The sequence below is a fragment of the Dunckerocampus dactyliophorus genome, chromosome 8, assembly GCF_027744805.1.
Source record: "Dunckerocampus dactyliophorus isolate RoL2022-P2 chromosome 8, RoL_Ddac_1.1, whole genome shotgun sequence".
NCBI lineage: Eukaryota > Metazoa > Chordata > Actinopteri > Syngnathiformes > Syngnathidae > Dunckerocampus > Dunckerocampus dactyliophorus.
In genome coordinates, this window is record NC_072826.1 from 9,187 (window position 1) to 153,365 (window position 144,179).

The following is a 144,179-nucleotide window of genomic DNA, read 5'->3' on the forward strand; positions in this document are numbered from 1 at the left end:
CAGCAACATGTTGAAAATAATGGAAGCAATTTTATGAATTGGTTCATTTGCAGTCCGTAACAAAATATGAACAACGTTGCTAAAAATGTACACGAATTAAAAAGTATTTTTCTGCCACTTAATTTGTCACTTTGAATAAAATTGAAGGCAGAACACTGCATCATAAAAGTAAGTCTTCAATGCAGGATTTTTTTCATGTGTTTTTTTCCCTGCAAACTGCAAACAGTGGTGCAGAACATTACATACAGAATGTAAGTGAAAAATGCAGTCATACAGAACAATGTTAATGGAAACATGAACAAAAATACAGAAAAGTATAAATATGTGAGAGGGATAACATTTGAAAAGAAATCTTTCAATGCAGGAATTTATCTTAGAAAACTGAGTATTCCATTCCAAAAAAAAGACATGCTAGAAAGTAATTAATTCACAACATTATTGTGCTGTACTGTCTGCCCTCCCTTGTATAAAGTGTACATTTAATTCTATTTACTATATTTCTACACACTATTTGTAAATATGCAAATCTAATATTCTTTTTTATTTATCTTATATTCTTTTTATTTCATTCTATTGTATACATACTGCATTGCATTTTATTTAGGACTGTTTGTCTTTTTCTTCTGCAATTGAGCTACTGTAACCAAGCAATCTCGCTTGTGGATCAATAAAGTCTGTCCAAGTCCTCCAAGTTGTGTTACAGATGAAAAGCTGCTGGTGTCGCTCACCAGCTTGTGGGGTCCCTCTGCAGCCATCTGAACATGAGCTCCAAATGGCAGTGTCGTCTGATGCCACAGAGGGATTGAGGCGGTAGAACTTGGTTGTAATAGGACTTACCGTTCTTGAGATTTTTTTTTTTTGTCCCGTTGGGACAAAGCCTTATTCACCCCATACCCCAACCCGATTCCCCTAACCCTAATTTGGACGCGTCCTCTGACATAAAATTGGTATACGGGAGGGAATTAAAAAGGTTAAAAACATGGGGGTAAAAAAAGTTTAAAGATGGATCGGAATTGACAGGGGTCAAAAGGAGGGGGTTAAAAAGGTTTAATATTTAAAAAGTTCAACAAATACATACATAGGCTAAGAATAACAAGTCATTGGGATTAAAAACAATTTTTAAAGTATAAACAAGGACATAACTAATTGATGGGTACAGTACAGACTGATAAAATATATGATGACAATGGATATGTATAGTATGAGAAGTCACAATATGAAATATAGTTAAGTTTAACAATTAACGTTGGTTGGTAAAAGGGAGTGAAAGAGGAAAGTATAAAGTTACAGTGGTTTCACTGTCATTTCAGTTGAGTTTCATGAAGAGAGAACAATATTGGTTATTGCAAAGAGTACAGCGAGTACTGGCTCATTGTTGAGTGAGTTTTGGAAGGGGAAAGATCTCGGCTATTAATTGGTTTGGTGTGATACGCCTGAAGAAGATCAATTCAGATTGCAACGTCGCGATTGAGCACACCTTTTTTGATTTGTAGTTTTTGAAGCCAGATTAGTGGTTTGTTGTTTTGTTTTTATTTGTTTTGGTTTGTTGGAATTACAAAGAAAAAAAATAAAAGCTAAAAAAAATTAGAAATCCAAAAGCCCCAAAAAAGTTACAAAAAATACAAACCTATACAAAAAATATATATTCTTTAAAAAAAACATTAGGGGCCCACTGATGGGGAATGGACGGTGGTGCGTTACGGGAGGGGGCGCTCTCGTGGCCACCAGATGCCAAATGTAAGCCCATGGACAGGCGCCAATGCAGGGATCCCCTCGGTCCCCGGCTCGGGAGGTCGGGGTTTAAATTTTCAGATCGAACCCCAAAGATTAGTAGCCTTCAGTTTGCCATAAATGGTCAATCAAAGTGTCCATATTTAATTACCCTTGATTGCATTTCGCTCGCTTCTTCTGAATCATGGCTGCTGAAAAGACGAAGAAGCTGAATTTCACCGAAACTGATGTGGAAATCTTAGTTGGAGATCCTATCCCTTAAAAACATTGTATTTGGAGTACATTTGTGGAAAATGAAAGAGTCGTTTGACACACAGGGCCCTGGCACTAACCACACAAAGGCCATGCATGGTAACTAAATATTGCCATTGATGACATACCTGACATATGCAACGAAAACCTCCTATTTTTTGTTAAACTGTCCAAAGAAAACGGAGAAAAGGAGCACTGAGGCTATATTAGCTTTGTCTTGTATTCTTAAACCCAAGAATGATTTAACTGACACCCTTTTATGATTATGGAACACATTATCATGGTTATAAAATAAAATGATGCAATATTCAAGCGCTGCAACTTTTCAGCCCCATTTTGTGTGTACGCAAGCTTTATAAGTAAGGCCCAGAAGAGTCCTGTCTGCCTTGCAGTATAAGTTACTAACAGCACATGCGTGAAGATATGACGTTAAAGGCTGGAACTTGAGTCAAGATAAGTTCTCAGCTTTTCACTTTACACTCACTGAACAAAACAGTAGTACGAGTTGATTGAACAGTTTTTTGTGTGTTTTGTCAACATTGTGCAAGTCAAAGTGCTCACTTGACTCAAAATCAAACAAGAACTCAAACAAGCCAAAAATGACACCAGCAAGAAGTCTAACTGGAAGGCTGCTTTATTGTTTGGAAATAGATTCGTGCTCAAATGAAGACATTCTTTCACTGATTCTCATGGAATTGTCTTGTGGTTTTGCAACACACTCCTCTCTCTTTACTGCATTAGTGGCAAACCAGGAAATGACATTCAAAAGTTGTCGACCTCCCTCGCCCAACCCCGCCGACCCAGAGCCCCCAGCGAGCCAGCAAAGGAAACAAACATATCTCAATCGCGCTGAAACAAAAACAGCTTCATAGGGGAGAACAGGGTGGGTTGTCGCACTTTCTACTCTCATCATCAAAACATCTTTCAATATCAAATTATATAATATTAAATTGAACTTTAAGGTGTTGATTTGAAATTTGTATCCCTCCCATTTTCCAACAAGAGGTAATTAACTGTCAAAGACACTCTGACAAAGTGTGACAACCAACCCCATCACAGGGATGGTTGTCACACACTTTGGGGTTGTCACAATGTTATTTTAATGGAAAGTTTTTTGGGATAAAAAGGCAAGACCTCAAGTTGACAAATTCCATTTTGCAAATAACAATATTGATACTTTTATACTTTAGTCCTTTTCGGTAATGTATAATGTAATGTATGTATTGTTTGAGGTAATGTATATGATTAACAGGAACACAGCATCTGTCCGCCCAGGGTGTCATTCAAGCCAGAACCGCCACTGGGTATCGCTGATACCAGCCTGAATTTTACTCAGGAAATTAGTGGTATCGCACATCACAAATTTCCATACCACAATTTGAGTGTCCTCTGATGGCAAGATAGAATGAGTGTGACACTAACCCCGTTCTCCACAACACTGCAAGATAACCCAGCATTTGGAAAAAAACATCAAAAAACAGAAGCTGTTCTGTTTGCTAGAGAGAGCACTTACTTGATTTGACTGGTATGATTCTACATTACAATGTTAGTCCAGACAATCTAATCTAAGTGGTGAGTTTCCAGTATACAAGTTCATTTGGACTTAGCACATTGCTACTATCGTGCTCTGGTTTGATTTCCTCCGATGGGTTTAGGAACTTGACGTTCTGACTTGCACTGAGAGACTAAATAGGAAGCTAAAAAAGGCACGTGCCGTTTAGAGATACTGCCCCAGAAGCAAAGACACAGAAAGCTAAGACGACCAAAACCCTAACATTTCTTTTATTATAGTGGAGGTGGCAAAACATGGCATAGTTGTCATGAGCAAACACTGACAAGTGAGGGGCGTACATGAAACCAGCTTTGCGATCAGTGCGTGTGTGTGTGTGTGTGTGTGTGCGTGCGCGCGCACGCACGCACACACAAAGAAAGACGAAACAGGCGTAGTAAAAAAGGGTATGCTGGTTAGTGCAATCCTCTCACCAAAGCAGGCTCCCATGCATTTTACACTGGCACCTTTGGGTGCCCTTTCGGGTGCCGGGTGGGTACAGAATTGTGGTTACTGAGGGTGCGTACGCACAAAGAAAGCCACATGATCACTTGGAGTAAAAGCAGACAGTTCCATCACTGACACTGTTCTAAGGTATTGCATTTCAAGATAATTTTCCCATATTTCCCCCCCTTCCTTTCAGTGAAAAAAACGTCTAGTCTAACAAGTGTGACAGGGGCGAAAGCTGGAAGCCATTCTATTTATGCTTATTTATATTTAATGTAAGACTAATAGTTTTTGACATAATCCAGTATTTACAAAAAAATACACATGCCGTTAACGTAAATGGTTTGTAGAAAGTTAATTTTTAGCTTCAGAACTTTTTTTCCTGCTTTACATGATGGAAGACTGCTTTTTTTGGTTAATACACAGTATGGACCGCAGTAAATTTTCTGCTTTATCATTCACGGTTTTATTTGATCAGCACACACATGGATATATGAGCTCTCATGCAACACGTGGACCATTGCACGGGACTTGAGAACACACGGGAAGGTTATCCATTAATAGACAGTGCCGCTAGATGAGTCCAGTTTCTTATTTGGTATTTGGATGTGCGGTGTGGAAAAGTGGAAAACACAACAACATTGGTACATTGGTGTGAAACAGTATAAACATGGGAATCACCATCACAGTGTTTCCTGTGTGTTTGACTGACATGACAAGAGCCCAGACCTCACCACACAAAAAAAATCTGTTTCTGTGATTGCTTCTAGCCCTATAATTCTAAGCGTCATATGCAGAAAGCTGAGCTCATTGCCCAGCATTAAATGCAAAGGCGGGAAAATGTGATTTCACAAATGTGCCCGTTCCATTCACTTGCATTGTGTAGTAGAGCTCAACGAGTATAATATCTCCTGAGAAAGAGGGGGATTTTTTTTTTTTTTTGCAAGCATTGCATACAATTCTAGGGTCTCTGAGAGCAAAAAATGGACACTTTGTCATAAACCCATGAAGCACAACAAGGCAGATCTCTTTGGCTTCTTCACACACCCCAATGCTCGCCTTTCTTGTTCAAGTTGACAATCTTCTTAACTGAGCCTTATAAAAATATAGAAGGAGAACACACACACACACACACACACAAAACTCATCTCAGCCCTTTCAGAAAGGAAAAGCATCACCAATCAAAAGGACATACTTCTAAAATGCCTTCTAAATAATCACACAGCTAAAAGCAAATGGAGCATTACATAGGTGCATAGAAACGTTAAATATAAGCTTCTGATATTCTGACATCACGTCCATCATCTTATAGAGCAGCAAAAAATATTCAGATTACAACTGCAAGCCACTTACAGTGGTGTTTTTTCCCCTTTTACTTCATATATACCAACACGTTCCGTTTATAGAGGCAACAATTGTAGTGTGTTGTGTGATGAGACAAGTTATTTCCGCTGGGGGATGATCAACCCTTGTATCGCACCACTGCAGTGTTAGTGTCTTGTGGACTATGAAAAGTTCATGCAAGAGTTCTGGTCAAAAACATGCCATCATGCAAATCATTTCTATGCATTGAACAAGCACAATTACCTAGTATTTGTTTTGGAAATCTTTCAGAGTAAATGTAAGTAAGCCCTTGGCCTGAGTTCATCCCCGTAATAAACAGACCCTGAACAAAGCTTGTGTTTTCAAATCAAATCAACTCTTGGCTAGAAATGATGGGAGTTACGTGGCATGGGCAAAATGCTAAATAGTGTTCCTTTGATATTGCGTTTTTGCTGCTCACATCAAAAATGTCTAGCTTTAATAAAACAAAAAACTCTTCCGTTACTCTCCATTATTTGTCTTTCACTCATCCTCAGTCATTTTGCTCTCCAACACACTTCCGTATCGAGACAGTGCAACTTGCCTCTAAGAGCATTATGTCTTAGTCCCCCCCCCCATCCATGAGTTCCTGTCACTCTGCTTGTGCGGTGCTCCTCGTCTCCTCTGCAGATCACGTAGAACGTCGAGCTGAATATGAAAGGAGTCTTCAAGCTGTCAACTTCCCTCTGAAGGCCGAAAAACAAAATCACTGAGTCTTGTCTGACTTGCAAATTAAATAATCTGTACATCCGTGCGGGTGTGAGTTCCCTTGCGCTTTGCTAGTTAAGTTATAATTTGTGGTGTTAATAGCAGTGATTATTACTTATCCCGGCCCCTCTAGCATTTGGATTCCCTGACGTCTTTTTCATTTCTTCCTTTCTCTTTCCTCCCTTTGCCCTCGTTGTCATCCTCCTTCTCCTTGTCCGGCTTGGTGACGCTGTCATACGACGGCAGGGAGGCGGTGGAGGGTGTGGCCTCCTTTTCTTGTTCCTGATTGTTCCCGCCATTCTCCACTCTGTTGTTCCCTGGGTTGCGCTTGCACACAAAGCCACGCCTCGCCAGGGAGGAGCGGTAAGCCCGTTGGATAATTCTGGCAGATACATCCTCCTGCTTGCGCCTCAGGGTGGTGGTAATTGGCTCATAGGAGACCTTGGAGGGATTGGCTGCCACAAATCGCTCCTCCATTTGCTGCCTCAACATGTCCAACTCGCCGCTGTCCCCCAGCACTCGCTTGGTGAAGGCAAATAGGATGTCCAGGCAGTGGATGCGGTCCCCGCTCACCATCGGCATGTCCATGGCGATGAGTTCAATGGTGTTGGGCTTGGGGACTCGCAGCGGGTGTTCAAGTGCATCCGCAAAGTCAGAAAGCTTGGCATAGGTGATGAACTGGGAGGCAGTGGGGTCAAACTTTTCCCAAATCTCATAGAAAGTCTCAAAGTCATCCTCGCTGAGTGGGTCCGCGCTCTCCTCCGTGGCCACACTGAAGTTCTCCAGAATGATAGCGATGTACATGTTGACTACGATGAGGAAAGAAATAATGATATACATAACGAAGAAGAAGATGCCGACAGAGGGGTTGCCGCAGTCTCCTGTGGAAGGAGTGCCGGGATTCTCCAATGTGGGGCTACAGTCCGGGGGGTAGTTGAGAATCGGCAGCAGCAGGCCGTCCCAGCCAGCCGAAGTGGTGATCATAAACAAAATGATCATGCTGTTGCCGAAGGTCTCAAAGTTGTACATGTCGTCGATTCCGGCCCCGTGCTTCACGTAGCCAAAGTTGGACATGCCGAAGATGGAAAATATAAACATGACCAGGAAAAGCAGCAGTCCAATGTTGAACAGAGCCGGGAGTGACATCATCAGGGCAAAGAGCAGAGTTCTGATGCCTTTGGCACCCTTTATGAGGCGCAGGATTCGTCCGATACGAGCCAGTCGAATCACCCTGAACAGCGTCGGGGACACAAAGTACTTCTCGATCAGGTCGGCCAGGAACATTCCTGCAGATGAAAAGATGTGAAGTCATTAAATGCAACACTTGCGTGTGATTTTCCAATGATACCTTGTCACACTATCATCTTATGAGTAGTACTCCAGTTGAAAACAACGGTTTGATGCACCATCAATTGCAATAACAATAATGTACTCTTTAAAATTTCTTCAAGGTTGTGGCAGGTCTGACAGTCTCTTTGGGTAGGGCATTTCCTAGTTGGGAGGCCTTTATTTGTACAAACACATTTTTTCTATGGCATTATATACAGTGGAACCTTGGTGAGCATATTTTTCAGTTTATGTCGAAAATGTATGCCAAAATTTTGTCTTGGTTCACATATATTTTCCGGTTAGCGTACAATATTGCACACGTCTTGCCGTGTTATCAATACACTGTGTTTGTAACACATTTTTATCACAAAATGTCAAGGTAATCATTGTGTTCGCATGGAAACCGGAACCAGAAGTCATTGTTCCTTTTGTTGATAATGGCTGCAAAATAACCCACAATGGAGCCAAAGATAGTTGCAAGTCCTCTTTAATAAAAGAGGTTGAATTCAAGAAATAACTCATAGAAAATATGAAGGTGGTGTCTATGTGGATCTCACTGTTAGAATACAGCCGTTTGTGTCAACAATCAAGTCTTCAATCACTCTCTTTATTTTTATTCACGTACCCCCATGATAATTTGCGTTCCCCAGGGGATACGCGTATCCCACTTTGGGAACCTAGGATATTCCTAGGACAGCAGTGGTGTGCAGTCAGGGCCAGCTAGGCCTTCTCTCTGCTTCCCTAACCACTACCAGAAGCACTGGCCTACATTTCAAAGTTAAATTGTAGTATATGCTCCATTAAGTTATATGAATTTATTCACAACAGTCTATTGTTAATTGGTGGATGCAGATCTAGCGGCGAGTGCAAGGAGCCTGGCTGAAGAGCCATTACCTGCCCTGAGGTGGGGTGAAGGGGCTTTGTTGGAGCCTCAACTGCTTGCCTACTTTGTGATGTGGGACGCAAAGGAGTGGTGCATTGGAAAGCCATCAAGAACTGGCTGAGGAGACAGAAAATGGCAGCTTCTGGCTGTGGCTCAAGAGGAAGCACAGGAGTTGGGGTCCAGACAACACCTTGGGCATCAGCAGGGGGTGGTAGGGAGAGACCTCTACCATCGCTCCGCCACCAGGAGATGTATTGGGGTTAAAGGAGCAAAACATTGATGACTGGTGGTCCACAGATGATGACCCGCTTAGCCCCATAGGTGTCACGCCTGCATAAAAGGCACTGGTGGAGGTGCGTCAGGCAGAAATGCCCAGCAGGCAGACCATCAGCCTGTATTATTAAGTTTAATCTGACTACTGTGAAAAGGCAGTTGCAGAAGAAAAGGCAGGGAAGACTGGAGGACAGCCAGGAGAGACTACTTGACTGCAAGTCTGCAATGGGAGTGGCAGGCTAGTTACCTTAGCCACTAGCCCCTGTAAAGGGCCACACGTAAACTCACTACAAAGAAAGTAACATAAACCGACGGCCGTAAGAAAGGCCAACACAGACGGATTTCTTGGCATTATAGTGATGTAATTTATCTCATCATGTATTGTGTAAAACTAAGACATGAATAACATCAAATGAAAAGCACAAAATGAATGCCGACCCACCATCCACAAGTTCAAGTTCCAGCCAAGTTTTTCCAGAGAGATTATTACATCGCTGTTTGACGTGTGTGGTAAAACGCAGTGCGCTAGCATGAATTAACTTCAGACAAATGTGCACATTAGCACTCAATAAGTCATCAAAACTTACCTTTATGCATTCCCACATATGAGGTGAAAAAAAATGCTAATAATACAGTAGTAGTCCATCTGTGTGGCATGAGATCAAGTTACCACACGCACAATGGACATGCGTCAAGTGAGACGGATGTAACAGAGAGAATCAGGCCACTTTTCAAAATAAAACAAAAAAAATGAAATCATGGAAATTATTTTTTCTTTCTCTGTGGCCCGGTACCAAATGACCCACGGCCCGAGGGTTGGGGGCCACTGCGCCAGGTCTCCTTTCTCCTGGAAGTGCGTGGGACATGAGGGTCAACCTTGGAAAACAGCTACAGTTCGCCAGGGAGATTTTCGGAACGTCACTCCGGCCAGACCTGGTAATGTGGTCGGAGGCTCGCAAGACAGTCCTACTGGTGGAGCTCACCGTGCCATGGGAGGAGAACTCTGTGTGGCGTGTTGCAAACGACTCTGTTGCGCTACAAGCACAACCCTGGTTTGAAACCCCTCTATGGCACATACAGTATTTACTACCATTATTATTGTTTTTTTATACTGTCTCTTATGTTGTCTGCCGAAAAAAATTCTGGTAGGCCACTGAAGGCCCAGGTACCAAATGCACTGCCTGCCACCGCTGTACAGTATTATTGAAATACATGTGAAAAGTGAAACTGGAGTTTGCACAGGGACTTATTTACCACAAAGAGGCAGCGGTCAAGTCCCACCCTTTTCCTTCATGCACAAGAATCATGCATCTGAATACTTGCCCACAATGGAGAGGATGACCACAACTACGTCAAAAATGTTCCAGCCGTTGGTGAAGTAGTAGTGACGCAGTGCAAACAGCTTCAGTAAAAACTCGCCGGTGAAGACGACAATAAAGATGAAGTTGACCCAGTAGAGCACGTCCTCGGTCTCTTTTGTCTGATCATCCGTCTCCACCATCATGGTGACCATGTTGAGGCAGATGAGGATCATGATGGAGATGTCAAACACCTGCTGCGTCACAAAGTCGAACACCATGCCCTGGATTTTGTTCTGAGAAAAAAGAAAGAAGAGAAATAGTCATTTTCATGATCAATTTAATTCTTTCCCAGTGGTCACTTTGACAGATATGTTACCTGTGGCCTGGGTATTGGCTTTTGTGGTTTCTTGGAACCCAGCTTCTTCATGGCATTGTAGTATTTCTTCTGTTCTTCGGTCATGAATATATCCTGACCTCCAAAGTAAAGGAGCAAAAACAAAGTGGTTACAATCATGATGGGGCGTTTTCTCAAGAAGGTGCACGGGTGAGGAAAGTGGAACTTATCTTTTTCTTTTGCTGATTGAAGTTATCAATGATGACACCAATGAAGAGGTTCAGGGTGAAGAATGAGCCAAAGATAATGAAGATGACAAAGTAGATGTACATGTATAAGTTGTCCTCGTACATCGGCTGATCCTCCACCTGTAATGTTGCAAAAGCAAATATGCTGTAAATATAGCCGGGGTGTGTATTTACAGAAACTGCAAAGAGGGCGGACCATTAATTGGAAGCAGGTGATAGGTGAGTTCTGAACTTTTAAAACATTACAGGTGATCCTCGGTCCACAAACCAGTTCCGTTCTTACGACTGCGATGTAAGTCAAGTTTTAGTGTACTGTAAGTTGGAACTTACCCAAATTCCACCTAAATTAATGCTTAAGTTACTAACACTGGACACAGAACACATGAAGAACATACAGTAATAAAAAGATTAAATACAACAAATAAATGAAACAGTCATAAAAAGATAACAACTCCTTACTTGGATTACTGTGGTTGTCTTCCACACTGAAAGGGGTGTTGCAAGGAAGGGAGAGAAGTTTATTGGGAGGAAGAAGTCTCAATAATGACACCACTATTACTGCCTAGTTATCACTGTCCCGTTCATAGGAACAGATCCTTTCACATATCATGGTCACAGCGTTTGAGCGGCTTGGACCACGCATGCAGCCAATGTCGATTGGGATTTATCCACTAAGGATTTTACGATGTTTAATTTTACTTTAACTTTCCTTTTCTTTGGAGCACTGCCACCAGAAGAGTCTCCCTCAAGCTTGGGAGAAAAATGAAGTTGAAGTAAAAAAAATTAACTAAAAGAACAAAAGAGATGTCCGTCAGTGTAGCGACACGCTACTATGTATTACTCCGTGTATGTAGTCTTCTGCGGCACTAGTTCTCTTTTGGTTTTTGTTCAATATTTACAGTAGAGAAGCACTCGGAGAGTGCAGACTTCCGCCAAGCGCCATAGTTCCCCCCATATCGTGATTCACACCAAAACAGTAATCCTACATTTTTTGGATCAGTTTTTATATTTTGTAGAACCTGTTGGAAACTTGTCTTGTATGGTTTTCCAAGTGCTATGACCATTTTTTGTGTTATATGCACAAAATGGTCGTATCTCGCAATATTAAAGAATCCTTTAAAAAAAATTCCTGGATCAAGACGGTGATCCGGATCACCCTCAAAATTTTATCCGTTCTTCCATATCCCATTTTCAACAATTCCTGAAAATTTCACCAAAATCCATTCAGGACATTAAGTTATTTTGAACACAAACAAAGAGACAAGCTGGCAAAAATATAACCTCCATGCTGCAGTAGTTGCTGGGGGTGTTCGTAACCATGAAACGTCGTAAAACGAGGATCACCTGTATATATAACAACTTAAAAAAAAAAAACTTTAATATGAATATATGATTTGGAGTACATTACACAGCATAGCAGCAACAGAACCAATGTTGTAATAGCAGGAAGGAGAAAACTGCTAAGACAGCATTAATGTCATGTTCCGCAGGACAGGAGTTAGTACTTCCTGTCCTGCGCTCTTATTTTGGTGCACTTCACTTCCTGCTGGGAGGAAGCTGCAGCCCTTCACCACAGTGGTATGTTGCACAGCTGGCCACAATTACAATTAGGGGTGTTTAAAAGCCCAGCGTCGTCTCATGTACGGCGCTGGTTCATTGTTCCTTTCCTCTTCGCCTGTGTTGTCACATAGATGTTCCTTCGCCCTGTCCTACCTTTGACTTTGAGTATATGTTTTGTCAGTTAAAGGGGGACGCAAAGACTCAAAACGGGGAGAAAGTTATGTCGAAAATTAATTACTGTAATTCCAGACTAATATTTCAAAGCACAAAAAAAATGATTTGTGGAAAAGGAAAGAAAAAGTTTATGCACAATATCCACACAAGTAAAGGTGTGCATGGTAAATAAATGTTGCTATTGATGACATACTTGACATATGCAACAAAAAACTTTTATTTTTCTTTCATTTTCACAAGAAAAGGGAAAAACGGAGCAGTGAGGACATATTATTGCTGTGTCTCATAAACTTAAACCCTATAGAACTGTTTAAGTGACAACCTGATATTTGTTATAATTAATATTAGTCAAAGAAATATTAGTAGTATCAAGCGTTGTGTTTTTCATACAGTGGTGTGAAAAAGTGTTTGCCCCCTTTCTGATTTCGTATTTTTTTGCATGTTTGTCACACTTAAATGTTTCAGATCGTCAAACAAATTTAAATTAAACTTTTTATTATGAACTCATTCAATCTCAGCCATTTTTCAAAAGCCGTCCCCCTCGGTATCAGCCATTTTTTATGATTTTGACTGATTTTTCAAGGCACACAGAATAGTGTGTTCTATGGCTATATAAACATGGAACCTACCAAAAGAAAGATTAGACTCACGTCTTTCATCAGAAAAAAAAGTTTGTTTCTACCTTTTCCCGTTCTTTTCCCGTTCTTTATATATTTCCCCAAAATATCCTATCGTACATTATAGCGATCTAATTTCTCTTATTTATTATGTATTGTGTAAAACTAAGACATGAATAACATCAAATGAAAAGCACAAAATGAATGCCGATCCACCAGTTCAAGTTCCAGCCAAGTTTTTCCAGAAAGATTATTACATGGCTGTTTGACGTACAAAAGGCAGTGCACTAGCATGAATTAACTTGAGACAAATGTGCACATTAGCACTCAATAAGTCATCAAAACTTACCTTTATGCATTCCCACATAGCATTTGAGACCAAATATGAGGTGAAAGAAAAATGGTAAAAATACAGTAGTAGTCTATCTGTGCGGCATGAGATAAAGTTAGTACAGCACAATGGACATGCGTCAAGTGAGATGGATTAACAGAGAGAATTCGGCCACTTTTCAAAATAAAACATGAAAAAAAATGAAATAATGGAAATTATTTTTTCTTTCTGTGCGGCCCGGTGCCAAATGACCCACGGCCCTGTGGTTTATTGGGGACCAGTGTTCTATACTGCTTTTACTCATTAGGGTCGTGGTGGTATGCTGGAGCCTATCCCAGCTGACTTCGGGTGACAGGCGGGGTACACCCTGGACTAGTCGCCAGCCAATCGCAGGGCACATATAGACAAGCAACCATTCACACTCACATTCATACCTATGGACAATTTAGAGTCGCCAATTAACCTAACATGCATGTTTTTGTGGGAGGACACCGGAGTATCTGGAGAAAACTGCACCAAACATGATCTCTTCTATTGTACAGTTGCGTCACCTCTTTGTGCATCTCGGGCAAAAAAAATGTAAAAGACGTATAAATACGTCTTTGAGATTGGGCGTTCGGGTAAAAAAAAAAAAAGTATAAATACGTCTTTGGTAGTGAATGAGATAGAGAAAAAAAATCCAAAGCTACATGGCCCTGTGTGAAAAAGTGATTGACCCCCCTGTTAAAACATCACTGAGATTAATTGAGATATATACAGTAAGTGTGGAAAAGGTTATAAAGCCATTTCTAAAACTTTGGGACTCCAGCCAACCACAGTGAGAGCCATTATCCACAAATGGCCAAAACATGAAACAGTCGTGAACCTTCCCAGGAGGGGCCGGCCAACCAAAATGACCCCAAGAACGCAGCCATGACTCATCCGAGAGACCCCACAACAACATCCAAAGAACTGCAGGCCTCACTTAACTTACAGTTAAAGTCAGTGTTCATGACTCCACCATAAGAAAGACTCTGGGCAAAAACGGCCTTAATGGCAGAGTTCCAAGACCAAAACCACTGCTGAACAAAAACAACATTAAGGCTCGTCTCAATTTTGCCAGAAAACTTCTTGATGATCCCCAAGACCTTTGGGAAAATACTCAAAAGTTGAACTTTTTGGAAGGTGTGTGTATCATTACATCTGGCATTTAAAAAAAAGAACATCATAGCAACAGTAAAATATGGTGGTGGTAGTGTGATGGTCTGCTTCAGGACATGGGAGCCTTGCTGTGATAAATGGAAGCATGAATTGTGCTGAAGGAGAATGTCCGGCCATCTGTTGGTTAGGGTTGGGAAAAGCAACTTGGGTTCTGCAGCAGGACAATGATCCAAAACACACCAGCAAGTCCACCTCTGAATGGCTGAAGACTTTGGAGTGGCCTAGTCCAAGTCCTGACCTGAATCCCATTGAGATGCTGTGGCATGACCTTAAAAAGGAGCTTCATGCTGGAAAACCCTCCAATGTGGCTGAATGCCAATTCTGAAAAAAATCCTCCACAGAGCTATAAGAGACTCATTGTAAGTTATCACAAACTCTTGATTGCAGTTGTTGCTGCTAAGGGGGACTCAACCAGTTATTAGCTTTAGAGGGGGCAATCACTTTTCCACACAGGGCCATGTAGCTCTGGATTTTTTTCTCCATTAATAATAAAAACTTTCCTTTAAAAACTGCATAAAGTGTTCAGTTGTATTGTCATTGACTAATATTTACATTTGTTTGATGGTCTGAAACATTTAAGTGTGCAAAACAATAAAAAATCAGAAAGGAGACAAACACTTTTCCACACCACTGTAGATCTTTTAGTTGGGATACTATACACTCGTGTGTAATGGTGTTTGTGATAAATGACAAATGGTGTCCATCAGTGTCATGTCAAATAACCATTTCCGCAAATGTTTTCAAGTCAATAACGGTATGATGTTTTCATGCAATTGATGGATACATTTTTATTCCACTGCATTTTTATTCCACTGCATGTTTATTTGTAACATATGATTTCACGTCACCACTTGAAAAAGTGCGTACACCAGCAACAAAGGTGGTGTACCGGTGCGCACATTCTCACGCCAGATTGTGTTTTTACAGGTGATCTACTTTGCTTGGAAAATGGCGTACGCAACTTTTCGGGCCCTTTTTGTGTGTATGCAAGCTTTATTGATGAGGCCCCTGAACTCTGTACCGCCATTACATGAAGCGCTTTGAATACTTCCAGCATTCTAAGCTACAACAGATCCTCAATATTCCATGGGAAGACTTCACTAACAACAACAAGGTTCTTCACCAGCCATCACTACCAAGTGTCAAAGCCACCATTATTCACCATCGTTTCTGCCGAGTAGGTCACATCCAGCAAAAGGAGGCCTCTCGTTTCCTGAGGATTATGCTTTACGGAGACCCCACAATTGGAACAAGAGAGAGGAGGGCCAAAATTCAGTTTCAAAGACCAGCTGAAAATACCCCAGGCTCAAACTAACATCCAGCCATCCTCATGGGAACAAATCACCAGGTATAGGAAAGCCTGGAGAACTGCTATACATAAGGGAACCAGCTTGTTCCAGCAGAGCAGACAACAAATTGAGGAAGAGAAATGCAGAAAAAGAAAGAGCATTTTCAGCACCCACAACCCCCACCAACCCTCCCATGCAAATACTGCCCACGTCCCTTCCACCACCGGCTTAGCCTCCAAATCCACATTCGGCATAAACATGAGCCAATAGTATGAGTCAAAACTAACGAAACCAATGCTTTGACACAAGCTGGGGCTGATGACCTCAGGTGGTTTTCTACAGCCACCGCTGTTACTGACGATGTTTTCTTTCCCTGGTGTTAGCGACCGTGGCAGTTTTTCCTCAATTAGAGACCACACACATCGCACAACAATAGACTCTTCAGTTAATGGAATAACGGTGTTAATTACAGCATTTATGGTACATATACTTCTGGTTGTAACACCTGTAATCCTACCTTTCTGGAATCTATGGCTGCATACATGATGTCCATCCAGCCTTTAAATGTGGCCTGCAAGGGTGAGAGAGACATATTAGGAAATACTTCCTTCTAAGGGAAAAACACACCAAGTGATCCTCACCACTTGCAAGAGTGCCAGATATCCTGCCCCCACATTATCAAAGTTGATCTTGACATTTCTCCATCTGACTTCAGTGTTGTTTTCTTCAATGAGTGCAAAACACTCAGTTTTGTTGTTGACTCGACTGGGGTGGAAGGGTGCCTCTTCCGTGTCGTTGTAGCAGTAGTAGTACTTCCCGGCAAACAGGTTCACACCCATGATGCTGAAGATGAGCCAGAAGATGAGACACACCAGCAGCACGTTCATAATAGAGGGGATGGCCCCCACCAAGGCATTCACCACGACCTAAAGAGAAGACAGAAGTTCTAACCGCACGTTGCTTGCACTGAGAAACTCACACCAAAACGTTTTAGAAGGGGTGTAACAATAATGATGGACATGAAGACAAATAAAAATCCAGGAGAAAACATTAAATTACGGTTGTAAATTCATTTCTATTTGATTGGGTGAAACATGTAATCCCCCAGCAAAACATCATTTTGTATTTGATGGAGAATCCCTTGTTGGAGGTCTTGTATTGCTTCCATTTTTACAGCGGTCCATTTTTGCTGAAGGGACAGGACTATTTTGTGTGATTCATGGGCACATAACCAGCCTCACGGGGACAGAATTCTTGCTGGATGGTAAGGTGTCGAATACTTATTTCATTCACTCATTTTTCCCTAAATTTTGTGCATTTTGTGCAAATTTTGCATTCTGTCTCTCTGTTCTGTTACAATAAACCTACCTAAATTCTGGACTGTTCTTAGTAATCTAAGGGGTGTAAACTTATAAAATCAGCAGCGAACCAAATAATTATTTCCCCCACTGTCTGTGTGTACTTGATTTAATAATCATATATACACTTAATTTAATAATAATCAACAATAATAATATAATGTACTAAACATAGCATATTCATTTGAATTATAATTAACCAATATTGAATTTATTTAATGGTGAAGTTACAATTGGGCTTCATATACAGTCAAACTTGTCTTAGCGGCCACCTGTATATAACGGCCACTGAAAAATTCCCCCGCAGAAAATTTACGTGTTATAGACCCTGCGTATAGCGGTCACCTGTCTAATGCGGCCAGCGGTCACCCATTTTGTATCCCTTGGTCAATATCTGACCGCATATAGCGGCCAAAATACCGACTCAAGCAGAAGCTTCATGCACAAAAAAGTTTTGTTTTTTAATCAATGAAGCCGTCGTGTGTAGACTTTAATTACCGAGTCGTAGGTCAGTCACAATCTTTCACAAGATCCACACAAACTGTCAGTTGTTCGACATAAAAAAAGCCGTCTTCTTTGGAGCTTGTTGCAGTGACACCGTTTATTTCCTGGTGTGAGAAAATGTTCACTGGTCAATACTGTAATGCCCCTTGTTGTGGGGAAGGAGAGACTCACGTCGCCGATGCACTTTAATCGCTTTATTAACAGGGGAGAATACTGCAGGACTTTACATCCACGCCAACATTCACACACTTCCCAACTCTCTCGACACTCACAGCTAGCACTCAGCCTAGCTCTCCTGCTCGTCACATCGCACCGTCACTTCCCGTCACTTCCTGATGAACTAAAGCTGTAATGACACTCTGCCGTATATATAGTAGCACAGCTTTGTTCTGTGGGTGGTGTAGAATAACGAGCCTAGTTGTTCTTTGCAACTTTTATCCGCAGTCCCACAGTGCCCTCTACTGGTCAACATGTAACAATATAATTATATGTATCTGCAACCACAACAAGCTTCTAATCACAGACATGTTCATATGTGCCCACACAAATTTAAAATGGCCGCCAACCTGTCTATAGCGGCCACTTTTGCCGTTTCCCTTTAGTGGCCGCTATAGACTGGTTTGACTGTATATACACTACAGTACAACAATTTATTGCAAACAAACATTAAAGTGAAATAGGCTGTTCATCAGCTGATCAAAAGTTTAAGATCATAGCTAAAAAAAATCCCTCTAAAATAGAAATAAAACGTTGAAAAAAGGAGTCACTAATGAGTAGCTGAGCAATTCTTGTTAATCAGCTGAAAAATTGAACTGTGATTGGACCCTTCAAAGCATCGCTGAAGAAGTGGGACCAAGTTGCATGTTGCTTGTTCAAAGAGAGAAAGCTTTTTTGCCTTTGCCATCAAGAGATCATGACAGTGTGAATAAGTGACAACAAATCACATTCAAGCCACATTTTTACCAATATTTTGCCTTTTAAAGGCTGTGCTCCTAAACTTTTGATCAGCTGATGAACAGCCTAGTTCTCTTTAATGCTTGTTTGCAATATATTGCTTACTCTAAACATTTGTTATCTCTGATTTCCTCTTTTGGCATTTTGAAGCTCCAACAGTGCAAAATGTACATTCTTGCCACTTTCAACATTTTTCAACTGATCTTAACATTTTGATATTAGCCATCCCTCACTACATCGTGGTTCGAACATCGCGCTCCCTTGCTCTCTCGGTTTTTAAGAAAATGTATTAATAAATGACTGTTTCGTGGTAGTTAAAAAAAATAGCGGCAGACAAGTCATATGTAGCATTGTGGTCACTAGGCGTCAGTAGTGTTGCACTGTTAAGACATTACCCTATCCCATTATATACAGTATATTTCTAAGGTTATATTTATTTTTCAATACATTTTATTTATAATATATATATTTGTGTGTGTGTGTGTGTGCGTGCGTGTGTGTATGTATATATATATATATATACAGTATATATATATATCCATCCATCCATCCATCTTCTACCACTTATCCGAGATCGGGTCGCGGGGGCAACAGCCTAAGCAGGGAGGCCCAGATTTTCCTCTCCCCGGCCACTTCGTCCAGCTCCTCCCGGCAGATCCCGAGGCGTTCCCAGGCCAGTTGGGAAACATAGTCTCTCCAACGTGTCCTGGGTCTTCCCCGAGGCCTTTTACCGGTCGAACTTGCCCTGAACACCTCCCCAGGGAGGCGTCCAGGAGGCATCCTGACCAGATGCCCAAGCCACCTCATCTGACTCCTCTCAATGCGGAGGAGCAGCGGTTCTACTCCGAGTCTCTCCCGGATGACTGTGCTTCTCACCCTATCTCTAAGGGAGAGCCCAGCCACCCTACGGAGAAAACTCATTTCGGCCGCTTGTACCCGCGATCATGTCCTTTCGGTCATTACCCAAAGCTCATGACCATAGGTGAGGGTAGGAACGTAGATCGACCAGTAAATTGAGAGCTTTGCCTTTTGGCTTAGCTCTCTCTTCACCACAACAGATTGATGTAGAGTCTGCATCACTGCAGATGCCGCACCAATTCACTTATCGATCTTGCGTTCCATCCTTCCCTCACTTGTGAATAAGACCCCAAGGTACCTAAACTCCTCCACTTGGGGCAGGATCTCATCCCCGACCTGGAGATGGCATTCCACCCTTTTCCGGGCGAGAACCATGGACTCGGACTTGGAGGTGCTGATTCTCATCCCGGCCGCTTCGCACTCGGCTGCGAACCGATCCAGTGAAAGTTGAAGTTCACGGCTTGATGAAGCCAGCAGGACCACATCATCTGCAAAAAGCAGAGACTCAATCCTGCAGCCACCAAACCGGAACCCCTCAACGCCCTGGCTGCGCCTAGAAATTCTGTCCATAAAAATAATGAACAGAATTGGTGACAAAGGGCAGCCCTGGCGGAGTCCAACCTTCACTGGAAACGGGTCCGACTTACTGCCGGCAATGCGAACCAAACTCTGACATCGGTCATACAGGGAACGAACAGCTTGAATTAGCAGGTCCGATACCCCATACTCCCGGAGTACTCCCCACAAAATTCCTCGAGGAACACGGTCGAATGCCTTCTCCAAGTCCACAAAACACATGTAGACTGGTTGGGCAAACTCCCATGCACCCTCAAGGACCCTGCTGAGAGTGTAGAGCTGGTCCACAGTTCCACGACCAGGACGAAAACCACACTGCTCCTCCTGAATCCGAGATTCAACTATCCGGCGGATCCTCCTCTGCAGAACCCCTGAATAGACCTTACCAGGGAGGCTGAGGAGTGTGATTCCACGATAGTTGGAACACACCCTCCGGTCCCCCTTCTTAAAAAGGGGAACCACCACCCCGGTCTGCCAATCCAGAGGCACTGCCCCTGATGTCCACGCGATGCTGCAGAGTCGTGTCAACCAAGACATGCCTACAGCATCCATGGCCTTAAGGAACTCCGGGCGGATCTCATCCACCCCCGGGGCCCTGCCACCGAGGAGCTTTTTGACAACCTCAGCAACCTCAGCCCCAGAGATAGGAGAGCCCACCGTGGAGTCCCCAGGCTCTGCTTCCTCATAGGAAGACGTGTCGGTGGGATTGAGGAGGTCTTCGAAGTATTCTTTCCACCGATCCACAACATCCCGAGTTGAGGTCAGCAGCACACCATCCCCACCATACACGGTGTTGACTGTGAACTGCTTCCCCCTCCTGAGACGCCGAATGGTGGTCCAGAATCTCTTCGAAGCCGTCCGGAAGTCGTTCTCCATGGCTTCTCCGAACTCCTACCATGTCCGAGTTTTTGCCTCAGCGACTGCCAGAGCTGCAGACCGCTTGGCCTGCTGATACCTGTCAGCTGCTTCCGGAGTCCCATGAGCCAAAAAGGCCCGATAGGACTCCTTCTTCATCTTGACGGCATCCCTCACCACTGGTGTCCACCAGCGGGTTCTGGGATTACCGCCACGACAGGCACCAACCACCTTACGGCCACAGCTCCGATCAGCTGCCTCGGCAATAGAGGCACGGAACATGGCCCATTCAGACTCAATGTCCGCCACCTCCCTCGGAACATGGTCGAAGCTCTCCCGGAGGTGGGAGTTGAAACTCCTTCTGACAGGGGACTCTGCCAGTCGTTCCCAGCAGACCCTCACAATACGTTTGGGCCTGCCAGGTCTGACCGGCATCCTCCCCCACCATCGGAGCCAACTTACCACCAGGTGGTGATCAGTTGACAGCTCCGCCCCTCTCTTCACCCGAGTGTCCAAAACATATGGCCGCAAGTCCGATGATACGACCACAAAGTCAATCATGGAAGTGCGGCCTAGGGTGTCCTGGTGCCAAGTGCACATGTGGACACCCTGTCGCTGCCAACGTGAGCATTGAAGTCCCCCAGCAGAACAAGGGAATCGCCCGAGGGAGCACTCTCCAGTACTTCCTCTAGAGACTCCAAAAAAGGTGGGTATTCTGAACTGCTGTTTGGCGCATAAGCACAAACAACAGTCAGGACCCGTCCCCCCACTCGAAGGCGGAGGGAAACTACCCTCTCGTTCACCGGGTTAAACTCCAACATGCCGGCCACAAGCCGGGGCGCAACAAGAATTGCCACCTCTGCCCGTCGCCTCTCACTGCTGGCAACGCCAGAGTGGAACAAGGTCCAACCCCTCTCAAGAGGACTGGTTCCAGAGCCCTTGCTGTGCGTTGAGGTGAGTCCGACTTTATCTAGCCAGAACTTCTCAACCTCATGCACCAGCTCAGGCTCTTTCCCTACCAGAGAGGTGACATTCCATGTCCCTAGAGCTAGTTTCTGTAGCTGAGGATTGGACCGCCAAGGTCCCCGCCTTCGGCTGTCACCCACTGCTCACTCTGCACCCGACCCCTTTGGCCCCTCCCATGAGTGGTGAGCTCATTGGAGGGGGGACCCATGTTGTCTCTTCGGGCTGTGCCCGGCCGGGCCCCATGGGCGTAGGCCCGGCCACCAGACGCTCGCCATCGTGCCCCTCCTCCAGGATATATATATATGTGTATATTATTCAATTTTCTTTTCCTGGTATTTAGCCCACAAAATTTGAACTCCTGAGGTGAACACCACCAGTTTTGATGAATCGTACTGTTACACCCCTTTTACATGCAAATATCTCCATCAGATTGAGTTGTGTGTATCATGCTTTGCACACAACAAGCACACTAAGAGATATAATCCAGCATATCAAGAGTAGTAGTGAAGTAGAGCCTGTTTATTGGAGGAGACTAAATGCATTTTAACAGACATGGGTGCTGTGACTCCACTATTACTAGAGCATTAGGGCCACAAAAAATAAATCGACTTTTTTTCCTTGTAATACTACAAGTGTACTGTCAGGGAATGTAGGCTGTTTTCCACAAGAATATTCCTGTGTGGCTCTATCACTCCCTTGTATTCCATACAATACAAGAACACAAAAGGCACAAGTTGACACTAAGGGTTGGGCAGATATGAGAGGATGCATGCATATGAATACCCAGTGGACAGACAGGCAGAGAGCAAGGATGAGTTGGTAAGGGGGAGCATATGGAACCAGAAGTTTGTTTATCTTCCAGTGTGATGATGCCAAAGCCAAACTGCGGTAATATCATCGAACAGGATTTCTCTTTGCGGCACAGCGACAAGCAGAAGATTGCGAACCAACTGACCAATAACTATCAGAAGATGCTCCACAATGACTTAGTCACCTGGAATTAGTGTCACTTATTGCTAAGGACATGCACATCTTTGTCTTGTATGGGACGCTAATAGTATTTTGAGGTGGTCTCCGTCCATGCAAAAAGAACCTCCAATCCCCGCCCAGCCCCCAACTACCACCATCCCTAGGATGTGTTGTTGCTTAGATTGAATACACATGCAGAAGCACCAGCTGACTGGCATCTTTGATCTTACCCTCATCCCTTCAAAACGTGACAGGGCCCTGAGGGGTCGCAAGGCCCTCAGTGTCCTGAGTGACTTAATTGGGCCAAGATCGGAGAAGCCCAAGGCATTAGCTATAAGGCTGACTATAGACACCTACACAGATAGGGACAGAGGAAGAAGGGGGTGGGGGCAGAAGCAAAGGAAGAGAGGATCCACATAGTTAGAGGGGATAGGGTGAGAAGACTGGGCCCTATGCATATTGGAAAGATAGTTGAACTATCAAAACAGATACAGTGGAACCTCGCTTTTGTACACCCCAGTTCTCGTAGCATTCGGTTTTCCATGAAAATGATTGCCTCAAATACAGTATGTCTTGGTCATCGTACAGCCAATCAGTGCCCAAACAAAGCATTCACGCGTTGGTGAGAACAGAGAGCGGTCATTTTAGAGTTGGGACACCATAGACAGATCCCAGCCAGAGAATCCTTTAATCATCTTTATTATGTGCGCGTGGGTGCTTTGTCTATGTCTACTTTCAAGTACGACACTGTGATCTGCTGATGCATTCAAGCGCAATGCGTATTTCTCAGTGTTTGAAGAATGTGAAAAAGTGCCAGAACTTTGTCAAAAAAGGTGAGAAACACTACTGAACTTAAAAAGTATGAGGGTAGCATCTGTTTCAATAGGGTTAGGTTTAGGGCTGCAGGGAGAATGGTTTAATGGCTTTAGATCTAACACCATGTATACTGCTTCTCTCGCCAACCTGATGATTACTGTTTGATCCTCCAGCCTCCCGGGACCATCCCGAATTATCCTTGGTACCGAACCCCCAGTTGGGTATCATCAGGAGGTAAATGTGGTAACACCATCAATACACTTTGAGTACATTGACGGTGTCTGATACTGATTCATTGGATTTAGATGATTTCTTACGGGAAATATTTATTTTTTGTACATTTGGGTTTTCGTCTGACTTTTTGGATTAGATTAATGATCAAAACCAAGGTTCCACTGTACAAGATACACATGGACTCAACTACACAACATCTAGTTCATATACTTTGCAAACTGGCTAAGATGATTTCTATCCGTGTTCGGTTGAGTTTGGCATGTGAGTGGAGCGATGACCAGCTGGAAAGAAACTTGTGGTTGACACAGTGACAGGGAGAGAAGATAAAAAGAGTCCAACGAAGGGAAAACAATCTGAGGAGGGATGTTCTCACAGATACTAAACCAAAGTGACAGGAACATACTGACGAGTACGGTACACTTTCATCACTTAAAAAGGAGAGACAGAAGGATGTAGAGGATCAAGGACCACCTCTGAGAGTCCTGCCACAGCAACACAAGCCTTACCCTGGACCCTCAAACAGGGACCCTCACCGCCCCGCCACTGCAGCACAAAGTCACGCTTAACTTAAAGAGAGAGACACACAAATAGGCACCTGCTGTGAGAGAGAAGACAAAGTGTGAGGATCACTTCTTGGCACATGAAAGCATACCTGTCAACTCTGTTTTCCCCAAAGAACTCCTGGATTTCCCATCGCCTTCTCGTTTTAATACTTTCCCTTATGTTTCCAATATTTCAACTTTCATGAACTTTCTCCAGTACTCCCGGAGCAGCACAGCTTCTGGTCCAGTCAGCAACATTGGCATAGCACATCCTGAATCCAGTAAAGTCAGGTCTTCCAAAAAAAATCACGGCCACAAAATAACGTGGTTGCACTACAGTAAGCAGTCAGGTCTTTCCGGCTCAGCTCTCTTTTCACCACAACGGTCTGGTACAGCGACTGCATTACTGCAGATGCTGCATTGATCCGCCTGTTGACCTCACGCTCCAACCTTCCCTTACTAGTGAACAAGACCGAGAACTCCATCTGGAGCAAGATCTCGCTCCCAACCCAAAGGGTGCGATCCACCCTTTTCCAGCTGAGAACCACGGTCTCGGATTTGGAGGTCTTGTATCATGTGTGATGCCATTTGGTGGGAGGAGAGGGGGGGACATGTCTCCTGCACTTTTCAGAAGGCAGTTTTGATCCACCCACTCCTGTTTTTACAGTCCAAAAACAGTGTTATAGTATATTCAATGGAGATGGGTCAAGCACTAGGACCAAGCAGAAAATGGCTGCTCAAGCTGAAGCCTGTTTCCCTTCAGACGACCCACAACCTCATCAATCGGCTCTGCTGTTTCTTGCTAACGTGTGATTGCTGTCACTCCATGAGCGCCTAGACTTGCAAAGCAGTGTTCTTCATCAAATATTGTCCCAGTATGGTCTGTAAGGATAATCTCTCTTCTCCTCCCAGGTAACCATGTAACAATGGAGGGAATCCATGACCCCTCCAGCATTCATTAGCATTCAGTGATCTTCATCTTTAAAGATGGTTGGTTTACTGCTAGTGTTGACTCCCAAACATTCTTGAGACCATCTTTGCGGCAAACTTTTCGACGTCACCATTATCAGCTGAGCCAAACAACTGGCGGTTTTATCAGAACACACAATGTACTTACGTCCACAATGAAGAAGTCCAACCAGCACCAAGCGTTAGTGAAGTACTTGACGAAGCCATACGCCACCCACTTGAGCAACATCTCCAGGATGAAAATGTAGGTGAAAACACGATCGGCGTATTCTAGAATAATGCGGATGGTCTTCCTCTGCTCAATGTAGACATCCTCAAAGGCCTACGGAGCACCAATGAATCTGTGTCAGTATTGAATGCATTTCACATTGAATCTTTGAGGAGCGCTGTCGTATGGGCCAAAATCCAGCACTGGAGAGGAACATTATGTGTGGCTCAAAATGATATTAATATGTTTCGCTTACAGCCATTGTGTGATTTGTTGTTTTCTTTATTTTTTTAAATATGAACTTAACCCATATGAAGCCAACACTTGTAATAAAATGTTCAAATGTGCCCTTTTCAGCTTTCCAATTGACTTGAACGCAACACATTTCAGAGTCCCAGGATATGACTTTCCCAAAATGTAACAATTGAAATGCTTTAGTAGGGTGTCAAATATTACAATTCAGCTATTCTCACTGTAGTTTTTCAATGAATTCATAAAAAACAAGCTACAAAACATTTTGGAGCGGTTGCTTTGCGATATCCCAGGATATGGCTTTCCCAAAATGGCGGCATGTCGTGTACACTAGCTAAAATCCCAAAGCTCATTTAAAGCCATTTGACAATTCTAATGCTTTAATAGTGTGTCGAATATTCCAAATTCACCTCTTCTTACTATATTTCTTCAATGAATTCATAGAAAACATGGTAGGAAAATATCGCTATCTGGCTTTTAGCCTTAAAATTGCTCTAAAAAGCCTGATGTGACGTATTTGTCAAAATAGCAAAAACGCTAGTGGGACACTGAATAAATGTCGGTTTCAATGATTTTTCAATGAATACATGTTCTTTGCTTCAATTCGAAGTACATTTGGCACAAGTTGAGTTAAGGAATTGAAGTAAGGAATACATTTACCATGAAAAATGTACCGTATAAGTAACCACACAGTTCTAACATGAATTACTATTAAAAAAACAACAACAGAAATGTCCTCTGTGTGCTGTGCTTGGTCTGTGGTACAGACCCCTAATTTTGGGGAAAATACTATTGATAAACTGCTAATATTTATTTATGTATCTGTAGAAAACACTATGAGTTGCTGATATCAGCATTTTCCCCACTAACAGACCTGCCAACCACGAAAAAAAATGTATGAGCATTGCATCCTGCCTCTCATGCCCACATTGCACCCCACCAGGGTCGCTCGCCTCGCTATTTGAGAAGCACAAATGGGTCTTGGATCTTGTGGGTTCAGGAATGAAATGAGATTTAGTATTCTAATATTAGAATGAAGCCATTACTCATTTTGAATTATTTTTAGACATAACAGTTGACCACAAAAAAGGTGTTTGCAAGCTGACTATTCCTCCACTTTTTGAAATATTTAAAGGGTATTCTTGTTTGATTAATGCAATAACTGCAATATTGCTCAACATTCTGATGGGGGTCTCAGCATCCCTGTAATCCCAGATTTGCCCCGGTCCGCTCTTCAACATGTACTGTAAGTATTTTTCATTTGGCCACAGGCCTCATCGCTCCAGAAAAGCTGCAAAACTAAGATGGATTTTGTCGGATGAAAGGTTGATACATTACAGCGCTCGGTTATCCATTAGCAACAATCATGCATGGTGCAGAAGAAAAGCAGGAGATGGAACATCTCGTAAAAAGGATTCCTTTCCTTGAACATAAAGAGGGCAGAGCTTGAGGTTACCTTTATTCAATGTTCAAGTGTAGTAAACGAGTGCTATCTTACCAAGGCTCCACTGCTCAGCAAGATCATGAAGATGATGAGCGTTTCAAACCAATTATGCTCCACTATCAGATAGCAGGTCTTCCTCAGGAACCACCAGTGCTTTCCCCAGCCGTGAGTGATGGGGACATCGCAGCACTTGTATTTTGCCACACATTCTAGATGACAATGACGCAATGTGTATTATTGAAATGCACCATCAATCTCGCCCGATGGCGTTTATACTACGTACCATCTGTCCAGCAGGCATCTGGGTCAAGGTATTCCTCCACCACCTCCACGACCGCCACCTCCTCCACGTCGGGCTTAATGTCTATTGTGCTGCCCTCAGATGAACTGGTGTCATCCAGCTGGGAGAGAACACAGGTTCAGTGTCCACTCCAGCCATTTCAATAATGTGTTTCTATCAATCACTTGATTTATAACCACTCTACTGTCAGTGCTGTCGTGATGCACACGAGAGCGACAGATCCTCGCTGCACTGAATCCAAAGCTAGTAATTAAACCTACACTCTGATACATTAAAGTATATTCGCAGAGATTAATTTTTTTTCTTGAATTGCTTTTTTTCTTAATTTTTTTCCTCACAAATTGCTAGAATGACTTATGAGACTAGCAGACTAAAAGTAAAGTGTACACACAATTGTGCACTAGCAAACGTAAAGCAAATTCAATTGCAGAGAATAATACTGCACTTTGTAATATTAAATTGCCAGCATTGACAATTGCTCCTTCACTTGCTCTCGTCTCGCTTTCTCTCCAAACATCCTGACGGATTGTTGCGTTTCTGAGCGGTTGGTGGTGGTTTTGCTGTTGGACGCTCCCTGCAGTGTATCCTATCCTCCCGCTGGAAGATAAACCTGGAGTAGGTGTATACTGTATTGTAATAGTGCTTTCCAACCATAAACCAGGTCAAGTCCATCCACGCTTCTCTGCTTCTTACACTTTAGACCTCATAAAACACCACAGGTCAGGGATATTCAACTAAATCGTATCGGGCATTGTAAAACGTTCCTTACATTAAAGCCGTAAAACACGACTCTGTGAAAATATACTCATCCAGCCTGAGTCGCATACACACAACCACACAAGCGTGCTAAACTAAGCTAAACTAAGCTAAACTAAGCCCCGCTAGCTTCCATTCATGCTCTATAAGAGGAACACCAACTTCCACAGGTGTTTATCGCCATTTCGACATGTTTAGGTGGGAGGGGGCTGTTTGGTGTTTGTATCTGCCACGATTGAGCCATCCACCGGGGAAATACTTCCCCACACGAACGTTCCTTCTCATGACAACAACATTCATTCACATTATGTACATTTCCGTGAGATTCCGCGTTAACCAGTAAATTCTGTTTTTATTGGCCAATTCTGTGATTCCGTCTGCAATTCATAGGACCCTACACAATGTCAATTTAAGAAATAAAACGGGTGACTATCTAAAAAAATTAAACCAATCGGTTGTTCATTATTTAGTGAAATGTTTTATTTTTTCTTGTGAATTTATTATTGTTGTTTATTTATTATTTATGTTTTTTTCCAATTACTTGAAAACATTTTCTGTAGAATACTGTATGACTAAAACATTGGATATCTGCAGCCCTACTTTAAAGCAATTTGAAGCAAGAAAATCACGATTCACATTTTGTCCAGCCCTGCTACACAGCATGATTATGACACATCTGTACACTTTGATATAAAAATTGGTAAACCAATATGATTTTTTCACTTTGACGGGGGTCTGTCCTACTCACATCTTTGCTGTTCTCCACATCTGACTCGCTGCTGAAGTCCTCGGTGTTCAGGTTTTCAAAATCCGACTCTCCGACAGCAATCGGAACACACACAGTCAAGTTGGGATTATGAATGAAGGACATGTAGTCTTCATCAATCATGTACTTTCCAACACTGCTGCCAATTCCACTGGTGGTGCCGTTGCCGTTTTTAGCATAGTCCAGTTCCCGGTTGATGTCCACCGAGTGGTTTGCTATGCAGTTGAGCTTTTTCTCGTACATTTCATCCAGAGGTTTCTGTTCATCCTCGACAGGCTGCAGGAGAGAGTGGCAAAAATGTAGGACATTGTTAGAAATAGTTGGAGTGGGAGTCCATTTCTGCTACTATAATCTATACCAATCTATACACTTTGGCTCATATTATTTTCTTTTTTAAATATGTACCATTCCGGGGTAAAAAGGTATGCTGTAGGTATGTTCTAAAGTTCTAAAAGTCATGTGTCAAGGGTGGAAAACCTTTGTAGGTGTTGCATTGTACCCTTAAGGCAGGGGTGTCAAACCCGCACCTACCTTACACAACACTGTCAAGAGAAATTCTGCTGCTAGCCCAAAACTATATGAGAGATGAGACAGGTTCTTTGAGAATAATGAGCAGTACAATTACAGCACAGGACTAAACTTGCATGCGGGTGGCAAATCAATATGACCTGAACCGACGGCTTCTACAAAAAAAATGTCTCACTATACATGCTAGTTCATATAGGAAAGCACATATGTGAGGGAAGGTGTGATCTCCTTCCGCAAGGGACAGAGATGATGAAGGGCAGACTCGCATGCCGGGACACCCAGGTCCATTTGAATCAGGTGATAAGCATTAGAGGACTTGTTTTGGAGACAAGATGCCTCTATCCTTGAGCACATCATCATAGCAAGTCAGTGTGACATTGACTCTCCTGACATGGACTAAAATGAAAAACAAGTACTTTACTGAGATGGACTACAATCAAAAACAGGTACATTAATGTGTACGAATACGAGTAAAATAAAATGGAGCAAAGAACACAAAAAATTTTATAAGTGTAATAACAAACCACATTTTCCTGACAGTTGTCCTTTTTGAGAAGATGTGTTCACATTAGTACAAGCAAAAGACTGTACATGTAGAGCATTATAAATGTTTGTCAGGGTGGAATGTTATGCAGGTGTACCTAATGTTGTGGTTGGTGAGAAGAAATCAAAGCAATCAAGTGAATGGAAACATATTGAACTTGCATGAAATTAAGATACCTTCTTCAGCACGGTAGCAACAAAGACTCTCATGTGGGCCTTGAACCACGCGATGCCGGTCTTGATGCGGGCAACAGCGAGCTGAAGATTGTTGGGCTCACCGTCGTCATCGGTGGCAGCGAGGTTGTCTGCACTGAACGAGCTCAGCAGCAAAGCCAGGAACAAGTTCAACACCTCCAAAAAAACAACAACACAAAGGACGGTAAAACAAACAGCTAGAACAGGTTTATTTCTTTTCTAAAGTGTGACATAACGTAATTTTGTTCTTACCACCAAGTTCCCAATGACCATGACCATCATGAAGACTATGAGGCACATGCCCTGTCCCGCCACCTCCATACAGTGCCACATAGTCTCAATCCACTCCCCACACAACACCCTGAACACAATCAGGAAGGAGTGGAAGAAGTCATGCATGTGCCAGCGAGGCAGCTTGCAGTCGTCGGCAATCTTGCACACGCAGTCCTTGTAGCTTTTGCCAAACAGTTGCATGCCCACCACGGCGAAGATGAAGACGATGATAGCCAGCACCAAGGTCAGATTACCCAGAGCCCCAACCGAGTTACCAATGATCTTGATCAACATATTGAGTGTGGGCCAGGATTTGGCAAGTTTGAACACTCTCAGCTACAAGAGACAGGAGGAACAAAGTTATTCCAATGTTTTCTACATTCGGACTGATTTCCCATTTCTATCCGTACCAACACTACAGACCAGATAGTCCAATTGTGTCTGTATTAACCAGTCTCTTGATGGCTTATACAACCTCAAACTCAATAGAAGGAAAGGAAACTCTTTGTTTTTATTTGTCATTATTGGGGAGAAAACGTTGGCCAGAAGAAGGCCTGCACTTACCAATCGGAAGGACCTGAGCACCGATAAACCCTCCACATCCGCCAACCCCAGCTCCACTAAACTCAGAGTCACGATGAAACCGTCAAAACAATTCCAACCTTCCTGGAAGTAGTAGTACGGATCCATGGCTATCAGTTTGGCAAACATCTCCCCAGCAAAAATGGCTGTGAATACCTGCAGAACCCCCAGAGAAAATCCTGTTGGTTTTGCAGTACAATTGGGTTCACTGACAGTTTTGGGGATTTCCCCAGTCAAAAGCTGTGAGAATACCAGAACAACACATATGTACTCTCCTTCCGCATGTCCTGACAGAACTTTTGACTAACTTCCACATATGGTTTTTAGCATTTACACAGAAATGCCATAGTAGTTTTCAAAAGCTTCCGCTCGTATATGAGGGTGTTAAACTAGGTGCAGATCCAAAATACTGAATACAGTAGATTCCCTATTCCTATATCGCTATTGGCAGGAAGTACCTTCTGAGACCAACTGCAAATAGCACATAAACGCAAGTAATTGAGTCGCCCATCAAAATGTCTATTTTTGACACTCAAAGCCTCGATTATGCTACTGCATAGAGGCACCACCGTACTCGCTCGCTTGCTCCTTCCACTCTAAAGCCAGCTGCTAGTTGGATGTTGATGTTCTTCGCCAATTTCAAATCAATTTTTGCAACAAAAGTGACTGATGCAATCATTCCATTAGATTTAGCTCCAAAACCCTCCCGTCTCTCTTCAATTACCATTGCTCCTACGATGAAGGAAGCTAACAAGCTAAGTGCATAGAAGCACAATCCAGGTTTAAGCCCTAAAATATGCCTCACACACTTCAAACGCATTTGAAATGATAAAATGTATAAATATAGTCATCACTAATGAATGATAGTAAAAGATGATCGACACAACAGATGCTTCTTTATGCTATCACGTATTTCTAAATGTGTGTCGACTTCAGTGACTATATACAGTAATTGCTTTTTTCGAGCGAGCCTTGCAACTGGTGTGTGTGAGTGACAGGAACAACTCACTTTTTGTCATTTGTTTACATGTATACACCTCTAAACAAGTACATGTAAAGGTAAATGTAAATGTATAAATCTCTATAAGACGACCCGGTCTTTTGAGACTTGTTTTTTCTGTCTTAAATGCGGGTTAATAGTAGTATTATTGGACCTTTGTTGGAGTGTGCACTAGGGATGAGCCGGACAATCGTTAGAAACTAATATCCATTACGGACAATGCATTTTTGACAAGTATGAACAAGAAACAAGTACATTACATCATTATCCGTAATTGTGTCTTCGCTCTTCATGCTGTGTGAATGCCCAGTCACACACAGTGACCACACCTCCCTGGACCGACTCTGCGGGCTGCGGGCGGTAGCCAGAGAGGAGCTGAGCGGTGCCTCATTCACATACGGTGCAATTGGCAAGTTGAAAACGGCTCATTTGGCGTTGGTCACACTGCCTCCACTTTATTAGGTTTTCCTCAGCTCGCCTCTATTTGGGTTTGCATATAAAATTACTTGGTAAACTTGCTTCGTAACGTACACAGTGCATTTGACAAGACAGCACTGTGAAGCTTGTGTTGTGTCAGTCACTTATGGAACAACTCAATTTGGGTAGCATGACCGCTTTTTTCCTTGAAATGTATTTTTGTCTTATTCCATGAAGTCATCATAAAACAGGAGTGCTACCTACAATATAAGAATTTTGTAGTAGTCCCACATTTTACGTCAAATACTGAATCATGCAGTGAAGAGAACACCCAATGACTCATACTGCATCATCCACAACCGAGTCAATGACCTCATTTCCTGTACTGACACTGAGCTAAAAGGCTGTTGGACATCGCTCCCTCGCAGCATAGACAGGCAACAGAGAGACCATAATGGCTGCTATACATTCTGACAATCAGGCACACGTGTTGTTGAGGTAAGCAAGACACAACGGAAATTGGCGCCTGATCTGAGAGCGGGCTGCCTGGCTACATTAAAATGGAACTAAATCTTTAATGAGCCCCCATCAAAACCTTATATACTGTATGCACGTGTAGTCCTAAGTGCACATTCTAAATCACCAACTGACGTATTAGATTTGGTACCGTGGGAAAGGCAAAGTTGCAATATGGGTGCAGCCAATGAGCTTCCAGCAGGATTAAAACAAGATTCTTCTTACCAGATTGCCTACTTTGAGGACTTCCTGAAAGTGGTCCGTCATTGGATAGTGCTCCATGGCCATGAAAAGCGTGTTGAGGACGATGCAGATGGTGATGGCCAAGTCAACAAATGGGTCCATGACAATCATATAGACAATATGCTTGATCTTCAGCCACATGGGACAGCATTCCCAGATGAGGAATGTGTTGGAGAACTTATACCAACAGTGGGGGCACTTCCTCTGAGATTCCTCCAATTCTGTGGAACAATGAAGGGAAAAAAATCAAGTGTGAGCAAAAGTCAGGTAAACATGGGAGTAAACATGTCTGTGAGAGACAATGGATGTTCAAATGACAAGTACCATATGTTTCTAACTAATTCATCTCCCTGCATGCAAGTTTTATTAAACTGTACCTCTTATTATTGTCAAACAACTTTGTTTTTGTAAATGAATGCGACTTATAGTCCAGTGCGACTTATATGTTTTTTCCTCTTCATGACACTCGCGACATACTCCGGAGCGGCGTTGGGGGTCAACATTTGCAATTATCATGACATACCCTCTAACAGAGTGTTGGTGACTACGCTCATCTGACTGTTGGCGCGGTCCTTTCCTTTGAAGGAAGAATTGAGCTGATCCACAGATACCATGAGAGAGCCAGAGTGCTTCTTCTTGATCTCCACATCTGTCGTCTATACTCAGAAAAAAGACACATGTACACTCAAAAACACGCATACTTTAGATGTGTTAAGCCATAAAAGGAATACTTCCCCTATCACAACTAAAGACTGTTGCCTAATTAGTTAAAATTCATTTCAAATGCTGTATGCAGGATTAACAAGTACTTTTTTTTTTATTACGCTGGAAGTATGCTTCCAAATTAAAAAGGTACAATTTTGTAAGTCATCTGGACAAGCTAGCGCTTTTGTATTTCACCCTCCAAAGCAGCAGGGGGCAGCATACTGCCAGAAAGCTCTGCTATCCATCCTAATCAGAAAAAAACGTCATGGTATACAAGTTGTTATACTTGTATTACATCTACTACTGTCTTTAAAGTGAGAGCCATAGGGCTAATGGCGAGCTGGACTGGCTTGTTCAAGTGCCTACAAATGATACCTTTTCAGCACTGATATCAATCGAAAGTACTTGACAATTAACTACGCATAACATAATAGCCTACATGCAACAGCATGCAGGTCAGGTGAAGAGAGGAATTCAAGACATTATTGGCTGCTGCACCATGCTACATCTGGAGAGAGGCAGAAAAACAAAAAACGCAAAAAAGTAGGTTGGCTGAGAATACAACAGAGCTCTTGTCATGCTAGATAGAATGAGCAGGAATATTATCATAGAGGAAAGAATCAGGATTAATCCAGCCAGTGGAAAACTGAGGAAAATGTAATGGACTGCTGAAGGAACACAAGGACAGCAGGAAGGGAGAGAAAGTAGAAGAAAGATAGATCAGAAAAAGATCAATAGAGGCGTCGATTGAACCGACTATCATGACCTGAACGAGGAAAGACTCTAGGACTGAGGACGAAGAATGAGCATGGAGGTTTCTCCTTGCATTGATGACTGATGATGTAAGATAAGTAGGGATGGGCATTGGGCTACATTCTTATCAAATATAAGAGAATTAGAAGGTTCAATGTTTGCCTAGTTATTTCTTGAATCTATTTTTAATAGGATGGCAAAATATCTGAATTCAGTGTTTCAGTGTCATGTAGCTCGACTTGCTATAGGTGATATCATGTTGCTCCTCTTTAAACCACAAACTACAGTCAAACCTCGATTTTGGAACGCCCCAGTTTTCGCATGATACAGTTTAAATGAAAATTTTGCCTTGGTTGTCGTACACTGTCTCGGTTATCGTACAATATTGCGCGTAACAAACAAAAAAAAGATGTAGACGAATCATACTTACCAAGATTGCTTGTTTATTCAGCCATCTTCAATCACAAATCTTGTGATACTTATTAGACACAATGCTACAGCTACTTAAAACAGATTTGCAGCTGGGAGATGCTGGTTCGTTCTTCCATGCTCAGAGGACACTCTTGCTTGGACTTTTTGGACATGTAATAGTTGTCATGTCTTCTAATAGTATGTCCCCTTGTTTCCCTGCAATCCAGCCTGACTTTCTGCTTTTGTTTGTTTTATAATAGCAACTTTCCATTGTGCCTCTTTTCAGTTAAGTCTGCTACCTTCTTTGTTGCCTTTTTTGTACTTTGTGTGACTCTCGTTAAAGAGACTATAACTCGCCCTCATGCCTCTGCATGCAGGATCCAGACATACACAGCATGCAACATACTCATTTGGCAAACTCAAATGAGAATGTTCCAACAACTAGCCAATTTGCCGCATCAACAATAAGTTCCATCCTGGCCAAAAAGGAAGAAATCAAGGAAGCTAATGTTGCGAAAGGGGTAAAGGTGTTAACAAAACACAGATCAGAAATGATGGAAGATGTTGAGAAGTTGTTGTTGGTGTGGATCCCCTCCTGCAGTAAAACTATAATTACTCTCTAGAAGATGTATTTTTTGTTGAGAATTCTTAACGATCAATGAATCGATCGTCATGCCCACCCCTAAAGATAATTGATGAATTTTGGGAAAGGATGGAAGCTCATATCAGATTGCTTATGGATGCAGGTACGCAGTCGCCAACCTACAATTGATGCAACGTATGAGTCAACTTTACGACCTTATGACAGTGTTTACTGCTCGGCCCTTCTAAGTGTGCTCAGCAGTCTCTGCCTCTGTTTGTCATTATTTGACAAGCCACTAAGCTACAGTACAAAGTGTGTGTGTGCACTGCAGCCTGAGAAGGTCAATCATAAGATTTTGAATGGCAAAGTCAGCTATGTGAATCACTACGATTCTACGATATCAGGAACAGAAGAAAGAACATACATATATTCGGTACACCCCAGTTTTCATATGATTGTTTTTTTCTAAAATTTTCCCTGGGTTTACGTACCCCGTCTCGATTTTCATACAATTTTGCATGTGACAAACTCGTCTGTTTGCCCTGTACTGTACCGTTTCACGAAATCAAGTGCCCAAACAAAGCACCCAGAGGGAAGTCTGCATCAACAATAGGTTCCATCCATTTGTCAATTCTTTTGCATTGTTTTCTGCATGTAAAACAATAATTATTCTCTATAAAATGTATTTTTTGTTAATATTTTTGTGTGTCTGGAATGGACTAATCAATCCACCCATCTTCTCCCGCATATCCGGGGTCGGCTCGCAGGGGTAGCACCCTTAGACGAGAAGCCCAGACTTTCCACTGCCCGGCCACTTCGTCCAGCTCCTCCCAGCAGAGGCATTCCCAGACCAGTTGAGAGACATACTGTAGTCTCTCCAACACGACCTGAGTCTTCCCCGAGTTCTTCTACCAGTCGGACGTGCCCTGAACACCTACCCAAGGGAGGCGTCCGGGCGGCATCTTGACCAGATGCCTGAGCCACCTCATCTGGCTCCTCTCAATGCGGAGGAGTATCGGTGTTCCTCCCAGATGACAAAGAGCTTCCCACCCAATCTCTAAGAGAGAGCATGTGGAATGGATTCATTGGATTGACATTATCTTCGATGACAAAAACGGCCTCAATTTTCATACATTTTGGTTTTCGTCTGACCGTTTGGAATGACGAAAAGTTTGGTTCCACTGTATTGTTTGGCCTGTGTATTGTGTATATTTTCAACTTATTGTAGTGTGAATAGTTCATAAGCACAGATCTATATAATTAAGATACAGTAATATATTATTGCCTGACGCAGGCGTGTACGTCAGGGACTACCTTTATCAGTCAATGCGGCACAGATACTACTCTCGCTAGTTTATGCATTTGTGCAAGGAAACACCCCGACAAGGGCATTCAATCAGTTTAAGTGGCCCAGTGTGATGAAATTATAAGACAGGTTATAGATATACACAGATCAGAAGTGGGAGAAAAAGAAACTACAGAATTGAAGCGAGAAGGAGGAGCAATTGCCAAGGGTAAAGAGGTTGTGAAGAAGAAGCTGCAAAGACTGAGGCCGCCACCATCATGCCTATACTGTATAGGTGTCCCATGGACGTCCTTACACTGTCATCAGTGGCTGCCTTATCTATTTTCACCTCAGGCAGAAGCCGTCTGCCAGGCCCTGGACCGATGAGAGACACCACGCCATTGCAGTCCACTGTGCTGTTCCTCTTCCCTCCAGAGTGAGGAGCCAGCTGGTGAATGCGTGAAGAGCCTTGACTGTAGCCACTGTAGCTGTTGCGGCGGTAAGGGATGAACAGGGAACCCCGGCGGTCCTCGCTCTCCTCCACCGTACTGTGCTCGTCATCAGCAAACTCGTTTTCTGAGCCCATGTCCTTGGAGCGGCCTTTGAAGCTGAAGATGCTGCTGCGGCTGTTGTGGCGTGACATGAAGGGCGAGCCTGGGATGCTCAGGAGTGACTGGAGAGCGACAGACAAGACCCGCAGAGAGGAGTTCGTAAAGGTTATTTAAGGCTACAGTCACACTGCAAGTTTATTCCCATTTTTTTGCTCTGATTTTTTTCATGTACAAGAGTACAATCCTGATTTCTTCAAATGTGACTTCATATGTAGATATAAATCTGATATGTATCTGGCCTACTGCAGTCTGAACGGTCAGATCACATATACCCGACCTACACGTCACCAAAAGGTATGTTTCACGTGTTCAACAAAAAACCCGAATTGGGAACCATACCCTCATCTCCTCAGCCCACTCTACCAACCAAAGCTCCTCCAGCTCGGCCCCCACCATCGGTGTCCATAGCTGTTATTCCCAATGTCAGACCATTAAGTAACAAATCATTTTTAATGAATAATTTTATTTCCTTTTACAATCGTGATTTTATGTTTTAACAGACATGACTCGACAAAAACACAGCTAATGCCATCCTGATTGAGTCTCGTCCTCATTTCAACTTTGTATCTGAAACACCACAAAACCAGAGGGGTGGGGTTTGTGTGCCTTATTCAGGGACAATATTCTCACCCAAAAATTGTCATTTGGGCTTTTTTCTTCTGAGTATGCATCATTCAAAATGGTGTTAAAACATACTTCCCATATAATTTACAAACCAACACAGATTTCTTTTGACGATTTTACTGAATGGCCTTCAGTTGTGTGCACTGATTTTGACAGTTTGGTCATTACAGAGGACTTGAATGTGCATGTGGATGTAGTTAATGACTGGCATGCTAAAGAACTCACTGATGTCCTTGAAATGTTTGGTCTAACTCAGCATGTGACTGAACCTACCCAGAGCAGGGGGCACACTCGTGATTTGATCATTGCTTAAGGGTGTTGCTGTTTCAAATGTGAATGTTGTGGATGTTGCTTTGTCTGATCACTTTTGTGTTTTCTTTGACCTGTCTGTTACCCCCAAACCAGAAGGTGAGTCTGCAGTTGTTCAGGGCTCAATAATGACAGCGCAGGGGACACAGTTTATGGCCAGGATTAGGTTTGATAACACCCCGTGTTCTAACGTTGATGATCTGTTGAGCTCTTATATACATCAAGTGTTGTAGATGTTTTGGATACCTTTGCTCCTGTCAAAGTTAGAATGGTTAAAAGTAAACAAAAGGCGCCATGGAGAAAAGAAGAGTCTGCTACGGCACAGAAAGGGAGTGCCAGAGAGCCCAACGTAAATGGCGCAAGTCAAAGCTCCAGGTTCATTATGAGGTTTGCTGCGGATATCAGTGCTTTCAACCAAACCTTGCGTAGAACAAAGGAGAGTTATTTTTCTGAAATCATCACCAACTGTAGTAACAACTCTTGTGTACTGTTTGCTACAGTTAACAGATGAACCCTCCAGTTTCACGTCCCTTACAAATCATTTCTACATCTAAGTGCAATAAGTTTTCAACATTCTTTCACGACAAAGTTCAAGGTAAAAAAAAATGCAATCATTTCCACAACACAAATAAGTATTCTGCAACCAGCTAGACACCTGGAGCTGACACATTTCACACCTGTCTGATGTCTGAGTCGACCGACGTGTTGCCTTGATGAGTTAGCCCAGGGGTGTCAATCTCGTGCCATGGAGGGCCAAGACACTGCAGGTTTTCTTTCCAGCCAGTCACTAAAGCAGGTGATTTTAATGATCAACACCTTCAGTTTGAGGGAAGGAGCTCATCAATTAAATCACCTGCTGAAGAAACTGGTTGGAGAGAAAACCTGCAGCGTCTCGGCCCTCCAGGGCACGAGTTTGACACATGTGAGTTAGCCACTAGATTTCTAAAGTCTGTGCTAAGCAGATTGCTACCACATCTCACTAATCTAGTGAACATCTCACTTCAGACTGGAACATTTCCAAAGGTCCTAAAAACTGCGGTCATGAAGCCTCTGAAGAAGAGCAGTCTTGATGCCACAGTACTGATGCCACAGTACCCATATCAAACCTGCCATTCTTGAGAAAAGTCTTAGAAAAGGTTGTATACCAACAGCTTACTGACTTTCTCCTCTCCAACAATGTGTTTGATACTTCCAATCAGGCTTTAGGCCCCACCACAGCACTGAGACAGCTCTGATCAAGGTGACAAATGATATCCGTCTGAACACAGATGCAGGCAGAGTCTCAGTTCAGAGTCTTTAGTTCTGCTGGACCTGAGCGCTGCCTTTGACACAGCTGATAATGTGATCTTATTCCAGAGGTTAGAAAACTGGGTGGAACTCTCTGGTACAGCTCTAAACTGGTTCAAGTCCTATCTGGAGGACAGGAAGTACTTTGATGAAATTGGTAACTGTGTCTCAGACCAAATGGCTATCACCTGTGGGGTTCCTCAGGGGTCACTCCTGGGCCCACTATTGTTCAATTTGTACATGCTTCCTTTAGACCAGCTAATACGCAGCTGCAATGTGTCCCACCACAACTATGCAGACCACACTCAGATCTACATGTCACTGACGGCCTGTGAACACGGTCCTGCAGATTTACTTTGTCACTGCATCAAACAGATCAGTGTGTGAATGCAAAACAACTTTCTCCAGCTAAACCCAGACAAAACTGAAATCATTGCCTTTGGCAAAGACAAAGTCTTATTATCCACCTTGAGACTCTTTCTCTAAAACCTAATCATCAGGTTAGAAATCTAGGGATAATAATGGACTCACATCTGAACTTTAACAGTCACATTAAATCACTAACATCATCAGCTTTTCACCACCTAAAAAACATTTCCATAATCAAGTGTCAAAGCCAGATTTAGAGATACTACTCCATGCCTTTGTCTCCAGTAGGCTAGACTACTCTAACGGCCTGCATGGGCTTCCTGTCACTCAGAGAATAGGCTTTAAAACAGCTTTGTTTGTGTACAACTTTTTCATGGGTGGGGGTTAGGGTTAGTACAAAGTACATCTCTGACATGTTAGAGCCACATAAACCACCTCAGGCTCTGAGACTCTCAGGGAGTGGTCTCCTGTGGGTGCCCAGAGTCAGGACTCTGCTGCCAAAATCCGGAACAGTCTTTTATATAATGATTTTAGAATGATTTTATGTTTAACGGAGTGATTTTATGAAGTGATTTTACCCTTCTTTTCTGTAAACCACTTTGAATGACCTTGTGTACAAATTTTGCTCTATGAAAAAACTTGCCTTGCCTTATCGTGCATTGTGAATATAGCACATGAAGGGAAAGGTGTCGAGTGAAGTTTCATGTTTATAGGCAACAATTCTTTCACAATGAATGATTATTTTATCTACTTATGCCCAAATGATGTTGTTATGTAACATAATAAAATCAGAACTCTCACAGTAGTCAAGCACAAAATGTGAGCTCAGACTAGGGACACACAATATAGACAATATACAGTACATTTAGCTTACAATAGAGATGTTTATTATATCACTATGTAAGGCATAGGTAAGGCATGTTGATGCCTTACCGCTGAATCATAACCTAGCCATGTCCTGCAAAATCGAAAGTGACCAGCTGCAAGACCACTCTAATGACCATTGTCTAATCACATTTGAATTCCCAATAGCTAGTTATAAACCAGTAGACAAAACTGTACTTATTAGATGCTTATCAGATAACAGTGCAATTACATTTACAGATGCTACCGTCCGCATCCTCAACTCATTAAATAAAAAAATAATACTAATACGAGTCAAACACAGATTGGTGAGCTCGTAGACAGCACAACCTCCCTCCTAAGAGAAACTCGCAACTCTGTTGGCCCGTTAAAACTGAAAAAGAGGAACCCAAAGAAATCTGCCCAATAGTACAATTCCTATACCTTATGCGAGCTCAAACATAAAAAACACAAAACATAGAGAGAAAATGGAGTTCCACCCACTCATGAGAAAAGCATTCAGCCTGGAAAGAAAGCCTGGACAGTTATAGAAAGGCCAGAATGTTATGCAGTTTACTACTCATCTTCAATTGAACAACACAGAAATAGCCACAAATTCCTCTTCAGCACTATGGCAAGGTTAAGAAAGTGTGATAGCACCATCAACCCATCCATGCCTACCAATCTTAGCAGTGATGATTTCATGACATTCTTTGACACCATTATTAGACGCCAAATAAACCAACTGATGTTACACATCCCTCCAACACGCCATAGAGGAACTGGTGATGACTGACACCCACTTGAACAGTTCTTGGCCCATCAACTCTTCTAATCTAGCCACTACAGGAGTCTCAAACTCCTCAACTTGCCAATTAGATCCCATCCTTACTCACTTGCTCAACGATGCTACTCCACTAGTTAACACAGCTCTTCAAGGTAGTCAATATGTTGCTACTGACAGGCTATGCACCACAACCATTCAAAGTGGCTGTAATCGAACCGCTTCTAAAAAAAAACCGTAACCGTGATCCACATGTCTTAGCTAACTACAGGCCAAAATCCAACCTTCCATTTTTCTCCAAGATTCTGGAGAAAGCAGTTGCCAAACAGTTACACTATTTCCTTCCAAACAATCATCTACGTGAGGTCTTTCAATCAGGATTTAGGATGCACCACAGTACAGAAACAGCACTCGTAAAAATGACCAACGACCGCCTCATTGCCTCAGGGAAAGGCCTCGTTTCAGTACTAAGGTTATTAGACCTTACAGCAACATTTGACACAATTGACCACCAAGTTCTAATACAGAGATTATAGCATGGCCTTGGCATTAAAGGAACTGCATTAAAATGGATTGAGTGCTATTTGTCAGATTGCCTGCAGTTTGCATGCATTGATAATAAATCTATACACGTGAAGGTCAGTCACGGTATCCCACAGGGTTCCGTGGGATAACTTTATCAATGAAACCTAACCAACTAGTCAGCTGTCCAAGCACCAGGCGTGTCTTAGAGACATCATGAGCTGAATGACCTCAAACTTTTTACTATTGAACTCGGATAAAACTGAAATCATAGTCTTCGGTTCCCAGCACCTCAGAGACAAGATTGCAAATGAGGTAACCGGCCATGATGGTCTTGCAACCACCCCGACAGCACCATCAGGAATTTTGGTGTCATCTTTGAACCGGGTCTTTCCTTTAGTTCCCAAAGGCAAGAACTAATTAAAAAGGTCAAGGATGAAAAAAATAAAAATTAAAAAATTAAAATTAAAAATAATGCTATTTGGAAATAGCAGAAAGGATAAGTACGACCAAATAGAAATAGACTGAGTGGACATTGAAAGAGTGAAAGAATATAAATTTCTGGGGATCATAATAGATGAAAAAATGAGTTGGAAATCTCATATCAAAAATATACAACAAAAGGTGGCGAGAAATACTTCAATATTGAATAAAGCAAAATTTGTTCGTGATCAAAAATCACTCCACACTCTTTGCTGTTCTTTGGTATGACCATATCTAACTTATTGTGTGGCGATACGGGGCAATCATTATAAAAGCCATCTTCACTCACTCAATGTACTGCAAAGAAGATCGGTGAGGATAATTAATAAAGAGAACATACAAACCCTTTATTTTTAAAATCACACATTAAAATTTGCTGATTTAGTAAATTTTCAAACCGCTAAAATAATGCATAAAGTAAACAATAGCTTGTTAGCCAAAAACGTCACAGTATTTCTCTATAAGAGAGGAGAAATATGATCTTGGAGGAAAATTAAACTTAACACTTCTTTGCCAGAACAATGCTGGAAAAAAAAATTGGCGGCGGGCCACAAATGGCCCCCAAGACACAGTTTGGACATCTGGCTCTAAACCATTTTATCCACGAGCACAAAGTGTAACAAAATGTAAAAAATGTCCAAGAGAGGGAGAAATGCTAGAGAGAGGAGAATTTTGGAGAGGGAACATTAACAGCTTTCAATATGCCGTGCAGTCGTACCTCACTGCAAACTACAACCACCGTAATACTTCTGGAGGGCAGTTCAGAGTGGGCGGAGCCAGCTGGAATTGCTTACACTGTCACCCTGATGGGGTGACATATTTTAGCCTTAAACAGGGAAACTAAAACCAGTGGAATGCAACAAAATGCGTACCTTACAGCATTACACACAAGCAATAATTTTCTAGGAATGTTCTAGCTCAGACAGCACTAATTACATGTAGTCACAGACCAAGCACATTTAGCACACAATATAAACCAAATCTTCACTACACCCTTAATGAACCACACAGTCATTACCTCACTTATTTGTTCATATAACCCACAAAGAACAATAAACAACTCTGTGTCTGTCTCCTTTTCTCCGTGATGGAGCAGTAGTACCTGAAGCACTGTGCTCCCCGTGCTGTCCATGCATTGTTGCGTTCTGGTGATGATGCGTTCAAGCGCACTACATAATTCAGGCTTGACTCTGTTAGGCCAATAGGCTTTCAGACACGCCAAAACAGACGCAGTCTACATGAAGCGGCTATATTTATCTTACCTGGTTCATGATGGACGTCTTCCTGCCCAGACGGCTTCCTGGGAAACGAAGCGTGCTTCTCTTGCTGCCATCATCAGACTCGGACTTGACCACCTTCTCGCTGTCACCCTTCTCCTTCTCCTGCTCCTTCTGACGCCATTTCTTCTTGCGATTGCGACGCTCCTTGGCACTCTTGGAGCTCAGTTTGGAGACTTCAGAGGAGCTGCGGGACAGATGACCCCCTCCTTCATCCTCCAATGCAGCCTCTGATACTGTACCTGCTGATGTCACCATGGCTGCGGCCTGAGAAGAAGGAAAAATTGTGATTAGCACAAACTATGAAACTGTGTTGCAGTACAAGCCCAACCTGTGTCTCCTCCTGCTGCTTTTTCAGTTGCTCCAGCATGGCTTTGAATTCGGCCTCCTTTTGCTCCGCCTCTTCAATTGTGGCCTGGTTCTGCTCCTCGTAGGCCATGGCCACCACAGCCAGGATGAGATTGACCAGATAAAAGGAGCCCACAAAGATGACTAGCACAAAGAAGATCATGTAGGTCTTCCCCGCCGCTCGCAGCGTCTGACAAAAAACGCAAACACAGCAAAGATTTAGACCATTAGAATCAAAAGCTAAGCTTTCATTTCAATTTCAGTCCAATGTCTACCAGCATGTAGAGATTTTCCCAGAAGTCTTGGGTCATGAGACGAAAAAGGGTGAGGAAGGCCCATCCAAAGCTGTCAAAGCTGGTGTAACCATAGTTGGGGTTCCTTCCAGCTTTCATACATGTGAAACCCTCAGGGCATCGTCTGAAAGAGGCGCACAGGATTCAATTCAAGATTCAAGAGTTTTATTGTCATGTCAGGATATGGACAGCGTGACCTTTACAATGCAGGAACCCAACATATTACACATCTGGCATATTTACGCTAAATCTGTGTTGGTGACTGTTAGGAATGGAATATTTTTCCTTCTGTTTTGGATAAGTAATGGCATTGCAAGTGTTTGTACCCATTAGTGATGGGTCCGGGAACATCGAGTGTCGGAGCGCGGAGCGCGTATCACTTTAAGAAAAAGTCACGTGACCAATAGAGTTGCTGTTTCGCCTCTCTGTGAGGCGCCAACCGTGTTTATAAGGAAGAGAGTCTGACTTCTGTTATCTCAGCAATAAGAACAAATCTTTTGAAGCACAGTTTGTCCACTGAATCCAGCGTGACATGGAGACTGAAAGAAAAGAAAGATTTTGATATTATCTCAGCGAACTCACTCTTCATCCCCACATCCCCATCCCAGCCATCCTCTACCCCCCCTCTCCATAACTGATGATCAGGTGAGGAGTCAGCTGAAGAAGATCAAGGCAAGGAAGGTCCCGGGACCGGACGGCATCAGCCCTAGAATCCTCAAGGACTGTGCTGACCAGCTCTGTGGAGTTCTCAGGCACTTGTTCAATCTCAGCCTGAGCCTGGAGAAAGTCCCGGCCCTGTGGAAGACCTCCTGTGTGGTCCCGATACCAAAGACACCGCGTCCCAAGGAGCCTAACCACTTCAGGCCTGTTGCCTTGACCTCTCACCTGATGAAGACCATGGAGAGGATTATTCTGCAGCACCTACAACCCCTGGTGGGCACTCAGCTGGAGCCCCTGCAGTTTGCTTACCGGCCTGGGATCGGAGTGGACGACGCAGTGATCTACCTGCTGCACAGATCAATGCTACACCTGGAGGACAGCAGGAGCGCTGTGAGGGTCATGTTTTTTTACTTCTCCAGTGCCTTTAACACCATCCAGCCGTCACTACTCAGAGTGAAGATGGAGAGTGTGGGAGTAGACCAACACCTGACTGCATGGGTTATAGACTACCTCACCAACAGACCACAGTATGTGAGGCTCCGTCACTGTGTGTCTGACATGGTACTCTGCAGCACAGGTGCCCCTCAGGGTACGGTGCTCTCCCCTTTCCTCTTCACCCTCTACACCTCGGACTTCACACACAACTCCACACAGTGTCACATCCAGAAGTTCTCCGACGACACAGCCATCGTTAATTGTGTTTCAGAGGGGAATGATCTGGAATACAGGACGGTCATCAGGGACTTTGTCAGCTGGAGTGAGCTTAACCAGCTACAACTCAACACCAGCAAGACAAAGGAGATGATCATTAACTTCCAGAGGAAAACATCTCACTTCACAGCGGTGAACATCCAGGGAGCGGACATAGAGTTGGTAAACAGCTACAAATTCCTGGGTGTTCACCTTAACAACAAACTGGACTGGTCCATCAACACCCACGCCCTCTACAAGAAGGGCCAGAGTCGCCTCCACCTGCTGAGGAGACTGAGGTCCTTTGGTGTGTGCAGGACTCTTTTACGGACCTTTTATGACTCTGTGGTGGCCTCAGCCATCTTCTATGCTGTGGGCTGCTGGAGAGGGGGCAGCACGGACAGGGACAGGAGCAGGATCAATAGACTGATCAGGAGAGCCAGCTCTGTCCTGGACGGTCCTCTGGACTCCGTAGAGGAAGTGGGGGAGAGAAGGATGTTGGCTAAGCTGACATCCATCATGGACAACACCTCTCACCCGCTACATGACACTGTGGTTTCCCTCAGCAGCTCCTTCAGCAGCAGACTGTTACACCCACAGTGTAAGAAGGAGAGGTTCCGCAGGTCCTTCATACCGACCGCTGTCAGGCTCTACAACACCTGCACCACCTGAACCATGTTGTAGTCAATATGTATTCTTTACACTGTATTCTTTACTTGCGTATCTTGCTTGCTGCTGTAACAAGTGAATTTCCCCGCTGTGGGATAAATAAAGTATAAATACAATACAATACAAATAACCATTTGGTTTTAATACCTTATTTCATCCGGTTCCTCTGAAACAGTTCATCTCCTCTTGATTTGACAGAATTGAAAAGATTTGTTTTATTTTCTTAAGGTTAAGTGTCGTATTTGTTTTACAGAAGAAAAGCACCTCATCAATACACGCAAGTACAGTATATAAACATTTTACGGCTTCCTCACAAGTAGTTGATGTTAAACTTCATGCTTGAATTGAATTTACGGTATTATTTTGCTTTTGGTTTTACTGGTTTGAATGCCAAGGCACTGGAAAAACAATTATATAAAAAAAACCTCTTCCCTACCTTAAAGACAACACTTTCATTTTGATTTCCACGTTGTAACACGCATTCTCATAATTTATCAACTATATCACTGAAAGCTGGTTTGAACTTTTAATAAGATATCAGAGAATACAATAATTTCATATTCTTCTGTATATGTCAGTTGAGCCTCTTGACTATATTGCCTGCAATCAGGGGTGGACTGGGACAAAAGTTTGCCTACGAACTTTATGGTTCAGACTGGGCCCGCTCCAACCCCCGTTACGAACCTCCCTTTTGTTTTATAAAGACGCTCTCTATGGTTGGGATTGAACATGCACCCTCTGCCTTGCAAGGAAGTAGCATGTGCCGCCACACCATCAGAGAATGTCGACTGAATCGATGTGTCTGATGTGTCACAGCAGTGATGTAACATCCAGCAGGTGTCAGTATTGAGCAACACAGCGACACAGTATGTTCAGGTAGTGTGTCATCTACCCCTCACTAGTATTTAATACTTATTTTAAGTTGAGACTCTTAGCATTATTTCACAGCTGGGAGAATAAAAGAATCAAACATGAGCATTCTCATTTCATGATCCATTCACCTCACGTACGTGGTGTGGCATATCAAGATGCTGATTAGACAACATGGTTATTGCACAGGTGTGGTGCAACCTAAGGGGTTGGCTACAATAAAAGCCCACTCTAACATGTCTTTAACTGTATTGAGGGGGACAGTATCTGATGTGACCAATCTTTGCAAAATGGGGCTGTGCATTATCATGCTGCAACATGAGGTGATGGTCATGGATGAATGGCATAAGAGTGGGCTTTAGGATCTGCTCATAGCATTTCTGTACATTGAAAATCCTGCTCATACCATAACGCCACCCCCACCATGGGCCAGATAAATAGCCGATAAATATCCAAAATTGTAAAAAAAATAATTAAATTAGTAAATTAGAATTTATTCCCACATAAACTTACACAAAAGTACTGAAAATTGGTACCGTTAAGTACCGGTACCATTTCACAGGTACCGGGTATTGGCACCGTATGGCTTCAAATATCAAAAAGGTACTCATCCCTGCCTCTCAGTATGATGCAAATTGCTAAATTGCTAAAGACTATTATTATCTTTGTATTTTATTTTTTTTGTCCGGTGGGTGTGTGCATTCAAGTGCATTCAACAACTTACCCCGAGTCCGAACTATTTCCACATAATAGCGCGTCATCCTGACCTGGGTAAAAATAGAAGTTAGCTATGGGAAGAAAAAGAGAGAGGCCTCCATTAGTCACGGGCCAAGGACACGCTACATGTGACCTAAAAATACAGTGGAACCTCCAAAGTCGAACACAATGCGTTCCATGGTGCCGGTTGATTACCGAGTTGTAACTAATGTTCAGTGAATGAATGAGTTCCAGGCTCAAACTGCACATTTTAAATGATTTACTTGCCACACTAGGTGGCAGTAAGGGTGTACTCACACTGGGCCAATCATGACGTGCCTGAGCCCACTCCCCGCCTAAAGCCCGAAACATTTGGCTAGTGTGAGAACAATGATCCCCACCCAAATACGCTCTACTTCCACTCTTTTAGTGGCCCAAAGCACAGCACAATTACACATACAAGCATAGCCAAGTCACAGAATGACTGTAATCGCTCCTCACAGGTTCTTCATGATAACCACCACAATTCATACTATAAATAAAATATAAACACTCCAAATGATCCAATAGTACAGATCCACCGCACACTCGCTCACCTGCGACATTTATGTGCATAATAAAGACGTCTCATTGAAATTATGCAATCGCTCCTCGCATGTTCTTCACGATAAGCAACACAATTCATACTCTTAATAAAATATGAAGAATCAAAGTGATCAAAAGCCAATACCCACGGCATGCTAATCTGAACCGCCTGAAATAAGCATGCTGATGGTTTAACCTTGAAATTCTTTGACTCTTCAACTTTGGAGCTTCCACTGTTGAACATCATAAGGAAAAAAATATTCAATTCAATGTAAATACGCAGGTTTCCAGGCTACACTGCAGTCAACGTATTTCATGAAGTAAAAGGATGGCTCACTCTCATTCATGATGTATTCGTCCCAGTCGAAGCCTCGAGAGCCGTTCGGCAGGTACCGGTCGGTCACATTGATGGGCCAAAACACGCACTTTTGCCGCAGGTTCCCCATAAAGAGCTGCAGGCCGATCAGAGCGAAGACGCTGAGGCAGAAGACGGTCAGGATCATCACGTCTGAGAGCTTCTTCACAGACTGGATCAGGGCCCCCACGATGGTCTTCAGGCCTGATAACATACAACAAGCACATACACACACACACACACACACACACACACACACACACACACACACAAGTACACATGCATAAAAGCAGGCAAACTCACACATTCACACACGCACAGATGCAAATAAAACGCATGAACTCACAGCATCACATGAAGTCAAACATTCGCGGTGCTACACTCAACTGTGTGTCTAAACTTGCCGAGTATCCAAATGAGTTGTTGAACATCTTTGTCTCGAAGTGCTGCCTTCCTTTTTCTTTGTTGCGTGTTTAACATCGTGACTACCACACAGGGAGCTAAATAGCTAGCCAACAAGAGTTGTGGTTGCTCACTCTCAGCAAAACAATGCCCCCCCTAGTGTTTTGGTAGAGAATTGCAAGTGCAATTGAGCTCAGCCCTCAGCCATGATCTCATGAAACGATCTCCCGATGGCACACGGCGCTACCAAGCTAAACCCCAATTCTTTTAAAAAAACACATGGAATCATTATTTTCTCTGCTAACTAGTTACACTTATGAAGGGATCATTCTGTTACAAATTCAGTTACTTTTTTGGGAAAGTAACTAGTAAATATAATTAATTTTGAATGTCCAAAACAAAAACCATTAGCATTATTATTATTGTCTTGTTAGAAATTTGCTTTTTTGCAATTTTGTATTTTGTTATTATTTTAACTCTAAATTCTGATATATCCAGGTAAGTTTTTTTATGTATGTTACTTTTATTTACATTTAGGTTTTTGTTTTTTTTAGGGTTTGTCAATTTTAGATTTTTTTTTTCCAGGTTAAAAAAAAGCTAAGAAAAAAGAAAAGAAACTCCATCTAATATACCTAAAAAACATCTGAATATACGAAACTGAACATATCAAGAAAATTCTCAAGACTACATTGACCCAAGTCTTCTTTATGCAATGTAAAGTTCATTCAAGCCCTCCCTGCATGGCCGCCGTTGTCCGATGCATGTGGTCATGTAAAGGTCATCATATTTGAATGGCATCAAATGAACATTAAGCACCAATCAGCTTGTGTAGCCACTGAATGGCACAGCTGCAGTGTGACGCTTTAGAACATATTTAGCATCCAAAGTGGAATTCTCCCATTTCTAACCATAAATAATGTATATAATACAGAGCAATAGAAGTGTAGCCTTCAGGTGCATTGAGGGCATAATATCTCAAGTGTAGGGGTGACATGTGCCATATGGTCTTGCTTCTTCACTTTTCTCACTTACTCCCTACATATCCATCTAAGAACTGCAAAAATATGAAAAACAAATAAAACAAACATACAGTACGGACTACCTATTTTTCAAATATCCAAAAACAACAGGCCTGCCGACTACTCCATTCAGAATGTAGATGGTTGGAGCAACTCAGTTGTTTTTTTGTTTTTTTTTTTAAATTGAGAAAAATACAAGCAATATCAAAGGTGCTCACGGACCCCATGGTCCGCTTCTTGGGGACCACAGTGAACCACGACACATCATGACACCCGTGTAACTCAAGTAGTGAAAACCTTACACTTGATGATAGAGATGATATTTCCTCTTAATGTGGGCCGTATTGATATGAGGCTGGTGTATCGATACTGTCCCTTGAGAGATACGCAATCTCAATATCTTATCGCACTCCTATCTTGTTTTCTCAAAAAAAAAAGTAGTCGTTTTAGGATGTGCGCATTTGTGTACCCAGAATGTGCGATTTTATATTTACTTGAACATTATTAGACACTATATTAGCCTGTATACTATACTATAAATATTATATGAAATATTAAAATAACATTTAATAATGCAGAAGTAATAAATACATTAGAATTATGTTTTTTTAATATTTACAAGTTTTTATATTCCATTTTATTACATATTACCCTGTATAGTATCTACATAAAACAAATATGAAATATTAACATTAAAAAAACTTCAAAAATGTATACCTATGAATGAATACATAAAAATGTAGAGAATTTATCCATCTGTCCATTTTCTACAGCACTTATCCTCAATTTATATTATATATAATTTTAAATATAACAGACATTGAAATTGCATTTTAACAGAAGTTGGTTCACTTTCTGTACAGAGACGTAGCATATTCATGCATATTTATATACACAACAAAACACTCATCACAGCAGCTAAATGGGATGTTTCCATTTCAGAATCATTTTCATTTGTTTTACATGAGTGAGCAGGCATGACTATCATTGATTGATCTGGAAAAGAAAGTTGCTATCCCCACCTTCTTGATCACCTGGGCTGCACTCAATTCCAAAACTATACCCTGATGCTGATATAAAGAAAAAATAGACGACAAACAGTTTGAAAAAGCCCACACCGAATCACAGAAATACGTGAACAACCTTCTTTTCATGTCAAATAGGTCGGCCGTCATTGAAAGGATTGGAATGGCTGACTGGCCGATGGCAGATGAATTGGTGTGTCACCAGGAAACATCCCTGAATAGCTGCAGTTAAACAAATCACACCAGGGGCACAAAGCAGGAGGTGGAGACGAGGAAGAGAGGAGAGGCAAGCAAGAGCAATGAGAGGTGCCGTGCAGGTCATTTAAACGCCAAGGCTGAAGGTGCTCACTGTGTATCACCTGTCTGTAAAACCATCATTAGGACCGTTGCTCCCTCCCAAGAACCTTTCCTACCCTCAACATGCAAAGACTGCTTTTATGTTCTGCTGTTATGGATGTGTGCTTGTACAGCAAGTACATTATGTGCAAGGATGTGCTGGAAATCTCTACTTAAATAAAAAAAAAATATGCTATGATTTTTAATGATCTACCAGATAGCTCATTAATTCCCCTTGAAGCCAAACTTGTAAAAAAGCATCATGCAGCGCTGATCTGCAGTCAGATTAGGCTTGGCAGTCTTAAGGAGCAGCAGTCTTTGGAAAACATGTCCACGTCTTACCCATTGTGCGTAAAATCAACAAAGAAATCAGATTTCAGTTTGGGCTGATCAGTGGCGTAACGAGTGATTTGACACCTTCTTCCCAGTCCCTTGTTAAAAGTGTGAATGGACAGACAGATGCACGATGAGACAAACATGTGAGGTCTTCGTACCATTCTGCGATTGTTTTCTAAATTGATGAGCTGATGGTTAAGCTTTTACTTTGGTCTACCAATGCCCCAGTTTCCATTTGACAATGATTTGTGCCAAAATGTCGCCTCGGTTAATCATACAATATTGCGGCCAGGGTAGAAGAGAGCCACACCAAAAACTTCAATATCTTTTGTGATCTCGGTTTTGTTAAACCCTTTCGCAACATTAGCTTCCAAATATATTCTTCCCCCCCAGGATGGAACTCTTTGTTGATGTGACAAACAGACTAGTTGGCGTAACATTGTCAAATGAATGTGTCTTAAGGGATACCGTGTTATTGTAGGATTACAGGAGCAGCAACGACACATCAGCAGAGTAAAACTAACCTGCCTCATGACGGTCTAATGGCCAGATTTGGCATTGGGTGTGTGATCAGGCATCTTTTGTTGTTTATTACAAGCAACAATGTATGATAACCGAGACGGTGTACAAAAACCGAGGCAATAATTTGGCCAAAGTTCTTGTCGAAAACCAAATCATACGAAAACTGGGGTCTTCCAAAACCAAGGTCTGATGGCATTTTCAATGTGACTACACAGAAAAACACTACCAAACATCTTTCCAAACTTTTTTCATGCTAATTTGTCATTTATTTCAGCACCAATGACCGTATTTTCATAGCTTTTTCCCATAGTTCGTCATGTCTTATAATCAGGTGGGACTTATATATGAAAATGTAAATAGAATTGAACACGTTTTTAAATGCTCATAAATACTGACTGATATGAACCAAGGCATGAACATTGAGGTCGACAGTTGCGAGAGGGCGCTCTAAGCTAATGAAATGGATCAGGAGGTGAATGTGCTAACCGGTAACTTTTTGTAGGACTCACTGGCTTATGTTCATCTAGCCTATTCACCCTCTCAGGTATGTTCTTTATGCTACTGTGTAGAGGAATAAGTGTTAGTGTGGACACCTATTCAGCTTGTTACTATTGTGTAGTAGAATAACTTGCTTTTCCACACTAAATGTCTGCTCTTGGTCTTCAATTTTGTGAAATAAATTTCAAAATAAATGTGACGTTTAGGCCAGTGTATGTATACTTGAAAAAAATACAAGTAAAATCAGAAAAGTTTTCATGTTTTTAAAATGTTGAAAAATACATTAGTGTATCCAAAATAAAAATAAGTGCACAAAAAATGTTACGGTCAAACATAATGATTCACTCTGGTAATTCTTTTAAATAAATTATTTTCATTTTCACTTTTATATTCTATATACTCCCCATACGTGCGTGGGTTTTCTTCAGGTACTCTGGTTTCCTCCCACATTCCAAAAACATGCATGTTAGCTTCATTGGAGACTCTAAATTGTCCATAGGTATGAATGTGAGTGTTTGTCTATATGTGCCCTGCCATTGGTTGGCCACCAGTCCAGGGTGTACCCCGCCTGTCACCTGAAGTCAGCTGAGATGGGCTCCAGCATACCCCCGCGACCCTAATGAGAAGTGGCATAGAAAATGAATGGATGGATATTCTATATATTTGATACTGTTTTTTTTTACAGATTCAAATCTTATTTTTTTCCAGTTTCAATGTTTTTTTCAACTTTCATATCATTTTCAGGTTCAAACCATTTCTTTTCACTTGCAGACTTTTGGCCGGGATTTCACATTGGGGGTGGGGGTCTTCTCTACAACTGAGAGGAGTATGGAATCATGACAGACTGCTCAATGAAAAGGCTTCAGGGAACATGGGAACTAAAACACTATGTAGGCTGCATGACATTGAAATCATGAGTTCTAACGGTGAGAGTGTGTATGGTGTGTTAAAAAAAGACAGCAGGCGAATGCTATCGACCTGCGTTGAACACCATGTGACTTATATAGGTTTTTTTTTCCTCTTCATTCTGCTTTTTTTTGACTGACGCGACTTATACTCTGGAGCAACTTATCTGAAAAATATGATACAGAAAAATCCCTCACCACTTTGGGCTCTGAATTTCGTGTCTTCAGTCCATCACGTTTTTTCCAAAAGATAATAAAAAATCATGCTTTTTTTAATATGTGTTTTTTGGGGGGTTTTTTGTGAATACGACCTACTAGTCAAAAACAATATGCATATTTAAGCCAATTGTAAGTGTCTTATTGCCTAAATCAGGGGTGTCAAACTCATGCCATGGAGGGCCGAGACACTGCTGGTTTTCTTTCCAGCCAGTCACTAAAGCAGGTGATTTTAATGATCAACACCTTCAATTTGAGGGAAGGAGCTCATCAATTAAACCACCTGCTGAAGAAACTGGTTGGAGAGAAAACCTGCAGCGTCTCGGCCCTCCAGGGCACGAGTTTGACACATGTGGCCTAGATGAAGCATTTTCAAGCCTAAAAATGGCTAAATGAAGTCCAATACAAATATTACATAATACCTTCAGGTAATACAGACCTGATCAAAATCTTAAGACCAGTTGAAAAATTGCTAAAATTTGCATTTTGCACATTTGGATCGTAATGAGGTTTTAAGTAGAGCTACAATATGCAAAAACAAGAAGGGGGGTGAGACAAAAAATATTTGGAATTTGTAATTTAAACAAAAAAATAAAATTAAATAAAACTGAAATAGGCTGTTTATCAGCTGATCAAAAGTTTAAGACCACAGGCTATAAAAGCCCAAATGTGCTCCAAATGTTGATGTAATGTCATCATTCCCACTGTCATGCCCTCCTGATGGTAAAGCTAAGAAGCTTTCTCTTTTTCAACGTGTTGGGATTGAGGAGCTGCACAAGCAAGGCCTCTCGCAGCGTGCCATGGCTGCTGAGGTTGGGAGCAGGAAATCAGTCATTCTACATTTTTGGAAAGATCCTGAGCATTAAGGAACAAAAAAGTCAAGTTAGACCCAATCAAAATCACACCTGCGCTGAGCCGTAGGATGAAGACACAGGGCGGTCTTCCACCCATGTTAAGGCACTTACTGGTGCCAACTGCAGCGCAATAAACATCAGACAGCATCTGCGGGAAAAGGCTTTAAAAAACAAAATAGGAATTCAAAGACCTCGTCTCCTTCAATGCCACAAAAGTGCCTGTTTAGACTTCCTGGGAGCATCAAACATGGGACATTGAAAGGTGGAACAAAGTTTTATTCTCTGATGAGAAAAAATGGAACCTTGACGGTCCAGATGGCTTCCAACGTTACTGGCATGACAAGGAGATCCCACCTGAGATGTTTTCTACCCAGCACAGCGGAGGGGGGTCCATCATGGTCTGGGGTGCTTTTTCATTCAGTGGAACACCGGAGCTTCAGGTGGTGCAGGGCTGTCAAATGGATACAGACGTTGCAGTGGGCATCCCTCATGACTGAGGGCCCTCATCTGTGTGGTAACAGCTGGGTTTTTCAACAGAGCGACAGTCTTAAACTTTTGATCAGCTGATAAACAGCCTATTTTAGGTTTTATTTCTGTTATGTCTACTGTATTGGGTAATAGAAGTGTAAAGGTGACTATAGGGGTGTTATTCATGTCTACGGGGCTCTAATCATCTAGAAGGCGATAAACAGGTTTTCTATGCTCTTACTGCAAGAATTTTCCATTTATAAACAAGGAATCCCACTTTGCGGAAATTCATGTATCACGGTCGGATCTGGAACCAAGTAACCTCGATATATGAGGGGTTACTGTACAGGCCAAAAAGAGCAATAATAGACTGGAGGAGTAGCACATGTCCACACGCTACGCCACTGGAGCTGACAAACACATTGCAAAGAGCATCTATGCTGTTGTTTGACATTGGTATTCAAATACCCAGACTGCTAAGCCTATCAAAAATGTATTGCTACCATTTTTGATTAGTAGAAGAAATAAATGACCAAACGTTGCTCCATTCTCTTTTTCTAAATAAAGGAATGGCAGATGGAAGAAGACTAACAGCTAAGGTCAGCCTTAGTGTTTAAATGGGAGTCTCACCTGGAATGACAGAAATAGTTTTCAAAGCTCGGAGAACCCTGAACGTTCTGAGCGCCGACACATTCCCAAGGTCCACAAACTCTGTTATATATCTGTAATGAGGCAGGACGACACACAGAGCAGAACTCCATGACACACAACACACAATAACACGCACGCATGGACGTGCAGGAGCACGACACCATCACCACCATCGAAGACCAGGAGGGGACACCACAGTGAAAGAAAGAGGAGAAAGAGAGAGAGAAGCCCGATCTGACTCGCAGGAGGAGGAAGATGAATGAGGAAGAGGAGAGGATAGGCACTGGAACAAAACCACAGCTAACATCAACCCGGCGACTCGCCCTCCCGCCCACACAAACACCTGGTCTGTCTTACCTGGGATAACTGAAATTGTTTTCAAAGCCCTCAGAACCCTGAACGTACGCAGAGCTGACACATTGCCTAGGTTTACAAACTCTGTTATATACCTGCAAGGTGGATCAGACACAGGAACTCAGCAGCCGTCCCAAAGACGTTGTCACATCACATTTCAATAAGCGCCATTCATAGTGTTTACAAACTGCGGCTAGCGACCCACCAGATAGTAGAGGAGTGAGGAATGTGTGGAACCATACACTCTCTGGCCACAACAAAAGGTACACCTGAGAAAAGCAACCAGATCCAGTAGTGGAGGTTTCTTTATCACAAAATGGACAGTGGGGGAAACTTGAAATTTGAGCCCCTGCTGATTAGGTAAGTTTACCCCTTTACAAAGATATGAACAGTCTAAGATTTTTATGGTAGGTTGGCTGAAAAAAAAAAAAATATTGAAGGTTACGCCCTGGTTAGCATGCCTGGTTAGCATGGTTGTGTAAACAAGTAACCTGAAATGTTGATTTATCCCTTTTATTCGTCATTTATATGCATTTCGAATGGTTTTCCGCATGGGAAACTATAATTGTAAAAATATAAAAACATGTTTTACCATTGGAGACTTTGGCCGTAACTAAGTTAGCTAACAAAAAACTGGAGTCAACCGCCGATGACATCATAGATGGGCGACAAAGCAGACTTCTGTTTCCCGTTTCCATGTATTAGCAAGCTAACAGGCAGCTAACAACGTTTTGTGATCAAAACATATTTAGACTCACACAGTGTATTAATAACACAACAGGTCACACACCATATTTCTACTCTAAATGAAAAATGTACGCAAAATTTTCGCAGCATATGCTAACCCAGGTACCACTGAGCAATATTTTGCATTTGATTGAGGGGAAAAAAGTAGGGATGGGTACCCTATTTGTTACTTTTATAAGGACCAACCAAATTCCATCTGTACCAACACGTAAAATCAAACGTTACCATGTTTTGGCACCGAAGCACATCCTTGCAACTGTAAGGGAGCGGAAGAGCAGGCGATTTCTGGGTTGCGGTCGGCACCAGCTCAAGAACTTGGGGGCAATTCATAGCTCGGCGTCAAGTCAAGTCAAGTCCATACAAAATGCTCCATACATGCATTGCCCTTGTTCCATATGGAAATCATGTATTTCAAAAAAACGTTATGACAGAGTTCCTAAGCCAGCCCATCGTGAAGGGGAAAAAAGCTCCAGCACCAACCAACCAAAAACAGTCTGCAGTGATGCCAGGCGGATTGGTGTGTAGTCTACAGTGATGCCAGGTGCGTTGGGTGCAGCGTCTGCAGTGATGCCGCATCGGTCCATTGTGGTGAAGAGGGGGGGCTAAAAGGCAAAGTTCTCAATGGTCATGGTCTACCTAAGGTCATGAGCTTTGGGTAGTGAACGAAAGGACAAGATGGCGGGTACTAGCATTTTGTCCGTTGGGTGGGTGGGCTCCCACTTAGAGATTAGGTGAGAAGCACTTTCCTCGGTGTACAAACAGTAAAACCGCTGCTCATTTAGACGCCTCCCTGGCGAGGTGTTCAGGACACGTGGCACCAGAAGGAGGCCTCAGGAAGACCCAGGACACGTTGGAGAAAAGTCGTCAAAGTTTGTCAAAATAAATTTGTAAAACTGCGATGTTACAATTCGAACAGCTGGATGTTGTTCTGATATATTTGTTAAAGTTTATATGTTTAGAGAGAAATATGTAAACAAATGTAAACATTGTATTGCGAAACAAATGTATTCCCCCAAAATGAGTAAGATGATTCCCAGGTACTGAGCATCGGTACCATATCAGTTCAAATGTGAAAGGTACCCATCCGTAGAAATACTACATTTCATCCCAAGCATCCCAGCGAGCATTCTGACCCCCACAAATATGTGCCCAAAGTGCTCCTAACCTCAACTCATTATGTGGATAAAAGACACCTGGCACAGAAACAGTCTCTTCCATCACCATGGGCAAGACCAAAGAGCTGTCAACAAACCCTAGGGACAAGATTGTAGACCAGTACATGACTGGATCGTTCATATCGCTAAAAGAGGATGAACTTACAACAGCAGGGGATCAAATGCTTATTTGTGTATACCATAATTTAGTCCAACATATACAGAGTATGTATATGCAAAATAATTAGACAATAGAAATTGGGTGAAATCAAAATGTGCATAAAGTGTAATCATACAATAATATATCGATAAATAAACAGTAATGAACATATTGTTATATCAATACCTCCATGGCAGACAGAACTGTTGACTTTGTAAAGGCATCCTTTTTGCTGCAGGCTTACCTCATGTGTGGCCAGCAAATGTATTGATCAACATGAGCTGTGACATCACGTCACCATTCAGTAAAAACATTTTAAGGGCCAAGAGATGCGTCTACACGTGACATCAGTGAGGGTTTAAGAGCAGTGCAGAGGCTTTCAAAGTGTCAGGCATGCCTCCCCTGGGAGGCGCCAGAAGACCTCGAGCAGCTAGACAAAAATAAAGAAAAATATCTTTCATTTTTCAGTTTCAACATTGATTTGTAGCTCCTACAGTGAGTAAAAAAAATCCACAAAATATGCATTTCAGGTAGGAGGAGAAACCAAAACATTTTCCAATGTTAATTTTATATATATATATATATATATATATATATATGTGTGTGTGTGTGTGTGTGTGTGTATAAATAACTGAATGTATCAATTACTTTTAATTAAAAATATATAATTTTGTTTAATTTATTGTAATCAATTAAGAATTAATTATATTAAATGCAGCCCATTTTGAAAGAAAAAAAAATCCACAACTTTGCGGGGCCAAGAATGCCGAATGGTGAGTATGCCAAGATCAACTCTGAGGGGATGCTCACTATACCGCACTTTGAAAACCACTTTGTCACATTAAAATTGTCTCCCACTTTGACCAAGATAAAAGGCAATGTATTAAAACTAGGGGTGTAAGGGCTCATGTATTGTTAATCTTTGGGTACCAACTTCCTACATGGTAGATACACATTTACTTTACTAACAACTAGTGATGTCTGATAATATCGGTGGGCCGATATTATCAGACATCACTAGTTGCTCATCACTACAATCAAAAGCCATTGTTAAAAAATGTTGTATAGGTCTAAGGGCTCCCGTATTTTCCGTGCGCAAATGATGGCCTCATCAAACCGCGTCTGAAGTGTTTAAACAACCGTGGGTGGTAGTAACAAGCTAGCTCGCTCCTGACTAACGTTATGTCTGTGGTGTCTCCTTCAGATATCAAACTCGTGACTGTGACAAGCAAGTGACTGCAAAGTGTTGGTTATGCCAGGCAGAACCAAGACTTCTTCCTTCAATGCTTTCCAATTCCCAGGGCGAAAGCCAACAGTCGGGAACCATGGAGCGCATCGCACTGGATAACCAGCCCATTTCTATCGTGCAAGACGCCGGATTCACCAAACTTGTGGAGTTCGTCGAGCCACGCTTTGCCATGACCAACCGCAAGTATTTCTCAGATGCTTGCTTACAGTTGTACAATGTTGTTTCATTGCTGATGCTGTATCCATTATATTAATTCCACGCCAGGAGATGTGATGTTACACATATCAGTATCGTATTGGTTGATATGGAAATCGGAAAAAGCGGACATCCCTACTAACAACAAAATAATCATTCACACTGTTTAAACTGTTTCTGTTGCACTTGTCTGCATCATTGCACTTTCCTAAAAAATAAAAATAAAAAAACACAACCTTGTCAACCATTATATTATTTCATACACACCCACACCCATACACACATATCCCTAATCCATACACATACACACACACATACTGTACATACAGTCATGGAAAAAATGATTAGACCACCCTTGTTTCTTCAGTTTATTGATCCATTTGAATGGCTGGTAGAACTAAAAGGTACCTTTGTTTGGACAAATATAGCTCATAAGAGTTTAACTTAAGAGCTGATACTGTATCTAGCAGCTTCCATGCTTTTCTTGATAACAATAATCACTTAAGTTCTTACATGAATAGCTATAGCATTGTACTGCCAAAAAATGGAACACTTATGAGCTATTTTTGTTGTCATTGTTCTTTTTGTCCAAACAAAAGGTATCTTTAGTTGTATCAGGCATTCAAGGGTGGTCTAGTCATTTTTTTCCATAACTGTGATTTTTATATTAATATATATAAAAAAATATAAAATCATAGTTTGCCCCCTTCCTGATTTTTTTTTTTTTTGGCATGTTTTTTTGCATGTTTGTCACACATGTTTCAGACCATCAAACAAATGTAAATATTAGTCAGTGACAACACAACTCAACACTTATTGCAGTTTTTAAATGAAACTTTTTATTATTAAGGGCGAAAAAACATCCAAAGCTACATGGCCCTGTGTGAAAAAGCGATGGCCCCCTAAAGCTAATAACTGGCTGGGCCCCCCTTAGCAGCAACAACTGCAATCAACTTGCAATGAGTCTCTTCCAGCGCTGGGGAGGAATTTAGCAGGATTGTTGTCATTCAGCCACATTGGAGGCTTTTCCTTTTTAAGGTCATGCCACAGCATCTCAATAGGATTCAGGTCAAGACTTGGACTAGGCCACTCCAAAGTCTTCAGCCATTCAGAGGTGGACTTGCTGGTGTGTTTTGGATCATTGTCCTGCTGCAGAACCCAAGTTGCTTTCAGCTTGAGGTCACCGACAGATGGCCAGACATTCTCCTTCAGCATAATTCATGCTTCCATTTATCACAGCAAGTCTTCCGGGTCCTGAAGCAGGCCATCACACTACCACCACCACATTTTTACTGTTGCTATGATGTTCTTTTTCTGAAATGCCAGATGGGAAAAGGGTGGATTGCTCCTTCCGGGTTGGGAATGAGGTCCTGCTCGAGGTGTAGGAGTTCAAGTATCTCGGGGTCTTCTTCACAAGTGAGGGAAGGTTGGAGCATGAGGTCGATAGGCGGATCAGCGCAGCGTCTGCAGTAGTGTGGTCGCTGTACTGGACCGTCGTGGTGAAGATAGAGCTGAGCCGGAAGGCAAAGATCTCAATTTACCGATCGATCAATGTTCTCACCCTCACCTATGGTCATGAGCTTTGGGTCGTGACCGAAAGAACAAGATCGCAGACAAAATCGGCTGAAATGAGTTTCCTCCGTAGGGTGGCTGGACTCACCCTAAGAGATAGGGTGAGGAGCTCGGTCAACCGGGAGGAGCTCAGAGTAGAGCTGCTGCTCCTTCACATGGAGAGGAGCCAGTTGAGGTGGCTCGGGCATCTAGTCCGGACGCCTCCCTGGTGAGGTGTTCTGGGAATGCCCAGCCGGGAGAAGGCCCCGGGGAAGACCCAGGACATGCTGGAGGGATTATGTCTCAGAGCTGGCCTGGGAACGCCTTGGTGTCCTCCTGGTGGAGCTGGAGGTGGTGGCCGGGGGCCGAGAAGTCTGGGCTTCTCTACTGAGACTGCTGCCCTCGCGACCCGGATAAGCGGAGGAAAATGGATGGATGGATGGTAATGGGAGACACCTTAAAAAGTTCAACTTTCGAGTATTTTCACAAAGGTCTTGGGGATCATCAAGATGTTTTCTGGCAAAATTGAGATGAGCCTTAATGTTGTTTTTGTTCAGCAGTGGTTTTGGTCTTGGAAATCGTTTTTGTCCAGCGTCTTTCTTATGGTGGAGTCATGAACACTGACCTTAACTGAGACAAGTGAGGCCTACAGTTCTTTGGATGTTGTTGTGGGGTGTTTTGTGACCTCTCGGATGAGTAGTCACCCTGCTTTTGGGGTCATTTTGGTTGGCCGGCCACTCCTGGGAAGGTTGACCACTGTTACATGTTTTGAAATGGCTTTATAACCTTTTCCACAGTGATAGATCTCAATTCATCTCAATTAAGTTTTGTTTTAACAGGGGGGGGGCATCACTGTTTCACAGAAGGCCATGTAGGTTTGGATTTTCTTTCCTCCCTTAATAATAAAAACTTTAATTAAAAAACGGCATTTTGTGTTCAATTGTGTTGTTCTTGACTAATATTTAAATTTGTGTGATGATCTGAAATATTTAAGTGTGACAAACATGCCAAAAAAAAAAAAGAAATCAGGAAGTGGGCAAACACTTTTTCAAATCACTGTACATTTTTTATACATTTGACTTAATACTTACGCCATTGAAATGACCATGAAATCCAGCCAGTTCCATGGATCTCGTAGAAAAGTGAAGCCATCGATCGCGAAGCCTCTGGCCACTATTTTTGTGAGTGATTCAAACGTATAGATACCCGTGAAGGTGTACCTTGACAGGAACATGAAGAAACAGATTACCAGCATGTCAAATCAGATATATTTTTCAATGTAATATGTGTTGACTTACTCTACTTGTTTGGACCACTCTGGGGGGTCGCTAAATGTCATGAATATGCAGTTGGTCAAAATGGTGCACATGATGATCATGCTGAATAACGTGAGGCAGTGTTAAGGCACAATAGGAAGGAAATATGTATATAAATTACTCAATTCATGAATTATGACAAAACTATTTTTGTATTGAACTAACACAATGCAAAAAACATTCAGTAAAATCAATATTGTATGTCTTTTTGGAGTGCAAAACTTACCAGTCAAACTATTTTTAACTTTACTGAATATTTGCATGTCAGCCGTTTGCACACAATTGTATTTAAAAAAATTAAAACACAAAAATATGTTTTACAACAGCAATAAAAAAAATTCTGTGAAGATGGTAATGTTAATCTTTAAAAAAAAAAAGAAAAAACTGCTGCATTAAAAAAATAAACATGAAAAATATGACATCAATAAAATACAAATGAACATTTTGATCATAGGAGGAGGTAAGGTAATTACATCATCAAATCAAAATAAAACAAGAACTTTCTTTAATAACTGAAGAGTGTACGTTGATCAACTGCGCCATATGCCATTTTTTTCATATAATGCCATTTTGCTTTGTTTCTTTATAATGCCATTGTTTTTCGTTTCTTTTTGAGTTGCTGCCATGAATTGGACTGGTGAGCATGGCACTTTCATTGTGGAAACGTTTATCAAAACAAACAAATCTGTAACTGCAACATAACGAAGGTTCCGTTTGCGCTTCAATCTTGGTAGACATGATCCCGTACCAGCTCGAAACACCATCTTGTTATGGGTTACCAACTTCAGAGCTACTGGATCTGCATTGGGTGTGTGGACAATATTGGATCCCATTTGACTGATTTCATTTTTAAAACACAATGAAACAGAATGGCATTATATGTACTTTTCGAAAATAAAAACACTTTGTTTCTTTACTTGATTTGCCTTTTATTTAACCTACAAATGTGTCAGATCATTTTGCCTGACCCTATATTAAAAATAAAATTAAAAAATTAAGGAAAATATAGCTACAACACCAATGAAATAATATTCTATGAATAAATGAAGGTAATGTTGATCAACCGCAAAATGATTCAGTAATGTCAATGTTTACATGATATACTGTAGTACTTATATATATTTATTCACATTAAATTCTTATATTTAAACAACTTTTATATTATTTTTATCATTATTGTTCATATTTCCATGTTAAGTTGTTCCACATAAAACAAGCACAATCAAAAAGTTTAACATTTATTTTATCCATCCATCTTCTACCGCTTATCCGAGATCGGGTCGCGGGGGAAGCAGCCTAAACAGGGAGGCTCAGACTTCCCTCTCCCCGGCCACTTCGTCCAGCTCCTCCCGGCTGATCCCGAGGCGTTCTCAGGACAGTTGGGAGACATAGTCTCTCCAACGTGTTCTGGGTCTTCCCCGAGGCCTTCTACCAGTCGGACTTGCCCTGAACACCTCCCCAGGGAGGTGTCTGGGAGGCATCCTGACCAGATGCCCAAGCCACCTCATCTGACTCCTCTCAATGCGGAGGAGCAGCGGTTCTACTCCGAGTCTCTCCCGGATGACTGTGCTTCTCACCCTATCTCTAAGGGAGAGCCCAGCCACCCTACGGAGGTGTCTGGGAGGCATCCTGACCAGATGCCCAAGCCACCTCATCTGACTCCTCTCAATGCGGAGGAGCAGCGGTTCTACTCCGAGTCTCTCCCGGATGACTGTGCTTCTCACCCTATCTCTAAGGGAGAGCCCAGCCACCCTACGGAGAAAACTCATTTCGGCCGCTTGTATTAGCTGAATTAGCTGGTCCGATACTCCATACTCACGGAGTACCCCCCACAGAATTCCTCGAGGAACACCGTCGAATTCCTTCTCCAAGTCCACAAAACACATGTAGACTGGTTGGGCAAACTCCCATATGCACCCTCAAGGACCCTGCTGAGAGTGTAGTTGATCCATAGTTCCACGACTACGATGAAAACTACACTGCTCCTCCTGTATCCAAGATTCAACTATCCAGCGGATCCTCCTCTCCAGAACCCCTGAATAGACCTTACCAGGGAATCTGAGGAGTGATTCCACGATAGTTGGAACACACCCTCCAGGGTGGCGGCCCCCCTTTTTAAGAAGGGGGACCGCCACCCCGGTCTGCCAATCCAGAGGTGCTGCCCCCGATGTCCATGCAAGGCTGCAGAGTTGTGTCAACCAAGACACGCCTACAGCATCCAGGGCCTGAAGGAATTCCGGGCGGATCTCATCCACCACCGAGGAGATTTTTGACAACCTCAGCCCCAAAGATAGAACCCACCGTGGACTCCCCAGGCTCTGCTTCTTCATAGGAAGACGTGTGAGTGGGATTGAGGAGGTCTTCAAAGTATTCTTTCCACCGATCCACAATATCCCGAGTCGAGGTCAGCAGCACACCATCCCCACCATACACGGTGTTGACTGTACGCTGCTTCACCCCTCCTGAGACGCTGGAAGGTGGTCCAGAATCTCTTCAAAGCCATCCGGAAGTTGTTCTCCATGGCTTCCCCAAACTCCTCCCATTTCTGAGTTTTTGCCTCAGCGACTGCCAGAGCCGCAGACCACTTGGCCTGCCGGAACCTGTCAGCTGCTTCCGGAGCAAAAAAAGGCCCGATTGGACTCCATATTGACAGCATCCCTCACCACCTGTGTACACCAACGGGTTCTGGGATTACTGCCACGACAGGCATCGACCATCTTACGGCCCCAGCTCTGATCAGCTGCCTCGACAATGAAGGCACGGAACATGGCCCATTCAGACTCAATGTCCGCCACCTTCCTCGGAACATGGTCGAAGCTCTCCCTGAGGTGGGAGTTGAAACTCCTGACAGGGGACTCTGCCAGTCGTTCCCAGCAGACCCTCACAATACGTTTGGGCCTGCCAGGTCTGACCGGCATCCTCCACCACCATCGGAGCCAACTTACCACGAGGTGGTGATTGGTTGACAGCTCCGCCCCTCTCTTCACCAGAGTGTTCAAAACATATGGCCGCAAGTCTGATGATACGACCACAAAGTCAATCATCGAAGTGCGGCCTAGGTTGTCCTGTGCCAAGTGCACATGTGGACACACTTATGCTTGAACATAGTGTTTATCGACAATCTGTGATGAGCACAGAAGTCCAATAACAAAGCACCGCTCGGGTTCAGATCAGGGGGCCGTTCCTCCCAAATCACGCCTCTCCAGGTCTCACTGTCGCTGCCAATGTGTGCATTGAAGTCTCCCAGCAGAACAAGAATTATTTTATCTTTTGCACTCAAAAAATTACATTAAATATAATGTATTAAAATATTGTTGACATTAAATATTTTATCATTTGGTTTCAGACAATTTGTATGATCTAAAAGGTACTGATGTGGCCTACTTTTAGCTTTATAATATACCATTTACTAATCTATTTATAGCCAAATTGATATATTCCCAACCTGTGAATAATTTGTGTTTTTCATATTTTATTTCTATAATCAATGCCGCTAATTATGAAGAGATGCCAAAGTGATTGCCCTTGATCCTCTAAGAGTGACAAAGTCTATTCTAATAAGATAATAAAAACTGTTTGGAACTGGCTGATAAGAAAATATCAAATCTTGAATCACACATACATTGCATTAAAAAAAGCCTTTGTGTGAAAGGATATGAATGTATCAAAATCTTAATTGCTATTCGCCTGAAAAGATTAAAAGGGCTTATGATGTACAGGGAGGGCGTGGCACTGAAGCGGAAGATTGTTTTCCCCTTGTTTAGCACTATGAATGTCTGGAGGAAAAGAGAGAAGAGAAAGATGGGTTACTTGTAACAAACATATGGCACATATTACAATATTTAGCTGCAACTTAAAAAAAAAAAAAGAAGTGTTGGCTGAGTAGCTGGTGAGACTGTGTGAGTCACGGTCCTCTGCTGCATAGTGTTGCGCCTCCGAGCACACAGCAGCTTCTCACAACACACAGCAGTCATCCATTTTTTCCTAAAAGTCCCCACATTAAAGCTTTGGTTCTATCTGGTCTTTAGCCCATGCTGCTGCTGTGATACCACAGCCCCCCCCCCCCAAAAAAAGCACGCACACACACAGCACCGAGGTGCCGCTTGCATAAGTCCTGCGGTGCTTTGCTATGACAGCGGCAACAAACGGATGCATGGGAAGCTGCACTCTGCTTGTCAGATGATGCTCTTCGCTGCAGGTTTAAAGCTTTTACTGGAAGAGAACTGCAAAGGCTGTCATTGATCAGTGGCAGATCTGCTGACTCCAGGCTCTCAGCAACCACTCCCCACCCATAAACAGCAGTGGGCCAAGTGGAGCTGGGCACTGGAGTGTGTGCGTGTGCGGATGTTTTCGTGTGAGGACAGACTATGAACATTATCATCTCATTACCATACAGTACAAGAGCTTCTGATCAAAATATACTGTACATACTGTAAATACACGAATAGACCTATCAATCAATACAATGCAGTGGAACGTTTAAAGTTGCATTGTTCCCACATGAAATACCCTATGTTGCCAACCTAAAACCTTCATTAACTGTACAGGCAACATTTTAAGTACAGTAGTGCGTCCTTTCATCATAAATTCATTCCAAAAGATCAGACAAAAACCAAAACGTGTGAAAACCCAGGCAAACTTTCACATCGGAAATAATGTAAATCCAATTAATCCATTCCATACACACACACACACACACACACACCTATTTTATAGAGAATAATTCCACTTTTACACGCAGAAACCGTGAAACAATTCTAGATGAGGAATGGATGGAACTTATTGTTGATGTCGACTTCCTGCACATCCGGAAGGTTTCCCTGAGGCAGCCCAGTGGTTGGGGACTCCTCCCTGCCTTACAGCATGCTTGGGGATTTGATGCTTTTACACATCTGAAAATACTGGAAGAATGTCACTTTTATACAATTGGCTTCTTTATTTTAGAATGTAAGATTCATGTCTACATCAACACATGTAACTGATGAATGGTATCGAATCGAATTCTAATCGTATCAATCGCTCTGTTTTTAAAATATATGGTTTTTGAATGGTACAGTAACGCATGTATCTAGGTGCGTATGGAATCGTCTACCACAGAGATTTACATCCCTAATTTTTACTCTGTATTTCCCTGTTGTATCAGTGATTTTCGGTCAGGGGACTCACTTCAAAACTAATTATGATAAGATCAAATTTTTGTCAGTTGAACTGTTATAAAAGACTAGACTAGACTTCCATCTCCCCGGCTACTTCGTCCAGCTCCTCCCGGAGGATCCCGAGGCGTTCTTCGGCCAGTTGACAGTCTTTCCAACATGTCCTGGGTCAGCTCCTGTCTGGAACACCTCCCCAGGGAGGCGTCCGGGAGGCATCCTGACCAGATGCTCCTCTCAACACGGAGGAGCAGCGGTTGTACTCCCAGTTTCTCCCGGATGACAGTGCTTCTCACCTTATCTTCAAGACAGAGCCCAGCCATCCTACGGAGAAAACTCATTTCTTGTACCCGCCATCTTGTCCTTTCAATCACCACCCAAAGCTCATGGCCATAGGTGAGGGTGGGAACGTAGATGGACTGATAAAATTGAGAGCTTTGCCTTTTTGGCTCAATCCGCCTGTCCATCTCACATTCCATCCTTTCCTCACTCGTGAACAAGACACCGAGGTACTTCAACTCTTCCACTTGGGGCAGAATCTCATCCTCGACCCGGAGATGACACTCCACCCTTTTCCGGACAAGAACCATAGACTTGGAGGTGCTGACTCTCATCCCGGGCGCGATATATCCAGTGAGGGCAGACGGTCACGGCTCGATGAAGCCAGGACTACATCATCTGCAAAAAGCACAGAGCCAATCCTGCATCCAGCAAACCGGATCTCAATGCGCTGGCTGCGCCTAGAAATTCTGTCCATAAAAGTAATGAACAGAATTGGTGACAAAGGACAGCCCTGGTGGAGTCCAACCCTCACTGGAAACAAGTCCGACTTATTGCCAGAAATCCGAACCAAACTCTGAAACTGTTGCACTGACAGCAAACTGCCAGAATCAGGCAGTGCGATACCCACAATCCCACAGCACCCAAAGGATTCCCCAAGGAACACGGCCGAATGCCTTATCCAAGTCCACAAAACACATGTAGACTTGTTGGGCAAACACCCATGCACCCTCAAGGACCCTGCCAACAGTGTAGAGCTGTTCCACAGTTCCACGACTAGGATGAAAAATCCCATCCACAACAAATTGATTCGAGGTCAGCAGCACACCACCCCCAACATACACGGTGTTGATAGTGTACTGCTTCCCCCTCCTGAGAGTGTAGATGGTGGTACAGAATCCCTTGGAAGCCGTCGGGAAGTTGTTATCCATGGCTTTTCCAAACTCCCATGTCCACTGCTGGTACCTGTCAGCTGTCTCCAGAGTCCAATGGGACTCTTTATTCAGCTTGATGGCTTCCCTCACCGATCACATATACATACAGTAAATTATTACCATCGTAGGGTAAATGACATGTTTTTCTGCAGGAAAACCCCCCCCCTTTTTTTTTTTTTTTTTTAAACAAAATGTCTACATATTTGTGGTGCTGCAAAAGCTGAATGGCAAACGTGCAGGGATTCACTATAATATGTTATGTAATGTAAAACGTAAAATACCAGTGGAAAAAAAAAAATCATCCCAGAGGATTCACATTTTTTCCAGAATTGTGCAGCCCTACCGGTAACGTACTGCACAAAAACAAAAGACAAAGCAAGATGGCCAACATGACAAACTCACATGTCCAGTGGGTGACTGCTCACCTTTAACACAGCCAAAACACCCTAACACACACAAGTTGCCTTTCCCTTTTCACAATAAATTCACCACAAGATGAACAGTGAAGCACATGATGTTAAATCGTGTGGGGGGGTGTGTGCGTGTGTGTCTCCCAGAGGTCAGAGGAACAGTTTTGCTGACGAAGCGAATGCGCATGTGCATGAAAGGAGAGCAACATCCCTAAGAATGACAGCAAGCATGCTAGCGTGGAAGTACACAAAGTTGTCATGGATGAGAGTGAGCGTCAACTTCTTTAGCCAACTTTGGTTGGTTTGGGCAAGAAGTCATCAAGTGATTGTAATGAAAAACTTGTTTATTGTGTGATAAAACATTACATTTGAAAGGTTTATGCCACAGCTGCCCGATATTAGTAGCATGGACAACTACCAAAACACTTCTAGAGTGGTTAATACGCTAGTCATAATGCACTGATACTTACAGTACATGCTATGATGAAATATCATTGGTGAATTTTCAAACCTACTGTTTTACAAAACAAAAGGACACATTATGTATTGATGAAGACATCAAATTATAGTTGACTTGACAGAAACATGTCTTTTTCAAGGCCATTCAAAATATTTTTTTTGTTATGTGTGAAAATGGACCAAATAAAGTCTACGTTTCAAATCAAATTTTCAGAGATTTCAAAAATATTGTGGTCATGTGGTCTGATTGTTAGGAAATGTATGTTTCGATATTCAATATAAATACTTTTGTTCGTATGATTATTATTGTACATTTTAAAAAATTAAAAATGGTTGAAGCATCAAACCAACATCAACTTGTCATAATTTAACCCTGAACAACAAAAGTATTTGACTCATTTCATTCCATTTTCCTCCGCTTATCCGGGTCCGGGTCATGGGGGCAGCAGTCTTAGTAGGGAAGCCCAGACTTCCCGGTCCCAGACTACCTCCTCCAGCACCACCGGGAGGACACCAAGGCGTTCCCAGGCCAGCTGTGAGACATAATCCCTCCAGCGTGTCCTAGGTCTTCCCAGGGGCCTTCTCCCGGTTGGGCATGCCCAAAACACCTCACCAGGGAGGCGTCCAGGAGGCATCCGGACTAGATGCCCGAGCCACCTCAGCTGGCTCCTCTCGATGTGAAGGAGCAGCGGCTCTACTCTGAGCTCCTCCCGGTTGACCGAGCTCCTCACCCTCTCTCTTAGGGTGAGTCCCGCCACCCTACGAAGAAAACTAAATTTCAGCCGCTTGTATCCGCGATCTCGTTCTTTCGGTCACGACCCAAAGCTCGTGACCATAGGTGAGGGTGGGAACATAGATCGAACGGTAAATTGAGAGCTTTGCCTTCCAGCTCAGCTCTCTCTTCACCACGATGGTCCGGTACAGCAACCGCATTACTGCAGACGCTGCGCCGATCCGCCTATCGACCTCACGCTTCAACTTTCCCTCACTCGAAAACAAGACCCCGAGATACTTGAACTCCTCCACCTGGGGCAGGACCTCATTCCCAACCCGGAATTTTGACCTTTAAACCGTTAAATAGTTCCATTAATATTTCATTTTGTACAAACTAGTATGAATACTTATATTTAAACAATTACATGATTTTACTTATTTTGTTACTATATTTATAGTATTTATTATAATATGTATTAATTATAATTATTATTTTTTCCTTTAAAATATTAAAAACTAAACATCTAAAATGTGATATTTTCATATTTTTCCACTATTTCACTTATTGTTGTACTGTTTTTATTAACATTTATTTTACCATCTAAATTCACTTTATTCATCTATTTTTTGGGGGGCATAATGCAATATGAGGCGTACAGCGTCCCTTTTTAGATGCTAGATAAACAAAAACATTTTGTGTTTCCTTGTCAAATGAGGAAAAATTGTAGAGGAGGGGTTGTGATGCAGAAACGAAAGCCAAGGAGCTGTAAGCCAAACCTGATGGATAGATGGATGCAGGAAGGGAGGGAGGGAGTAAGCTGACACGCAGCACGAACAGCAACTGTAACTTGAGGCCTTTGTAATCAGTTGACCTATTAGAAGATTTGTAGACATGTGGGCTGTCAGAGGTTTTTGTGTGTGTTGCGCTACTTGACCTTCACAAAATAGTAACACTGCAAAGAACTTACACACTTTGCAGAATGATAACATTATGTATTGGAAAGCATTAGTGTGAGCTGGCCCGTGCTGTCATGAGGAGCTGACAGTGGTTCCTAAATCAATAAAATAAAAAATCAACATGGTGGACCAAGAATGCTTTAAATGATAAGATGGACGCTCGCAATGCTCAGACAGAAAACACATCATCCCTATAAATGATGGAAAAATGCATCACCCTAATTCTTTACCTGCAAAACCCCACCCTCGTTCATAGCCACCACCTAGCGCGCACGCACGCACCCACACACACACACACACACACACACCACATCCCTTCCTCACTCAGCCCAGTGCAGCAGGATGCTGTGTCATCAGAGACTGAGGACTCAGACAGAGCACTAAAGCCTGGCCCCTGCTCTAATTTACAACACCCTGAAAAAACAAAACACAGGAGAAGAGGTGGCGCAAGAGAGAGAGACAAAGCCTTTTTGCTGCTCATGCATGGAAGTGCAGCACTCACACCTGGACGGGGCCGTTTGGATAGAAATTGGCGGCTGAATCCGAATGAATTTTATGAAGATTGTTAGCTTGAACCTGTTGATGGTGGAATGGTTTGAATTGCTTTAGAAATGTGGAAAAATTGCCTTCTTTTCAATGAGAATTTTTGAGCTGCAAAATTCAGTGAAAAGCAGGAATTTTTGAATGTTGAAAATAGTGTGAATGTTTTGATGTAGTGTGCAGTAATAGTGGGAACCGGTTAAGAAATGTGAAAGTAGTACAAAAACATTTACCATCAACGGGCATTTGAGTTATGGAAAATGTGGAATTTGGGGACAAGCGGGAATTTGGCGGATGTTGACATTTGTTAGCCTGAATGTCCCGAATGAGTGGAATGTTTTCCTTTGGAATAGTTTTAATCTGGAAGTGGAGGAGTAGGAAGAATTCTTAAAATCCAAGGGAATATATGCTCTGGAAGATGTGGAATTTCAGGGAAAGTGGGAATTTTGTGGATGTGTGAAATTGTTCAGCTGAATGTTTTGATGCCGGAGTAGTTTGAATTTCATTTCATTCACATTTTAGTTGGAAAATGTGGAATTCCGTAAAAACTTGGAATATTTGAAATGTTGAAAATGGATACTTCGAATGTTTTGAATGAGGTGAATGTTTAGATGGGATGGTTGGAATATGTTAGCAGGAAGAATTCTACAGCTCAAAGGAAATTTACATTGCGGAAGATGTGGAATTTCATGGAAAGTGGAATTTAAAAAAAAATTTTTAGTCAGAATGTCTTGAATGAGCAGAGCGTTTACCATTTTCAAATGGGAATTTTGTGGATGCAATTGAACCTAAAACGTGACAGAATAAGTGGAATAAATGGAATTGTGGTGCAGCAGAACGCACGGGATTATCAAATACTGTGCCACTAAACATCCCAACAGCGAGCTGTGTCATTTCCAGGAAGCGATTTCGATCCAAGTCATTGGAAGTCTAAGCTGTAGAATGTTACGCTGTACGTTCATCCGTGGCTGCAGCTCGGTCTAATCACAGCAGGCATCTGAAAAGCCCAGGCAGAACACAGGAACAGCAACGCTGCATTTCTCCTCCTCGTCTTTGATGCACGAGTGCCGTGATCAGGTTTCCTGCAGCTGACCGTGACGAACACACACACACACACACACACACACACACACACACAGTACACTTGGAGCCACTCATTGACATACAGGGCGATGCTCTGCGACAGGACGACTGTCGGTCAAGTGGAGGAGATGAGCGGCGTGGAGAGGTGAGAACGCGGAGGAGGGGTGGGTGCTAACACGCATGGACACTGGCACTTGTCCCATAAAAGAAGAAAATTGATGATGCATACAATAAGTTACTGCTATTCCATCCGTATTAGCTTTTCTATACGACATTACATATTCATTCATTCATTCATTCATTCATTCATTCATTGCCACTTATTCAAGATGAGCTGAAGCCTATCCCAATCTGGTAGATGCTGGACTGGTCACCAGCCAATCAACCACTGACTCATGTTCACACCCTTCACTGTAATACTAGGGCTTTCAATGAATCACGTGAGTTTTTTTTTAACGTTATGTCGTCTAGTGTCCCCGCAGACTCTGATGCTCTATTTTTGCGTTATTCTGACCTGAACACGTCAACATCCGCACAATTCCAACACCACATACAGCATGTACATTCTCCACCTCGCAAACACGTCTCTCCGTCCTCCTTGGAACGACATCCTTATTCTTCAAGTGCATTCACCGACACTCCAAGCAAGCTTTCCTGAGGTGGACAGACTGAATTTACTGTCATTTCATATTTTCAGTGACAATTTTCTCACAAAAATGAACGGACAATTTAAGTACAGCTTGAGCTCAGCTAAATTGCTTTGTTTACAATTAGGGAGTGTGGGGTTAGGAAGGATAACGATTAGGGAGGGTGGGGTTAGGAAGAATAACGATTAGGGAGGGTGGGGTTAGGAAGGATAACGATTAGGGAGGGTGGGGTTAGGAAGGATAACGATTAGGGCGGGTACGGGTAGGAAGGATAACGATTAGGGCGGGTGGGGTTAGGAAGGATAACGATTAGGGCGGGTAGAGTTAGGACACCAGGAACACTACACAGCATCGAGTCGGGGGAGTGTGCCAACTAACTTTCTGGTTCACATAGAACGGGTCCAGGTCCTCTAGCGGTGTGGCCAGCATGCCAGCAGGAATATCACCGTAGATGAGGGGCAGGCTCTTGCCAGCCTCCAGGTCTCTGTTGGGTTTGGGCTCATTCTCATCAGATGTGTCGCGGTGACTGCTGTCCGACCGTGGCTTGGCTGGCTTCTTGTTCTTCTCTTCATTGATGCGCTTCTCGATGTTAGCGAGCGACTCTGGGGTAAACTTTTTGAAGCTGTCAGGTCCTGGGGGTGCAAGAAGGGGTGCGGCCATGTTTTCATCCTGCAGCTATTTCGTCTTTATTTTTTGTCCATAGCAGACTTCCAGCTCTGAAAGAGAGAAGTATTAACAAATGTAAGTGCATTATACAACTCAACAAATGTGGACCTTTTTTGTCTTTGTCCATCTGTTTGTCATCAGTCTACTTCCTGGGTTTTTTTTTTTTTGGGGGGGGGGGGGTACCATACTTATACATTTCTGCTCTAGCCCCTTTGCCCAAATCCTCACCAAAATGTAATAGATTCTTCATTATCCATGCGTCACCCCACTACAAAATTTGGTGGAAATTAACTTTTAAATATGTGCCTTAGGCTGGCCACAATAAAAGGCCACTCCAAAATGTGTACTTTTACTGTATTATTGCCATGTGATAAAATGGCTCATTTACGGGTAGCCTTTTATTGTGGCCAGCCTAAGGCACAACTGTGCAGTAATGGGGAAAAGGTCCATTAATGCTCTAAAATTAATAGCTGTCTAAGACCTTTGCACATTTGCTATATTTACAATATGATGTAGAAAATAAAAACATACGTCTTTGGCATGAAGGCAAGGTATTGCCTTTCCCCTCCATATGAAATTAAATTGACTACATTAACATTTTTTAAATGTTTTAAACCCACGAAAACAGGAATTCAAAAAATTAGAATACTGTGAAGAAATCACCATTTACTTCTCAGTTTTTGCAGGAAAAAAAGAAATAAATTAGGATCACATCAAATCAATCAAAATATGGTACTTTCAAAACGATATGTCAATCTTCAATACTTGGTTGGAAATCCCTTTGCCTTAATCACTGCCTCAATGCGACGTGGCATTGAAGCAATCAGCCTGTGGCATTGCCTGGGAGTTATGGAAGCCCAGATTTCCTTGATGCTTGCTGTCAGCTCTTCTTTGTTATTGGGTCTGGTGCCCCTCATTTTCCTCTTGAGAATACCCCATAGATTCTCAATGGGGTTTAGGTCCGGTGAGTTGGCTGGCCAGTCAAGCACTGTGATGGCATGGGCATCAAACCAGGTTTTGGTGCTTCTGGCGGTATGGGCAGGGGCCAGGTCCTGCTGGAAGATGAAATCTGCATCTCCATACAGATCCTCAGCAGAAGGAATCATGAAGTCCTCTAAAACATTCTGGTAGACAGTTGCAGTGACCTTGGATTTAAGAAAGCAGAGTTTACCAACACCTGCACCGGACATTGTACCCCAAATCATGACGGACTGTGGATATTTCACACTGGACCTCAGGCATCTTGGGTTCTGTTCCTCACCCATCTTCCTCCAAACCCTTGGACCTTGATTCCCAAATGAAAGGCACACTTTACTTTCATCGGAAAAGAGGACCTTGGACCACTGGCCAACAGTCCAGTCCTCCTTCTCCTTGGCCCAGTGGAGACGCTTCCTACGTTGGCTCAGGTTCAGAAGTGGCTTGACCCGAGGAACCCGACAGTTGTAGCCCATCTCCCGGATGCGTCTGAATGTGGTGATTTTTGAAGCTGTGACTCCCGCCTCATTTCACTCTTTCTGGATCTCTGCCAGATTCTTGAATCTTCCTTGTTTGATAATCCGCTGAAGCCCACGGTCATCTCTTCTTCTGCCACATTTTGCCCTTCCTCTAGACTTTCCATTGATATGCTTGGACACAGCACTCTGTGAACAACCAGCCTCCTGAGCTATGAACTTTTGTGGCTTACCCGTCCTATGGAGGGTATCAATGATGGTCTTCTGGCCAGTTGTCATGTCTGCAGTCTTCCCCATATTGAACCCAACTGAGACAATTGAACCAAACTGAAGCAATTTAATGACACCTGGGGAAGCCTGTGCAGGTGATTTGAGTTTAGTAGATGATTAGTGTGTGACACTCAGTTTAAAACATTCATGCCCTGCAAAATTTGGGCTGATTTCTTCACAGTATTCAAATTTTTTGAATTCCTGTTTTCGTGGGTTTAATGAGCTGGAAGCCCAAATTACGTAAAAGTAAACAAACACTTGAAATCGTTTAAATTGTGGGCCCTGAATCTATAATCTATGAAAGTTTAACTTTTTGAATGGAATTATGGAAATTAAACAACTTTTCCATGACATTCTAATTTTTTGGAAAGGGTCTGTATGTATGTATATATATATATATATATATATATATATATATATATACACACACACACACACACACACACACACACACACACACACACACACACACACACACACACACTATATAAATCAATGCTATATTGAATTGCAATATATGAACTAATACATTTCTATGGCAACAATTTTAATTACCACTTTTATTGGTAATTATTCAACTTTCATTTTTTAACATTTGTATTGTAACTTTGTCTTGCACTTTACATCGTGCTTGTTTTATCAAATTGTGGGATTAAATAAAATCCATTAACTAAATCCCATGATTTAACAAACATTTGGAATTTTAACAAGTACATTAAATGGGCAAAAGAAATCTGCATAATTGGCATTTGTTTTACGCCCTAAACACGCTGCTCGTGCCCAGGCAGAACTCCAATCAAGAACCAATTAATCAATTAACCAAACAAACATGGACCGCCATGTGCCTATACTGTATGTGCATAAACGATTGGCGGAATTCTTACTTTCACAACCCAAGCAAACAATTCCAGCAAGCACACGCTTTCACTTCATTCACATTCCTGACAATTCCCAAATGATGAGGCGCACGTCATCTGCGGCCGTCTAACCAAAGAAAAGTCAAGCCGTGCGCAGCGCAGGCACATCCAACCACAGCAGTAACAAGCAAGATCTTTCCGTTCCTTACCGGCTGCCTCTTCAGACTTGTAGCTCCAGATTGCACAAAGTTTGGTGGTAAAGCTCCGATTACACCAAATCACCGCACCTGTGCAGCCTTGCCTGCTCGAAAGGTGCGCTGGTGACTCACCAACTTCCTGTTCTAGTCTGACCTTCAGAAGCATATTTTCATCACCAACTTTATCAAAATAGTTTTAATAAACTATTAAATTAAACTAACGGAAATCTGCTATTTACTTACTTGAGGGCCTAAGGCTATAAATATTTTTTTTCTTTTCCCCCTCTCTCGGCTTTTTTAAAGTTATTATTTTTCTTTTGTTTTTAATGCATTTAAAATAAAGTATTTTGCTTTTTAGCTGTCTCATGAATTGATTTATTCTCGCTACCACGTTTAACTACAGTTTGACTCGACAGTGACACAGCACACATGTAGAGTCTGCCGATTGGCTTGGAAAGGCCTTTATTGGCTTGCCCCCCACCTGATACTAATCGGTGGCCGATTGATTGGAGCATCCCTAATTTCCATGCATCTTGTCACGATGAAAGTGAATCATCGTCGCCAGGATATACATGCTCGCAAGATTTTGTGCGTTTTCGAGTATCTTAAAGCCCTCAAAAAGCTGACTTTAGTTGCCGGAATAATAATAACCCTTTTATGTGGTCCAATTCATCAAGTCCCAGTCCGCTGTCTTCTCATTACTACAAAAAGTGCCTGCTTCATGGAAAAGTGCAATTTTGGGGGGAATTTTGCCCAGAATCCACAATCTTTAGGTGAGACACGAACACATGTCTTTCTCTTGTCCGTGCCTTCTAAAGATAGAAAAGTGCTAGCATGAGGCAGCTAACAGTGCAATGTAATTGGATTCACTTAGTCTGCCTGTATTCAAAGGTTTAGCGCGTTTCTATGCATGCTGTGAGTGTGTAGTAACAGGTGCATTTCTGATGACATGGAATACTTGGAGTACTTTGGGAACTTCCTTCCTGGGTGCTTTGATTTCACATAGCAACATAGAAAGGACGTCAAAAACAACAACACAGCTCCAATATGTAGCGTTACCTTTGGCTAGTGTGTGGTGAAGCTAGTCGCTAGCCGGCTAGTAGCTAGCCGCTTTGGTGTGGCGAGGTGTCACTACGCAGGTAAGGTAGTTCTTGGGCGTAACAATGTTCCATTCCATTTTCCTCCGCTTATCCGGGTCCAGGTCGCGGGGGCAGCAGTCTCAGTAGGGAAGCCCAGACTTCCCGGTCCCCGACCACCTCCTCCAGCTCCACCGGGAGGAGTCCAAGGCGTTCCCAGGCCAGCTGTGAGACATAATCCCTCCAGCGTGTCCTAGGTCTTCCCCGGGGCCTTCTCCCGGCTGGGCATGCCCGAAACACCTCACCAGGGAAGCGTCCGGGAGGCATCCGGACTAGATGCCCGAGCCACCTCATCTGGCTCCTCTCGATGTGAAGGAGCAGCGGCTCTACTCTGAGCTCCTCCTGGATAACCGAGCTCCTCACCCTGTCTCTTAGGGTGAGTCCCGCTACCCTACGAAGAAAACTCATTTCAGCCGCTTGTATCCGCGATCTCGTTCTTTCGGTCATGACCCAAAGCTCATGACCATAGGTGAGGGTGGGAACATAGATCGAACGGTAAATTGAGAGCTTTGCCTTCCGGCTCAGCTCTCTCTTCACCACGACGGTCAGGTACAGCGACCGCATTACTGCAGACGCTGCGCCGATCCGCCTATCGACCTCACGCTCCAACCTTCCCTCACTCGTGAACAAGACCCCGAGATACTTGAACTCCTCCACCTGGGGCAGGACCTCATTTCCAACCTGGAGGGAGCAATCCACCCTTTTCCGACTGAGAACCATGGCCTCGGATTTGGAGGTGCTGAGTCTCATCCCAGAAGCTTCACACTCAGATGCAAACCGTCCCAGTAAACGCTGCAGGTCACAGCCCGATGAGGCCATCAGGACCACATTGTCTGCAAATAGCAGAGATGAGATCCTAGTGCCCCCAAACTGGACTCCCTCGACACCTTGGCTGCGTCTAGAAATTCTGTCCATGAAAATTATAAACAGAATCGGTGACAAAGGGCAGCCTTGGCAGAGGCCAACGTTAACCGGAAACAGGCTTGACAGGCTTTACCCTCCAGGACCCTTGCAAGGGTGTAGAGCTGGTCCAGTGTTCCGCGACCAGGACGAAAACCACATTGCACCTCCTGTAACCGAGGTTCGATTAACGGTCGTACCCTTCTTTCCAGCACCCTGGAATAGACTTTCCCAGGGAGGCTGAGGAGTGTGATCCCCCTATAGTTGGAACACACCCTCCGGTCACCCTTCTTGAAAAGGGGGACCACCACCCCAGTCTGCCAATCCAGAGGTACTGTTCCCGACTTCCACGCAATGTTGAAGAGACGTGTCAGCCAAGACAGTCCCGCAACATCCAGAGCCTTGAGGAATTCAGGGCGAAACTCGTCCACCCCCGGAGCTTTGCCACTGGGGAGCATTTTGACTACCCCAGATACCTCAGCCACGGTGATGGAACTGTCCGCGTTCGTATCCTCAGTTTCTGCTTCCTCTATGGAAGGTATGTCAGTGGGATTGAGAAGGGCCTCAAAGTATTCCTTCCACTGCCCAACTATATCCTCAGTCGAGGTCAGCAGGCCCCCATCTCCACTGTAAACAGTGTGGACCGGGCACTGCTTCCCCTTTCTGAGGCCAGAACCTTCGAGGCCGACCGAAAGTCGTGTTCCATGGCCTCACCGAACTCCTCCCACATCCGAGTTTTTGCCTCGACCACCGCCAAAGCCGTGTGCCGCTTGGCCTGCCGGTACACGTCAGCTGCTTCAGGAGTCCCACAAGCCCACAATGATGAGCCACAAGCGTAACAATGTTCATAACAGTAATAATAACAATGTGCTTCATGTGCAGATCACATGATGGAAATGAAGCCTTGTTGGTTTGGTTTCATTTTATTTGAACATGCAAGAACATGCATGGATTGTTGGTGCTTTTAGGAGGCTTTTCAGAAGGTGGAATGGGTGCTGCCTCTTTTTATCTGTTTTTGTATGTTTGGAAGGCACAGAGAAGAGAAAGACGTGTTCATATCTCACATAAGGATTGTGGCTGATGGGCAACCTTTCCCCAAAAAGTGCACTTTTCCTTCAAGGTGACCTTGATGGTCACCACACGGTCAACCACTTTTGTCAACATCAAATTTGAGACCCGAAGGGGTCATTTCTATGAAAAATGGATCCATTTATGTTGGCATGTTGTAGTATTGTCAGCTTCATCATTAAAAAACACAGCTGCAACATACAGTGCCCTCCAGAAGTATTGGGACAGTGAGGTCAATTCTTTTATTTTGTCTGGAAACTGAAAACATTTGGCTTTGACATCAAGAAACAAAGATGACATTCCAGGTTACCAAGCATTTAACTTAGATGGTAGCACCTTTTAGTTGGCCCCGCCCGTTTTTCATGTGAGCAAAAGAATTGCAAGATGTGAGCGACAAGTGTGTCCTGTCACAGGATTTCATCAAAAAATAACACAGAATGTCTGCATCAGTGTCAGCTTGGGTAGGATAAGTTTTGTGTAAACTAGACTGCATTTAGAGGTGAAAACAACATGAAAAGCAGAGAGCTGTCTATGAGGAAAAACAAGCAATTGTGAACGTGAGAGAAGATGGAAAATGAAAGAGAAGCACTGCACAAACATCGCTCTCAGACTAACAACTTGTGTTTTCTGGAAAAAATCTTAGTTTTGGTCAAAGAAAACAAAATGTGACCAAAAAGCCACAAATTTGCAGGACGGCAAATGTCCACTGCAACTAGGGATACTCCGATCGGGGTTTTATGCTGCCGATTCCAATACCGATCACCCAGGACTGAAATTGGGCGATACCAATACAGATGACATGGATTAATTATGCATTTTTCAGTGTATTTATGATAAGCGCTATTGGCTACGTGCTATGAAACAATGTCATCAAATCATTTAGACAAAAACACGTATCACTGGTGAAGCTTCCTTCTTTAAGGAGACCTTGGACGTGAGAGGACATTGGTGGAGCTCCAGCAGGACTTCCAGGTGGCACATAGGTGGACTCCAAGCGAGAGAGCACTCGGCTGCTCATCTCGCCCAATGAATTTAATTCTTTTGGGGTTATTAGCTTAGCCTTGTGACGTTGTGGCCAGCATGAAGGCAAAAGAATACTTTAATGATATTTTACAATGATGGAACATACAACAATGCTACGACGACGCCTCACGCTAAATCATCCAAAACACAAACTGACAGCAGGTGCCAGAGAACAGAAAGGTAAAACAGGAGGAAGCCAGGGCGGAAACAAACGTAAATAATTCAAAATAAAAGGCATGGAAACCAGAAGTAAAGGCCTGAAAGAACATAAACCAAACAGTCATCGTGAAACGTACGCGTGAGTGTAGTCCAGTGTTTTGGTTGCGCTAGCTGGCGTCTGACCGATGATCACACCGTAATCCTGTGTTTGCTCTTCCAATGCCGTATTAAAGCAAAGCTTTTTAACGTGCCACCTCCGCAAGGTACAGCAGTTTTCGTGGCATGTGTTGGTAGTTAAGTTCCACACGGCAGACATGATGTTTTGTTTTGGAAAGCCTACAGGCTGTGAAGGAAAGTGGGAGGAGCACGTTAGCTAAGGCAAGACACTACACTACACCAAAGGACCGCTGCGGCCGCAGGTGATCGACGTTGAAAGGCATTTGTCGGCAATCAGAGCATCCCTAACTGTAACAAGAAGAAGAAGAAGAACAAGAAACACTTTCAGGAGGGTGCTTTAGTCACCAATACCACAAAGCTGACATGTACTTCATAGCTTCGCAAATCTTCACCCACACTGGATTGGTAGTGGCCGCCCACACCCTTCAATTTCTCTCAATGCAGCCCTCAGGACCCCCCCACCCTAAATTCAAGCACAGACACAAGGAAGGAAACAAAGAAAAAGCAGCCACTTTTCTTCAAGTAACCCAACCTCATCACAACCTCCATGTCTCCTTCCACCCATTGATCTCCTTTCAAGGTGCTTCCTAAAAGAGGGGGGGGCATGCACACTGTACTACTGTACGGGGACCACTGCTGTTTCATCACTGGAATGCAATTTGACCCCAGCCTCTTTTGATTCAAATCTCTCCCATGAATCACCAGTAAGTTCCTAAGCTAATGAGGCAGGAGTCACGTGACTTACCGACCACCAACCAAAAATGCTGACTCTCATTTTGTTTCCCAAAAGCTGCCGTGTCCTTTGTGCAGGGAAAGACGCACCCGCTGCATCCCATCACCTGACATCAAGACTGGCGTCATTCCACCCCCCCAAATTAGCTAACATCTGAATGGAGTTTGGTCCCGTTCAGTCCACAACCATCGCAGCTACGTCACACACCCCCACCACACACCCCCATCACACAGCACCATCACACAGCACCATCACACCGCACCATCACACACACCCCCATCACACAGCACCATCAGACACCCCCATCACACACCCCATCACACAGCACCATCACACAGCACCACCACACACCCCCATCACACAGCACCATCAGACACCCCCATCACACACCCCCATCACACAGCACCATCACATAGCACCATCACACACCCCCATCACACAGCACCATCACACACCCCCATCACACACCCCCATCACACAGCACCATCACACAGCACCATCACACACCCCCATCACACAGCACCATCAGACACCCCTATCACACACCCCTATCACACAGCACCATCACACAGCACCATCACACACCCCCATCACACAGCACCATCACACACACCCATCACACACCCCCATCACAGAGCACCATCACACACTCCCATCACACACCCCATCACACACACCCATCACACACCCCCATCACACACCCCCATCACACACTCCCATCACACACCCCCATCACACAGCACCATCACACACCCCATCACACAGCACCATCACACAGCACCATCACACACACCCATCATACACCCCCATCACACACCCTCATCACACACCCCCATCACACAGCACCATCACACACACCCATCACACCCCCATCACACAGCACCATCACACACACCCATCATACACACCCATCACACACCCCCATCACACAGCACCATCACACAGCACCATCATCTCCTGCAGTCATGCAACATGCAGCACTGGAGGCCGCATTTCACTTCAATAATTTGACTAAATGTCTAAGAGGAACAGTGTTAGTGCACTTCAACTCTACACTAAGTGTCTAATAGTGCACTTAAATTGTACAGTAATTTTCCAAAAACAGAAAAAGTGCTATTGTGATATTCAGTATTGTAAGGATACAAACAAAGCATCCATTCTTTTCACCCTCCCAAACTGTTTATATATAAGACATACAGTATACAGTATGTTTATGTTGCTAAAAGATGATATATGTTAGTACAGTATATAAGACATACTGTATATGTTTATGTTGCTAAAAGATGACATATGCTAGTACAGGCGTAGTTTAATTAATTTAATTTTGGTGTGAAATTCGCTCATATTAATGATCAATGAGTGGATTTTTAAAAGACATGGATATCATAAATTGAATTAGTTACTGTAGATGACAAATGAATATGGCTATATATGGCTATATAATAATTCATAATTGTTATGATTAAATATATGTGTTCTGAATGTGCTAAACTCCTGTTTCAATGCACAGAATAATGCCGCCTGCATGGACCAGCTCCGCTCGAGGACAAATAGTTGCGCTCCAAATGATATTTTATAAAAGTATTTATGTGCAAAGTTTATAAGATGGCAGTAGTTTGTAATAAGCCAACAAAACATAAATTGTAATCAGTGAAAATAAAAAAAAATCATAGCACATTTTGAAAAATAAAGGTCATTGAAACGGGAGTCAAGCAGCTGTCAGTCTTAGTCAGCATGTTGGCCTTTTTCGCTCAACAGCACCTCTGCTGGCTGCAGACGAGTACTGCGCTCACTTGATTCCATTCACTATTCATCTCCATTTACCCGAAGTGTCCACTATTACAGCCACGCCTTTTTCCATCTTGCTATGAACCAATGACTTGTTTTGCTGCAGTGACTGCTAAGAATGGAACCACGCTTCTATAATTAACTTGCTGACCAATGATGACTTCCGTCATCTTATATTATTATATTTATTTGATATGTATTCTATTTACATTTGTTATGTTTGATGGCGCTATCTAGAGGAGGAAAAGAGTGCTGCAGCTAGAGTATCTCAAGTTCATTCACTCAACATTTTACAGCAGGAAGATGTTCTAGCAAGGCGTGATGTTGCGAACTGCAGGTTTTGCAAGCACGAGCCTGTGTACTGCATGACTTCCATTGTTTTTGTGATGTCCAAGTGGATTTAAAATGCATTGAATAATTGCTAGAGGCATGTTGTAGCGCTGTGGCCATTGGTAAGCCGTGCCGATGGTCTTGTGTGATGTGTCAACGTCAATTTAAAAATGATCTACCGTACTTGCTATGGGAAAATGTCTTCAGCATCAGCGTTTCATGAAGCGTTGGTTGGGTACTCCAACTGCGCTTCATTCATGTCATGAACGTCTGCATGCACTTTTTTACCACACTGCTGTATTTTACTTAAGGAAATCCAAGCAAACAGGCGGCCCCTCAGGCAGTGTCCAGCATCCCGGATCGTATGGCTGCCAAATCCTAAGGAGGCCTCACATCACCTTGTGTGTACTGTACACGCTACATGTGCCATCATTTCATTCATTCACGCATGCATGGCACGCTGACCGCACGCCTGCTTCGGAGCATCAGCAGATTCTCCCAAGCATACGTGACAACACGAGACATTAGTCCGCCTCCCACCCACCCGCGTGCAGGTTGATGAGCACATTTGTCATCCTGTGTTGGTATGGAACGCCTGCTGCAGTGTGGGACGGTATGCTGCTATAGGATGCCAAGAAGTCAGATCCCCTCCCCAAAGTAAAGATGCACCTTGTGGGGAAAAGGGTGCAAAGAAGATGGCCTGCTTGTGGATTATTCTTATTAGGATGATAACAAGCCACAAGTTTGATGAGACTTTCTATCTGCGTATGTCTTCCTAAACAAGGCAGGCCAACACCCCAAAATAACATGCTGACTCTCGGCTTTCCCCCCCCCCACCCCGTGAAAAACATCTCATCACAACATCACAAATTTCTTTCCGCCGCGTTCTTCGACGCAGATGCGTGCAAAGATCTCGTATAGTCGGGTGTCGCGTGTCCCCACCGTGGGAGCAGCGCGCTGCGGCACTGGGACGCAGTCGGCGGGCAAAGTGGGACTGCGACCCGCGCGGCGAAGCAAACGATGACACAAAGCAGGAAGCGTCTTACTTACTTTGCCAAAGCGCCTCTAGCAAGAATCCACGCGGCGTCCGGAGGAGTGCGGATGTAGAAAAGAGTGTGGACAAACTGCGGCTGTCGCCATATTGCTGCTGCTGCTGCTGCCGCCGCCGCTGCTGCCGCTGCCGCTATCTTGGCTCCGCGAGCGCGCGGCTGCCCTGCATAATTGATGACTCGGAGCAAATTGTTAGGGAGTGTCAGCAAATGCCTGCAGTCAGAAGAACGGACAAGTGACCGCAGCGACGCCAGCAAAAACACAAATAAATGTTCGGCCTAAATAACTGGCAATTGGGAAGGGAAGCGTTCATTGCTTTTTGTCACCTCTGACGGTGAAAGTCCCAGATAAAGGCTCGCCTTCACGTGCTTCTACTTTACTCGGCACCGGATGTGGAAGGTCCCTTAGTGGGTGCCGTATAGGAGAAATGTCATAGAGTGCAACTCTGCAGTAAGACGGGGGGGGGGGAGCCGGAGCACCAGATGGCGCTCTTTTTCATTCATACAAGTCAAGTCCATTTTATATTTCATACAGAGGAGGCCTAAATAAACTTGGTGGGGGACAAGTCTCAAGTAAAGACGTTTGAGTCCAAGTCAAGTCCCAAGTCTTTCATCCCAAGTCTCAAGTAAAGATGTGCAAGTCCAAGTCAATTCTCTAGTCCAGACAAGACCCATGCAGTCAAATCCCAAGTCATCGGCTTGAAATGTTGAAGTCTGTCCAAGTCATAAGCAGTTTAGTGTTTCCAAAATAAAATACCATTTCAAGATTAAAGATTCAAGAGAGTTTTATTGTCATGTGCATGGTAAAACAGCAGTTATACCATGCAATGAAAATCTTATTCTGTTCATTCTCCCAAGAAAAGAAAGAAAACACAAGAAAGAATAAGAACATAAGAAACATACATAAATACCAATAAATTAAGCAACAAAAACAGAAGAGACATTAATACAAATAAATAATACAAATAAATAAATAAATAAAGTGCTATGAGTGTGTGCGTGTGTTGCGTGTTGCGTGTGTGAGTGCTTCGTTGAGAAGTCTGATGGCCTGTGGGTAAAAGCTGTTTGCCAGCCTTGTGGTCCTGGACTTCAAACTCCTGTAGCGTCTGCCTGACGGTAGGAGTGTGAATAATGAGTGTTGTGGATGTGTTCTGCATAGGACTCTAGTTTTATAAATGTCTTGCAGTGAGGGGAGGGCTGCCCCAACAATGTTCTGTGAGGTCTTGATCACCCGCTGGAGTGCCTTCCTGTCACGTGTTGTACAGTTACCGTACCAAACAGTGATGGAGGCTGTAAGGACACTTTCCATAGTGCATCTGTAGAAGCAACTCAGGATTGTGGTGGACATGCCAAATTTCCTCAGTCTTCTCAGGAAGTACAGTCTCCTTTGGGACTTCTTCATAATTTGTTGGGTGTTGTGAGACCAGATGAGGTCCTCGCTGATGTGTGTGCCAAGGAACTTGAAGGTTTTCACCCTCTCCACCTCAGTCTCATCAATAAACAGGGGTCTATGCGGCTCCTTTTCCCTTGTTCTTGGGTCAATGATCATCTCTTTGGTCTTATCTGTATTGAGAAGGAGATTGTTATCACGACACCAAGCTATGAGGTCCACCACCTCTCTTCTGTATGATGTTTCAACACCACCAGTGATCAGTCCGATGACTGTAGTGTCATCCGCAAATTTAATGATGCTGGTGTTATTCTGGGAGGCCACGCAATCGTAGGTGAAGAGCGTGTAGAGGAGCACACACCCCTGTGGGGTCCCAGTGCTCACAATTCTTGAGCTGGATGTGCGATTGTGGACTCTGACTGACTGGGGCCTGCCTGTGAGAAAGTTAAACACCCAGTTACAGAGGGAGGGAGACAGGCCATGTGTGAGGAGCTTGTTTGTGAGTTTGTGGGGGCTGACTGTATTAAAAGCAGAGCTATAGTCTATAAATAGCATTCTGACGTATGTGTCCTGGCCCTGTAGGTGAGAAAGGGCTGTGTGGATGGCAGTGTTGACTGCATCATCCGTGGACCGGTTCTGGCGATATGCAAACTGTAGAGGGTCCACAGTTGCCGCCGGGATGCTCTTTTTGATGTGGGTCATGACTAATCTTTCAAAGCACTTCATAACAATAGGAGTGAGTGCTATAGGGCGATAGTCATTCAAACAGGTCACGTTGCTCTTCTTGGGTACGGGCACTATGGTGGTGGACTTAAAGCAGGTCGGTACAGATGCTTGTGCAAGCGACAGGTTAAATATGTCAGCAAGCACATCAGCTAGCTCTGATGAGCAAACCCGAAGTGCACGTCCTGAGATGTTGTCTGGGCCTGCTGCTTTTCGTGGGTTTGTTTTGTTTAGAACCCTGCGCACATCAGCTGATGTCACCATGAGAGGTGAGTCCTGTGTGCTCCCCAAGTCCAGCCACCCTCTCTGCTCATCAGGAGTTTGGGAGTCAAAGCGGGCATAGAACTCGTTCAGCTCATCAGGAAGTGTGGTATGGCTGGACGTGGCTACGCTACTCCGCTGTCGATAGTCTGTGATGTGCTGGAGCCCCGCCCACATGCGCCGAGGGTCTGAGGTGGAATAGTAGCCCTCCAGCTTCTGTCTGTACTGTCTTTTGGCCTCTCATATGGACCTCCTCAGGTCATATCTGGCCTTTTTGTAGTCATCAGCGGTGCCCATAACAAATGCAGTCGAACGAGCACGTAGCTTAGCCCTTACATCACAGTTCATCCACTGTTTTTGATTAGGGTATTTTTTGTAATACTTGGTGGTGGTAACAGTCTCTATACATGAGCTAATGTAGCCAGTAACAGCAGAAGCATATTCATCCAAATCAACAGTACAATCTTCCCTCCCCGCTGCAGTTTTAAACACATCCCAGTTTGTGCAGCCAAAGCAGTCCTGAAGTACTTGATCAGTTTCTTCATTCCACACTTTAACTGCTGTACTTACAGGGGGAGCTTGTTTAAGAAGTTGTCTGTATGTTGGATAAAGGAATATAGAGATGTGGTCAGCCTTTCCAAAGTGGGGTCTTGGAACAGCCTTCAAAGCACCTTTCATGTTGCTGTAGACTTGGTCCAGGATGTTATTTTCCCTTGTGGGAAAGCGCACATGCTGGTAATATTTGGGGAGGACAGTCCTGAGGTTACAGTGGTTGAAATCGCCAGATATAATGAATACAGCGTCTGGGTGTTTGGTCTCGTGTTTATCAATGATGTCATGCAGGAGGCCTAGTGCGTTAGCGGTGTTAGCTCGTGGTGGGATGTAAACAGCAGTTAAATACACAGCGCTAAACTCATAGGCAAATAAAAAGGTCTGCATTTCACCATCAGCAGCTCAATGCCCTGCGAGCAGTGCTTTTCCATCGTCTGTACGTCTGTGCACCACCGTTTGTTTACGTAAACACAGACGCGGCCACCTCTGTGTTTACCAGACGCTAAAGTCCGATCTCCCCGGTAAGCAGCAAATGATTCCAACTGGATCGTCGAGTCCGGTATATCCTCCGTCAGCCAGGTTTCTGTGAAGGTGAGCACACAGCATTCCCTGATCTCACGATGAGCTGTAATCCTTGCTCTTAGTTCGTCCATCTTGTTTTCAAGGGAGCGGACGTTGGCTAGCAGCAGGCTTGGTAGCGGTGGCCTAGTCGCTCTAGCTTTTAGCCTAGCATGCAGGCCAGCCTGCTTGCCTCGTTTACGCCTCGGATGCTTTGCTCGCCGGGTATTCAGCACACCAGGCCCGCAGGCTGCTGCGTTCTCCCGGCGCAGAAGAAAGGCAAAGTCTGAGAGGCTAAATGAAAGTTCATGGTGGACCCTGCCTATGTTCAAAAGTGTCTCTCTGTTGTAATGTATTGCGTGAGTGTGTTGAATGTCCAAAATGAACAATAAAATAGCAAAAAATAGAAAAACACGGGAGAGTGTCACAGAGACGTCTGCCACGGAGGGCGCCATCTTTGATATCTGGAGGCTGGCGACTTCTCTGAAGTGAAATTGAGACATGCACACATCGTAAAGTAGACTTACACGGGAAGAGGCCATCTCAGGACTCGTCCATGCTGCTTTTATTCATCACAGCACATTCTTATGAGTAATATCATTACAACTCCCTGGAAGGCCATTTTATCAATCTGTATACACTGTAGCCACAAAATTAGCAGATTTTTGGTCCCAAATAATGTACTAGAAGTTTTTTTCTGGAAATATAGGCCGTTCACATCACATTCCCCCTACGCCTGTAAGCACTGATAAGTGATACAGCTAAAATGTACAGCACACGTCTTTATGCTTCACTCATGTTTCTTCACCAAGCGTTGAGATGTCACATTTTGTTTGGTGGTCCTTGAACGCACCATAGTTACACAGTGACCCATTCCACATGTTGTCACATGATCATTCGTTAGTGGTGAGTACCTATACATTGTATTCTTTAAAAGCCTTTAGTAAGTGTGGAATGGGAGGAGTTTGGAGGGGGAGGGGCGAGCCGTTTGTTAAAAAAAGACATTTTATTTTTATAGGCGTTTTGATTACTTGTCGATCTTTGACATTCGCTGGTAGAAAATACCTCCAGTGAAAAACAGGATCTACTGTAGGTCTTCATAGGGCGAGGAAGCATATTTGGTTAGTCAAAGGGGACACCAAAGAACCATGTGACATCCCCCAGCCAATCAGCAAAGATAATTCATGATCATATACTTGAGCAAGAGCAAAATGTCAGCAAAGTGTCTCTACTTGTACTCGAGTACAGTATATAAGTATTTCCTCCTTATCTCAACTACCTCAGGTGACAGTGGCGCCACCGTGTGGGTCCAATGTATTATAGGGCAAAGGGATTACGAGCAGTAATTTCAGGAGTATTCCACAGAGGATTAAATCAAATTCGCTTCTTCCTACTCCTTTTGGACACGTGGAGCTGGGAATTGAACTATGTGATGTATTCAACTGTATCTTGTATGGATTTTTCAAAATTCAAGCATTATTACCATGACCTCTAATGATGAGGTTTATCTCAACTACCTCAGGTGACAATGGCGCCACCGTGTGCTTCCAGTGTATTATTACACGTCAAAGGGATTACAAGAGGGATTACAAGGTGTAATCTTGTGGGTTTGAAGGTCCAAGATGAGGTCTTGTCTCCTGAACATTTGCAGGCTGCTTTGCGTGTGCTTGGCTTTACCCTTTCGCCTCCTGAAGGCGTTGGGTTTGCGCGCGACGTACAAGCGCTGCTTCCCGCGGCTCGCCTATACCATGACGTTTAAGTACAACGCCAAAATGCACAGCAAGAAGAAAGAGCTCTTTCGGAACGTGTGCACGTTCGCCGACAGCCACGGAACCCTTCGCTTGCTGGAGATTGGTTGTGGCGGCGGCGCCAACTTCCAGTTCTACCCGTACGGATGCACCGTGCTCTGCGCCGACCCCAACCCGCACTATGAGACGTTCCTGCAGAGGAGCATGCGCGCCAACAAGCACCTGACCTACGAGGCCTTTCTGGTGGTGCCCGCAGAGGACATGAAGGAGGTGCAGGACGAGTCTGTGGACGTGGTGGTGTGCACGTTGGTGCTGTGTTCTGTCCGGGACGTGAAGATGGTTCTGCAGGAGGTTCGACGAGTGCTGAAAACAGTGAGTGTGGTGCTGCTGCATTCAGGTGCTGCAGTAAATGGGAAACGTCACATTAGAGGTCTTTTGGTAATGACACAAGTGTGAGTACCAGCGGCACCAAGGGTCACATACCGAAATGCATAGACAGGCGCGGACTTAGAGGGGGTTTAGAGGGGGTGCCCCGTTTAGAGGCACTCACGATTTTTTTTGCCTGATTCTGATGTATGTCCATAGGGACATGCATCTGAATTATGGGCGCGTGGTGGACGCATATGCCAGAATGCAACCGAGACGCATGCTATTCCTGAACCCACTGTCAGGCTGATAATTTACATTGGACATTGAACGTGTGCTGTACATGGCTATTCAGGTGGAGGTGCAAAATAAAGGTTCTGGCATCATGACTATAGGGAAAACTGTTGTCTATTCTCAATGAAAATTAACCAGAAAAGCGATCCCCAGTGACATAAAATTATACTCAAATCCTCGGAATTTACAGCTGCTTCAAATTGGAAAATATTTCAGGAAATTGAGCTAAAATGGGTTTCTCCTAGTACCGGTAATTTTATAAATAGAATGTTTTGGCTTAAACAATATATTCCAAGGATAAAAATAGCAACAAACTCTTGAAATTAAGGACATAAAATTGGCCTCAGATATCACCAGATTGCAGGAAATGAAGTCTAATTTTTAAAATTTTTCCTGGGGGAGGGCCCCTAGACCCCCCTCGGCCACATCCCCCCTTTTCAAAAAAGCAAGACCCGTCCCTATAGATCCTACGATCCTTTGTTTTCTCATAGATTTACTTTTTTTTAAGTTATTAAAAAAAAAGTCATATCTACACAGTAATTCCTCGTTTAGGGCGGTTTATTGGTTACACGCCCACTATAAATGAATTTTCACAAAGTAGCATTCCTAAATTAGAAATAAAACATTTCTAGCATAGAAAACCTGTTTATGACTTCTAAATACGGTTTGTAACATGATTAGAGCCCTTTAGAAACGTCATAACAGCCCTATAGTCACCGTTACAGTCCTATAGAAGACATAATGAGAGAGAAGGCATAAGAAGACATTTAAGACATAAATAAGACTGTTGCTGTAAATGTGTTCTGGTGCTGGGGGAGCTGATTGGGGGAGGGGACAGGAAGTGACATCAGGGGTTAAGAGTTGAGTTTTAGCTAGGTGAGAGTTACAGCCACAAGAGTATCCTGTCCGCAGGGGTGTGAAAAGGGTTTGCCCCCTTCCTCATTTCATATTTATGTTTCCTACCATCAAACTAATTTAAATATTAGTCAATCACAACACAACACAAAATGCACCATTTTTTAAAAGGCAACCCTTCAGTAGCGGCCATTTTAGGCGATATTGACTGATCTTTCAAGTGTTCTATGGTTATATAAACATGGTATCTACCAAAAGAACGATCTAGACTCCAGTCTTTCGTCACAAAAAAGTGTTTGTACCTTTTTCTGTTCTTTAGTAAATCAGCAGTAGAACACAGGTAAGCTTCAGGAAAATATCAGTTCCCAACTAAAATAGGGAGGAAAAAAAAAAAAGATACATTTCAAGCATAACTTTCACTTTGACACAAATATTTTTTTGCTTTTGTGACAGCTCAAATATCTAAACAACATCTTGCTTGCTGCTGTAACAAGTGAATTTCCCTGCTGTGGGATAAATAAAGTACAATACAACTATACCAACATAAACAACACAAAAAGGCTTGTTTAACATCAAAATAATTTATTTACAAATAAAACACAAGTAACTATTTACAGTTTTTACATTTGGAACTGAACTATGTGTGCCTGCGTGTGCATGCCTTAAAATGTCGTAACAATGCGTAACCTTCTGCACGCAACACTCAAGCTCTTCCACTTCCTCCCTGCTGTCCAGTGTTTTTACATGTAAAAGATCCCTGCCGAGCTCTTAGCAAATGCACTTCTGCCACTTTGTGGCCGTTTTTATGGCTTAAAACTGCTTGAAAATTTATAGTCTGCACCTCTTTGTGCCTCTGGTGTAAAAAAGCGTAAAATATAAATACGTCTTTGGGATCGGGCGTTTGGGTTTATAAAACCGTATAAACGCGTCTTTGGTATTGAATGAGTTAAAGACAGCTTTGTGTTCTTATAGTATGAATTGTTCAGTTCTTTCTCTTTACATTGTGCCTTTTTGCTCTACTTTCCCCATTTTTTGCTGTTTTTAAAAATTGTATTTGTACATGTGATGCTGCAGGCCAATAAAAAATGAGCTGAGCCACATTATGCGTCCTAATCCTAGAAAAGGTTCCATCACAATGACAGGGCAGGTAGGGTTACACCATGTGTATTTTTAAATGCTAGCTCTCCCACTGTCAGACTTAAGTGATGAACTACAGGAATACTTGCACTACCTCCAGACTTGCAGACTTGTCTGACGCGCTGCATTCAAAAACAACATATGCACAAGGTTATGCCTTCCAAGAAAAGCATGTGATGAAATGATCATGCATACCTACCAGGTAGGCAGCTTAGCTGGAGAGAAGCAACACAAGCACAAAACTGTGAAGATAAACTGCTATGCATCCATCCGCTGTGTTTCCATTAGCGTGATTTCATTTTGTGCATCCCAGGGTGGAGCTTTCTTCTTTCTGGAACATGTGATGTCAAGCACCTCAGCCTGGACACACTTCCTCCAGCACACACTTGAGCCTTTGTGGTTCTACATTGGAGACGGATGCACGGTTACCAGAGCCACATGGAAAGATGTGGAGTCTGCTGGCTTTTCTCAAGTCCACATTCAACACCTCGAGGCTCCGGTGACTGCAGTGATGCGGCCTCATATTATGGGATACTGCATCAAATGATGACAGGGAAACGGTATCACAGATAGACAAACATATCGAGTGAAAATATATATTATTTACTCACAGAATCAGCAATACTTCATACATCGCTCCACATCTCCGCACCTTCCAAGATTCTGCCCCCCATTGTCTAAGTAATGACTGAGAAATGGTCACGTTTACCCTTAAAAACCTAAGCCAATATATATCCTTTTGTACAAAAATAAGGAATGAAAATTTCCTTATTGGGGACAAGGGAAACTGCTGCAGAAGTAATTAATAAGTCAAATTGTGTAAATTGTGTAAATGTTATTCAGAGACCTAAAAAACAAAACAAGGCAGTAACATTTACTTCAAAACACAAGCAAGAAATAAAACAAAAACAGGAAAGGACATTTAGAAATTGAGACTAAAAAAAGCTCACAATTCCAAACCTCCCAGTTTAAAAATATACACAACTATAAATGTTATAGCATTAGTAAATACAAAACAAATCGGTGGAAAAATGTCCTTTTTGTTGTTGTTGGGATATATAAAAGGTATATATCTGATTGTTATATCAAGCAGAGTAAAAAGATGGAGGATCTCAACCTGAAGTGTTCCCAGAACCCTGATCATATCCACCGAGCTGACACAGCTCGTCTCTGCGCTTCCAGCACGTTATCCCGTTTTCACGCAATAAAGTTCCTTTAAGGTTTTCAGCTCCTCGATCAGGGTTTTGTTTTGGTTCTCGAGCACGGCCACTCGATTCTCAAGGCATTTGACGTATTCCTTTTTCTTCCGTCGACACTCGCGGGCTGCTTCCCTGTGATGAAGCAGGAGGACAGTGGTCAGTCCAGCAATAAAGATAAAAAAAAAGAAAGCCAGTGCGGTGGAACATTCAAATGTAATGTGAGCGTTATATCCCGCCTCTTCCTGCTCTCAGACCTGCCAACCATAGACAAAAGAAATATATATTTACAAAGTTAGTTTTTAAAGTAAAAACAAATGTGGTACAGATTAGATTCTTTTTCTATATTGTGCCTTTTGCAATGTGCCACTGCTTTTCCAGCAACACAGCTTTTTGATTTGGTTCAGAAGCTTTTTATTCAACAACACAACATCAACTTATTGACTTAGGAGTTGGTGTTGGTTGAGGATGGTTCCTGGCCTTCTTTCTGGAATGGATTTGGGTGGTTATTCTACTGGGACTTGTTGATGTTGTGAATTGTGGTGTTGGTGAATTTAACTCGCTGTCAACGTTATTGTGAGTACACTTCTCTTTCTCACAGAAGCTTAGCACTATTGTTGGCATTAAGAAGATCAGGACCAGTGGAATAATACCTTTTAAATGCAGCTTGCATTGACAGACAAGGGATGCACATGCTGATGCACATGCTGAGCAGTGGTGATTGGAATTGCCGTTTCTCAATTCCACTCCACTGCTAACACTTGCTAGGAGTCAGGTAGAAAAGAGATCACTCTGATTCGCAGAGAGGTTGTCATTCCACCTACGTGCAGGTTGCCATGGCAATGCCAAAATATGTGCCAAGTACAAAAAAAGGAGTACATGTTGGCAGGTCTGTGGTTTGTGTATTGCAGCTATGCGTGCTTTGTTGTCAGTAAATGATAGTGGTTTGGCAAAGTGTAGCTACTAACGTTAGCTATCACTTAGTGTACAACCGAATATGACTGCAAAGTGTTGATGGACTCTCTGAGACTGCTGTGTGCGGACGTCCTACAAACATCTCTACGTGAATACCAGACAGCCCAGAGTGACCAATCATCTTATTTGACAATTTACACCAATTTTTATGACGTTTAAGTCCTAATTGTGAAAAACTACTGGCAACATAAACTAGCTGGTGGTGTTCTTATGTTTTTTTGGTTAAAAAAAATAAGTCATCTTGAGCCCTTTAAGTCGACGTTGACACACACAGTCGACCGCTGTTGTCGACACCAAACTAGGGGTGCTCCGATCAAGGTTTATGCTGGCCCCTGGCAAACAGGTCATTATTAAAAATATAAACTTTTGGGTGGATAGGCTTTTTTTTTTCCCTTTATTTTTGTACTATTTGCAACAAAGCTGAATTGAACCTGATGCATGTTTTTGAGTAATACCAATTCATGGGAAATATATTGTTCATTCATTTATTTTGGAGTTCAAGATAACAAAATGAACAGAATCAAATAATCCAAATAAAAACCTGTATGAAGCAGAAGTGTGTGTTGCTTAAGTTAGAAGAGAATCAACTGAGTGTACAACTTTTAACACTATTAAATACTGTCAACTATTTGTCTTTTCTTTCTGACTATTTTACACTATTTTATTTGCCAAGCACATCTCCACCAAAACCGTCTTGATGCTATTTTATGCTCATTTGTCATTATATAAAAGCTATCAATTCTGAATTGAACAGTTATAATAAAAAACTACTAAGAGTCGAAGCAAATATTCTTTGGCCCTTTGGTGAGCTACTGCAGGGGTCTCAAACTTGCAGCCCACAACTTGATATCAAAGAGTAGTGGCATTGGTGCCCACGACCTCCGGGCAAGTTCAGTGTTACTTGCAGGGCCAAGAAAACACCAATTGTGAACTAAGAGTGGTGTTATCGCATGGAGACTGAACACTACCTGCAATCAAAATGACAGCACAACACATAACAGGTAAGTAAACACACACAGGACAACTACTACTACTGTGGGGAATAGTAAACAACTATATTAACTCTAAACACATCACTTTTTACAAACCAAGTACCACAATGCATGCTGGGAGCCAGTTCCACCCCCATTTAGGGGTGACAAAACATCTTTACCTACAACTATCACGATATTAAACCCTACAATGGATTATCCATACGCTCTTGCCTTTTATCGTTTTTTACATCATTATTAAAACATAGCCGTTATAAACTTCTAGCCCCGTTCCTTCTCAGTGAGCCCAGTCACCATTTTAAACGTCAACTAGGACGAGCTCCTCGCAAGAACCCAAGAAATTGGGTGGAAACCACAGAAGAAGAAATTAAAGAAAAAGAAAAAAAAAACTATGCAGATGAAGGAAAAGGCTTCTTGAGACGTCATCTGTACTTCTGTGTAGAAGGTGTCGGACGTTTCGCTCCTCATCCGAAGAGCTTCGTCAGCAAACTAATAAGTGCTGGTAGCATAGGCCTTAAATACAGTAAGAGTGGGCGGAATTGGTGTGCCAACACCCTCCTCCTATTGGTTCGTTACACTAAGCCTGGGCGGAGCAGTGGTATAATCCTATCCTGTTATTCACACCTACGATAAAAGGGAAGTGTCGCTCCCTGAATTGGGTATGAACGACTCTGATACTGGCTTGTTAGCATCTATTGTTCTGGCTCGGCCCTGCCTTCACCTCATTTGCAAGACTAAGAGCTGTGGGTTTTGGTCTCAGTAACCTGCTGAACACAGGGTCCAAATTAAACCTCAAACCACCATTCCGATTCAATGGAATGCTGAACACAGGGTCCAAATTAAACCTCAAACCACCATTCCGATTCAATGGAATGGTGGTTTGAGGTTTAATTTGGACCCTGTGTTCAGCAGGTTACTGAGACCAAAACCCACAGCTCTTAGTCTTGCAAATGAGGTGAAGGCAGGGCCGAGCCAGAACAATAGATGCTAACAAGCCAGTATCAGAGTCGTTCATACCCAATTCAGGGAGCGACACTTCCCTTTTATCGTAGGTGTGAATAACAGGATAGGATTATACCACTGCTCCGCCCAGGCTTAGTGTAACGAACCAATAGGAGGAGGGTGTTGGCACACCAATTCCGCCCACTCTTACTGTATTTAAGGCCTATGCTACCAGCACTTATTAGTTTGCTGACGAAGCTCTTCGGATGAGGAGCGAAACGTCCGACACCTTCTACACAGAAGTACAGATGACGTCTCAAGAAGCCTTTTCCTCGATGGACAACTCCTGTACGACTGAGAGCCTACACAGACGTATGCAGATGAAGTTAAATCGAAAGATCCGGTACATTAAAAAATCTCAAGTATGGACTCACTTTGGCTTTTATAGCGTGGACGAGACAACGCTGGCTTGCAGTATGGAAGAAGTGTCTGACAAAAACAGGACACGGGCGCCATGACAGACAGCAACAGCAACCTTGTCCGTCACCACGCTCACAGAGAAAACTGCCCAGTAAGAAAAATGTCTATTTTTGTATTCAAATGCCAAATGTATTATTTGATCAAGAAACGTGAGTTTAGTTTATGTTGTTTATTGTCAAAATTGTGGCGCTGCTCAATGTTATCGGAGCATGGCCTTCCATTCCAACACAGCAACTAACAAAATGCATCCATTTGAAAACATGTTTTTAGATTGTTAGATTTGTGCATGTACAAAAGCTTTATTGTTAGATGGTAGTATAAAATATCACAAGAACAGGAATCTAAATAAAAAATAAGCACAAACACAGGAAAACCATGTCAACAAACTGCCATAGGAAAAAAAAAAATCCTTTGTTATCCACCATACTCCCTAGGTCTCTGGCCAAAGTCACAGAAATGTGCAAGCAATAGCTAGTTTCAGTTTCCATGAGGTCGACGTCAACGAGCCAGTCCGAGGGTGGTCTACATAAACGCTTTCGACTGCACAAACAGCATGCTTTGGCATCTATTTACCTGTTTTTTGCCAGCCTGATTTCCCTCTTCATTGTCGGATCATCGGGCTTGCTCTGAGAAAGGCCCAAAGACGAGGCCATCACCAGAGCTTGAGGCAGCGAGCCTGATGTTGGTGCTGTGCGGATTTGGTACGTTTGTACTTCTCCTCCTGCACCTTGGAAAAATGGAAATGTGTCTTGTGTCACAGGATAAAGAATGCTGCCAGATGTTTTACACGGTGGACAAATAAACCATTTCCTCACCCTGCACAACCACCTGGTTACTAGGTACCAATATCTGCTGGCCGTCAGGGGTCTGAGCATACTGGAGGATGGTTGTGCCCTGCTGGCCTCCAGTCGGGTTGGCCATGGCTACCTGCAGTTCCTGAATCCCATCAGGTCCTGGGTTTGTCAGCTGGATGGTTCCATTCGGAGTAACGGTAACTACAATACACACAGATCAGGAAAAGGTTTTCATACAGTCCAGTTATCTTCTGTACATGCAGGAGAGGTACACACTGTACTGGCCAGTGGTGGTCTGGTAAATAGGTGCAGGTATAGTCACACCCGTCACTCCTGAGGTGGTGGAGCTGTCCTTCCCCTCAGTGTGTGATATTCCCTCAGATGAAAGCTCATTGAGGATTTTTCTGAAGAGGAATCAAGAAAGACGACGACAACGATGATGTCCTCTATCTCATGTTGTACATGTGAGCTTTTTGCTTTTCTTACCTGTATGATGGTCGTCTGGCCAGTAGCTCTCTGGTTTTCTGCGGTGTAGCTCCACTGTCTGAAGAATCATGTGAATCGTCGCTATCTGAACCCTTGACCAGAAAAATGACGACTGTCGTCAGCTGAGGAATCATATAGGGAAGGGGTTCTCAACCCACCATCATCGTGCAATGACAAGCCACGACGCACACTGTGGACATTTTTTAACGTAAACTTGTCAGATATCTACAGCGCCTGACAAAAGTCTTGTCACTTATTCAAGCTGTAGCAACAATAAACAAGAACTTGACTTGTAGTTTGCAGAAATAGCTTATATGAAAGGCAAAAGCCACTAGATTATGCATATTATAACAAAATAAAGTCTTGTATCATTCATTGAGTTTTATCATTTAATTAGGATAGAAAGGTCAGATTGTGCTTGGACAAATGTCTTCAGCAAGGACTCCAATAACTTGATACAATCATCTGGAATCTGGAATGGCAAAGAAAGCATCTTGCACCACTCCAAGACTTAATGGAGATTCTTTGGTTTCATCTTCCAGGCCTCCTACTTCATCTAACCCCAAACATGCTCAATCATGTTCATGTCTGGTGTTTGGGTGGGCCAATCCTGGATCATGTACACCAGGGGTCTCAAACTCAATTTCACTGGGGGCCTGCGGAGGTAGAGTATGGGTGAGGCTGGGCCGCATCAAGTATTGGGAGTAGGGCTGGGAATTTCAGGGTACCTCACGATACGATACAATTCACAATACATCCATGTGATAACACCACTGTTAGTTCAGTTTTGGTGTTTACTTGCCCCTGGAAGTATGCAAGTAACACTCAGCTTGCCTGGATGTTGCAGGCTGCAGTTACACTACTCTTGATGTCCAGTCTCGTGCCGTAAGATACGATTTGGTGGGCCGCAAATGGCCTGCGGGCCGCGAGTTCGAGACCCCGATCTAGACCTTCTTCACTATCAGGAACTTTGATGTGGAGGCTGAAGTATGAGAAGGAGCACCATCTTGAAGAAAATTAGAGTTTTTTAAAATTTATCGTGTGGTTAATCAATTAATTGATTATCGTGACAGGCCCATCATATGATTCAACACCCCTTTTATATCAGGGGTGTTGAATCATAGCATTTAAACATGGACCTGGATGACAAGCCAAACAAGATGAAGCCAGTCCACTTGCGCTGATTCAAGGACCACAATTTCTTCTGAACACCACCCCTCCCTCTGCCTGGGACAATACACCCAATTGGCCATCATACTGTACCTGGTAGTCGTCATTCCCCACACATCACGACATGAACTTTGTTCTCTAGCAGATACTAGCTATCTAGCTGGATGTCCTTCCCATCCCACTCAAGCTTGGCCAAGTCGCCCATTAACACGGCACGCACCTCATGACGGCATAGCAAGCCAATAGCACAGGTGAGAAATGCGTTCAGGGACATGGGGTCATTACAGAATTTTTTTTGCAAAGACCCCACGACCCACTGAAACCGGCTCCGACCCACCACTGGAGAATCACTGATAGACTATTTTAAAAAGTGTACAAGTATAGGCCTCACGTTTCAGCGAGCATGTTTATGAGGGAATATTCTCAAAGGACAGTAAATTTGGATATACGATACAGTAGTCAAGTGTACAGCCTGTATAATGGTATAAATGTACTATCCAGTGAAAATGAGTGCGCACACAGCCATTGTTGTCTAAATACAGTGGTATGAAAAAGTATCTGAACCTTTTGGAATTTCTCACATTTCTGTGACGGAAGATCAATGTGATCTGATCTTTGTCAAAATCACACAGATGAAAAAACAGTGTCTGCTTTAACTAAAACCACCCAAACATTTATAGGTTTCCATATTTTAATGAGGATAGCATGCAAACAATGACAGAAGGGGGAGGAATAAGTAACTGAACCCTCTGCCTCAGGAGACTTAAAGAGCAATTGAAACCAATTTTTACCAAACAATTCAAGTCAGGTGTGTGCCCAATCACTGATGAGTGGCTTAAAGCTGCCTTGCCCACTATAAAACACACAGAATTGGTAAGAATTGTCTTGATGCGAAGCATTGTCTGATGTGCACCATGGTTCGCTCAAAAGAGCTGTCTGACCTGCGATCAAGAATTGTTGATTTGTATAAAGCTGGGAAAGGATACAAAACCATCTCTAAAAGTCTGGATGTTCATCAATCGACAGTCAGAGAAGTTGTCTACAAATGGAGAGTTTGGCACTGTTGCTTCTCTCCCAAGGAGTGGCCATCCACCAAAGATGACGCCAAGAGTTCAGCGCAGAATACTCAGAGAGGTAAAAAAGAACCCTAGAGTGTCTGCTAAAGACTTACAGAAGTCACTGGCACAGTCCAATATCTCTGTGCACACATCAACTATATGTAAAACAATGGCCAAGAATGGTGTTCATGGGAGGACTCCACGGAGGAAGCCACTGCTGTCTAAAAAAAACATTGTTGCTCGTTTAATGTTCGCAAAAAGGCACTTGGACACTCCACAGACATTTTGGCAAAATATTTTGTGGATTGATGAAACCAAAGTTGAATTGTTTGGGAGGAACACACAATGTCATGTGTGGAGGAAAAATGGAACAGCTCACTAACATCAACACCTCATCCCCACCGTGAAGCATGGTGGAGGGTGCATCATGGTTTGGGGCTGTTTTGCTGCCTCAGGGCCTGGACAGCTTGCAATCATTAATGGAAAAATGAATTCAAAAGTTCATCAGGATGTTTTACAGGAAAACCTGAGGGCGTCTGTCAGATAGTTTAAGCTAAAAAAAGGATGCATGCTGAAACAAGACAATGATCCTAAACACAGAAGTAAATCAACTTCAGAATGGTTTCAGAAGAACAAAATACACGTTCTGGAGTGGCCAAGTCAAAATCCAGACTTGAACCCCATTGAGATGCTGTGGCATGACCTCAAGACAGCGATTCATGCCAGACATCCCATGAATCTAACTGAACTACAGCAGTTTTGTAGAGAAGAATGGGCCAAGGTTAGTCCTGATCGATGTGCCAGACTGATCTGCAGCTACAGGAAGCGGCTGGTTGAAGTTATTGCTGCCAAAGGGGGGGCCACAAAATATTAAATGTGATGGTTCAGTTACTTATTCCTCCTCCTTCTGTCTTTGTTTGCATGCTATCCTCATCAAAATATGAAAACCTATAAATGTTTGGGTGCTTTTAGTTAAAGCAGACACTTTTTTGATCTGTGTGATTTTGACAAAGATCAGATCACATTTGATGGTGATTTTATGAAGAAATGTGAGAAATTCCAAAAGGTTCAGATACTTTTTCATACCACTGTAGCTGGCAACACAAGTTTCACCTACAGCAAACATGTTGCTGATCAACACGTTTGTGGGTTATTTTCAAGTCTTTGCTTTCCAATATTAGTTTGTGAAAAGTCATGTGGAGGAGTGATAGCAATATATGACTGATTGATTGGCTTAAACAACACATACATCACATACATACATCAACGTCTGACCTGTGAAGTCTGCGCCTGTGGGGGCTGAATGACTGATGACTGAGGAGACTGGATCACTCCTTGAACCTGTAACTGGCCCCCTGGCAGCTGGACGACGGTCACAGGAGAACCACCAAGTGACATCTAAAAAAAAAAAAAAAACACGTTTGCCTTGAAAACTGGAGGGAGGACCCGTCTATGATACCATCACAACATCCCATCAGAAACGGCCATCACCAAAGAACCCTTAACCCAATCTGACTGTGACAGATATACTGTAGCTTCAAACTCTCAAATGACATACTTTATATTTACAAGTTCTTTAACATACACACACAACAGATATCGATCATATACATACACAAGACAGATATTGATCATATACATACACACACACACAACAGATATCATATACATACACAACACAGATATTGATCATATACATACACACACAACAGATATCGATCATATACATACACACACAACAGATATCGATTATATACATACACGCACAACAGATATCAAGATTCAGATTCAAGATTAAAGAGTTTTATTGTCATATGCATAGTAAAACAGGCAGTTATACTATGCAATGAAATTCTTATTCTGTTCATTCTCCCAACAAAAGAAAGAACACAAGAAAAAGAATAAGAACAAACATATATACCAATAAATTAAGCAACAACAACAGAAGAGACATTAATACAGAAAAATAATACAAATAAATGAATAAATAAAGTGCTATGAGTGTGTGCCTATGTTGCGTGTGGTGTGTGTGAGTGCTTCGTTGAGAAGCCTGATGGACTGTGGGTAAAAGCTGTTTGCCAGCCTTGTGGTCCTGGACTTCAAACTCCTGTAGCGTCTGCCTGACGGTAGGAGTGTGAATAATGAGTGTTGTGGATGTGTGCTGTCCTTGATGAGGTTGTGTGTTCTGCGTAGGACTCGATGTGGAACTAGACAACAGGTATATTTTTCCATCTACCGTCCGGTTTATTGATGACCCACCGCAATAACTTGGATTATTTGGTTCCACGCATTCGGCTGTTTTTTTCTAAGTGCTTGGCTAACTGGCGCCTCCTATGAGTGGTAAGCCCATTGGAAGGAGGGGGACCCACTATGACTCTTTGGGACATGCCCAGCCGGGCCTCGTGGGTGCAGACCGGGGGGGGGGTTGGTTTAATTAATTTTCCAAAGTGGTCCTTTCACCTTTACGGTGACACCATCTTGGTTGTGACATCACGACCAGAACACGTCCCAGGAAGCAGATTCAAACACATTAAGCCATGAAGTCACAGCGAAGCCAAGAAAGTGATATTCACAACAACACAATAATAACAATCACTCATGTTGTGTTGTGGTAACACATACACAAAAACTGGCAACAAGTATGTTTTTGGACTGTCAGTGAAACTGAAACTGCAAAATAAAAGACCAGTGATATTTAGCCCTGGAATGAAAGCCCATACTATTATTGCAAGATTCTAAGAATAGATCTAGTCATAACATATGGATTTGCTTACTGAAAGTGACAGATGGACTGTAGGGTAGGCTGGAAAGACGAGTGACAGCGATTCATGTTTTGCTAACAATTCATGTCGAGAATACTTACGGGTCACACTGGCAACCCGGTAAAAAACAAGTACCGCCATGAACACACATGAAGAAAGTGACATTCACAACAAAATAGCATTGACTAATATTGTGCTGTCATGAGTATGATATATTCTACTAGCAGTGATAGCAACAACTAATATGAAAGGATAATTGATATATTAGCATGCTATAAACACACATCAAATGAATATAGTGATTTTTTACCACTATACTTCTGCATGCTAACTGTTGTACTACGATTACATTGGAGTACAGCATACAATGATCGTCTTTGAAGTGTCGCACACTATCACATACAGTCCACGTCGCATCAGGAGGTATTTACAAGCAGAAAAGCACCAATGCATGTTGCCATGGTGACCCAAACCAAATGGAGATATCAAAGACCCACTTTTCCTTGATTCGACGTGGGCAGGGAGAGTATCATAAGAATGATTCTAAGATGGAAGTTGGCAGACATCTTTGGAAGGAGCCATGACAAGCTGAGAGGTCTCCCTTTTCGCGGCTGCTGCCTGAAATTGTCCTAGCTTAAATAAACCACTAATGTTATAACATAGTGGTGTGAAAACGTGTTTGCCCCCTTCCTAATTTCTTATTTTATTGCACGTGTCACACTTAAATGTGTTAGATTATCAGACAAATTGAAATATCACTCAACGACAACACAACTGAACACAAAATGCAGTTTTTAAATTAAATTATGCATTGAGATCTGTTAGTGTGGAAAAGGTTATAAAGCCATAAGGTTATAACCCATAATGTTATAAAGCTATTTCTAAAAAAAACTTTGGGACTCCAGCCATCCACAGTGAGAGCCATTATCCACAAATGGCCAAAACATGGAACAGTGCTGAACCTCCTTCCCAGGAGTGGCCGGCCAACCAAAATGATCCCAAGAGCGCAGCCACGACTCACCTGAAAGGTCACAAAAGACCCCACAACAACATCCAAAGAACTGCAGGAGTCACTTGCCTCAGTTAAAGTCAGTGTTCATGACTCCACCATCAGAAAGACACTTTTCTGTACTCATCCTCCTGTCCATTCCTGATCCATCCCACGATGGCTGTGTCGTCCACGTTCTTCTGTACATTGCAGAGCTCAGAGTTGTACTGAAAGTTGGACGTGTACAGAGTAAACAGAACAAGAGAGAGCACAGTTCCCTGCAGTGTTCCTGTGCTGCTAGTCACAATGTCAGACCTACAGTTCCCCAGTCGCCATGGCAGAGTTCCAAGACCAAAACCACTGCTGAACAAAAACAACATTAAGGCTTGTCTCAATTTTGCCAGAAAACACCTTGATGATCCCCAAGACCTTTGGGAAAATACTCAAAAGTTGAACTTTTTGGAAGGTGTCTGTCCCATTACATCTGGCATTTCATAAAAAGAACATCATACCAACCGTAAAATATGGGGGTGGTAGTGTGATGGTCTGCTTCAGGACCCGGAAGACTTGCTGTGATAAATGGAAGCATGAATTGTGCTGATCTGTCGGTGACCTCAATCTGAAAGCAACTTGGGTTCTGCAGCAGGACAATGATCCAAAACACACCAGCAGGTCCACCTCTGAATGGCTGAAGACTTTGGAGTGGCCTAGTCCAAGTCCTGACCTGAATCCTATTGAGATGCTGTGGCATGACATTAATGAATGACAACAATTCTGCTAAATTCCTCGACAGCGCTGGAAGAGACTCATTGCAAGTTATGGCAAACGCTTGATTGCAGTTGTTGCTACTAAGGTGGGCCCAACCAGTTAGGGGGCAATCACTTTTCCACACAGGGCCATGTAGCTTTGGATGTTTTTCTCTCCCTTAATAATAAAAAGTTTAATTTAAAAAGTGCATCAAGTGTTCAGTTGTGTTGTCATTGACTAATATTTACATTTGTTTGATGGTCTGAAACATTTAAGTGTGACAAACATACAAAACAATAAGACATCACAAACACTTTTTCACACCACTGTATATAATAAATCATGACAATGACGATGATGATAATGGACTTCGCATTTGTGACATGTATTTTCTCACAGGCTGTCAAACGGTTGCAGCATTTCTTGAAACACTTGGCTTTTCAACTGTATTAAAGAGCAGCATTTCTTTTGCCATGACATTCTGTGAAAGCACACTCTTTAGCGCTGTTATTTACTCTGCCGATCAAACGTCATACTGAGTATTGACTGCCGGGACGAAAGCTCTGCATCTCCATGCATCGTTTCTTCCCAAATGGGAACGCTGTGTCGGGTGGATGTTTGAAGCGGGTTTGTTCGTTTTGTTGCTACCACGTTTGAATAAATTGGGCATACTGGCTGGTTGGTGTTGATGGTCACCTTGCACATTATTAATATTCTGACACAGGGGTGGTGGCATTTGGCTTTGCAAGCATCTTTTTCCCTCCTAATTTCTACCACGTTACCTTGCATTGCTTCTCACGAAGCTCCACTCTTTTGCTGTGTGTGCATGCTAGTGGCCCAGTCTCCCCCCTCAGAGGCAAAGTGATTGTGTGACTGACAAGAGGTCTCACTCCGTTCATTGTTGTTCTGTTGAACAGAGATGTTCTATGAAGTGTGTAGGTGCTGAACCAATGAACCCTCCTCCTGCCTGTTTGGACGCAAGAGACAAGGAAAACAGAACGCAAGCACATGGCAATACATGAAGGCCAGCAAACGTATTCATTATCACGAGACAGTTTTTTTCTTTGTCATGTTTTAACATTGTCTGGTCCGTCCTCTAGGCCCTGTTTGTCTTGGGTGGCACTACTAGGGTCATAAATGCGCCTGGCAACTTAGCGCCTAGGATCACTGAGACTCCACCACAATAAGATGGCAGTTCAAGGAAGAGCCCGAAAAAAGTTTCCTCTGGATGGTGGCTGGTCTTTCCTTTAAGGATAGGGAGGCCTCGGGAAGAACAAGGACATGTTGGACAGACTAGGTCTCTCAACTGGCCTGGGAACGCCAAAGTAGCCAAGAAGAAGAAAGTAAACCCCCTCTCACACACACGGGAAAAGATTTGGATGAAAGATTTCAAAATAAAACTGCAAGTGTGATGTGATGGTGGTGCTGCAGGAAAGGAAAGGTGATATCATCACCAAAACCAATAGTGTTCATAATCATTCATGTTGTCACTTCAAGATTTGTATGGAAACTTTCTTAAATAAATTCATGCAAATGTCAGACTTTGGCCTGATGGTGGCGCTAGAAGACAGGTCAGGGTTTCATATCAAGGGCTTATTATAAAAATAAACTCAAGTATTTGACACAAAAACTTGGTCAACAATTTTGTGTAAATCATTTTGTGGAGGCAAACATTTTGGAAGGGTCACATGTGAGTAATAAATAGGAGGGTTCATTGGAAAGGCTTAATAACGAAACCGAGGTATCACTGTAGAGAACAGCCAATTATCGATCCCATGCAGCACTGGCATGCTTACTTAGATCGATCTGCCCACCTCTTATAAATGCCACAATTATTTTATTCGGTTTGAAACACAGCACTTCCGCTTTATCCACAGCCGAAATATTAAAGCCAGTTTTGAGGAACTTCCTCTTTAGACCGTTGTAGTTTTTGCCGCTTTTATGTCCAACTGTACCCGCACATTAGTAGGCCCCATACGCCGTAAACCCACTTTTAAAAGCAACCCCTTCCGCCCTATTCTAACTTTACCATTTCAAACTGTGGGCGACTCCATTCAAAACAAAACAAAAAGTTTGGATTGAGCGAAGACGTTGTAACTGAGCGTCGAGTTTGTTTAGTTAACGTGCTAAAAAAAAAAAGTGTACTCTTTGAAGGGCTCAAGTCAACAGTTAGATCCGCTTCCCGCCGCTGTGCTTCACAGGACGGACGAACTTGTATGAGTCTCTGGTGAGCAAATGTATGCAACTCTGTTACTGGCACTCTGCTCACCGCGTCAAGAGACGTCAGCAACACGGGGGAGCAGTCCAGCTAAGTAAACTCATATGTGAGGCGGCAGAGAAGAGTTAACCAGAAGCCAACAGCCGCCATTACCACCACAGCGGAGCGAACGGCGGTGACGTACCACCGACCAGGACAAACTTACCTTTCACAGGCCGCGTAGCTGCTCCCGATCCCGGCGTGGATGTTGTCGAAATTGTCGTACTTTGTATTTTCCACACAACAAATATTTGGGGGAAAGTTACTGCGCTGGTGTGGTTAAAAATGTTTTTGAATAAAATCGACAGACACAGTTGCCAGATACAGTAGCTTGTATCCAGGCCAAAATTGCTCCCAAATAATATCGAAGATCGATAAATGTCCCACAGAAAAAAACTGACGTCATGAATTTGGGCTTCGTACGGCAGAGTCTCTGTGACAAAGTACGTCACAGAGCATGGAGCACGTCACCACGCCTTCCGCCCGCCTACTTTTCTTCTTCTGTGCAGCCCAACAGCCATACAACTACAATACTGCCCCCTCTGGATGGAGTCTGCCAATACAATCACATACTGTAGGTATGCAACATCTCAGAATATCTTATTCCAGTAATTCATTTTTTTTACTTCAGTGGTAAGTAAGTGGTAAGTTGCATAGCAGAACTACCTGTTTTACTGTGCAATATGACAATAAAAACTCTTGAATCTCTTGAATCTTGAAGTAGCAAACGGTTCTTCTTTTTGTCGCAATCAACGAGTATCATTTTATATTGATAAAGAGTAGTAGCAATAAGTCAGGGGTGTTCAAAGTGTGGGCCAAAGGCCATTCGCAGCCCACGGTTCATTTTTCATTTGCCCATGGTACATTGCAAAAATTGTAAAAATAAAATTAAAACAACAAAAAAGTGACATTTGAGCAAAAAGGCACAATGTTCACTAATCCCTTGTTTATGGTGCTTAATTGGTTCTAGACATGACCGTGTAAAGTAAATTTCTGCAAAGTAGGATTCTTTATTTCTAAATGAAATATTTTCATAGTTGGAGCATAGAAAACTTGTTTACCACCTTCTAAATGCAGCTTTTAACATTATTAAAGCCCTCTAGGCATGAAATAACACATCATAGTCACCTTTACACTCCTATTACCCAATATAGTAGACATATTAAGAGAAAATAAGACATAGAAAATCTGTTTACCACCTTCTAAATACAACTTTTAACAGTATTAGAGCCCTCCAGACATGAAATAACACTCCATAGTCACTTTTACACTCCTATTACCAGTATAGTAGACATAATAAGAGACATATAAGACATTAGTAAGACATAATATATACTCACACGTTAGCATTGGGGGAGTTCCTTGTTGTTCCTTGTTTCTGTACAGTACTTCCTATGGTGGCTATTGTCTCAATGTAACATTACTGACACCTAGAGACCAGTGTGCAATACTATATATCATCACAACATCTTTAATGCCTCTCCTGAATCCCTTATATTTGTATTTTACTTCATTTAGCCATTTTTATGCTTGAAAATGCTTCATTTTGGCAAAAATATTAGTAAAATCTGCCTAAATATTAATACACATATTAATATAGCCATATTCAACCGCATAGCAGCATGATTTATGAACATATTTTTGGAAAAACTGATTGCTGTAAAGAGAAAAAGCTGAAATGTTGATAGTAATAACTAATAATAAAACACCTTTGTTTTTAAATATATATAACCTTTTTTTCTAGCCTTTGACAAAATGAAAAAATATGGAAAATATTAAAGCGATGCATCCTTTGATTTTTCAGTACATGGCCCTCAGCGGAAAAAGAAATAAATCAAATGTAAAGAAATCTAAAAGTAAAATACAAGCTTAACGGAGCTGGAAGTGGTACAACAGCAAGACACTTACAGTAAATGCTTTGCTTTATTCATTTTTATTACTTTGACATAAAGTATAAAACAAAAGTACAAGCAAGCAAATGATCCAATAAGTGAGAAGAAATGGGGGGGATATTAGTGGACTACAGTGAGTTGAACTGCCTCCTTTTGTGTTTCAAGGACAAGCTAAGAAGTCATCAAATAGGTCATATTTCTACAACATGCTGAGGGGAGCATACACAATATCAACAGAGCAACTCAAACAAACAATTATTCTAAAACTTTACCAGTGACTTCATGGTTATTCAAAAACGTATCAGCGTGGTTCACAAGACGTCGTCAGGTTTGCATAGTGTGTAGGAGTTGACGTCAGAAGAGCAGGAGAACCAAAATGTCGACGTGGTAGCGACGCGGGCAGACGAGAGCTGGACAGTAAGCCCTCCTCCTAAATATGATTTCAGTATTTGCACCAGGGGACCACCTGGTCCACCATCCCTGTGTTAGTTTTATTCCCTGAATATTTCATACATACATACCTATATATACACACTCTCCCCATACTGATATATATATATATATATATATATATATATATATATATATATATATATATATATATATATGTTTATATATATGTCCTTATATATATATATATATCTGTTTTTCTCCACTTCCGCACCTCACAATTCATTCTGGAGTCATGCAAGCATTCTGCTGCAACGTTAACCCTTTAAACGCTGGCCTTCAGAGGCTCGCTAAAAAAAATAAGATTTTTCTCTGCATCCACATGGATGATGTTGGTTCCAAAGTAAAGGGGGGCCTTTGATGGTTGTCGTAGATGTGAAAAAGTACAAATGTTTGCTAAGCTGCCTGTTCAGTGGCTTTTACTGCGTCCAACCTCAGCAGCAATGTCGCACTGCCAGAGGCCTTGCTTATGCAGCTCAACAATCCCACCGCCCTCAAAGACAGAAAGCTTTATTGCCTTTGCCATCAAGAGATCATGACAGTGTGACTACCCGACACTAAATCACATTCGATCCACATTTTGCCTTTGAAACTTTTGAGGAGCTGATGAACAGCCGACTTCACTTGAACGCTTCTTTGCAATAAATTGCTTTTTTCTTCTTTTTGCATTTTCAATCTCTACTTAGAACCTCCTTAAGGTCCAACAGTGCAAAATGTGCATTCTTCACAACTGCTCTTAACGTTTGGATCAAGAGTGTATTTCTTCCATGCAATCTTTTAAAATGGAAAGGGAATGTAGAAATGAGGTCAAAAAGACAGGAGATGACATACAGTATGCATTTCCAATATGGTGTTAAGTTGATATCCATGTAAGAAGAGGCTAAGGGTTTCACATCATTCTATAATTCCAGTACAAAGGACGGCAAAGAGAGCAAAAAAAGCGCATGCCTTTGATGCAAATCACTTTGCTACAAGAGCTTCCAGATCCAGACGCTGAACCCAGTGAAGAACCCAAACACTAATATCAGAAACAAGCTAGCTGGAATTGTCATTATTATGTCATTGTGCATCATTCCAAAGCGAACGTGATGAACGTCTTCTGCATGAATAACCTGGCAGCCCGTAAACAGCCGCATTTATTTGCTTCTTTCCCGTCTTAAACCTCTACTGGCGTGCGATTGGCTGAGCGAGGCAACGGTGTACAGTACAGTAAAGCGCTTTGAGTGCTGTGAAGGTAGAAAGGCGCGTTGAAGTGCTGCTCATTTACACTTTGGAATTCTTTATGGCCTTAAACAGCAACAGCCCTCGCTGTAAACTCACCAGCAAGATGATGAACACAATGCCTCATTAGTGTAACAAAATAGACTTCTGTTGTGTGTGAAGAAAGTGCAACATGAAGCCTCCGTCACAGAGCTCTTCTCTCTTATTTACAGTCCACGGAAGTCACACTTGATACATTTGTACAATTAAAAACATGAATTTACACTTCCAGAAGAGTATCTAAAATACAAAGAGGGCTTTTTATTTGCACCCTTGTCAGGATTTCTAACACCTTTTCAAGCCAAAGGAAAAGAAACAGCCTTTACAAAAGCCGGGAGAGGAATGTGGAACTTCATAAGGCAGGAAATAGTAGATTATATATGAAATATTAGGGCATGATTGGGATTTTTTTTTTATATCTCAGGACACGGAAGTTAGCTAAATAAGCAAACGAATGCTGCATTCACACTTGTGGTTTGGAAGGAAGAAAAACAAAGTTGGCGTGTACTTGGGGCGGTTCACTTAGTGTTTCCACCTTTGTGACATTACGTGATGTAACTCAAATATTCCACACTAAAACATACAGTAGCTTAGCTGAGACTGCATGAAAAGCTTGTAAAATATACTTTTAAAAACGTCCGTCGTCACACATAGACCATCTTTACCATGTTTGTCATTCTGTTCCGCGTATGCTTCGTATTCGAGAGCTTGTTTGCTGGGTGCCAATAACGATATCACCACGCGAGTGATGAAGTCGTACAAGCTCAGTATGTCTGCGCTTTGGAATTGCTTCCAAGTTTTGCTTTTTAACATTATTAGAGCCCTCTAGGCATGAAATAGCACCCCTATAGTCACCTTTACACTCCTACTACCAATATAGTAGACATAATAAGACCAAATAAGACGTTTCAGACATTAAATAGACTCGTGTGTTAGTATTGGAGAGTTCCTTGTTGTTGGTCTTTTTACTTCCTGTCCTAAACCTAAACAGTCGTCCATCGTTTATGGTGGTGAATTGGTTCCAGACCTGACTGTGATAAGTGAATTTCTGAGAAGTAGGATTCAATATGAATTAATGTAATACTTTTGTAGTCAGAACATCGCAAACCTGTTTATGACCTTTTACAAATGTTTTTTTTACAATTGATTTTACAATTGTACAATTATTAGATGAAGTAACACCCCTATAGAGTCACCAACGAACCTAACATGCATGTTTTTGGAATGTGGGAGGAAGCCGGAGTACCCGGAGAACCCAGATTTTCCCAACCTCCCGACTGCGTGGCCAACATGCTAACCACTTGGCCCCACCTTAATACTCATATCACCTAATATAGTAGGATTGATAAGCGATAATAAGACATAACTTGCATATTAGCATAGAGAAAGTCACCGTTGATGGCCTACACTGCTGATGGGGATGTCAAAACATCCCACCTATCCCTTTAAATAAGGATGTGGTGAAAAAAGACAAAGTAAGAAGTGAAAAAGGTCGCCATGGAAGGATGCTGCATCATCATGCAGCGCAAGCTAAGCTAATGTCTCATCAATGGAACATTACTGACACCTAGTGACCACTCAGGCAATACTACATGTGACTTCTAACAGCAGTATTTGTGGACTAATAGCAGGACATAGTCAGCTACTGGACAGCCATCATTTATGCTGCTGATATTGGTATCGGCAATGAAGATATGAATCATCTTAAATCAGAAGCCAACCAAACATGACAAGTGTAAACGCAGCATCAAACAAGAAGCTAGTTTGATGATTTGCATCTTTTTGTGTGTTTTGTTTTTCGGTGATTGTGGGGAAGCACGTGTGCATGTGTGCACGGGTGTGCACGTGTGTGTGTTACTGTGAAAGCTCCTGGAATGTAATGTAGATTTTATTTATGTCAAAACAAGTACATGGAATTTCCAAAGTGTTGGGGTGACGGGCTCTTTACGTAAAAAGTGCAATTGAACAAAGGCTTTTTTGGGGGGGCTCCTGGCAGTTTGGTTTTGCTGCCTGGGGCTGATTTGCACATCAATAAAACACAGTGAATATTCAAACATGGCCGCTCCAGCACACACCAGGAGGCCTAGACCGCCTCACATGTTGTAGGCGACATAAATGGGATCCAGCTGGTCCGCCAAGAAGGAGTCCCGAAGGTGCATTCGTTGCTTCTCTCCCCGGGAGTTGATGGGTATGACCCCAGGGTCCACAATGACCACCACGCCCACGATGAGGTGGTGCTCCTCCAGGACCACGTTTGTTATCAGAGGCACCAGGTCCAGCGCATCCTGCTCCGACCCGCACAGCTCCGATACCACCACCAGAAGGTTGGTCCACGTAAACACAGCACTGCGAGCGACAAGAGTGTGACTCGACCATTTCCTCAAACATGTTTATTTTCCAAACTAAAGCCTTCTGACGCCGTCACCAACAGGGTTGAGTGTGTGGTATAATTCTCCAAACACTAGGGGCAGCGTTTTCATGACACCCTCCCATCCATGCATCTTCTATGCCGCTTATCCTCACCAGCGTTTTCATGACATCCATCCATCCATCTTCTATGCCGCTTCTCCTCATTAGGGTCGCGGGGGCTTGCTGGAGCCTATCCCAGCTGACTTGGGGCGACAGGCGGGGTACACCCTGGACTGGTGGCCAGCCAATGGCAGGGCACATATAGACAAACACTCACATTCATACCTATGGACAATTTAGAGACGCCAATTAACCTAACGTGCATGTTTTTGGATGTGGGAGCAAACCGGAGTACCCAGAGAAAACCCACGCACAGGGAGAACATGCAAACTCCACACAGAAATTCCCAAGGGAGAATCGAACCCAGGTCTTCCCGATCTCCAGACTGTTACTGTGTGGCCAACATGCTAACCACTAGACCACCGAGCGGCCTGTTTTCATGACACATGGACTATTTAGCTTGTTAATTCTCTACTTCCTTTGTAGTACATAACGCCGATTAAAGACAAACAGAGAATGTTATTGCAGCTGGAATTAATGCATGTGTTAAATCAATGGAGGAGAACATGAAGCGAGCAAGAAGGCTTGGAGGGGGAGGAGCAAGCAGACGTTGCGTACGGTGGTGCGCGCCTCAGTGCAGCAGCATAACTCAGCTGTTATTAATGACTCGCATTTCACAGGTGGTCTTTGACAGTAACCCCCCCAGATAGCAAGGATCTACTGTGCAGCAGAACCTCCGAACACCCAAAAGCTATACGAGTATTTTTGACTTAGTTTGACTTTGAATTTTTACTTGTATGACAGTCAGGAATGTTGCTTTACTGTATTGCAGGCCCCTAAACTACAGACATCCATCAAAAATAAAGAAATACATGTCCTTAACATATTGTGTAAATATTTCAATATTTGTATGGTATTCGTGATGCACATCAGTGGCACGTACAAAGTAAAGCATGGCTGGAGTAGAAGGTGAGTTCAGTCGGACATAAAAATGCATCTAATTGTGTGTATGAGACAAAGTCAAAGCTTTCTCACCTTTCAGCGATACTGCGGTGGGCGCGAGAGACAGAGGTCTCGATGTCGGTGGGGTGGTAGCGAAGGCCGCGAAGCTCCAGGGTCTCGTCCAGCGATCCCACCACAAAAAGAGCATCGTGCCGATCTGACAATGCAGACGTACCAATTGACATTGAATGCCATGAAGGCTCCAGTAGCAGCAGTACAGAAGCCAGTAGTGCAAATCAAATACAAGACAAAGCCCAAATAAAAAGCAGCTATGAAAGTATCATTTTAAACATTTGGGGGAAAAAAGGAAACCTTGCTAATGTACCTCCGCTGGCGTCAAGAAGCTCGGTCCTCTTCACAAAGCCCAAGTATCCGGTTCTGGCCCATAACGTGTGCGGGTCTCCGAAGCTCAGCTTGGTGTTGAAGTGGTCGGCCTGAAGACTCTCCTCTCCGTAGATGGTGTAGTAACCGCTGGCATTGTGAGGGCTGTTCACCCAAATCTACCAGACAAAAGCTCACGTCGGGTCACCCATCACTCGGATGGCACTTCAAACCTCAGCTTGGACTACCTCTCCCAGATGAGAGTCCCCCAGCGGGCCTCTGGTCTCTGGGTTGACGATGATCACTCGAACGCCCGGCAAGATCTGAAAATAGCCACAACGTCAACTTTCTTCAATCCATTTGACCATTTGATAACAAGACCTGATAACAAGGCCATGCAAACACCACGGGTCCACTGCAGTTTCAATGAATATACAGTCAAACTAGTCTATAGCGGCCACTAGAGGGAGACTGCAAAAGTGGCCGCTATAGACAGGTGGCCTCTATAGACAGGTTGACGGCCATTTTGAATGTTGACCAGTAGAGGGCACTGTGGGACTGCGGATAAAAGTTGTACAGCACTACTAGGCTTGTTATTCTCCACCACCCACAGAACAAAGCTGTGCTAGTATTGTCTTTTGTGATGTTTGTTTTTAATATTTTACTTTTTATACTACAGAGTGTCATTACAGCTTTAGTTCATCAGGAAGTGACGGGAAGTGACAGTGGGCTGAGTGCTAGCTGTGAGTGTCGAGAGAGTTGGGAAGTGTGTGTATGTTGCCCTTGATGTAACGTCCTGCATTGTTCTCCGCTGTTAATAAAACAATTAAAGTGCATCGGCGACGTGAGTCTCTCCTTCCCCACAACAAGCGGCATTACAGTATTGACCAGTGCACATTGTCTCACACCAGGAAATAAACGGTGTCACTGTAGTAGCAAGCTTCAAAGAAGACTTTTTTGTGTCGAATACAGAAGATGAGGACTTTGATGGATTTGTGGATGAGGATTGATCAAAAATAACGTGAGTACATTCTAAAATACTTCAATTAAGTACAACCGATCAATTCTTTACTCCTGCTACCTTTTTAAAAACATACGATAGCATGCATGCTAGCATATGTTTTAGCGTGCATGCTGCATTGTATTGTATTGTAGCGTCGCTGGGAGCACGTCCTGTTCCCAGCATACTTTGCGGTAATGTTTTGGTGCAAATGCTCTTAAAGTTACATGTTTGACCAGGAAATTACATTTATTTTCAGAGCTTATTTTAAACCCAGACAAAGCGAATATGCTTGTTTTACCTGAACATTAACAAAATGCTGGTGTCCACAACTCACATTTTGTATTTCAGAATGCATTTCTTTCTACTGTTCTTTCATTATTAACTGAAAATCTGAATGAAACGCAGGCTTGCGGGCACCTCGTGTGGTCGTGGGGGCTACCTGGTGTCTGCGGGCACCACCTTGGTGACCCCTGCTCTAAGCACACTTCTTGGGTTCTACAGTGGTGTTATCTTTTGTTCTGTTTATTGTGTTATATGTTATGTTAAGTATGTTGTTTATTATGTTCACCATGTTATGTTAATTATGTTATATGTTATGTTTATTATATGTTATGTTAATTATGTTATGTTAATTATGTTATGTTATGTTTATTATGTTATGTTAATGTGTGTTCATTATATTTTGTTATGTGTTGTTATATGTGATGTTAATTTATGTTTATTATGTTATGTGTGTGTGGCCGCACGGTGGTCTAGTGGTTAGCACGTTGGCCAATACAGGAACAGCCTGGAGATGGGGAAGACCTGGGTCCGATTCTCCCTTGGGCATTCCTGTGTGGAGTTTGCAAGTTCTCCCCCTGTGTGCGTGGGTTTTCTCCGGGTACTCCGGCTTCCTCCCACATTCCCAAAAACATGCAGGTGAGGTTAATTGGCGACTCTAAATTGTCCATAGGTATGAATGTGAGTGTGAATGGTTGTTTGTCTATATGTGCCCTGCCATTGGCTGGCGATCAGTCCAGGGTGTACCCCGCCTGTCGCCCGAAGTCAGCTGGATAGGCTCCAGTATGCCCCCGCGACCTTAATGAAGATGAAGAGGTACAGAAAAAGGATGGATCGATAATGTTATGTTATATGTTGTGTTATATGTTATGTTATATGTTATGTTATGTATGTTATATGCTGTTATGTTATATGTCATGTTATGTATGTTATGTTATGTTATATGCTATGTTATGTTATGTATGTTACGTTTATGTTATATGTTGTGTTATATGCTATGTTATGTTATGTATGTTATATGCTATGTTATGTTGTATATTATGTTGCATGTTATGTTATGTTATGTATGTCACGTTTATGTTATATGTTATGTTATATGCTATGTTATGTTATGTATGATATATGTTATATTATGTTGTACGTTATGTTATGTATGTTATGTTTATGTATGTTATGTTTATGTTATATGCTATGTTATGTATGTTATATGTTATGTTGCATGTTATGTATGTTATGTTTAGGTTATATGCTATGTTATGTATGTTATGTTTATGTTATATTCTATGTTATGTTTTGTATGTTATATGTTATGTTATGTGCTATGTTATGGTATGCATGTTATGTGTGCTATATGCTATGTTATGGTATGTACGTTATGTTATGTTATATGCTATGTTATGTATGGTATATGTTGTGTTATATGCTATGTTATGTTATTTATGTTATGTTTATGTTATGTACGTTATGTTTATGTTATATGCTATGTTATGTTATGTATGTTATATGTTATGTTATATGCTATGTTATGTTATGTATGTTATATGTTGTGTCATATACTGTTATGTTATGTATGTTATATGCTATGTTATGTTATGTTATGTATGTTACGTTTATGTTATATGTTGTGTTTATGTCAATCATCATACATTCACATACTGGAGATGCATGAACCAGACAAGACATGTTTTCACCTTGCCAGACTCCATCAGTGGAAGACTCTGAGGAGCTCCTCTCTCCACCAGTCTCACCCTGAAACAATCACATTGCCATCACTGATAGGATATCTAGCAAATGATCTACTAGGCTTCTGGTTGTATTGTTTGGATAGATCAGTGCTTCTCAGTCATTTTCTGTCATGCCCTATCTATTCTAATATTCTAATATCTAATATATCTATTTATTGATCTGTACTCTACAGGCTGAACTTGACTGAACCACAAAGGTGTACACGTTGGCAGGTCTGTACTGATACTGAAAGTATTCCCTGCCTCTCAAGCCCCCCCCCCCCCCCTCCCCCCCCTTCCCCCCCAACAGTTCACCATGCTACCCCATGTGAGTGGGGAAGGGGGAACAGTAAAGAGCAGAGGGTGAGGTGGTGTTACCTGTCATGGCGGAGGGACTTCATGTCCACGTAGACCGTACATGGATCAGGACCAGTGGTGCCCTACAAGATCACAAACACACAAAAGCTTCCATCATAGTTCTGCTGGCTACCGTCATTTGACATCTTCGCTGACATCCACAATTGCTTCTTTTCCACCCGCCTTCCATTTTCTTTCCACCTCTAAATGAATTCAAAAGAATCTTGTGAGATGATGTAGAGCGGACGTACCTGCAGACAGACCGCCAGGTTGACCCGAGAGCCAAAAGTGGTGCTGACAGCCCGGGTGGACAAGCCCAGATCTTTAAAGAGTTTGGAGAAAGAATGTGTGAGGGCCAGGCGAGGGCGTTCCTCTGCGATCACCACGCAGCTTCGTACACACGACAGGTTGACACCACGGGCCTACTCAAAAGAAATAAGAATAAACACGCAGGGATCCAGAAGTACACGGATGTCGGCCAGCACCTTGAGCAACTCTGTTTGCGTGCCCAGTCTTTTGGTGCAGAACTCCATGACAGAGTAGGAGCAGAAGGTGTCCCTGACGCGGTACTGACTGAGCGTGCTCAGCCACAGAGACAAGCAGCTCTCCAGCTCAAAGGGAGGAATCAGGATGGACTGATGACCTGAGTAAACACTGCAGCACAACAAAGCATGACAGGAAGACCATCACGTTGCAGATGGCAATGTTTGTGGATGATCTTTCCATGATGAACGCTTGCTTTCAGATACACCAGCCCCCCACCCTGTGAACCTCAAGGAATGAGTTGGCTGTACCTAGCGAGGCACCACAAGACAAAGCCCAGCCCGCAGTAAGGATCCAGGCAGATGGCGATTTGACGAGAAGAGTAAAGCTCACACTGCAGCTTTATGGAGCGGCACAGTGCGCTCACCGCTGCATGCGAGATCTGAACACAGAGACATGACAGAACATCGTTCCACTGAATAGGCCTGCTTCTCTTAGGCTTTATACAACATCTTAACCATCAAGAAGAACATCTGTGGCTTGGCTTGGCTCGACTCACAAACTCATCCAAGTCCAAGACTTTTATCCAAGCTTGTCTCATCTCACCTTGACTCCAGTGAGCATGCCCGTAGTGGACACGCTGAAGTCCAGATAGGCCATCATCTCTGCTGTGGGCGGCTTATAGATCTGAGGAGGCCGACGGCGAGGAAGATCATCTGCAAACGACAAAGGTGGTATATCAGAGACACTTTGTCCAATAAATAATCAATAGCAGAATGTGTTGCAGGGGAGAACGGCATGCGGCTCACCGGTGTCTATGATTGTCGGCCATGTTTTAATGTTTACAGATGCGGCCGCCTCTTTGGAGCGAAGAATCCGCATCAGGTTTTGAGTCGTGAGGATGCACGCAGCTTTACTGACCTGGTGACAACCAAATGTTCCACGAAATGAGAGGTGAACTCATCTGCCAGACGTTAACGGATGACAACTCATCCTTTGCGTGGACACTCACCGGTCCCAACATGAACAGTATCCATCCATCCTACTATCCAGCTGTCCATCTATCGATCTATCCATCTGTCCATCTATCTATCTATCTATCTATCTATCTATCTATCTATCTATCTATCTATCTATCTATCTGTCCGTCTATCTATCAGTCCATCTATCTATCTGTCTGTCTGACAATACAGTTACCTGTCCACGCACGCACACACACACACACACACGATTATAACATTAGACCAAAGATTGTAACATTAGACCAAAGATTGTAACATTACACCAAAGATTGTAACATTACACTAAAGATTGTAACATTAGACCAAAGATTGTAATATTAGACCAAAGATTGTAATATTAGACCAAAGATTGTAACATTAGACCGAAGACTGACGTGTTTCTTAATTTCATTATGAAAAAGATTTTTCTCTCAGTCCACAGTCATTTGTCAGTAATGACAAAATATGCTGATATTTAAGTCAACCTTTACTACTTCAATGCTAAATATATTTGTGAGGGAAACTAAAATCCAGTAATCCCTCCTTTATGGTGGTTCATTGGTTCCACACCCAACCGTGATAAGTAAATTTCTGCAAAGTAGGATTCCTTCTTTAGAAATGCAATATTTTGTAGTTAAAGCATAGAAAACCTGTTTGCAACCTTCAAATTAAATTAGAGCCCTCGAGACAGGAAATAGCACACTCCTACTGCCCATTATAGTAGACATAATAAGAGAAAATAATATAATAATACATATAAGACATAATATAGACTCACATGTTAGCATGAGTTCATTGTTGCTGTGCACTTTTTTTTACTTCCTGTTGTGTACAGTACTTCCTGAAGTGGCTATTGTCTCATCAATGTGACATTACTGACACCAAGTGGCCAGTGTACAATACTACATATCATCACATCTTTGAATGCGTCTTCTGAATGCCTTATATGTGTGTATTTTACTTCATTTATGCTTGAAAATGCTCCTTTTCGGCAAAAATATGCGAAATGTGTGAGTATGTTTTATGAATAAATATGTGTTTGAAATAGCGTGATAGGAGCCAAGCTGTGAAATTCAAAGAAAGCGCCAAGTGGTGAGGGGTTACTCCATGTGAGAAATGTTTCTGCATGCTTTGATTGGGAAAAAGTAGCACCATCTGGTGGATGAACATGACATTTTAAGTTGAAAGCCAGTATAACTTGAAATTTATGACTATTAGTTTATGGTAAGATAATTGGCCATTTTTGTTGTTTTTGTGTGGTTTTGCCATTTAAGGCAAATTTAAGGAACTGATGGTTTATAAAACCAATATAATCGTACAGAAATAATGTTCTCTGGCAAATGATTCATTCAACAGAGTCAAGACAAACGTACATCAATGATCATACGGACAGTAGGCAGCGTGGCCGCCAGGTTCTGAGGGTGCGGCGGTCTGACGTTGACGGGAACGACGCCGGCATAGAGGCAGCCGTAAAAGGAGGCGATCAAGTCAATCCCTTGCAGAGACAAGGAAAGACGAGTCATCAATATCTTCCATGACATGAAGACAATGGCAGGAGGAGCAGCGCAAAGTACCAGGAGGATAAAGCAACACCACGTTCTCGCCCGTGTTGATGCTGCCTTTCTCCATGAGCGCCGCAGATATCTTCTCAGCTCGCTTGTGAAGCTGAACGCAAGTCGCCGTGCTCACAGCCACACCCTGCAAGATTTCACAAAGACACACAACATGTGGAAAAACAGGCTTTCTTCCTCTATTAGGAGTTTTTACGACCTACCTTGGCATTCAGAAGCACAAAGAGAACATGGTCGGGATCTGTCTGCGCCCTCCACTGAAGAGCCTCTGTCAAATACTGATGCTGGAGGGGAAAAAAAAGCTTTATTTGTGGTCATCTGGAATATTTACCAGCCATATTTACTACAAATTAAGTGTAGGGAGGAAAGTCAACATCATCCACGTAAAGAAAAAGATGCTCCACAGCAGCAAAGGTCAAGAAGAAGCAAAGCCCAGCTCTTCCAAATAACAACCTTTCACAATATGCAACAAAAACATCTAGCAAAAAATGGATGACAATGCACACACTTTTGCATGTGTCGAGCAAGAACACCAAAATAAAAGCACAATACGGCACTGGTCTGTGCATGGCAAAAATAAAAGCGGGTGCTGGGAAGGTGCTGGGAGGGGGCGGTGATTCTTACCATGACGGTGGGCCACATACACAGCTACATCCAAAGACACGGGAAACAGAGAGAGAGAGAGAGAGAGAGAGCGAGAGAGAGAGAGAGAGAGAGAGAGAGAGAGAGAGAGAGCAGCTTTTTTACACGTCTACCTCCCCTCTCCAAGCATCACACCACAACACCCACACCAGCGCGTCATCCGTGTATCAATAACACTGATCATACCTGTTGATTCATGACTAAATACATCACACTTAGCTTCACTAGCTGCATTCCATCCCGTCCATCCCATAAGGGCGCGATGAGATGCTTATTTTCACAAAGGTATTGTTGCATTGTTATACAGTAATGCCTTGTTCATCGCCATTCACTGATTCCATACCCCACTGTCCCACAAGTAGGTTTCCTTATTTACCAATGGAATATTTTTGTAGTTAGAGCGTAGAAAACCGGTTTACCACCTTCTAAATACACTTTTAAACATGAAATAACACCCCTATAGTCACCTTTACACTCCTATTACCCAATATAGTAGATATCATAAAAGAATATAAGACACAAGACATAATATACAGTAGACTCACATGCTAGCATGAGTTTCTTGTTGTGCCTTTTTTACTTCCTGTTCTGTACAGTACTTCCTGAAATGGCTATTGTCTCATCAATGTAACTATAGTGACACCTAGTGACCAGTGTACAATACTACATATCATCACAACCTCTTTCAATGCATCTTCTCAATGCCTTTATATTTGGATTTTACCTCATTTTATGCTTAAAAATGCTTAATTTAGGAAAAAATTACATCATGTTTTCTTATATCTGCATATTTTTGACTAATAATGGGCCGTATTAACCAGGAAACAGCAATGATTTATTCATTAAAGGAAAAGTGCACTTTTTAAAAAATCATCCACAATCCATATGTGAAACATAAACACATTTTCCTTCCCTTTTCTGTGCCTGGAGTTAGCATGAGCCAGCTAACAATGCACATCATGGGAGGTACCTAGTTTGACGCTAAAGCCCTCGAAAAAAACGGCAACAGTGTTCCATTTCCATAAGTGAGCTGTATATCAACCAAGCTACAGCGACATTGTTATTGTAGCACCTAACACCAAAACTATATTTATCTGGCTAGCTGCTAGTCTCAGCATCACAACGCCACAAGCCGCTGCAACGGGACAGACGGAAGAGTGGACACTACTGGCTCTCAATTTGGCTACCAAGACTGTCAGCATTTTTGACCTGAGGACTGGAGCACAAGTCTTGGAAGTGTCGGCGCTGTTTCTATGCTGCTTTTGTTGACGGTAGTAGTAGCGTTAGCGCCCATGGGCTACGTCAAATCAATGCGCCTAGGAAAGTAGTTTTAAATCATCAAGATACTGTAATGTTATCATCAACGTACTTGTTAATGCATGACCACAGCATGGATAGAAAACCATAAAACCTTCTTAGAGGTGTTTTTAGAGGGCCTCATAGTCCAAATAGGTACCTGCCATGACGTGCATTGTTAGCTGGCTCGTGCTAACTCCTTTTCTCTCGTACAACGCACAGAAAAGGGAAAGAAATGTGTTCATGTGTCACATTAGGATTGTGGATGAAAAAAAGTGCACTTTCCTTGAACCTAAGTTTGAAGAAGCTGTGAAATTCAAGTGTAAAGCGGTGAGGGATGACTATTTCTATCGTGTTTACAAAGTCAGGCATGACTGCGCTTATGGAAGCTGTTGGAGAAGCCAATAGTATGTATTGTATAGTATGTAATGAATGAATCAATGGTATTATTGTGTTGCTACATTTTCTTACAGTGCTACATTGATATCATTTTTATCGTAGTTCACAAATCAGTTGACTAAAAATATGTTTTGCATTTGCCTAAAATCTTTGTCTTGTGTTTTATTTGGATCATAATTACAATCAACAAATTAAAGGCAAAATCATTCAATTATTCAAGGATGCTGAAAAAACCTGGTATCAGTAATGGTGGACCTGTATTTACTTGGTACCAAATGGATACCAAACATTACAGTATGGCCTTCCTTAGTGCAGTGCTTCTGAAATAGTGGGGCGAGTCCCCCTGGGGGCATGTGGTGAACTGTCAAGGGGAACGTGAGAGGCAGGGAGGACTTTGAATACCAGTGGACACCTGCCAACGTGTACACATTTCTAGTACTCAGCATGCAATTGGACTCTTGAAGGTGCTTGTATGCTTCATTGCTCTCCATTTGTTGCATTTTGCTGGTTTCAGTTTCAAGTTCAGTCTGTACAGTACACATCAATAAATGTTATCACTTTCTCAATAGTACTTAAAATTGGGGGGGGGAGAACACAAAAACATTTCTCATTTCTGTTCCCCGGTGGGGGATTGACAGAAAAGAATTGAGAAGCACTGGCCCAGCAGGTGTTGGCGGCCGCCTTACTTTGCGAACAAGATCCTGGTCCTCAATCACGCCCAGCTCTCTGCCCGCCGCCTGGGCGATCCTCTTCCCTGCCACCAGGTTTCCCACCATCACCGACGCAGGACCAACGCCGACTACAGGAAACAGGAAGTAGAGAAGTCACCATGTGACTTTTCTGATTTGATAGCAAATCTCCTGTTGGTGAATCAGCTTCACTACTTTTCTTAATCAATCTCCTGGTTTGAAATGGATTTTTGTATTTCTTTTCTGAATGAATAAATATTGTTCCACCTCATGTTTACATTTCCATACAGATGTGCAGAGCTCCCTTCTTTATGGCAGGGGATAGCTTCCCAAAATAGCCTGCAAAAGTGAAATCGGCCAAGTCGCCAACTTGATTTGTTTCCAATGATTGTGTATATTTTAAGGCTGTAAAAGCCCCCACCGTACACTTGATACACTTTTACACAGGCATGATCATTTCTCTCAAAGTTCAAACCTTCGTTTGAATTTGAATGATCAACCTGCAAGGTTGGACACAAGAAATGAAGTGACTCACGCGCATTTCACTCCTCTGACCGTGCCCCTTTGTCCTGGCGCCGCTGCTCCTGTCATTTTATTTTCCTACTCCTCAAACTGAAGATTCTTTTATTCCGCCATGGCGCCCTACAACCATGTGATGTATTGTACGATGGTTAGCATCTTCCTCTGCATTTTGGGTGCAGAACATTCGCCGACATTGTGGATTTTGCAAACTTGCAACCATAAAGTGCCCAGAGTGACACGGGTAGCTTCTTCTTCTTCTTCTATTGTTTATTGGCGGTTAACAAGCAACTCACATGGTTAGCTAGTTTGCTAGCCATGACCACAACAAGACACGGCACAGAGGTCTACAGCCAATCAGGATGCAGAAGACAATGGGAGGTGCAGACAGAAGCGAGAAGAGAGAGAGACACCACCGCCTTTTGCCTCCAAAGTGCATTTTAATCTACATAATCTATACAACCAAATGTCATTGTTTGTTTATTCCTTGCATACCTGACTACAATAAACCAAATTCAGCCAAGTGGAATTAAACATTAATATATGGAATATTTTGGTAGTTAGAGCATAGAAAACCTGTTTATGACTTTCTAAATACAGGTTTTAACATTATTAGAGCCCTGTAGACATGAAATAACACCCCTATAGTCACCTTTACAATCCTTTCAATCTCATTATTCTTTATGACAGCCGCTGGTACACAAATCTACATTTTGTATGAAAGCTGTTTTTGACTTGTTGGTTACTCAGAATATTAGGTGCTGCTACTGTGCAACGGGAAATATGTTGGTAGATGGAACCAAAGACCCATGTGTTTCATGTTTACTTCCATGTGGATCATTACAAATATGCTTTCTTTTAGTAGGACACAGTGAGTAAAAAGAAATGAGATATAGAAAAAAATGATGCATGAAACTATTGATGACAAAAAAAAAAAAAATGCTGGATAATCGTTTTATCATCGCATTGCAGGCCTCTGAATCGCAATCGCATGCAATCGTGAGGTGGCAATCGTGAGATTCCCACCCCTGATACATATGTATATACGCACATAATATGTAATATATGTGTATATAATACATATATACATAATATATATGTATATAATGTATATAATACATAATATGTATGTATATAATATATAATATATAATGATATATACTGTATATAATACAGAATATTTATGTATATAATATATAATGATATATACTGTATATAATACAGAATATATATGTACAGTCAAACCTGTCTATAGCGGCCACTGAAGGGAACCGGCAAAAGTGGCCGCTATAGACAGGTGGCCGCTATAGACAGGTTGGCGGCCATTTTGAATTTGTGCGCACACATATTAACATGTATTCACAAAAAGACTGTAGCAAAACCAAGAGACATAGGGGAAAACGCTCTGTTGAAACATAAACAGGTAGGTAAATCTAGGTAACAGCTCCGGTGAGGAAACTAGTAATATCAATAACAACAATGAACCAGCGCCACACATTCGACAGCGCTGGCCTTTTATCCACCACAAATGTTAATTGACCGCAGCTGCATGGCCACCAGGCATGAAGCGGCTGCCTCTTCCTCCCCGGAGAAGGCACAGCCCGCCAAATAAGAGCGCAGGACAGGGGACGCTCGCTCCTGTCCTGCAGAAAGTCACAAATTTCCATCTTTGATTTTTTTTTAAAACACGATTTTAAAAGCGCCGCACGGTGGTCTAGTGGTTAGCACGTTGGCCAACACAGTAACAGCTTGGAGATCAGGAAGACCTGGGTTCGATTTCTGTGTGGAGTTTGCATGTTCTTCCCATGTGCGCGTGGGTTTTCTCCGGGTGCTCCGGCTTCCTCCCAAAAACATGCAGATGAGGTTAATTGGCGACTCTAAATTGTCCATTGGTATGAATGTGAGTGTGAATGGTTGTTTGTCTATATGTGCCCTGCGATTGGCTGGCGACCAGTCCAGGGTGTACCCCGCCTGTCGCCCGAAGTCAGCTGGGATAGGCTCCAGCATGCCCCCGCGACCCTAATGAGGAAAAAGCGGTATAGAAAATGGATGGATGGATGGATTCTAAAAGCAAGAAACAAAAATTTTAGTGAACAAGCCCGAGGTGATATGTACAGGATACGCGTGAAGCAGTCATGAATGTGTGTGTGCGTGAACAATTGAGTGTGGAGGAGGTGCGAAGATCGTCGTAAACTAACAATACCATTGCTCCTTTCTGATTGAATGGGCTTCTAATCTCTAATTAGTCAGCAATTAAGTGATATTTTAGATGTTTTATTCAGGTATTTTGGCCGTCATTGAATCTTTTCAGGGTGGCATTGCAAAGTAAGAAGACGGATTTTTTATGTCGAACTAGGGCTCAGTAATTAAAGTCTACACACGACGGCTTCATTGCTTAAAAAAACAAAACTTTCTTGTGCATGAACCTTCCGCTTGAGTCAGCACTTTGGCCGCTATATGCGGTCAGATATTAACCAAAGGATACAAAATGGATGGCCGCTGGCCGCATTAGACAGGTGACCGCTATACACATGGTCTATGGCACGTAAATTTCCCGCGCGCGCGGGGGAAGATGATTTTCAGTGGCCGCTATAGGCAGGTGGCCGTTATATACAGGTGGCCGCTAAGACAGGTTTTATATTACATATTATATACAGTCAAAATCCCCCGCAGCAAATTTACATGTTATAGACCCTGTGTATAGCAGTCACCTGTCCAACGCGGCCAGCGGCCACCCATTTTGTCTCCCTTGGTCAATATCTGACCGCATATAGCGGCCAAATTACCGACTCAAGTAGAAGCTTCATGCACAAAAAAGTTTTGTTTTTCAATCAATGAAGCCGTCGTGTGTAGACTTTAATTACTGAGTCATAGCTCAGTCACAATCATTCACAAGATCCACACAAACTGTCAGTTGTTCCACATAAAAAAGCCGTCTTCTTTTGAGCTTGCTATTTCCTGGTCAAACATGTAACTTTAAGAGCATTTGCATCAAAACATTACCGCAAAGTAGGCTGGGAACAGGACGTGCTCCCAGCGACGCAATACAATACAATGCTGCATGCACGCTAAAACATACGATAGCATGCATGCTAGCGTATGTTTTTAAAAAGGCAGCGGGAGCAAAGAGTTCGGTTGTACTTAATTGAAGTATTTTAGAATGTATTCACGTTATTTTTGATCAATCCTCATCCACAAATCCATCAAAGTCCTCATCTTCTGTATTCGACACAAAAAAAGCCGTCTTCTTTGCCGCTGGCTTAACTTGTCAGTGTTATTCAGCTCCGAACCGTAGTAAAGGACATAGACATAGAGTTGGTAGACAGCTACAAATTCCTGGGTGTTCACCTTAACAACAAGCTGGACTGGTCCGTCAACACCCACGCCCTCTACAAGAAGGGCCAGAGTCGCCTTCACCTGCTGAGGAGACTGAGGTCCTTTGGTGTGTGCAGGACTCTTTTACGGACCTTTTATGACTCTGTGGTGGCCTCAGCCATCTTCTATGCTGTGGGCTGCTGGAGAGGGGGCAGCACGGACAGGGACAGGAGCAGGATAAATAGACTGATCAGGCGAGCTAGCTCTGTCCTGGACGGTCCTCTGGACTCCGTGGAGGAAGTGGGGGAGAGAAGGATGTTGGCTAAGCTGACATCCATCATGGACAACACCTCTCACCCGCTACATGACACTGTTGTTTCCCTGAGCAGCTCCTTCAGCACCAGACTGTTACACCCACGGTGTAAGAAGGAGAGGTTCCGCAGGTCCTTCATACCGACCGCTGTCAGGCTCTACAACACCTGCACCACCTGAACCATGTTGTAGACACTATGCTTTCTTTACACTGTTCTCTTTACTTGTCTTGCTGCTGTAACAAGTAAATTTCCCCGCTGTGGGATAAATAAAGTACATACAATACAATACAATACAATACAATAAAGGCGTCTTGACTCCAGTTAAGAAGGAAACTTCTCTTGTTGCTTCTGCCAACTTTATTTACTGAACGCAGCCACCAGACAGCAGCTCAGAACACACACACATCTGTCAGCATCGTCTCTCCTTCCTGCTTGCCCACAAGGCAAAGGTTAAACAAGCCCCACTACATAGCTGTCGCGGCAATGCCTGTAAGAAATGACACTGTTTATTTCCTGGTGTGCAGTGGTCAATACTGTAATGCCGCTTGTTGTGGGGAAGGAGAGACTCACGTCGCCGATGCACTTTAATGGCTTTATTAACAGCGGAGAACACTGCAGGACTTTACATCCACGCCAACATTAACACACTTCCCAACTCTCTCCAAACTCACAGCTAGCACTGAGCTTAGCTCTCCTGCTCGGGACGCCCACCGTCACTTCCCGTCACTTCATGATGAACTAAAGCTGTAATGACACTGTGCCGTATAAAAAGTAAAATATTAAAAACAAGCGTAAGACATTACTAGCACAGCTTTGTTCTGTGGGTCGTGGATATATTCTATCAGTTATTATTAAGCCTCTAGCTTCCTTTTAGTAAGTAAAAACCTTGGCTATGATTGCACTACATTGTCATGTAGACCTACAAAGTACACTTGGAAGAACAAGAGGTGAATAAATGTATTGCAACTGATGTGAAACTGATGAGGGGTAGGATTAAATAAGCTTTGCTTCTTCCTACTCCTTTTTGGACATGCAAAATTGTGAATTGTACTATGTGATGTGTTACTGTTTGACTCATATGCATGTTCAGGATAAATTAAAACCATGAACCATGAACCATGATAATAACAAGCCTAGTAGTGCTGTACAACTTTTATCCGCAGTCCGCAGTGCCCTCTACTGGTCAACATTATTATTATTATTTTTTTCCCTTTTTTTCCCTCTACTGGTCAACATTCAAACTGGACGCCAACCTGTCTATAGAGGCCACCTGTCTATAGCGGCCACTTTTGCAGACTCCCTCTAGTAGCCACTATAGACAAGTTTGACTGTATATGTATATAATACATAATATATAATGATATACAGTATATACTGTATATAGATTCAAGATTCAAGAGTTTTATTGTCATATGCATAGTAAAACAGGCAGTTATACTATGCAATGAAATTCTGTTCATTCTCCCAAGAAAAGAAAGAAAACACAAGAAAAGAATAAGAACAGAAGAAACATAAATACCAATAAATTAAGCAACAACAACAGAAGAGACATTAATAGAGATAAATAATACAAATGAATAAATAAAGTGCTATGAGTGTGTGTGTGTGTGTTGCATGCGGTGTGTGTGAGTGCTTCGTTGAGAAGCCTGATGGCCTGTGGATAAAAGCTGTTTGCCAGCATTGTGGTCCTGGACTTCAAACTCCTGTAGCGTCTGCCTGACGGTAGGAGTGTGAATAATGATACATAATACAGTAGTACCTCGCATAACGTAAACCTCCTTTTATGTAAATTCCACTGAACGTAAAGAATTTATGTAAATTTTTCGCATCGTATTACGGAAGGAATTCCATATAACGTGAAGCGTCAAGTCCGTGCAAGCGACAGAGAGACTAACAGTACAATTGGTGACGCCTTCTGACGCTTCACGCTCTCATTGGCTGATTATTGGGGCACCGCCTACGCTCTCATCTCATTGGCTGATTATCGGGGCACCGCCTACGCTCTCATCTCATTGGCTGACTTATCCATTGCGTGCAATTTTGTGTGTGAGCTCCCTTCCTCATCTTAGTTGCCCTTAAACTAGTTTGCACGCATTGAAATCTCTTCTTAATTTGTTTACTTATCTTTGTGTTATGCCCTGCGATTGGCTGGCGACCAGTCCAGGGTGTACCCCGCCTGTCGCCCGAAGTCAGCTGGGATAGGCTCCAGCATGCCCCCGCGACCCTAATGAGGATGAAGCGGTATAGAAAATGGCTGGATCTTTCTGTTAAAATGACCGTAGTCATGGGCCCTAAACCAATTGTAAGTGACAAGAAAAAAGGGAAAAGTTTTCCACAAATTCTGACGCTTCCTGCTCTCATTAGCTGATTAGCGGAGCAGCGCCTACGCTCTCATCTCATTGCCTGATGATCGGGGCACTGCCTACGCTCTCATCTCATTGGCTGACGTATCCAGCGCTTCCGTGTTTGTGTGTGATAGACAGGCTGCTCCCTTCAAGCTCCCTTTGTCTTCGTAGTCGCCCTTAAACTAACTTAAACAATTAAGTTAAGTTACAAATTAAAATTTTGCACACAGCATTATCGTGTAGTGCGTTTGTCTGTGAGACCAGCTGACTCTTAGACTCTTTGAGTCGCGTTTCCACTCAGGCTAGTCCTCCTCCTCCTCTCCACTGGCGTTCTCCTGAACGGTAAGATTGTTTTTGTTTTTCAGTTTTATTCAATTACAGTAATCTTATTTATTACCTTATTTATATTGGAATGTTACTCTACTATGTTTTGCTAACAATTTCTTATATTTTCCCACCATATTTGGTGGACTTTCAATATTTTGAAGGCCAAAGGGGTGAGTTTGGGAAGATCTTGGAACGGATTAGGCTATTTACATTTATTTTACGCTTCGTATAACATAAAAACCCTATAACATCAAGGTTCTCGGAACAGACTATTTACGTTGTAGGGGCGTCTACTGTATATATGTATATAATACATATAATATATGTATATAATTATAATATATAATGATATATATATATATAATACATAATATTTACAGTATGTATATAATACATAATATATAATGATATACAGTAGTACCTCGCATAACGTAAACCTCCTTTTACGTAAATTCCACTGAACGTCAAGATTTTATGTAAAGTTTTTGCATCATATTACGTAAGAAATTCCATATAACGTAAAGCATCAAGCACTGATCTGTAATTAAAGAATCTGGATAGACCATACGTCGCACGCGCCCGTGCAAGCCACTGAAGCCACAGAGAGGCCATCTTACTACTCACATGTCGTACGTAGCAGACTACATTGGCACAGCGTATATAGTGTACAAAGCAAATGAAGAGGCTAACAGAACATCTATATTTTACATTAAAAAGCGGGGAGATTCTCCCATTCCTTCAAGTAACGCAACCTTCGTCCCTTAAAAACGATTTCATACGTTATTCTCTATCTTTTGGCTCTATTAAATGTACTTTTCCCCCTTCCAATTCTCATTGCCTTTGGGACAAAATTCTACTGTGCACCCTGGCTCAGCACTCCCCTATAGCAATGATAGTTTTACTCCTCTAGAAAGAGATTTTCATTTGAACTGCATATCCCATCCCTTTTTTCCACTAAAATCCATGGTCATGATCCTTTACTTCTTTCCCTTACTTTCATACAATTCACTATGCTCTCGTCAGTACAAAATATGAATCATCAAAGAGAGTGACTTTGGACCAGTTTTAAAATCATTTAACATTTTGCTGATTTTTTTTGCTTGTGTTATGAAATAGAAATAACCTCTTTTCTGATATAGAAATATATTTTAACAAAAACCACAGGAATAATATGTAATATAATATGTAATAATATATAAACATTGTCACCATATGGGGGTTCATTTGAAATTCGGTTAAACAAAAAAAAAAAACAAACGTATTTTTTTATATTTGCAAGCAACCGCAAATGATTTAGTAGTCTAGTCGGGGTTGTTTGTTTACATATCCCCCAATTCCAATCAACTTTATTAATAAGTCGGTGCAAGTTCAGACAAATAGAGTACACTTGGTGACACCTTCACGCTCTCATTGGCTGATTATCGGGGCACCGCCTACGCACTCATCTCATTGCCTGATTATCGGGGCACTGCCTACGCTCTCATCTCATTGGCTGACTTATCCAGCATGTACGTGAGTTTGTGTGAGAGACAGGCTTCTCCTTTCAACCTCCTTCCTCTTCGTAGTCCCCCTGAAACTAACTTAAACAATTATGTTAAGTTACAAATTAACATTTTGCACACAGCATTATCGTGTAGTGCGTGTGCGTTTGTCTGTGAGAACAGATGACTCTTCGACCCTTTGACTCGCGTTTCGACTCAGGCTAGTCCTCCTCCTCCTTCGGTAGTTCCTCCTTCTGGCTCCACTTGCGTGCTCCTGATCAAGACATCTCGTGAACGGTAAGATTGTTTTTGTTTTTCAGTTTTATTCATTTACAGTAATCTTATTTATTACCTTATTTTATATTGGAATGTTACTCTACTATGTTTATGCTAACGTTTTCTTATATTTTCCCACCATATTTAGTGGACTTTTAATATTTTGAAGGGCCAAAGGGGTGAGTTTGGGAAGATCTTGGAACGGATTAGGCTATTTACATGTATTTTACGCTTCGTATAATGTAAAAACCCTATAACATAAAGGTTCTCGGAACGGATTATTTACGTTGTAGGGGCGTCTACTTTATACTGTATATTACATTTCATATCCATATTTGCACTTTGCATTTTACATTAACGTATTATTTAATTAAATGTGTGTTTTTTCTATTGTATTTATTCAAATTTTTTGAATATATATATTATTATTAAGATATATTTTGTAATTATTTTATTGACGTAAGGCGAATGTCTGTGTTTCATAAGGTGCACTGCTGCGGAGGAGAACACGATACACAATAAAAGCCTATTGTATTCTATATATACTGTATACCATTTTCCGGACTATAAGTTGCACTCTTGTTCATGTTTGGCTGGTCCTGTTTTTCGTACTCCGGAGCGACTTATATTATGTATGTTTTTGTTCCACACTGCAGCCACGAGAGGGTGCTCTCGGCTTGTGTGCCAGTATCTGCTACTCCTACATCAACTTCTAAAGACACCTGAGAAATATGGAACTCAAATTCCCCCAAAAAGAAAAGAATATTCTGCAGATTTCAAGCTGCAAGTAAACTAGTTACGTTATGTTATGTTGTTAGGCTTTAGTTATCTGAAGAAGTGTTAACATGTCAGGTTAGCATAGCACCTATTCACGTTACGTTAACAAGCACCTATTTAGCCTGTTGTTCCCCATCTTATTCTTATTACTATAACTTGTCTTTCAAGATGAAATGTGTTCTCGGTCTCTGATTTGATCAAACACATTTCCCCCCAGTGCGACCTCTACACCACACTAATACCACAAACGTCACGCAATGTACCTGGCTGCTTCTGGCGGGGTTTGGGTAGGTTGGTGACGCAGGTGTGGGGGCACATGAGGATGTTGCAGGGGTGCAGGTTGCCCTCTAAGAAGAACTGCTTGGTGTCGGAGATGTGGATGCCCCCCAGAGGTGTTTTTGGTAAGGTATTGGCTGGGACCAGAGCGAGGCAGTACAGCCCCACCTGGTGGATGCTGTCGATGGCCTGCAGGGGGAGATGGAGGTGACTACGCCATTTGCAGCATGCTTGGACGGCTGACAGACAAATATTTCTCATCTGGGATGGAAAGGAAAAGATCCTACCTGAAGGACGCGGCTCATCCACTGGAAGCTGTCCTCCTCGCTAGCGTCTGGCCTCTGCTCGGCCACGATCACAACCCTCTCATCGTAAAACACAGTGGCTGAAAACACAGCAATCCTGACACACACACAGAGGAATGACTCAAAAAGTGTTTCCAATGTGGACTCATTGACACAATCAAGTTGGGAGATATTCATTCATTCATCATCAAGGGAGATTCCAAGGGGACATACTGTATTATTATGGACAACAGACTTTTTCATTGCATCCACCACATTTTGGTCTCCGGATTTTCTACCCAATCATGAATTCAGTCAATCCCAGCCATTTTCCAAAAGACAACCCCTTCAGTAGCGGCCATTGGACACCATTTGGACTGATCTTTCAAGGCACACGGAATATTGTGTTGTATGGCGATGTAATCGTGGAACCTACCAAAACAAACATTAGACTTATTCCCTTTTTGCGTTCTTTAGTAATCAGCAGTAGAACATAGCTAAGTTTCAGGAAAATATCAGTTCCTGACTAGAAAAGGGAGAAAAACAGCTTTTTGTGAAAAGATAAATTTCAAGCATAACTTTCACTTTGACAAATATTTTTTTGTGACAGCTCAAACATGTAAACAACTATACCGACATAAACAACACAAAAAACATGAAAATAACTATTTATTTACAAATAGAACACCATCAACTATTTAAAATTTTCTGTGTGTGCGTGTGTGCATGTGTGCACGCGTGTCCCTACAATGCGTAACCTTCTGCATGCTACAGTCCTCCACGCTCTTCCACTTCCTCCTTGCTGGCGAGTGTGTTTTTACATGTAAAAGATCCAATATTAAAGGTAAGTCTGCCACCTTTTGGCCGTTTTTATGCCTTAAAACTGCATAATTGGCGTCTTTTAGTCTGCAGTTGCATCATCACCTCTTTTTGCCTCTGGTGCAAAAAAAAGTAAAAGACGTATAAATGTGTCTTTGTGAGCAGGTGTTGGCGTTTTAAAAAACAAATAAATACGTCTTTGGTATTGAATGAGTTAAGTGGGATGTTACACAAGCTGTATCTGGCTCATTTGCATACGACCGCCCACACACAGAGTTCCCGTCATTGGGCCTCGTTCATGAAACGTTCTTACTCACAAATGTGTTCATAAAGCCTTCTTACTTTTGGCATTCACGAAACGTGTTCTTAACTCACAGTTCTTAGATCTAAGAACAAATTCCACGAACGCTCACAAATAAAGCTTGCACTTTCAATGCGCAATCGCCCTCATGATGGATTTTGCAACCTGATCCCAAAAAAGTAGTGCAAATAAAATATCCCAAAAATTATTTATCATCAAAACAACTAAAATATACTCCATCGATAAATATACTGTATATTCAAATCCCAATTCATTCATCCATTTCCCTACCTCAATCGCAAACGGTATCAGTCAATTAATATCCAAATAATCTCAGATTCGCAACAAGATTCTGAATGTTGTTGCAAGTTTCCCCGGAGGTACACACGACTCCTACATTTTCCAAAATTCCTCCGTTGGAATGCGCCTGAGTCATGGCGCAGCATGCGACGGATGGTTAATCGGTGCGTAAAATGTTAATTTCTTGCCTTTTGCATGTTGTTATGTAGCCATTAACTTATTTTACATGTGATCGAGGCTATGCCCTGGCACCTTGGCTCATGACACCATTGAATAATCCGCAAACCCCACAAGAACAAATGTACAACCAAAAGCACACACGTACACGCTCCTGCGTGGAGCGCACCATCGGTATACTCAAGGGACGCTGGATGTGTTTGGACACTGCAGGTGGAAGGCTGCTCTACAAACCAGAAAAGGTAGGTTTTGTAGTATTTAATATTAGGTGTTAGTTTATTTATGCTCTGGAATGGCAAAAAAATAAGAGGCAAACATTCTGATTCTTTGTTTGTGAAGGCTCTCATTAATCCAGGAATTCTCCATTGCAAATATGTTTTATTTGGTCAACTGGATAAATAATTGATTCTCTGTTCTTGCAGGTGTGCAGGATCATAATGGCCTGCTGCGTCTTGCATAACATCGCAATGAAACGTGGTGTGCCTATTGCGCACGAGCACCCCCAGATAACGACATGCGCCCCCAGCCACGTCTTGAGCCAGAGCACGGGGCTGCTGTATTAATTAGGCAGCGTCTAATCAAATGTAACCACAGAAAAAATAAATTGTCACACACAAACTATGTATTTTGACTTTATTTTTCCATCATAATTGTGTAAATATTTTGTAGAATTTCCGAAATGGTTTGGTTTCTGATTGATGGCCCACCTCCCGTTTCCTCCAGATCCCTCCGGTGCCGTCCAATCTTTTTTTTGAGTCTATTTTAAGTCAAACCACTTCTTTTTAACCTCTGCGGTGGTGCGTTTCTCCGTGGAAACGGCATTTATGTTTCCTGCAATGGTGCTCCATGCCGACTCTTTTTGGATGGCCTGATGACCGGTGGATACACGTGAAAATAAGGTGGTCTTGTGTTCGGTCACTCCTTGTAAAAGCACCTCTATTTCAGTAGAATTGAAGTTTTTCTTTCGTTTGTTGTCCAGCTGCTTCTTAGTCTTGCCCTTGCGCTTTAGCATCTTGGCCTCTAGCTGCCTGTTGCGCACGGCACATTTTTGACCTTATATAGGAAATAATAGGCGGTGACCTATGCAAATTAGGCCTCACATGCACGTGCATCTCCGTTAGCATTCATCAACCTAAGAACACCGGTGTGAACGATTATCCCTACTTAAGAACGTGTCGTGAATGTGACGCAGTTTCCAACCCACGCTTTCTTAAGTACACTTCTTAAGAAGACTTTTAAGAAGATGTTCGTGAATGAGGCCCATTGTCTTTTCCTGTCAACTCTTCCGTTCCCCCTGGGAAACTCCTGTATTTTGCCCTTCTTTCCCGTCATCATCCCGTTAAAATAGTTTTAATATGAAGGTACGACTGAGCAAGTGTGCTAATTTTTGGTCAAAAAATTATTTACAATTTATTTACATTTACATTTTTTTCTCCCCAAATATTTTTATTTGGGCAAAAAAACTCATCTCATTCATCCTAAATTGGTAATAATTTCTAAACACGGCATAAAATGTACTTAAACAGTACATAGAGGAGATAAATAAAGTATCTATCAGTCTAATGCCGTGACCACATGACAGTCATGCAAGATGGCGGCGCCCCGTGTTCGCTTCGACCGTCAACTCTTTGTTACCTCAAAACACAAGTTCATATTTGACGATTGCAAGCAGTGTGGAAGATGTAGACAAACGCTCTCTCTAGCCTTGCTAGCCTGCTATCCTCTAGCCTGCTAACCTGACAACGAGGCTAAAGGCGACACCGTGACTCTGATTCCATCTGCCATCATCATTCACGGGTGGTGAGTAGCCATACATTTCATCACTTTTACTGTGCTCACCTCCCCCGATACACAGTCTTGACCGGCTCCACAGCGAGTGCGGTGGCCACCAGGTCGTCTGCATTGTGTCTCCGTCCGCTCACTTGCAGGAGACCCTCTATCTTACCCACGACAAAGATCAGACTGCCCTGTGTAGGCACGGTGGCGGTGTTATTGATAGCAAAGGAAGAATGTTAGCACAGATGTGATCAATCGATCTCACCGGACCAACAAAGCCCAAGAGTCCTGACCGCACAAACGGAATCTCTCCGATGGGGACTCCATTAGCATTGACCGGGATCACCTGAGCACAAAATGACAGAACAAAGAGTAAGAAAGAGCAGCAGGCAGCGTTTAACGCCGCTTTCATACCTCAAAGGTGTTTTTGGTGACACCGGGCAGGCCGTAGTACATGGTGCCTCCGGCTCGGGAGTTGATGATTATCTCTCCGATCTCATCGGTTTTACACAGCTGGGGAGGCCCGTCCGGTCTGACAATACACATGAGAGCTGCAGACACACAAAGAAAAACAATGCTGATCATATTTGTATACGTTCCTTCAGAGGATACTCTGGGCTGCAAGCTCACCTCCCGGCATGACATGCCCCACGTCTTGCACGGTGAGGGCCGAGTTCTTGTCTTCCGTGTTGACTCTGATGACCCCGTGGCTTAGCCCGCCCAGGGAAAGGACAGCACGGGCAGGAAGCGGCGCACCCGGTAATCCAGGCCTACAATTTGACCAGACGATCAATCATCTGTTTGTCAGCAAGTGGCTTTTCATTCCCATTGATGAGCCAGCAAAGGCAGAATTCCTTTGGCAGGCAATGAGAATACTAAAAATACTCACATTTCTATTGTTTCTCATTGAAATGATGCAAAATAGTACAGTATGTGTCCCTGGAGCTGCCAAACATCACATCATCTTCCTCCACTTTTGAAGGAAGAGGCACTCAAACGCCTCATAAAGAAGAAAACCTCCTTCCTCAAAAACACAATACCCCCTCTGACCCGCCCCAACAATAATAATAATAATGATAATAATGAATGCACACACCCACCAATTCAAGGAAAGAAGGCTTTGCTACACATCTAAAAGTGCAGCCTTGAGCTCTGCCAACTATCCACCAGTCAGCTACAGACGTGGGAAGTCTTTGTTTTTCTTCAGCCAATAAGCTAACCTAGCATGATGTTAGCACCCTAGCATTTGAGCTCACATTTAGCTAACATTTGTGTCATTTGTGTCATTTGTGTAGGATTCCTTATTCATAAATGGAATATTTTGGTAGTTAGAGCAGAGAATAAAAATGCTTTTTAACGTGATTAGAGCCCTCTAGACATAAAATAACACCCCTATAGTCACATTTGCACACCTATTACCCAATATAGTAGACATAAGCGGAAATAAGACGTATAAAATATAGAAAACCTGTTTACCGCCTTCTAAATGTGCTTTTTAACATGACTAGAGTCCTGTAGACATGAAATAACACCCCTATAGTCACCTTCACACTCCTATTACCCAATATAGTAGACATAACAGGAAAGAATAAGACATAAATAAGACATAATATAGCTTCACACATGTTAGCATTGGAAAAGTTTCTTGTAGTTTACTTGCGGTTGTGTAGAGTACTTCCTGTGGTGGCTATTGTACTTCCTGCATCAAGGCTAGATTTTGGACAACACACTACGGTGGGACCTCTGACACAAGGTACTGAAGAATAGTAGAATACGGCGGCCTGCTGAGAAAGGAAGTAAATGTGACACACCGGCGTATGGCCACCGTCATGGCCTCAGGGGATGTGGCGCAGGGACAGATGACCTCGGGCTTCAGCCCGTGAGACTGGAAGACGTTGAGGAAGGCATCGCAGGAAGAAACAGACCCTGGAAACAAAGACACAAAGAAATGGGGCGGGGCTGGAAAGAAAGACACCAAAGGATGACTCACAGGGGTTGGCACCGTCGGCAACTATCAGCATCCGTAGAGACACCAGGCTGATGTCTCTCTGCTCCCGGTGGGCCATCATGGCCCAGTGCAGGTCCCGGCACTTCACCAAAGCCAAACGAGCTGCAGGACAAAATTATCACATCACCTCTCCCATGCTGACAAACTGAAGGATGCTGTTAAGGTCACTTTGATGATTTATTATTATTATTACTATTTGATGCATCCTTTGTGGTCCTGGCTAGGCTTTACATCCCATATGTTCTGCAGCAGAAGTCACAGTTTTTTCATAGTTTGGCTGCTTGTGCAGCTTCTATATTGTAAAATCTTAGGGTTGGCACAACAATCCATACTTGCTAGCAATAGCGTGAGGGAGCCATGTTGGGACGGCGATGGTGTGAGCAATCTAAATTCTCAACAAAAACATGTTGGAAGAAAAGTGCACTTTTCCTTTATATACTCGACCGTTGGAAAGCGTTTTGAATAAAGTAGTGAATTTAAAAACACATTGTTTTTATGGTGGTATTGAATGAAGTATGAAGAAAGGTGGGAATTGCTAGGTATTGGTCTGGACTACTGAAACGGTGGCTAAAAATATCCAAAGAATTTCACCTGCTGCCTTTAAGTGTTTGCTTTCTGGTGACATCTAGTGGCTAAAAGATGCCACATTGAATCGAGAAACAATGCAGTTGTCCTTCGCTACCTTGCAGTTCCAACACGGGTCCTTGCAGTCCAACATGAACGAGTGGAAAACAGTTCTCCTCCCATTTCATGTGGAAGTGGTAAGTTTTTGGCTTCTTTGTCCTTCTTCCCACTCAGTTTCAAACCTATTCTTAAGTTTAGAATAAATAAATTGAAGGCTCGGTGGCTTGCTATTGTTAAAGTGGCATCTCTTGTGTCCCTGCAGAGATCCTGTAGCCTGCACATGAGTGGAGCACCATGTGGTGTAAACAACTTTTCCCTCCCTTGTAACCTGCACTGCCATGAGTACCTGCACCTGATCGTGCCTAATAAAAGGATTTTATTTGCACACATGAATGTATGAAAGGAGAGGGACTTCCTCCCACCACCCAGCAAGCCACGCCCTACACAGCCACCAGAGAGCCACCGGCCCCAAGAGCCAGCCCAAAAAGCCCCCCTCAGGAAGACCAGCAAGGGGCCGCAGAGAGGTAACCCTGACCAGAAACAGAGTGCCGGCAGGCTGGAAGTGACCAAGCCCCAGCCCATCACACAGCCCTGCCACCCCAGCGGCATGCAGGCCACCAGTAGCATGGGCCCGCCCCCCGCAGACTGCCGAACCCCCCCCCAAGCGCGCATAAGTGACCACGGCCCAGGTCTGTCCAAGGGAAGCACCGCAAACCCCCACAAGGCCTGGCATCAATCGGCCCCAATGGGCCCCAATGCCCTCCCCCCTCCCAGGAAGGGCAGGCAAACCAGACAAAAACGGCCCACAATCCATGCCCAGTGGACAGGTGCAACAGAATAGGCAGGAGGCACCCGATCCAGCCCGCTCCACCCATGTGTAGGTGATGAGGTGTGATTGCGTCTATTATGCTCTGAAGGGCTGGTCTCTGTGTCCCTGGGGGATGTATGTGTGTGCATGTCTATGATAGGGGTGTACTGTATGTCAAAGACAGCTAACCATGCAATTCAAATTTGGGGACAGCTCACCCCTCATCTGCCCAGCCCCCCCAAACCCTAAGTGTCCCTTATACGGTTAAAATTGAGGGGTGACTGAGTCAGAGGCATGCCAGTGTCAAAGGATCCGCCGCAAGGCAACCCTACACCCCCACCATGCCTGACCGTGGACCACCCCCCAAAGTCCTACATGTATGTGAACTGGTGCAGCAGAGTAGGAAGGACGAGGGCCCCCAACACCGCCCAAACCGAGCCGGGAGGGACTGAGGATACATGACAGACAGGCCACTCACCACAGCACAGGATCGGGCAAGCCACGGGCTGCAGGACACACCCCAAGACCCACCCGGCCCGCCAGGGCACCCAGTCCGGCCCACCCAAACCCCCAGAGACGGTACCCCCAAACCGCCACGAACCAGGCACACGCCCGAAGGCAGCCCCAACTGCCACCAGACCAGCAGGAACCGCGCCCACGAGACACACACACACATAAGAGAACCGGGCCCCACACAGAGCGGAGCACGCCAACGCCCACGCCCACGAGGCACACAAGCCAAAAGCGCCAAGGAGGGACAGAGAAGCCAGCACCACACGACAGGGTCCATGAGAGGAGCGATACCCTGCCGGACGCCAAAGTACATGCCACCGCCAGCCCTGCCCCCCCGCCATACCCCGTCCGGAGGTAGGCAGAGAGCCACCAGCACGGAAATGGAGAAGACCAGCCAGACACCAGCCAACAGCCCCCCCCCAGCCCTCCACCCTAACACTCAAGGGAGTTAGCTCCGCAGAGACAGCTGGGCACAAGCACCTGCGCCCCACCGAGGACAGGTCCAGGCCCCCCATGTATAAGCATGCATTTTATGAAATTGCATTGTCCCCTATAAACGTATGTAATCTAATGTAATCTGCAGCAATGCTAATTCATGTACACTGTCCAATCAATAAAATCGATTAAATATTCACCAGGCCAATTAAAAAATGGCCCCCTTGCCACACTCAACATCTTCTAGAGCAAGTAGTTGTCAGGGGGTGCCACGGGTGTTTTTACCTTTGTGAATGTGCACCCTCTGCACCCAGGAGAGAGGACAGGCCTTCATGACCGCGTAGGGAACACTGATAGTGTGGATCCTGTTCATCACAGCCTGCAAACACCACCTTAGTGTGAAAGCTTTGCTTGACTTACTGCGTGATGATAACATCACAACATGACATCCACTCACCGTGAGAACGCCGTGCCACAGACCCATGTCCTTCTTAAAGTCCAGAACATTGACTAATGTTTCACCTGCGACAGACAAACAGACAATTTCAGACGTATGGAGGCTAGCATGAAGCAAAGTCAAGTGGAAAGAAAACACGTCTTCACCCTCGCAGTAGTTGCAGGCCTGAGTCAGCGCCTGGCAGTGGGTCAGCATGGCAACTTTAGACACTGCCACCCCCACCACCGTGCCCTCTTTATTTGCCTTGTACTGTGCAAACACAAAGTTGCTTAAGGTCAGCTTGGATCACTTCACCTAACTTTTGTCATACTTGATTT

At 43.0% G+C, this 144,179-nt stretch overlaps 4 protein-coding genes across 22 annotated transcripts in view; 1 reads left to right on the forward strand and 3 right to left on the reverse strand.

The window, feature by feature from the left end:
* Positions 1-2,599: 2,599 nt before the first annotated feature.
* On the reverse strand, positions 2,600-86,495 carry scn8ab (sodium channel, voltage gated, type VIII, alpha subunit b). Of its 7 annotated transcripts, none has more exons than XM_054785572.1 (28): positions 86,163-86,495; positions 74,736-75,073; positions 66,841-66,959; positions 63,166-63,255; positions 62,959-63,087; positions 56,437-56,528; positions 49,208-49,429; positions 48,314-48,377; positions 44,683-44,824; positions 44,391-44,597; positions 44,045-44,326; positions 37,267-37,623; positions 33,737-33,869; positions 33,196-33,434; positions 31,020-31,193; positions 30,435-30,791; positions 30,165-30,338; positions 28,899-29,192; positions 27,377-27,494; positions 27,148-27,302; positions 25,338-25,511; positions 22,859-22,981; positions 16,230-16,514; positions 16,106-16,159; positions 10,400-10,537; positions 10,212-10,316; positions 9,858-10,128; positions 2,600-7,335 (listed from the first exon to the last, which is right to left on the reverse strand). In XM_054785572.1, the coding sequence occupies exons 2-28, from the start codon at positions 75,015-75,017 to the stop codon at positions 6,179-6,181; spliced, it is 5,937 nt and encodes a 1,978-aa protein (XP_054641547.1). In that variant the 5' UTR covers positions 75,018-75,073; positions 86,163-86,495; the 3' UTR covers positions 2,600-6,178. The 7 variants fall into 7 exon arrangements, with proteins under 7 accessions (XP_054641547.1, XP_054641554.1, XP_054641548.1 ...); XM_054785579.1 differs by lacking the exon at positions 56,437-56,528 and adding an exon at positions 56,815-56,906 and having other exon boundaries at positions 37,300-37,623; XM_054785573.1 differs by lacking the exon at positions 56,437-56,528 and adding an exon at positions 56,815-56,906.
* Positions 86,496-91,211: 4,716 nt separating this feature from the next.
* LOC129186439 (putative methyltransferase-like protein 7A) lies at positions 91,212-96,968 on the forward strand. Its single transcript, XM_054784721.1, has 2 exons — positions 91,212-91,765; positions 94,359-96,968. The coding sequence occupies exons 1-2, from the start codon at positions 91,268-91,270 to the stop codon at positions 94,590-94,592; spliced, it is 732 nt and encodes a 243-aa protein (XP_054640696.1). The 5' UTR covers positions 91,212-91,267; the 3' UTR covers positions 94,593-96,968.
* On the reverse strand, positions 93,465-109,382 carry atf1 (activating transcription factor 1). Of its 8 annotated transcripts, none has more exons than XR_008572238.1 (8): positions 107,418-109,377; positions 103,414-103,536; positions 99,911-100,002; positions 99,701-99,828; positions 99,446-99,625; positions 99,204-99,357; positions 94,657-95,376; positions 93,468-94,579 (listed from the first exon to the last, which is right to left on the reverse strand). XR_008572238.1 is itself a non-coding variant. In XM_054784717.1 (7 exons), the coding sequence occupies exons 1-7, from the start codon at positions 107,643-107,645 to the stop codon at positions 95,232-95,234; spliced, it is 1,002 nt and encodes a 333-aa protein (XP_054640692.1). In that variant the 5' UTR covers positions 107,646-109,382; the 3' UTR covers positions 93,465-95,231. The 8 variants fall into 8 exon arrangements, 6 of the variants coding, with proteins under 6 accessions (XP_054640692.1, XP_054640693.1, XP_054640690.1 ...); XR_008572239.1 differs by having other exon boundaries at positions 93,468-94,167; positions 94,245-95,376; XM_054784717.1 differs by having other exon boundaries at positions 93,465-95,376; positions 99,749-99,828; positions 107,418-109,382.
* Positions 109,383-110,772: 1,390 nt separating this feature from the next.
* Positions 110,773-144,179, reverse strand: part of dip2bb (disco-interacting protein 2 homolog Bb) — a 57,314-nt gene continuing 23,907 nt past the window's right edge. For 2 of the 6 annotated variants that reach the window (XM_054783768.1, XM_054783767.1), the window contains 27 exons: positions 144,009-144,111; positions 143,863-143,927; positions 143,691-143,784; positions 141,008-141,127; positions 140,829-140,943; positions 139,648-139,787; positions 139,432-139,568; positions 139,283-139,363; positions 139,081-139,208; positions 135,648-135,762; positions 135,348-135,549; positions 125,728-125,840; positions 123,329-123,352; positions 122,908-122,988; positions 122,708-122,831; positions 122,507-122,628; positions 120,942-121,053; positions 120,739-120,848; positions 120,444-120,574; positions 120,135-120,303; positions 119,901-120,071; positions 119,671-119,732; positions 119,260-119,317; positions 116,535-116,609; positions 116,291-116,465; positions 115,999-116,122; positions 110,776-114,840 (listed from right to left, as the gene is read on the reverse strand). In XM_054783768.1, the coding sequence (XP_054639743.1) occupies positions 114,588-114,840; positions 115,999-116,122; positions 116,291-116,465; positions 116,535-116,609; positions 119,260-119,317; positions 119,671-119,732; positions 119,901-120,071; positions 120,135-120,303; positions 120,444-120,574; positions 120,739-120,848; positions 120,942-121,053; positions 122,507-122,628; positions 122,708-122,831; positions 122,908-122,988; positions 123,329-123,352; positions 125,728-125,840; positions 135,348-135,549; positions 135,648-135,762; positions 139,081-139,208; positions 139,283-139,363; positions 139,432-139,568; positions 139,648-139,787; positions 140,829-140,943; positions 141,008-141,127; positions 143,691-143,784; positions 143,863-143,927; positions 144,009-144,111 (3,204 nt within the window). In that variant the 3' untranslated portion in view covers positions 110,776-114,587. Of the gene's footprint in view, positions 114,841-115,998; positions 116,123-116,290; positions 116,466-116,534; positions 116,610-119,259; positions 119,318-119,670; positions 119,733-119,900; positions 120,304-120,443; positions 120,575-120,738; positions 120,849-120,941; positions 121,054-122,506; positions 122,629-122,707; positions 122,832-122,907; positions 122,989-123,328; positions 123,353-125,727; positions 125,841-135,347; positions 135,550-135,647; positions 135,763-139,080; positions 139,209-139,282; positions 139,364-139,431; positions 139,569-139,647; positions 139,788-140,828; positions 140,944-141,007; positions 141,128-143,690; positions 143,785-143,862; positions 143,928-144,008; positions 144,112-144,179 lie in introns of those variants that run through there. The other 4 variants (XM_054783772.1, XM_054783769.1, XM_054783771.1 and 1 more) reach the window with 4 other exon arrangements.

Bases quoted from the DNA above. Each gene is read 5' to 3' on its own strand.
- atf1 (XM_054784715.1), bottom strand. From the start codon at position 107,645: ATGTGCTTGCGTTCTGTTTTCCTTGTCTCTTGCGTCCAAACAGGCAGG. The intron at 99,829-99,910 runs GTAAGAAAAGCA...ATTCCTCTTCAG, and splicing joins GCCAGACGACCATCATACAG to AAAAATCCTCAATGAGCTTT. The intron at 99,626-99,700 runs GTGTGTACCTCT...TGTGTATTGTAG, and splicing joins GACCACCACTGGCCAGTACA to TTACCGTTACTCCGAATGGA.
- LOC129186439 (XM_054784721.1), top strand. From the start codon at position 91,268: ATGAGGTCTTGTCTCCTGAACATTTGCAGGCTGCTTTGCGTGTGCTTG. The intron at 91,766-94,358 runs GTGAGTGTGGTG...TGTGCATCCCAG, and splicing joins TTCGACGAGTGCTGAAAACA to GGTGGAGCTTTCTTCTTTCT.
- scn8ab (XM_054785572.1), bottom strand. From the start codon at position 75,017: ATGGCCGCACCCCTTCTTGCACCCCCAGGACCTGACAGCTTCAAAAAG. The intron at 44,825-48,313 runs GTAAGTTGTTGA...CGCCTCTTTCAG, and splicing joins GGAAATAGTTCGGACTCGGG to ACGATGCCCTGAGGGTTTCA. The intron at 10,129-10,211 runs GTAACATATCTG...CTTTTTTCTCAG, and splicing joins AGCCAATACCCAGGCCACAG to AACAAAATCCAGGGCATGGT.